The 144179-nt window shown below is 41.6% G+C and overlaps 2 protein-coding genes across 3 annotated transcripts; both read right to left on the reverse strand.

The window, feature by feature from the left end:
• Positions 1 to 10303: 10303 nt before the first annotated feature.
• On the reverse strand, positions 10304 to 49005 carry LOC127446601 (bMERB domain-containing protein 1-like). Its single transcript, XM_051707650.1, has 6 exons — positions 48792 to 49005; positions 24382 to 24502; positions 19808 to 19881; positions 18600 to 18714; positions 11255 to 11325; positions 10304 to 10561 (listed from the first exon to the last, which is right to left on the reverse strand). The coding sequence occupies exons 1-6, from the start codon at positions 48868 to 48870 to the stop codon at positions 10443 to 10445; spliced, it is 579 nt and encodes a 192-aa protein (XP_051563610.1). The 5' UTR covers positions 48871 to 49005; the 3' UTR covers positions 10304 to 10442.
• Positions 49006 to 51039: 2034 nt separating this feature from the next.
• Positions 51040 to 98436, reverse strand: LOC127446588 (phosphoinositide 3-kinase regulatory subunit 6-like). Of its 2 annotated transcripts, none has more exons than XM_051707632.1 (20): positions 98290 to 98436; positions 97320 to 97428; positions 97047 to 97133; positions 94987 to 95078; positions 94206 to 94274; positions 93827 to 93959; positions 93598 to 93667; positions 92219 to 92402; positions 88679 to 88823; positions 87362 to 87448; positions 70993 to 71455; positions 63102 to 63201; positions 62847 to 62969; positions 60830 to 60937; positions 55102 to 55204; positions 53710 to 53771; positions 53451 to 53541; positions 53214 to 53266; positions 51905 to 52011; positions 51040 to 51481 (listed from the first exon to the last, which is right to left on the reverse strand). In XM_051707632.1, the coding sequence occupies exons 2-20, from the start codon at positions 97366 to 97368 to the stop codon at positions 51325 to 51327; spliced, it is 2283 nt and encodes a 760-aa protein (XP_051563592.1). In that variant the 5' UTR covers positions 97369 to 97428; positions 98290 to 98436; the 3' UTR covers positions 51040 to 51324. The 2 variants fall into 2 exon arrangements, with proteins under 2 accessions (XP_051563592.1, XP_051563591.1); XM_051707631.1 differs by having other exon boundaries at positions 51905 to 52014.
• Between the last annotated feature and the right edge of the window lie 45743 nt (positions 98437 to 144179).

Here is a 144179-nt window from a genome sequence, read left to right on the forward strand (position 1 = left end):
TTAGATGCTGCAGGGTTAACAGAGAAGATCATCAATTGTCTAGAGAGATATGGGCTGGATTACAAAACCAGTCTTGTAGGCCAGGGATATGATGGAGCGTCCGTAATGAGCGAAAAACATACAGGTGTTTCTGCATGCATAAAGGCAGTGGCAAAACATGCATTCTATGTGCACTGCAACACACCTTGCCTGAACTTAGTTCTAGTTGATACTATCAAGTCAGTACCTGAGGCGTCATGTTTGTTTTCTTTACTAGAGAAGCTATGCGTCTTTATGTCGGGCGTATACATTCACCACAAATGGCTAGAAGTTCAAAGAGAAATGTATGGAGGTCAGCCTAGAGAGCTTCAGAAGCTTAGCGACACAAGATGGACATGCAGGCACTTTGCCTGCCGTAATATGATGGACAGACTACCTGATTAAGGCATGGGTGACATGGGCAGTTGCCCAGGGCGGCATCTTGCGGGGGGGGGCAGCACGAGGCACCTGCACAGACCACCCCCCCTCTCCGGTCAACAACTTTGGGGGTGTGTTGAAGCAGGTTTCGCCGAGGGCGCCATACAAGCTAGAAAGCTACTGCCTGCAATGCTCCATGTCCTTGAAGATATTGCTGATGAGAGAAGTGGGGACAGGTCTGTGGAGGCACAAACACTTCTCCAAGCCCATCTGCAACATAATGAGAGGTGTTCAAGCACTCCATCCCAACAGCAACAGCTTTTTAAAGGAGTCTCCTCTTTTTTTTTTCTTTTTTCGCAGAGATCTACGAGTCAAACTTAGATGATCTGAGGCATGAGCTGCACCAAGCCAAAAAGATTTTGGAGAGGAAAAGGAAAGGAGGAATGTAAAACCTCACCAGAATATTGGAGTTCACTGTGTTTCTGGAGCCTTTCAAAGAGGTGTTCCATGAACTTTTCCGGTTGTGCAAAATTGCTATTGCAATACCAGTAAGCAATGCTTCTTGAGAACTGAGTTTTCCCACCCTGAAATTGATCAAGAATCACCTACAAACAACCATGTCTGATGTGCGACTGAGTGACCTGGGAGTGCTCGGCGTAGAGTCACGGAGAGCTAAATCCCTGGATATGGATGAGTTTATTTGACTATTTAGTAGCCAGCACAAAAACCGCAGAATACAGCTGTTCTGAGACAGAGCCTACATGTGTGATGGTGCAGTTAACCCACATGAACAGACACCGATTTCAAGCTCAGAACATGGAGTGCAGAGAACACACACACTGCAATGTTTGTGTTGAGAATAAAACAAGTTAAATGAATAATTAATGCCTGTGATGTTTTTTATTTAGTAGAACAGAATTGTGTTGTCTTATCCATGCAAAGCAGTTATTCAATGCAAAATTATTTTTAGGCTCTTGTACAGTGCCACTTTTCATGTAATACAACCTGTATTAGGGCATGACACAAGAGCCTGAAAATCGTGCCCAATGTTTTCTAAGCCTGTATTTATTTCTGATAGAATTTTCTAATTTCCCTTGGGCCCCCCTGACAGGATCTTGGTCCCCCCCCCCCGTGCCACCCCATTTAAAAAATCCTGGAATCACCCCTGGCTTGATGACATCCAGACTGTAAGAACCATTCATCATGGCGAGATTTTTCAGGTTCCTCTGGAGGAGACAGAGCTCTTCGACTGCCTTTGAAAAGACGCAAAGCATCTCCTTGTCAGTGGTGCATGGACTCTCCTCGCCCTCGCTGGGGGAAGGGGCGGCAATGTCCTCCATTGACCACTCACCAGATGCAGCGAGAGACATGACATCATCATCCCCAGCATCAGAACCGCCGAACGTGATGAGATTGTGCGCATGCACATACTGTATCGGCATAAACACAGTATATAGAGATTGAGGGGCTCGCGGGGCGTGTGCCAGCACGAGGTCCACCTCAAATTCATCCTGCTCGACCTTGCGGCCCCCCCTTGCCTCCTCGTGTGATCCCTCGGGAGTCACAGAAGAGGCGGGTGGGAGGGCACGGGAGGCTGAATCATCCCTCAGAACGAGGGCGATTCGTGAGCGAAGCGTATTGAGACTCATGCTCTCACAGTGAGGGCAGTCTGTCTCTATGAGAGCTGTCTCTGCGTGGGCGCATCCCAGACAGCGATTGCAGCTCTCATGCTGGTCTGATGGTGGGATGTGTCCCTTGCAACACTTTCGGAACAACATCTTTAAAAAGTCGTGAACACGTATGGGGATCTTTTAGTTTTTTATATATATATATACACACACACACACACACACACACACACACACACACACACACACACACACATAATATCAACAATAGCTTATAAGGATACAAAACTCCTGCTGAAGCGCTGCGTGGAACCAGGATGCTGAAGCAGCCCATTCACCAGCGAAGTGTTAAGCGTCGAGGTGGAGTAAATGTTCGCCGGAACACTGCAGGTGTGTGGAGATTCTTCTTGTTGCTATGAAGATCCTGCCCGCTGACTTGTGTATGTCGACGGCAAAGTAGAAGGCTTCTAGACAAGAGATGAATCTCTGTCTTGAAGGAAGGAAATTCTGAGGAATGGTATTTGCGCACCCGCTTTTATACCGGACAGCTTCACACCTGAAAGAGCGGGGCTTAAACACCATAGCCAATACTGGCATTATTGTAGAAAGGTTTCAACTAGGTCATGTAGAAGGACTCTCCCCATAGCGTCAGCTTAGTGACGCAATGTCAAGTGTACTGAATCATAAGGGAACTTAATTTCTTTAAAATCTCTGTCACTCAGACAGGAGAGTGAGGATTATGTTTCCTTAATTAATACACAGAGACTATTGAGCAAGGAGGTTAGAGTACAGTAGAGGAGCCATTTTTCCAATTATCTCTTTGTGGGATAATTAGCCAATTGGATTTGAATATGAATATTTATCTGGTCACATTGTCAGCAGGACTCTGCCAATGCACTGTGGTCACACTTACTGTAAACAAACTGAAGAATATTGCACGAGTGGGGCTTGGGTGTTGATTGGGGGAGTTGTCTCAACTTAAAAGTGCTGATTTTCTGGCCTAGGATGACTTTAATCTGCTGTTTTACTAGATGTTCTGAAACTCAAATAGATACACGATATAGAATGGTTTGGTTTTAATATGATTTGTATCTAGTGCTGATGTCTCTTGAAAAATAATTGTACAAAGATACAAAATTATGCTCACACGCATAATTTCCCAGCTCTCTCACACATATATACTCTTTGTCCTTTTTGACTTGTAACGTCAGTTTCTTAATATTTATTCACTATTTTTAAATGCTAATGCCAATATGTAATGTTCTCACACCATTGAATTTCCTGTGATCAGTGAAACCTGTGGGTGAGTCATCATCAGACTCTGCAATGCACCACAATAACCTATACTAAGGGAGGGTGGAGACTGACAGAAGCTTCCCATGAGAGCTATGGTTCAAATACAGACATCAACTAAGATGTTCCCTTATAGTGTTGATTGAACAACAGGCATTTTGTTTTAATGTTTTTTGTTGTTGTTGTTGTTGTTGTTGTTTTTTACACACTGGAGGATAAGAATGCCATGACAATGAAAATGGCCACCTTTTTAAGTCTGATGTGAAATCCAAGAGGAGTTCTTTACGTTTGCTGACACAGTTGGGAAATCAAATCACAGCTGCAACCAGTTGCTTCACTGTAATACATGACAATAAAGAAAGTGACTAGATCCCAGTCTTTGTAAGATCCCATTTGGTGTGAGAACTTTCTCGTGTGATTCACTGATTTGTTTATAAATGGATGGATAGAAGAATTATTAAGCAATATCACATGAGCAAGAATGCTGTTCTTCTGAATATTACAATGACTGTTTTGATATTCAGTACATTAGCACATGTTACAATCACAGATTCTGTACTAAAAGTGTAATATGCATTTCTGTCAGTGAACACATTTACATTCTCAAACTCTGCCATAGCAACCTTCATGTTTCACTATCAGACAAAGTAACTGTGTGACTTAAGTGTCAGACTTCTATGTTGTTCAGTATTCTGGGACAGTATTGCATATGCCACTTATAAATACTGTATGCATACATATTTTTTTGTAATCAGGATAACATTTGCATGACATTCTAGTCTACATAAAATGATGATGATAAGCAGTCAGGTGGATTAGTGTCTGGCATCAACTTGCATCTAAATTAATAGATTTTCATACTGGTTGTGTGCACTCTGACTCTTGGGTATCTCATTGTAGGTACCATTCAAACAGAAAACCTTGGAAGTTTCCATTCATATGCAGCACAATACACCTTTATCACTACGATTCAAAGGTTTAGTTTAGTCCTGAATACATAAGCATACAGGGGACATGGTTTGTTAAGACATGTTTCTATTTTGGAATATGATCGTTGGGCCTCATGTATTCAGATAGAAGACAAAGACAGGCCTAACACAGTCGTAAAAACCTAACTCAAGCCCCCACATTCCAAGTCGTAAATTATACTGATAAAAATCGTGCCAAAATCAAACAAAGGGAGTCCAAAACAGACTACAAATACCATGAAGCCTTGCTCACTAAAGGATCGAACTCTCAACTCCTATTGGATGAGGCACACAACAGAATGCACCTCAAACCATGACATCATCAGGAGTTGAAATACCTCTGAAATGCTTTCGGGATTTGCATCCAGCAACTTTGCTTGCCGTGTGTGGACGCAGTTCAACGCTGCTCTCATGTGCAACCTCGTGGCACAAGGAAGTAACGTCCGACTTGAAACTGTAACAATACAATCTCCATCTCGCTGGACGAGTTGAGATTACTCTGTGTTCAACCGAACACTCTAACGGATCCGAAAGAGACCGCCAAGCAATTCGCATCTTCATCCGTTTGCCTACAGAAGTAAAGAGATTAAAGATTTCTCTTCCATCTTCAATCAAGTCAACATTTCTGAGTTCTCCGCCAGCCTGCCGAGAATCAACAGCCGTGCCCACCAACAGAGCGAGGAAACGGCCTCCCGTCATCACCCGAGCCTCAAGGAACTGGGTCAGAGTTAAAGGACGGAGGAAAACACATTCTACCTGTGTCCTCATGCGATTCAAGTAAGAGGTGTACATCTGGGCAGAGATAGAATATTATAGTGTGTTATTCTTGTGTTTCAAGGTTTTTATTTTTGCTTGTACAGTTTACGGACCGCCATGTCCACTCATTATTAATACTCAGGGTATTAATTATCACGAATTTGTTTTGCTGTATTGTGGTCCAACCAAATTGGACTGTTGTGCAATTTCGCCATCGCGGGTGAAACAGGTAAACTGAGTTCATCCATTAAAGAGTCAAAGTACGCGGGACTGTTTACGAGCCGTCCACCGCGTCTCTGAGCGATGAACTAACAGTTGCTTTCTCTCCCACGATCGTGAAATCGGCTTTAGGGCTGTCACTTCTCTCTCTCTCTCTCGTACTAACCACACATGCACGTGACCCCTCACAAACATTCTGGCACACATTTTTGGCTCGTAGATAGCTTAAATGCTAAAGCCCAGTTTTGGTAGACGCCATTGACTGGTTTCTCTCCGCCCGCATTCATGGTCATATTCCCTGGCCGGAAGTCTCGCGTGACATACTCTCCACGAGAGTCACGTCCGCCATTTTGTGCGCGTCCCTCCTTACACACACACACACACACACACACACACACACTGTCACACACACACCTTATGTTTTATAGGATTATTTTATTTCCATATCTAATCATATCACTGTTTAGTTTGTAGTTGTAAGTCGGAAGTTTATTGACTGCATTGTATTAATTATTAATTGATATTACTGCATAAATAAACTTTGTTTATATTACAAAGAGAAGTGTTTTGGTTTGTTTTGCATACGCCTGTGTCATGCTGACGGGATGTCAGTGCTCGAATTCAAACCTTCATTCATTGTTTTCTTCCCGAAAATCGATATTTTTCGGATGTCGATTTTCCTAAGAAAACAATCTAATATTGAGACTACTATCTGGTTATTAGTCCCTTGGTCAAACCGGTAGTGCCCCGGCAGGGGAGGAGTGTGACGAGGAGGAGAGCGTGGCCGGGCCGTGATGATGCACGGCTGCCACTGAATCAGCTGATCAGCGCAAGAGTGAGATAAAGGGGAGGCGGAGGTGCCTGTTCGAGAGAGAGAAAGACGCATGCGGCTACGTTGCATGTGTGTCTGTGTTTGTTTATGTTTGTTTTATGTTGAGTTTCTTATTAAACTTTATGTTTACTGTTCAGCCGGTTCCCGCCTCCTCCTTGCCTGTCCTTATACCGTTACAGACACCCTTGGGTCATTAGCATGCTTATTTCATGGTAGAGGGGCTGAATTTACCAGAGTGTAGCCAAAGATCAGAGATAAACATGTATGCTATTCTAGAAATGTGGAAAGGTGGAGTCTTCTGGTAAAACACAGTATATCCATTGCTTTTTGTATGTGAAGTGTAATTTATGGTCAGCATATGTTTTCCTCCTTTCATAATAAAATGCATAATTAATGAACAATATCTGATCTAACTGCGAAAAAGACCATCAGTCAGACCATAAAGAGTAGGCCACTCAGTGATTCATGATTTCAGTAAATAATTTGTATTTTACAGTAATACGATACAGTGAATATATACTAGCTTTCATCTTAAAACATAAAGATTTACATGTAATTGTTTTTCCTCCTTACGCAACGGACAGTTAGATAAATATAAATTATTAATTCAATTTATAGAACAAAAACAGGCACTGAATCAGCTGATCAGCGCAAGAGTGAGATAAAGGGGAGCCAGAGGCGCCAGTTTGAGAGAGAGAAAGACGCACGTGACTACGTTGCATATGTGTCTGTGTTTGTTTATGTTTGTTTTATGTTGAGTTTCTTATTAAACTTTATGTTTACTGTTCAACCGGTTCCCGCCTCCTCCTTGCCTGTCCTTATACCGTTACAGACACCCTTGGGTCATTAGCATGCATATTTCATGGTAGAGGGGCTGAATTTACCAGAGTGTAGCCAAAGATCAGAGATAAACATGTATGCTATTCTAGAAATGTGGAAAGGTGGAGTCTTCTGGTAAAACACAGTATATCCATTGCTTTTTGTATGTGAAGTGTAATTTATGGTCAGCATATATTTTCCTCCTTTCATAATAAAATGCATAATTAATGAACAATATCTGATCTAATTGTGAAAAAGACCATCAGTCAGACTATAAAGAGTAGGCCACTCAGTGATTCATGATTTCAGTAAATAATCTGTATTTTACAGTAATACGATACAGTGAATATATACTAGCTTTCATCTTAAAACATAAAGATTTACATGTAATTGTTTTTCCCCCTTACGCAACAGACAGTTAGATAAATATAAATTATTAATTTGCAAAAATAAGCACATCATTACATTTGCAGCTTTTTCTGCAAAAACAAGCTTTTCTTTTAAAAGCCAAGGAAACAAAAATCCTATAAGCTCCATATACATCAAAAAATATAAAGTTGGGGATTCAAAAACCAAAGTGCTAAGAACATAAACCATGCTACTGTACTGCAGTGACAATGTATTGTGCATCCATTGTGCATCAGTTTATCACAATGTAATTTTGCAAATGACACCTCTCTTCATGTAAATACTGCACCATTATAAATACTAAAATAAGTTATATGTAAATATGTTATCATATTCATCATGGTATCTGTCATGTAATATACACCTTTATATATAAATATACACCTGAGACAACAATGTAGCTTCTCAATACAACAAGAAAAGTTTTACACAGTTTTCTTCCACCAGTTTCATCGGAAGTAGTTTGACAGCATACCATAGACACATAACCTAAAGCTGAAAATAACTCTAAGCTTGAGCATGTAATTTATCTGTCTCTTAATTTACCAAATAAAAGAGAAAAAGGATATGAAAGAACTCATCAGAATATAACCTTATGGTATCCCTTTATAAAGAAGAAAACCTCAGGGAAAACAGTTACTCTAATTGTCAGAGTAGCTCAACTGCAGGGTTCTATAGTTCTGCTGGCTTCATGTCATACAGAGACACAGCCTTTGTGTTCTTACATGCAGTCACTAGTTACAAAAGGCAGCAGATGGTTTTCAAAGGACATTTAAAGGGAAAACCCTTTGGGCTATAGTCACATTGGAAATGGTTCTCTGGTGTGGTTTGGAAACAACTTGGAAGCATATTTAGATAAACTATAAATATGAAGAAAATACAGGGGAAAAAAACATCTTAAATAACAGATATTTCCAACTTAAAATTCTGACTGGATAAGCCACATTCAAAGTTGTAAAAAAAAACAAACTATAAACCCACATTTTGTATTCATACGCCAAATTGCTACATTTCTTGGCAACTGCAAACAGCCTACAGTTAGGATAATTAACTTTTTACATGCAGAAATAATTGTTTGTTATTATTATTATAATTATAATTATAATAGATTTAACTGTTTAGTTAGCATTGATGTCTTATTTTATAAGTCATAATATCAAATGTGCTTCATGTGGTAACAACTAAGGCCACATTCACAATAATCAATTTTCGTAATTTAAAAAAAAACAAATTATTTCGCTAAATTTACGCCTCTCATCCACACTAAAACGGCATTTTCTCCCACCAAAAACAGAGCGTTTAGAAAACACTCTCAATTACCACATACTTTGAAACGAGTTTTCAAACAAAAACAGATGGATGTGGCCTCAGGATGTGTCCACACTAAATTGTTTAAGTTTTCAAACTCAGTTTTCAGTTTCTTAACATCATCGTTTTCCAAAGTATGCGGTTATGGAGCTTTTTCGCAAGTTTCCATTTTCAGTGTCGTTCCACTGCATAAATGTAGGTGTAAATGTAGCTAAATATATGCATATTCAAACGAAAACGAATTACTGTGGACGTTGCCACTACTTTGATTCTAGTAAAAAAAATATTGTTTAACATGTCTGAATCAACCTGACTACATTAGGTTACACCAACAAAACACATTTTTGTGGTTAGTTCAAGTAGAAAAAGCTCCTTTAGGTAACAATTGCAGTTTACCACTTTGTACTGAGTAGTGCTGTTGCCTCCATTTTTAAAAACATTTAGCCACTTGAGTCTGTGCGTTACAGAGATTTTAGCATGGGTAAGATGTTTTTAGGAGAACACCACTTATCTGTGGTAAAAACCACTGCAACAAACAGGTCCAATGGCTTTTGCTTCAAGAATGCATTATCCTTGTCATATGTGGAAAATATATCAAACATAAACTGCTCATGGAAATTTTCAGGTTGACAAAATCCCCTCATTTCATGTTTGAGAAAGACACCCTTCAAAATTAATGATTAGTTGTGAGCATTAAGCTTAGAAGAGACTGACTGCAGTCAGGTGATTAGTGTATGAGTGACTGAACTGACCTTTAACTAGTGGCAGAGACTCACTAAGACCCGAGTCAACAGGGGTTTCCACTCACAATGCCCACTGCTGAGAGCTTTGTTCTGCAGCAGTCTAACATGCTAATTAAAAGGCTCTTTAGAGCAATGCCTCATGATGCTTATTAATACTCTAATTAATCCTGAAACATTAATACATTTCTAAGCATAATTAGTTTCATGGTCAGAGTGATTGGTTTATAAATTATTATAATATATATAGCAAATCCACTTAATAATAATGGCCAGTGGATTGTCATTGTTGACCCTTTCTTTCAACATCTATGAATAAGCTATGTTGGTGTGTGAATTGACTCTTTATTAACAATAAAGAAATACATTTTCTGTTAAAAACCAACTAAGCTACTAAAGATTAAATGTTTTATAGTTGATGTGAAGCCTTGTCTCCACAAAGAAGAGCACTTGACATTGTATAAAGCACTTCACCAAAGAACACAAACAATGTGCTTTGGCACAGTGAGATCTGTTGGACTTCACACTGTGGATAGTACGGGTTACTGATGTTAGACTTTATACTGTAGATACATTTACTGAGGGTTCAGCCTGAATGAAGTGAACCATGAGGCCATTATTCAGTTCAATTATTCAATTCTTTGTGCTCTCATGAGAAATTTGCTATAGTGACAGTTACGGAAATTGTTCCAATTATGGATGACAGAGTCTCTGATACTGCAGTGCGTCAACAATGTCTCATGTGTGAAAAGTTAAAGGGTAGGGAATGACAACAAACCAGCTAAGCTTTTGACAGCAGGACCCAGGAGAGGGTACTGAAGGTACAGTACTCTGTAATACAATAAAACAAGGGTTTTCAAAGAAGCGTGTTGCGATAGATACTGTAGAAATTTTGCAAAAGGGAGGGAAAGAATATAAGTGAGATGCTTGGACCACTATTCGCTACCAGATTTCATAGCATTGTCTTTCAGAAAGCTCATGTTCTTTGAGTTTCCTGGTGACATTAAAAGGTCATCCACATCCAAGGCTCTAGAACTGCATTGTGTTTCTTCTGCCATGGCTGAAATAATGTCTTTTACATTATAGAGCAGGTGTAACCACAGCACTCTTTCAGCAAAGTGAGGCCGGTCTTGGTCACAAAGGGCGTTGAGTTCTGCTGCGCTCTTGGGGGCCTTCTCCCACTGCGAGCAGTATCTGAAAGAAATAAAGGGCTTATTTTCTACCCAAGATACAGGATGTGTAATAACATGGGTTTTCAAATGAGGATTGTAACAGAGAGCATACAGTAAATTATTCTAATTTATGCAATTCTACATATCGCAAACTGATAGGTCCTTTGACATGTAATCTTTTAAGCAAACAGAATTTGCTTACTCTTTGTCTAACATTTAAATTGCCTCAGTGGTTTGAAGGTAAGCCAGTATTACTGCAGCGCGCTACAACAATTTTCTCTATTAAACCCTTCCCCTCCCCAGCACCATGTTTAAATCTGCATCAAGTATTGATGTCAAATTGTGCAGCATGCAGCAACAAGTCTTACATACTCAACACAGCATGTCTGTGTATTTTCTAGCAGTAGCAAGTCTTCCTACTTGCTCTGCAGCAGCAGCATTAGCAGATTTAGTTCAGTAAGACCAAACCTACCAACTTTTATATCTATTATAACACTTTAAATGTATTGTCATGACTGAAATAATCAGGTATAATACAAACAGGAAACATAAGTTATGGGCTGCAGTTAGTAAATACTGTAAAATACAGTGGTCTCATACTCTTTTGATTTTATTAATTGCCTAATGACATTTGCCTTGAAAAAGTCAGCTATAGGAAACTTAGCAAGCATATAGTACATCACTTGGCTCTACCAACCATAAAGGAATGACTTACTCTTGGCTTGACGAAATTTTGATAACTTGGACTTTAGAAATTCAGCCATTTCTTTGTCCTCCTCTCGTTCCCTGTAGAGCAGAGGTAACTATGGTGACTGAAGCAAAATTATGGGTAGATTAACTATATAATTGCCTCTTTATGTACAGTCTTCATGTCCTTCATTTAGCTCAAGGTTTGGAATTGTTGTTGGAGAATACAATATCAGATTTGAACATATAAGTTATTGTATCATGCATTTTTTTTCTTTTATTTTTTCATGGTGTTTCACTGCTTTACATTTTTTTTTTTTTTTGTATTATCTCTGCACAGCTGAAGTGAAATGTTTCTAAAATCCCAACTTATTCCTTCATTTCCTTTTATCCCAGCCTTTTAGAATCAGTTTACAGTAGCTTCTCTTTCTGGAATTGGAGCAGACATATTGCAGGCAAAAGCATGTGCACTGCGTCTTTAACACCAGCTGGACTAAAAATACCTTCAGCGCTGTTCAATTTTGCCTCAGCTGCCACTTCTAGCTGCAATATACTATTTATTCCTTAGCACTGCGAATACAAATGCACTTAAGCTGAAAGAAAACAAATATGTTTCAGATTTTTTATTCCCTTTAAAGGAATAGTTCACCTAAATAGTTACTCACTCCTCATGTCATTCCAAACCCATATTACTTTATTTTCTCTACTGAGCACTGAAATAAAATAAGATAATTGATCAACTGCTGTAAACAGAGCACAAATCATACATTGGCAACACATTAATAACATCAAAACTTCATTGGTTCTTGTGTCATGACGTTTGGTCATGAGATGTGCAAAAACCAATGAGATTTTTGCAAGAGTTGATCAATGACTTTATTTAATTTAGGTGTAAATAATGGTTTACATTTTGGTCTGTTCATAACACAAAGTGATCATATGCCTTCAGGAGACTTGGAATATGATGTACAAATTGAATGGACTACTTTTTTAAGCTTTAAAGTGAGTCACTACAGCTGCTGTCATAGGAACCCTTTTCACATTTCTGGGTTTAGAATATCAAAGTCAACTATTGCAGGATAAACTTGTACTGCAGTGAATGGGTGACTATAGCAAAATTATTTTTATTTCCAATTTGCTCCCACAGCTAAATTTTTTTTTATCTTTCCACAACTTTCCAAAACAGGAAAAAAATAGACAGCAGTGGTTTACAGCAGTCAAAAGAGAGAAAGCTAGATAAGTAGCTTTTTTGTATAATTATTACAACCCCAATTCGAAAAAGTTGGGACAGTATGAAAAATGCTAATAAAAGCATAATTTACAGTGATTTGTAAATTATATTCACCCTTTGATATATTGAAAGCACTATAGCTAAACATTATGTGATATTTTACCATGTGAATTTCATATATATATATATATATATATATATATATATATATATATATATATATATATATATAAGTGTACGGTAATTTCAAATCAGATGATTGCAACACACTCCAAAAAAGTTGGGACAGTCGAGTGTTTACTACTGTGAAACATCACCATTTCTTCTAATAACACTTATTAAGCATTTAGGCACTGAAGTTTGTTAAGTTTAAAAAGTGGAATTTTCCCCCATCCATTATGCAGGTTTTCAGCTGCACAATTATACGGGGTCTTTGTTGCCATATTGTGCGCTTCATAATGCAACACATACTCAATTGGAGATGGTCAGGACTGCAGGCAGGCCAATCTAGCACCCGCACTCTCTGCTTATTCGGCCAGTATGTTGTTTGAAGTTGTCCTGCTGAAAATTCCGGGACGTCCCTGGAAAAGACAGTGCTGGATGGCAGTATATGCTGCTCCAAAAGTTGTACATATCTGTCACATATGTGTGAGTTACCCATGCCATGGGCACTGACACACCCCTGGCCCATACAGACACTGGCTTTTGGACCTGACGCTGATAACAGCTTGGATGGCCCTTTTCCTCTTGGCTGTGTTTTTCAAAATCTATTTGAAATGTGGACTCATCGGACCAAAAAACACAGTTCCACTGTTCTACTTTTCCTAAGATAAGACTGAGCCCAGAGAAGATGGCAGTGCTTCTGGACAGTGTTGATGTAGGGCTTCTGCTTTGCATAGTAAAGTCTTAACTTGCATCTCTTGATGCAGCAGCAAATGGAGTTGACTAACAATGATTTACTAAAGTAATCCCAAGCCCATGTTCATGATATCCATTACAGATGAATGATGTTTTTAAGACATTATGTCTGAAGGATCAGAGATCACGTGCATTCAGAAGTGGTTTTCGTCTTGCCCTTTACGCACCAAGATTTGACCAGATTCCTTGAATCTTTTAACTATATTGTGCACTGTAGAGGGTGAAATGCCCAAAATCCTTCCAATTTGTCTTTGGGGAACATTGTTCTCAAATTGATGGATTATTTGCTGAACAATCTATTGGCAAATTGACAAGTCTCGAATGATCCTTGCTCTTGAAGGACTAGGCTGTTTCTGGAGGCTCCTTATATACTATGACATGATTGCCTCACCTGTTTAACATCTTCTGTTTCACATTGCCTTGTTATTTTAACTCGTCAAATTGTTATTAGTCTTAAATTGCCCAATTGCCGTGTTGCAATCATCTGATTTGAAATTACTGTACATAAAAAAAAAAATCACCCCTTTTTGTTTTTATTAGCATTTTTCATACTGTCCCAGCTTCTTCGGAATTGGGGTTGTATTAATTCCAGGGTAATGTAACACAAAGTATAATTAAATAAAATATAATGTAATAAATATATAATGTAATAAACATATATACTGTATACTGTATATATACTGTTATACTTTTAATGAATAAATATATAAATGTAAATGTATATATATATATATATATATATATATATATATATATATATATATATATATATATATATATATTTACATTTATTCATTTTGCAGATGCTTTTATCCAAAGCGACTTACAAAAGAGGAATAATACATCGTAAGCGATTCATCTTAAGGAGAGAGTGGTACGAAAAGTGCTGCATTTCAAAGTTTTACTAGCATCAGAATAGTAGTATCCAAGATAGATTATAGCGCAACTAGAATATATTTAATAATTATTTATTATTTATTCTTTTTATGAGTGAATGGTTAAGTGCTCATGGAAAATATGTGTTTTTAGCCATTTTTTGAAGACAGAGAGTGAGTCTGCTTCACAGATTGAGTTGGGAAGTTCATTCCACCAACATGGTACAGTGAAACTGAAAGTCTGGGAAAGTGTTTTGGTGCCTCTTTGTGTTGGTACAACTAGGCGGCACTCATTAGCCGACTGCAGGTTTCTGGTGGGAACGTAGCTCTGCAGAAATGATTTTAGGTACGCTGGAGCAGACCCAGTGACTGTTCTGTATGCCAGCATCAAAGCCTTGAATTTGATACGTGCATCAACCGGCAACCAGTGAAGAGAGACAAGGAGTGGTGTAACATGTGCTCTCTTTGGTTCATTAAAGACCAGACGTTCTGCTGCATTCGGGATCATTTGCAGGGGCCTAATTGCGCATGCAGGGAGGCCTGCAATGAGAACGTTACAGTAGTCCAGTCTAGTTATGACAAATGACTGAACAAGAAGTTGTGTGGCATGTTCAGATAGCAATTATTTTCCTGATATTGTAGAGTGTAAATCTACATGATCGTGCTGTCTTTGAGATGTGTTCTGTGAAATTGAGTTGATTATCTTTGGTTACCCCTAGATTTCTGACCATTTTGGAAGGCGTTATTGTAGTTGAACCCAGCTGAATGGTGATATTGAGTTCAACAACAGGGTTGGCTGGAAAGACAAGGAGCTCAGTCTTTGCAGGTGATGTTCCTTAATCTAGGCTGAGATGTCTGCCAAACAGGCAGAGATTTGAGAAGTCACCATGGTGTCGTTGGGCTGGAAAGTAGAGCTGTGTGTCATTGGTATGGCAGTGGGAAGAGAACCCATGTGCTTGAATGATGGGTTCCAGTGATTTTGTGTATATAGAGAAGAGAAGTGTCCCAAGCACTGAGTCCTCAGGTACCCCAGTAAGTAGCTGATGTGACTTGGACACCTTACCTCTCCAGGCTACCTTGAAGGACCTACCTGAGAGATGGGACTTAAACCAGTCAAGCACAGTTCCTGTGATGCCCAGAGTAGAGAGGGTGGACAGTAGGATCTCATGGTTGACTGTACCAAAGGTTGCAGAAAGGTCCAGTAGAATCAGATATATACTGTATGTAATATATACTGTGTGTGTATGGGGGAAAAAATCACGATTCATACTCAAACGATTCTGAATCGATTCTCAAATCAGAATCGATTCTGTGTTCAGTTTAAATCACGGCAGAGCAGTGGCGCGCGCCAAAGACAGATGTAGAAACAAAGACATGAGTTAAGTGCATACACTAAAGTCAAGTGCTCAAACATGACTGTTTGCAGACCAGCTGTATTAAACACATGCCATTTGTGCCCGAATGAAACTACGATCCCGAAATTCTTTCACAAACCCACACACATAGCAACGGGAGAGTTTATTCATGATAAGAAGCCAGCAAACAACATGAAAGATGGGCTCGCATCCATTATTGCACTGATTTACACACAACGGGGGAAAATAATGATGAGGCAGCGGTTTGGGAGATGTTGGTGATGTTTTCATTTATTTATTTATTTAAAAAAAAAAAAAATAAAGCCATTTCACTGGCTTTTGCTATATTGCCGGTCATTGCTGGTCACTCGCTTGTCAGGACAGTGCGCACACTTGATAAAAGTTTGAAATCCATCATAGCTTTTGCGACAGGGTCGTGCGATCTTCTACTCGCAGAGCAAACAGATGGAACAGTGCATACGAGATGCTTGATAAATTTTCTGAAGCAACAACTGCGCTATTTAAACCGCTTTACTATCACCTGTGCAGATGAGGAGAGAAGAAGCTGACAGGTGCTCTCTCATAGAAGCAGATATATCTCTCATCCTGGAGCAGCAACTTCCAGTTGTGGTTAAAAATTAAAATGAATAGCATGGCATAGATTAATTTTAAATAATAATTAAATACTATTAAATTATTTACAATGCTTAAACAAAAATAAATAAAAAAATAATATAATCATAATATAATCAGTTGAAGTAATAGTATTCAGTGTGTTCTGATGGAGAACCAATATTTTTTTTCTTGTGCTTTTATGAGATTTTTTTATTAGGTTCTAAAGAAAGAAACTGAGATACTCTTTTAAACTATAGAACCATTTATTTAATCTTGTGGATGTTCCATGTTTTGTTCACAGCTCATACTGAATGTAAAAGGCCAGTTTATGTAATGTGACTCATTCTGATATTTTAAAACAGTTGTTAAATAAAAAGCTGAAAGGGAAACAAATAGAGAGTAAAAAATAAATTTTGAAGAAACTGAAAAAAGAAAGAAATTGAAGGACAAGATGCATCATGATGCATCAAGAATTGTTTTACAATCAAATAGTTACCCTTTGAATCGTAATCGAATCGTAAGGCCAATGGAGATTCCCACCTCTAATATATATATATATTCACTGGCGGCCAAAAGTTTGGAATAATGTACAGATTTTGCTCTTATGGAAAGAAATTGGTACTTTTATTCACCAAAGTGGCATTCAACTGATCACAATGTATAGTCAGGACATTAATAAAATGAAATTACTACTATTACAAATTGAAAAAAAAAAAAAACTACTTAAGAGTTCTCATCAAAAAATCCTCCTCGTGCAGCAATGACAGCTTTGCAGATCCTTGGCATTCTAGCTGTAAGTTTGTCCAGATACTCAGGTGACATTTCACCCCACGCTTCCTGTACCACTTGCCATAGATGTGGCTGTCTTGTCGGGCACTTCTCACGCACCTTACAGTCTAGCTGATCCCACAAAAGCTCAATGGGGTTAAGATCCATAACACTCTTTTCCAATTATCTGTTGTCCAGTGTCTGTGTTTCTTTGCCCACTCTAACCTTTTATTTTTGTTTTTCTGTTTCAAAAGTGGCTTTTTCTTTGCAATTCTTCCCATAAGGCCTGCACCCCTGAGTCTTCTCTTTACTGTTGTACATGATACTGGTGTTGAGCGGGTAGAATTCAATGAAGCTGTCAGCTGAGGACATGTGAGGCGTCTATTTCTCAAACTAGAGACACTGATGTACTTATCCTCTTGTTTAGTTGTACATCTGGCCTTCCACATCTCTTTCTGTCCTTGTTAGAGCCAGTTGTCCTTTGTCTTTGAAGACTGTAGTGTACACCTTTGAATGAAATCTTCAGTTTTTTGGCAATTTCAAGCATTGTATAACCTTCATTCCATAAAACAATGATTGACTGACGAGTTTTTAGATAAAGCTGTCTCTTTTTTGCCATTTTTGACCTAATATTGATCTGAAGACATGCCAGTCTATTGCATAATGTGGCAACTCAAAAAAAACAAAAAAACACAAAGACAATGTTTAGCTTCATTTAACGAACCAAATAGCTTTCAAATGTGTTTGATATAATGGCAAGTGATTTTCTAGTACCAAATTAGCAATTTAGCATGAGTACTCAAGGATAATGTTTTGGAGTGATGGCTGCTAAAAATGGGGCTTGTCTAGATTTGATCAAAAATGACTTTTTCAAATAGTGATGTTGCTGTTTTTTACATTAGTAATGTCCTGACTATACTTTGTGAACAGATGAATGCCACTTTGGTGAATTAAAGTACCAATTTCCTTCTGAAACAGCAAAATCTTTCAAAATTATTTCAAACTTTTGGGTGCCAGTGTGTGTGTATATATACTGTATATTTACATACATACACCAATATATATATAAAGTTTGCAATGTTTATGCCAATAAATAAAGTGGAAACACATCATCATGGCCTGTGAAAAGGGTCCATTGAAATAAAATATCTACTTTTGTGTTCTTCAGGGTAAAAAAGTAATTTTGGTTTGGGACAACATGATGGTGAGTAAATTATGGCAGAATTGAACTTTTTGGGTGAACTATTCAGCGTCATTTCAGTAACAATTTTACACTTTACTATTCTGACAGACTAGGTACTGTAAAATAAACAACAAAACAAGAATAAAAAAGGGAAATCCAGATTCTACCCCAAAATGAACATCTGTGCAGATTCCACATACACTGAGCAGACTTTCCTTGCTGAATTTAATTCCTGAAGTCGCTGAGACAGAAAGTGGAAGCATGGTTTTATTATAAAAAAGAAATCCTATTACTTTTACACTTTGAGTGTGAGTAATGTTTTTTTCCTCAGGGCTGAGACCGAATCCTGTCTGCCTGAAAAAACTGCTAACATTGTCTGCCTATCAGGTTCCATTATTTTCCAGCATGCTGAAATCAGCTCATCTCACCTGAGACGCTCAAACTCCACGTCATCCACCAGGAAGTCTCGAGCCTCCACTAATTTATGAATCTGTTGCAGGAGCTCTTCCTCCTTCTGTTTGTCTTCATTAGACTTGTCATTATCTGAAAAAGGATTTCAACCAAGCAACAGCTTTCATTGCCGTGTTTACTCCAAGGCAGAGCCACTTCTTATTCTAACTGAAAAACACAAGTGTTCAGTTTACCAAATTGTTTATGAAAAACGATAAATGTTTCTTAATTTAGTAACAAAAAAATGCAGTCTTTTTTCTTTTCTTTTGTTTTGTTTTGTTTTTCTTTTTTTATTTCTTTTTTTTTTGCCTATTGCTAAACCTTTGAACAGAAAGAAATAGAAACAATAGTATATATATATATATATATGTTTAAAATGATGTACACTCACATAAGATGAAGACTAATCATATCAGTCTTAGAGGAAAAGCAGATTTTTTTCAACATACTGTATGTATGGTGCTGGAAGCACAATCATGAGCTGTGTATAAAATTATATCTCAATAATCAGCTGCAACTGGGCACATTCACTTGCAGAATAAATTAATCATGGCTGACTGTCAATATTTTATAGAAATATATATATATATAATTTTTTATTTTTTTTGTTTCATATTTAAAATAATAGTAAAGTCATCAAAACTATGGAATAACATAAATGGAACTATGGTATTATGTTGTGACTAAACAAAATCCAAAATAAATCAAAACTGTGTTATATTTTAGCATCTTCAAAGTAGTCACCCTTTGCCTAGAATTTGCAGACATGTACTCTTGACATTTTCTCATGAGGTATCACCATAGGATGCTTTTTAAACAGTACTGAAGGAGTTCCCATCTATGTTGGGCAATTATTGGCTGCTTTATTATTTGGTCCAAGTCATCAATTTCAAAAACTTTTTTTTTTTTTTTTTTTATTACATTTTAGTTTCATAATAAAATAAATTAATATGGTGGCACACTTATATTTTTGTTTACAAAACTTATTTCAAACATTTAAGCATACGCCTTCAGATCAAAAGATTTTTAAAATCATGAAAAACATTTCAGTCAAGTGCTTCAAAAGTTTTGGCCAGTAGTGTGTGTGTGTGTATATATATATATATATATATATATATATATATATATATATATATATATATATATATATATTTAAACAGTATATACTATCTATATATTATATCACCTGGGATAGATAGAAGCTTTTGAAGTTCTTTTTTCAGCCTTGTAATTTCTTTACATAGCTGGATATCATCCATCCTGTGAAACAAATGAACAGGAAAGCATGAGAACATCCTGCTGTTCTAAAGTAAGTCATTTTATATAAAAATAATGTAAATCATTTAAGCAATGAATCTGGTACAACTTCACTATCAAACAAGGTGCATGGACATGGCAAAAAATATTGAAGGCAAATCCACCAACAATTGTTGATGGAAGAATTGATTAAAACACACACACACATGTTGGTGCAGCTAACCTTATGAGGACTCTCCACAGACATAATGATTTTTATACTGTACAAACTATAGATTCTATCCTCTAACCCTAAACCTAACCCTCACAAAAAAACTTTCTGCATTTTTACATAGAAAAAAAAAAAAAAAAAACAATAAATAAAATAGTTTAAAACAAAAAATAGTTTAGTATGTTTTTTAAGCGGTTTGAATTATGGGGACACTAGAAATGTCCTCATAAACCACATTTATAGCATAATACCCTTGTAATTACCAGTTTGTAACCTAAAAATGTGTCCTCGTAAACCACCCAAACCCATCCGCACACACACATTTTGGCAAATGGGCTTCATCAGGGTTTAAATAAACAAATTAAGAAAAACTTTGTTAACAAAGTTGTTTGTTAACAAACAACAGCAAAAATCCAACAAATGAATGAACATTCAGGAATTGTAATTGGTGTGTTCTAACTGGTGGATTACATATTTTCTTGTCTATTCCTTGGCTGGATTTGGCTATTATTTGTATTAAAAGCTTAAGTGTGTGACTTCTTTGATATTCAAATACTTATGCCAACTTAATATGCAGAGACAACTTTAAGTAAACCATAAATAGTTTGATTTCCTCAAAAACATAAAGCACTGTGTCTCTGCGGAGCTTTAAAGAAATTACACACTTCAGCTTTAAAAAGTTTCTATTCATTTTCTTTTAATCCTGATGAAGGCCTATATGCTGAAACACATGCAAAGCATGTCAGAGAGCAGCACTGAAGTGGCATTGAATCCCAAAACCTGCATTCATATCACCAAAACAATAATCTCTGTATCAATGTTAGCTATAAATCTGCAGTTTGTTCCCAGAATATGCAGCCTAATGGAGAAGGTATTATTTGATTTCTTACTTTATCTTTGCTGTTCAATTAAAATAGATTGTGGAAAGACTGAGAACCAATCAGATACTTTGCCAGAAATGCCCCACTGATTTCATAATAGGAAAAAGGGCCTTTCCAAATGATTGTGAGGGGAAACCGATATCCATGCATTGGACACTCTAGCAGCATCAAAAGCAAAGCATTAACATTTTAATGAGGGGCAGTTGGCTGATTATAGCTCTTGGTAATGGCAACAGGAAGGATGGATGACTGCAGATGTGAAAGTGGAAAGATCTCAGATCAACTTTACAAACTATTTAAGGCTTGTGATTGTGACAGAGCTTTATCTTATGTCTGGAGTGTCACGGTCAATTAAATTAATGAGCCACGAGAGGCTGTGCGTTATTAAGCCTAAGATAATAAATTATTATTTCGACAAGTAATCAGAATCAGAATGAGCTTTATTGTCGTGTTCTCATGTACACAAGGATTTTTTTTTTTTTTTTTTGGTGATAGAAGAAACAAGTGCACACAGAACATTACAGTGAGACACAGAAAATAAAACAAGGTAAGATTATAAATAGACATACAAATAATAGGACTTATAACATAGAATGGCATATGCACATGTGCAAGTGGTAATGTGGAGCTGAAGTCAGAAGTTTACATACTTTACATACAGAAGTTTACAATCTTAGTCAAATACATTTAAACTCAGTTTTTCACAATTCCTGACATTTAATCATAGAAAACTTTCCCCATCTTAGGTCAGTTAGGATCACTACTTTATTTTAAGAATGTGAAATGTCAGAATAATAGTAGAGAGAATGATTTATTTCAGCTTTTATTTCTTTCATCACATTCCCAGTGGGTCAGAAGTTTACATACACTTTGTTAGTATTTGGTATCATTGCCTTTAAATTGTTTAACTTGGGTCAAACTTTTTGGGTAGCCTTCCACAAGCTTCTCACAATAAGTTGCTGAATTTTGGCCCATTCCTCCACACAGAACTGGTATAACTGAGTCAGGTTTTTAGGCCTCCTTGCTCTCACATGCTTTTTCAGTTCTGCCAAACATAATGATGGTCATTATGGCCAAACAGTAAAATTTTTGTTTCATTAGACCAGAGGTCATTTCTCCAAAAAGTAAGATTTTTGTCCCCATATGCACTTGCAAACTGTAGTCTGGATTTTTTTATGGTTGTTTTGGAGCAGTGGCATCTTCCTTGTTGAGCAGCCTTTCAGGTTATGTTGATATAGGACTCGTTTTACTCTGGATATAGATACATGTCTACCTGTTTCCTCCAGCATCTTCACAAGGTCCTTTACTGTTGTTCTGGGATTGATTTGCACTTTTCGCACCAAACTACATTCATCTCTAGGAGACAGAATGCGTCTCCTTCCTGAGCGGTATGATGGCTGCGTGGTCCCATGGTGTTTATACTTGCGTACTATTGTTTGTACAGATAAACGTGATACCTTTAGACATTTAGAAATTGTTTCCAAGGATGAACCAGTCTTGTCCACACTTTTTATTCTGAGGTCTTGGCTGATTTCTTTTGATTTTCCAATGATGTCAAGCAAAGAGGCACCGAGTTTGAAGGTAGGCCTTAAAATACATCAACAGGTATACCTCTAATTCAATACACCTCCTATCAGAAGCTAATTGGCTAATTGTCTAAAGGCTTGACATCATTTTCTGGAATTTTCCAAGCTGCTTAAAGGCACAGTGAACTTAGTGTATGTAAACGTCTGACCCACTGGAACTGTGATATAGTCAATTAAAAGTGAAACAATCTGTCTGTAAAAAATTGTTGGAAAAATTACTCGTGTCATACACAAAGTAGATGTCCTAAACAACTTGCCATAGTTTGCTAATATGAAATCTGTGGAGTGGTTAAAAAATTAGTTTTAATGGCTTCAACCTAAGTGTATGTAAACTCCTGACTTCAACTGTATGTGCAAGGTAGGGGTATGTAAAGTTATTTAATTAAATCTGAGTGAATTAACATATGTACATGAGATATTTATTTACATTATTGCACTATGGGAGTCCTGAGGCTGTTTAATTGATCATGTGTAAAATGGCCTGAGGGTTGAAACTGTTCTTGTGCCTGGATGTCCTGGCGCTCAGTGCTCTGTAGCGCCGGCCAGAGGGCAACAGTTCAAAGAGGGTGTGTGGGGTCCAGAGTGATTCTACCTGCACATTTCCTTACTCTGGAGACGTACATGTCTTGGATGATGGGCACCAATAATCCTCTCAGCAGTCCTGACTGTCCGTTGTAGTTTCCTTCTCTCTGATTTGGTGGCTGAACCAAACCAGACAGTTATAGATGTACACAGGACAGACTCAATGACAGCCGAGTAGAACTGTCAGCAGCTCCTGTGGCAGGTAGAACTTCCTCATCTGGCAAAGGAAGTATAACCTCTGTTGAGCCTCTGTTGAATGTGGGGGGATTTCTCCTTAAGTCCACTATCATCTCCACTGTTTTGAGCATGTTCAGCTCAAGGTTGTTGTGACCGCACCAGACAGCCAGCTGATCAACCTCCCATCTGTATGCAGACTCATTACTGTTGCGGATGAGTCCGATGACCGTGGTGTTGTCTGCAATCTTCAGGAGCTTGACAGTGGGGTCTTTTGCAGTGCAGTCATTCATGTACAGGGAGAAGAGCAGTTGAGAGAGAATGCATCCATGAGGAGCACCAGTACTAAAAGTTAGGGTCCTGGATGTGAGTTTTCCCAGTCTCACTAGCTGCTGCCTATCTGTCAGAAAGCTGTTGATCCACCGACAGATTGGGGTGGACACAAAAAGCTGGGTCAGTTTAGTTGAGAGAAGATCAGGCATGATGGTATTGAAGGCTGAACTGAAGTCCACAAATAGGATCCTTACATAAGTCCCAGGTCTGTCGAGGTGTTGCAGGATGTAATGCAGTCTCATGTTGACAGCATCATCCACAGACCTGTTTGCTCAGTAAGCAAACTGAAGGGGGTGCAGCAGGGGTCCAGTGTAATGTAGTTTATTAGCCAAATTCTAGGCTGTTTGCGGTTGTCCAGCAATATAGAATGTGCGGTCACAGGTGTGAGTTTAACAGCATTTTACAACAGCTATAAATGTAGCTCAATCAGAATTCTGAACTATACAATTAATAATATTGAATTAGTTTGTAGAAGGAAAGCTTTGATTGGGAAAAGTTGACAGTCCCCAGTTAGTAGTCTATTAAATTCATTTAGCAGTTTATTGTCTATGTAGCAATCGTAAAATCTGTAATCTGAAAAGTACACACTATTAAAATACACTTGTGTTAATCTAAAACCAATATAAATGTTCACATGAACTCAGTCAGTCAGAATCATATGAACAAAATCAATAACTACTAACATGAATATTAATATGTATAAATCATATTTATATGTGAAAATGAGTTCACTCACATGTATCTGAGCTCAGACTCTCTCCTGATCAGAATGTCTTTGATCCGTTCGATCTTAAAAAGTTCTCCCTCAATGTCCCCCACTGTGATAGTAGAGTCTGCCATTGAGACCACATCTGCTTCTGAAAAGACACATACTGTAAACAACAATATCTGGACTGAAACCACACTGATCACGATGACAAAGAGATTAATATATACACCACAAATTGCACTCTGTACAAAATATTTCAAGATTTCACAGTAGCAGAGGCTATTTGCACTAAGATTGATGCTATTTGCACTAAGTACAAATAGTGATGGATGCTATTTATACTAAGTGTAAATAGCAACAAAAAGCATCTTCATTGCAATAAGTGCAAAAAGTGTTAGGTGCAGTGTGTTTATTGTGTTTATTTAGAGTCCAACAGACACCAACCCCTACCACAAACCTAACCCTAATCTGCCCTTACAAAAATTAACCATGGTTTTACTACAGTAACAAAAGTATCACCATGGTATTTGAAAAAGAAAATCATAGTAACCACAAAATTAAACATGGTTACTATATTAACACCATGGTTAATTGCATTAATACTATGGCTTCCGCCTTTCTCTAAACTCCCGACCTTCACTGAGACCAAATCACCGTGAGGAAATCAATATTTATATTTATTTTTATTTATTATTATAAGTAGTATTACAGGAAATATTAAGAGTGGAGAGAGGAAACAGGATGGGAAAAGTGGGACAAAAGGGGAAATCGAGCCCAGGCCATCTGCATACAAAAAAAAAAGTACATCCACTCCATCTTTACATACTATGCTACTGCAGCGACACTTGGGGGTGCAGTTTGTCTTTAATTTCTGTGTTTCCACAAGACTATTGGAGTGCAAAAAGCTGCACTGTGTGGTGGGTGCTATTTACACCTAGTGCAAATAGTCACTCTGTTTCACATAGCAAAGCAAGGTAATCCCTTCCTGATGCAGGTTCAAAAATTGCTTCACAAGCATTAAGCCTCTTTAAATATCACGGTTAAAGGAAGTACAACTCTAGACAATACCATCTCTTTCTATGGGTCTATCTTTAGTACCTTCTTCCTTTTAAAAGGTTCTTAAACCGCCACTCCAACTTCCTGTGTATCCCTGCACCAATAAATCATAGCCTTAAGAGCAGCAGAAAATTGTAGCATGTCCAGGTTACCCGCCTTGGCTGCAGTGCCAGGCCGTGCATTTAAAGTCTACACCTTCAGTGTGATTAATGCAATTAAGAAAACACAGTTTCACAATGAATAAGACACCCTATGCCTTTGGGCATCATACATTATGTTGCAGCTAACTAGTACTACTAATTGACATTTTAAAAACACGTCCCCACATGAAAGCCAGAACTTGAAATGGCACTTAATGCTCAAGCAAGCCTAATTTTAACTGCAGCATGCAGCAGTTTTGTCTCCCAGACATTTGAAACAGACATTCAAAAATCATAATTTTTATATGAATCTACCAAGGAGATTTAAATGTTGCTTGCAATAAATTTTGTCAGGGTACACGGTTCTCTATCTGTCACTCACTCAACGTTGTGTCGATGTAGTGACACTAGGGATCACTCTTGGGAGCCCAAGACACCTCTGGTCTTTGATAAAAGGCCAATGAAAATTGGCGAGTGGTATTTGCATGCCACTCCCCCGGACATACGGGTATAAAAGGATCTGGTATGCAACCACTCATTCAGATTTTCTCTTTGGAGCCAAACGGTCATGCTCACTGAGCTGAATACTATTGTTCATTCACCTCTGCTGGATCTGACGGCGCATTTCAGTGGCTTCTCCCTCCTCTGCACTGGTGCACTGCAGAGAACGTCCCTGGGTGCTTCGGCAAAAAAACAAGAGAGTATATTTTCTGAAAGAGATTTTCCTCCTCTAATAGAGTATATATTTCTCTAAAAGAGCGGCACACACGGAACGTCTTTTTAAAGATGCCTTCCCGATTGTGTGTTATTCCTGGTTGCGGTCGTTATCTCTCAACTTCAGATGGTCATGATCGCTGTCTTTCGTGTCTGGGCGCGACCCACATGTTGGCAGCTTTTGTGGATGGTTCATGTTCTCACTGTGAGAACATGACCATGGCAACGTTGCGGTCACGGCTTGCTTTTGTAAGAATGAGTTCATGAGGTATGAGGCCAGCACGGCTAGCTCTGGGGGCGATTTGGGGACCCCAATGGGATCGTCTCCGCCAGTTATCCCCCCGTGGACCTCCCATTCCCCAGCACGCTCGTCTGCCCCAATCGGACTTCCGGATGAGTTTGCCGGCTCGTCTCACGGCGAGTCAGGCTTCTTGTTCGGAGCCCGCGAAGATGATGAGCTCTCGAGTGCAGCATCGGAGAGCGGGCTTGTCCAGTCGGATGCAGAAGCCTCAGCTGGGCTTCCCCCTTCGGGGACGATTGCCCAGTCACAGGCCGATGCCGAAATGAAGGACATGCTTTCCTGGGTGGCCACGAGCGTTGGGTTAGAGTGGAACCCTCTGCTCTCCCCTGAACCCTCGCGGCTTTATGATAGGTTCCTGGGCTTGCGGCGCTGATCAAAGCAGCCATAACCCGCTCCAGTGCCATTCTTCCCGGAAGTGCACGAGGAGCTGACGAAGTAGTGGGAGGCACCTTTTATTGCCCGGCCCCGTTCCGCAGTCCCCCTGCTCTCACTACCCTTGATGGCGGGGTGGCCAGGGGCTATACGGCGATTCCCCTGGTGGATAAGGCGCTCGCGGTGCACCTATGCCGGCAGAGCGTTGCCACCTGGCGCGGACGCCCTAAGCTCCCGTCCAAGCCCTGTAGGCTCACATTGTCCCTGACGGCTAAAGCCTACAGCACTGCTGGACAAGCCGCCTCTGCCCTGCACGCCATGGCTCACCTGCAGGTCCACCAAGCCAAGGCGTTGAAAGAACTGCATGAGGGTAGTTCCACCCCAGATTTGATGCAGGAACTGCGCTCGGCGACCGACCTCACTCTCTGAGCGACGAAGGTCACGGTGCGGTCTCTCGGGCGGATGATAGCCACACTAGTGGTCCAGGAGCGCCACCTTTGGCTCAACCTGGTTGAGAAGGGAGAGGCCGACAAGACACGGTTCCTTGCTGCCCCCATTTCCCAGGCGGGCCTATTCGGCGACACTATTGAGGACTTTACCCAGCAGTTCTCGGCGGTGAAGCAGCAGGAGGCGGCAATCCAGCACATCCTGCCCCGGCGCGGCTCAAGATCCCGCACCCCGTCTGCTCGTCACCAAGGGCGTCCCCCTGCAGTGACTACATAGGCTCCACCGCAGCCCGCCCCTTCGGCCCGGCCCCGGTCTGGAGCCAACCACAGGAAGCAGACACCACCCGTCTCACAGCCTTCGCTTAAGAACCCACGGAGGTCCTCAAAGCGCCCCTGAGACGGGCAACCCAGGGACGAGGGAACCCACTCACGTGGAGCTGGTAAAAAGACCACTCCATCCCCTGGTAGAGGGCCAGGCGGAAAATCTTTTGTTGCCTTTTTGTTTGATTTCTCCGCATGCCCAAGTGGCTGTGGTACCCAACAGTTCAGCAAAAGAGCGGCTTCCTTCCTCCCTTGGTCTCATACCCGGTGTGTACGGTCGTCAGCACGACTACTGTCCACGGGTTTTTTCTTGCAGGATTGGCGCTCCAGCGGTGGCCTTTCCGCCCCTGAGCGCCCAGCTGTGGCACACAGCCGCCCCCAATGTGGCAGTCTCCACGGGTTACGAGGACAGTCCTCTTCCTCCACCATCCCAGGCTGTTCAGGGGGTGGTCACAAGGAGCCAAGTAAGTGCTTTGATGTCCCTAGACTCAGCACGGCCACGATGTGGTGTGGCACCTCGAGCTCCGCCCCGCCACAAGGCCCCACCTGCCGGTATGTCCGATGATGTTCTCCCCTTGGTCCCCCTTGCGTGGAACTTGGACGCGTGGCTCGCGCTTTCCAATCCATCGTGATGGCTGATCTGGACCATCTGACTCGGCTACGCGATTCAGTTCGCCAGGCACCCGCCCAGGTTCAGCGGTATTCACTTCACCTTGGTCAAGAGCAAAAACGCTGCCACCTTGCACACGGAGATTGCTACCCTCCTACGGAAGGGTGTGATAGAACCTGTCCCTCCAGCCGAGATGAAGAAAGGGTTTTACAGCCCCTACTTCATCGTACCGAAAAAAGGCGGTGGATTGCGGCCAATCTTGGACCTGCGAGTACTGAACCGGGCTTTACACAGACTCCCGTTCAAGATGCTGACGCAAAAACGCATTCTGGCGAGCGTCCGGCATCAAGATTGGTCCTCGCATCTTTACGAAGGTTGCAGAGGCTGCCCTTGCCCTGTTAAGGGAGGTGGGCATTTGCATTCTCAACTATCTCGACAACTGGCTAATCCTAGCTCACTCTCGAGACATGTTGTGCGCACACAGGGACCTGGTGCTCTCACACCTCAGCTGACTAGGGCTTCGGGTCAACTGGGAAAAGAGCAAGCTCCTCCCGGTTCAGAACATCTCTTTTCTCGGTTTGGAGTTGGACTCAGTCTCCTTGACGGCGCGCCTTATGAACGAGCGTGCCCAGTTGGTGCTGGCCTGTTTGAAAGCTTTCAAACAGAAAACAGCGGTTCCACTGAAACTTTTTCAGAGGCTCCTGGGTCATATGGCATCCTCAGCGGTGGCCACCCCACTGGAGTTGATGCAAATGAGGCCGCTTCAGCACAGCTCCAGACTCGAGTCCCGAGATGGGCATGGCGCCATGGGACACATCACGTGGCCATCACGCCGGTCTGTCACCATCTTTTCAGCCCTTGGACTGACCTCTCATTTCTATGGGCAGGTGTTCCTCTAGAACTAGTCTCCAGGCGCGTCATGGTCACGACAGATGCCTCCAAAATGGGCTGGGGCACTGTTTGCAACGGGCACACAGCCGCCGGCCTCTGGACAGGTCCGCGACTGCATTGGCACATCAGCTGTCTCGAGTTGTTGGCAATTCTGCTCACCCTGCAGAGGTTCCGGCCATTGAGGCAAGAGGCAAGCACGTGTTAGTTCGGACAGACAACACAGCAACGGTAGAATATGTCAACCGCCAAGGCGGTCTGCGCTCTCGTTGTATGTCACAACTCACCCGCCATCTCCTCCTCTGGAGTCAGCAGCACTTCAAGTCGCTGCGAGCCACTCACATCCCGGGCAACCTCAACACTACAGCAGACGTGCTGTCACGGCAGATTATCCTCAGGAGAGAGTGGAGACTCCACCCTCAGGTGGTCCAGCTGATTTGGAGTCGATTCGGACGGGCACAGGTGGACCTGTTCGCCTCCCAAGAATCCTCCCACTGCCTGCCCTGGTACGCCCTCATCGAGGCTCCCCTCGGCATAGACACGCTGGCACACAGCTGGCCCCCTGGCCTACGCAAATATGCGTTTCCCCCAGTGAGCCTGCTTGCACAAACCCTGTGCAAGGTCAGGGAGGACAAGGAGCAGGTCGTCCTGGTAGCACCCTACTGGCCAACCCAGACATGGTTCTCGGACCTCACGCTCCTTGTGACAGCTCCCCCCTGGCGAATTCCCCTGATGAAGGACCTTCTTTCTCAGGGACGGGGCACCCTCTGGCACCCGCGCCCAGACCTCTGGAATCTCCATGTCTGGCCCCTGGACGGGACGCGTCTGGACACCTGTGGTGGTAGACACGATCACTCAGGCTAGGGCCCCCTCTACGAGGCGCCTGTATGCCTTTAAGTGGCATCTGTTCACTAAGTGGTGTTCTTCCCGAAGACCCCCAGAGATGCGCAGTCGGATCAGTGCTTTCCTTCCTGCAGAAGAGGTTGGAAGGGAGGCTGTCCCCTTCCAGCTTGAAGGTGTACATTGCCGCCATAGCAGCACACCATGATACAGTCGACGGTAAGTCCTTAGGGAAGCACGACCTGATCATCAGGTTCCTAAGAGGTGCCAGGAGGCTGAATCCCTCCAGACTATGCCTTGTTCCCTCATGGGACCTCTCTGTAGTTCTTCAGGGTCTACAGAGAGCCCCTTTTCAGCCTTTGCAGTCAGCCGAGCTTAAGGCACTCTCCTTGAAGACTGCCCTCCTGACTGCGCTCACTTCCATCAAGAGGGTAGGTGACCTGCAAGCGTTCTCTATCAGTGAAATGTGCCTGGAGTTTGGTCCGGGTTATTCTCACGTGATCCTGAGACCCCGACCGGGCTATGTGCCCAAGGTTCCCACCACCCCTTTTAGGGAACAGGTGGTGAACCTGCAAGCGCTGCCCCAGGAGGAGGCAGACCCAGCCCTGTCGTCGCTGTGTCCGGTGCACACTTTACGCATCTATTTGGATCGCACGCAGAGCTTTAGAATCTCTGAGCAGCTCTTTGTCTGCTTTGGTGCACAGCGGAAAGGAAGCACTGTCTCCAAGCAGAGGATCGCCCACTGGCTCATTGATGCCATAACTATGGCATATGTCGCCCAGGACATGCCGCCCCCGGTAGGGCTACGAGCTCATTCTACCAGGGGTGTAGCGGCTTCCTGGGCCCTGGCCAGGGGTGCCTCTCTAACCCCATGTGATATATATCTTCCGCTAATTCGTTTCCCTGTTGGCAAACTGCGTCTTCCTTGGGCAGAGCCCCTTTGCCCCAGTCTCTATGTTTGTAGTAACTCCTCCCCCATTGGGCAGGATCTACCTTGAAGACTCTCCACATGGTTGGAAAGACCATGTGGTGTATCTTTCCACATAACTACCCCCCCCCCCCCCCCCTTTGGGCGAGGTGTGGTCTCCGCTGTGTCTTCCCCTTGAGAAGGACACCCCCCGACTAGACCTAGCGGCCCAGTCGGATAATCTCCCTTCTTTTTTAGGGAGTGGAAAAAAGAGAAGGGGAAAAGAGGCCACGACTGGGTTAAGCCTGTCTCTATCTTTTGGGTAGTCGACTTTTGCCCAGAAAGGGCCGTTCGACATTCATAACCATGTTGGGGGAGGTTACGTGTTGACCTGGTGTGCTGGCTATGAAGCACACAGTAGTCTGCCCACCACACACCGCCAGTTCACGTAACACAGTTCAGTCAATTGTGGTGTTTCATATGGGACCCCTAGTGTCACTACATCGACACAACGTCGAGTGAGTGACAGATAGAGAACGTCATGGTTACTTGTGTAACCTCTGTTCCCTGATGGAGGGAATGAGACGTTGTGTCCCTCCTGCCACAACGCTGAACTACCCGCTGAATTGGGCGGACCTTATATCGGCTCCTCAGCATAAAACCTGAATGAGTGGTTGCATACCAGCTCCTTTTATACCCATATGTCTGGGGGAGTGGCATGCAAATACCACTCGCCAATTTTCATTGGCCTTTTATCAAAGACCAGAGGTGTCTCGGGCTCCCAAGAGTGACCCCTAGTGTCACTACATCGACACAACGTCTCATTCCCTCCATCAGGGAATGGAGGTTACACAAGTAACCATTCCCGATATTCGGAACTGCAATGCTCCCGTTAGTTTAGCAGGGGTTTGACTCTCATTAGAGATGTCTCCTAGCAACCCAACTGATAAACAATGCTGCAGCGCTAGAATTTGTGCTTCAGGTTTATGATTATCAAAAGAGATTATAATGTTTTATACACCTGTTTCTGCAGGCATTTGTTAAACAAGATTTAATATCATGTAATTTGGAAACTAACTAATTTATCGATATTACTTAATAAAGTGAATGTTTATCACTTACTTTGTATATCTCCCAGAGTGTCGACATGTTTGTGTGACATCATGCCCCTGCATCTCAGCAAAATCGGAGTTTCTGCACGAGCCTACAAGTTGTAATTCTGACTTAAAGATGCATTCCATTGCACGTTTCCTAGTAGGAAGTTGTAAAATCTGACTTTCCAAGTTGAATGGAACACAGCACTACTTTTCAAAACTTGATCTGACACCGAATGCTCCAGCAGCCTAATTTACACTTTGAAAACTCCTGATGTTGCTATAACAATGCAAAAAGCACTTACCAATTTACTTGAAGTGAAAATCAGTCCTCCTTTCCTGTTTAATAAATTAAGCAATCACAGGTCACGCAGAACATCTTGTGTTTTTATATCCATAAGTATCTCTTTCTCAATGGTGATGTGGCAGTGACAGCCGACTTGTCAGACAGCTTGATCTTATGCATTTTGCTCTTGAATTACATACATCACTTAACGTGTGATTGCATCACTCAAGGCCAGCTAGAGGGCCTCAACCGGGACACATCCTAAAGATTACACTCACCAAGAACAAATAAATCAATCTGATTGGTTGATGAATCTGACAATCTGACTTTAGTTGCCCATTCATTTGCAATGTTGAGGGATTCTGTGGAAATTCTGAAGGCCTAACGGGGTGGAGCTCAGACTCACGTGCTGCTTTGGGCATGCAATGTGAAACAGCTGTAACACTTTGCTTTTAAGCATCAAGGAATAAATTCTGACTGGATAAACTTTTCGTTTTTCTCTATTTGTTTGTGGATTAATTAAGAGTGGAAAGCGATTATAAATACATGGGCAAAAAGGTGAATGAGAATGAAAGGATGAAAAATATTTATTTATTTGGCTTTTTAGGCCAGCAGAGAAGGCTTTGCTGGCCCTGAGAAATCGCCACTGCTTGGCTGTCAGACAACAAATTGCTGTATTACTTGCAAGTGTTTAGGGGATGTAGCATAACTCTTCCCCTGATCCCACAATTTGTTATGTAACTGCTGATGTCTCCAGTGGCATTATGCACTGTTGCTTTCTCATGAGTGGCATGGTAACCGTTATGCTGCACTGAAGTATTTAATTATGTCCATATGATGTGACTGAGTGGCCACTTGGGCCATTAGATGGGGAAATGTGACAACATTTAGAAAAGAGAGATGATTCCACTAAACAAAAGCATTGTTTTGTTATTTTGCCAACATTTCTCCAAATACTAGCTTCTTGATTTCTTTTCCCATTCAAAGTCTAAACCACAACAGTAGGGTTTACGAATTAAAAACATCCCTTCATATTCTTTATAAACAACTTCATAATGAAGTATAAAACATCCTGGTTACTTTCGTAACCTCCATTCCCTGATGGAGGGAACGAGATATTGTGTCGATGTAGTGACACTAGGGGTCGCCCTTGGGAGCCCCAAACACCTTGATCTTTGAGAAAAGGCCAATGGGAATTGGTGAGTGGAATTTGCATGCCACTCCGCAGACATATGGGTATAAAAGGAGCTGGCTTGCAACCACTCATTCAGGTTTTGTGCTGAGGAGCCGAGACAAGGTCCCAGCCATTTCAGCGGGTAGTTCAGTGTTGTGGCAGGAGGGACACAACATCTCGTTCCCTCAATCAGGGAACGGAGGTTACGAAAGTAACCAGGACGTTCCCTATCTGTCACTCACTCGACGTTGTGTCGATGTAGTGACACTAGGGCTCTCTATACAAAATGGCACAACTAGCTGAACTGTGTTACGTGAACTGGCAGAGCGAGACGGGCAGACCATTTTGTGCCTCGTAAACAGCGCTCCCGGCTGTCACGTAATCTCCCCCAATGCTCTTATGAGCATCGTACGGTCCCCTGCACCTCGGGGACAAGTTCCCTTAGTGGGGCAAGGGCTGCCTCTGTGACTTTCATGAAGGTGTGAGGTGACAGGGACAGACCGAAGGGGAGGACCTTGTACTGGTACGCCCGGCCCTCGAAAGCAAACCGCAGGAAGGGCCTGTGTCGAGGTAAAACCGTTTTTGTGTCAGCATCTTGAACAGGAGTCTGTGCAAGGCCCGGTTCAGTACTCGCAGGTCCAAGATTGGCCGAAACCCACCGCCTTTCTTTGTTACGATGAAGTAGGGGCTGTAAAACCCCTTCTTCATCTCGGCAGGAAGGACAGGCTCTATCGTGTCCTTCAGTAAAAGGGACGTGATCTCTGCACGCAAGGCAGCAGAGTTCTTGCCCATCACTGAGGTGAAGCGGACGCTGTTGAACCTGGGCGGACGCCTGGCGAACTGAATCACGTAGCTGAGTCGGACGTTCCTGGTCAGCCACCGCGACGGGTTGGGGAGTGCAAGCCACGCCCCCAAGCACTGGGCAAGTGGGACCAAGGGAACAATCGCGTCGGACGTACAGGCGGGTGTGGCCTCGCGGCGGGGCGGGGCCCAAGGCGCCACGTTGAGGGGACTCGAACCCCGAACTCGTGGCCGTGCTGAGTCTGGGGACATCGAAGCAGCTCCGGAGCGCCATGCTTGCCATAAAGATGCAGTGCCCAGCGGTCGTGATAACGATGGCCGTGGACACCGAATGTGTGACCCAGGAAGTGAGGAAACCATTCTTTTCTTGAAAATGTGGGTACCGCAGCCCTTTGGGCATGTGGTGAAATCATAAGAAAAGGAAAACAGGATGGAGTGGTCTGTTTTCCAGCTCCAGGTCTGTAACGGGTCTCCGTCTCCCTGGGTCGCCTGTCTCAAGGGTGCTTCGAAGCCTTCCTCGGGTTCTTAGTGGTGGGCCTTGAGACGGCGCAGGGGGTCACCCCTGGCGATGATCAGACAGGGTGCGGGATCTTAATCTGCGCCACGACAAGATGTGCTGATAGCTTCCGTCTGCTTATTAACCATCGAGAACTGCTGGGCAAAGTCTTCAACGGTGTCGCCGAATAGGCCAACCTGGGAGATGGGGGCGTCAAGGAATTATACTTTGTCAGCCTCCTTCATCTACACTTCATCAACAAACTACACTATCCATAATCCTGAAGTGATATCCACCAATCAGTGACATCTATTAGGAAAATCCCAGAAGTGACCACCCACTCCCATAAAGCATTCCAAATTTCCCTGACACTATATGTATTTGTGTATATCTATATATTTTACAATACATTTAACATATATTGTTTTATATCAAAGGATTGTTTTTGATTTGATTACATCATTTGCTTCATGGGATGAGTAATTTATAAAATATTAAAAGAATTTAAGTTCACAGTCTAATACCCTTGTCTTTTTTCCTATTTTTTTTTTTTTTATCTTAAAATAAAAGTTTGTGATGTTGTTTATGACAAAAATCAAAATTGCTGATTATGGTCCCTGATATAAGGGCGGGTAAACATATAGATTTTCTGATGCATCGCAATCTTCATTTGAACAATCTCAATATCGATTCTTAAATCTCAAGATCTATCTTTTACTCTATGCGCAACCCTCCACTACAATGAGAGTAAATCACTCGCATTTGCATCCTAATTTCACATTATGCTACTAAAATGTATATATTTGGCAACTGGCTAGTAAATGTTTACATTTCACTTACCATTTACATTTATATTTATACATTTGGCAGACACTTTTATCCAAAGCGACTTATGTCTTCCTCTTTTGTAAGTGAATCATCTTAAAGAGACAGTGGTATGAAAAGTGCCATATTACAAAGTTTCACTAGCATCAGAATAGTATTCAAAACAGATTAATGTGCAACAGGAATTTTTTATTGTATTTATTTATTTATTTATTTATTTTAATGACTGCTCATGGAACAGATGTGTTTTTAGTCGTCTTTTGAAGACAGAGAGTGAGTCAGCTTCACGGATGGAGTTGGGAAGGTCATTCCACCAACGTGGCTCGATGAAGCTGAAAGTACGGGAAAGTGTTTTGGTGCCTCTTTGTGTTGGTACAACAAGGCGACGTTCCTTAGCTGACCGCAGGCTTCTAGTGGGAGCGTAGCTCTGCATAAATGATTTTAGGTATGCTGGAGCAGACCCAGTGACTGTTCTGTATGCCAGCATCAGAGCCTTGAATTTGATATGTGCATCAACCGGCAGTCAGTGGAGAGAGATGAGGAGTGGTGTAACATGCACTGTCTTTGGTTCATTAAAGACCAGACGTGCTGCTGCATTCTGAATCATTTGCAGGGGTCTAATTGCACATGCAGGGAGGCCTGCAATGAGAGTGTTACAGTAGTCCAGTCTAGTTATGACAAGTGACTGGACAAGCAGTTGTGTGGCTTGTTCAGAGAGGAAGGGTCTTATCTTCCTGATACTGCAGAGTGTAAATCTACATGAACTTGTGTTCTTTGAGATGTGGTCTGTGAAATTTTGTTTGTTGTTGATGGTTACCCCTAGATTTCTGACTGTTTTGGAAGGCGTTACTGTAGATACACCCAGCTGCATGGTGATGTTGTGTTCAACAGCAGGGTTGGCTGGAAAGACAAGGAGTTCAGTCTTGGCTGGGTTGAGTTGCAGGTGTTGTTCCTTCATCCAAGCCGAGATGTCTGCTAGGCAGGCAGAAATTCGAGCAGTCACTGTGGTGTCGTTGAGTTGGAAAGACAAGTAGAGTTGCATGTCATCAGCGTAGCAGTGGTAAGAGAAACCATGTGCCTGAATGATGGGTCCCAGTGATGTTGTGTATATAGAGAAGAGAAGTGGCCCAAGCACTGATCCCTGAGGTACTCCAGTAAGCAGCTGGTGTGGCTTGGATACCTCACCTCTCCAGGCTACCTTGAAGGACCTACCTGAGAGATAGGAATTAAACCAGTCAAGCACAGTTCCTGTGATGCCCAGCGAGGAGAGGGTAGAGAGTAAGATCTGATGGTTGACTGTGTCAAAGACTGCAGAAAGGTCCAGCAGAATCAGGACGGATGATCTGGATTTAGCTTTCGCCTGTCTCAGCGACTCAGTGACAGACAGCAGGGCAGTCTCGGTGGAGTGTCCACTTTTGAAGCCGGACTGATTGTCATCCAGCAGCTTGTTCTGTGAGAGATAGGCAGAGATTTGATTGAAAACTGCCCTTTCAACTTACCAGTGATTGTGTAGTATAGTGGTGGAGTATTCAGCAGTGAGATTCTTTCACTGCATGCTGAGAGTAAAAGTTGTTCCGTGTAATGCGTGTCCATTTGTCATTGAATGATGTCTGTTTTAATACCCTTTCTGTTCTCTACAGTCAGTTGTTAATCAAAAACTAAAACAAAATTAAAGAATAATTCTAATCATGCTTGGCAAAGATGAGATAAAGCCATTTGAGTTCTCTCTTGTTAATATAAGTTCATCAACAGATGCTCTTTACAGAAATGGCAGTTTTGTTAAAGAGAGTTTTAGCACATGCTCAACAAATCAATGTAAATCCTTGTAAACAGCACAAATTATGTAATTAAACAATAAACATGTAACAAAAAATCATATATGAAATATAATATCTTATTTATTGATTTATTGACTTTTAATTTGATTATATTTAATCAAATATAATTAGTACAATTTATATTTTTGTAATGTACCTAGTTAGAAGGTCCCCTGCATAATTAACAGCATTAGCTGGTAGAGAATTTCTTTCATGTGTAAGCAAACACGACATTATAACTGAAATATACCCATATGAAACGATTCTAGCTTGTTTTCAGTGTATTTATTTACCATCTACATTGCAAGTGAGATGCACAACATGTAACGAATCCATATTAATTGCAAAATACCCACTGCTTTTCACTTTTGTTCTAAAGCTCCTGTTTCGAATGTCAGGTGATGTTTCTTCAGCACTAATTCTCGTGTGCCAAAGAGAGAGCTGAAACATAAAACAGAGATCAGAGACCTGTACCATGAAGCCGGTTTAGGTAGCTAGCCAGGTAAATTTCAGCTTAGTTCACGCCAAACAGGTATTTTTGGTACCATGAATGTGGATTGTGTCACGTTCTGTCTCCCTCATGTTTTCCATGGACTCTTATTTTGAAGTTTCCCCCTGGACTCCATTTCCTATAGTGCACTGCCCTTATCACTACCAGCAGTTCCTCATCGTCCTCACCTGTCTGCCATCCCCTCATTAGTTCTGTTGTGTATAAATACCCTCCTGTGTTGTTCATTCTTGGTCAGCTCTTGTCCGTGTAAAGCTTGGGATGGTTTGTTGATTTTGTTCATGGCACGCCATGTTGTTTTATGTCTTCATCTTCTTCATTAAAGCCTGCATATAGATATATCGCCTCGCTCGCCTCTCCTTCATCATCCTCTCCACCACAACTTGTGACAGAAGAACTGACCGACAAGGATGTATCTAGCAGCTCTACAGATCATCCTCCTCGAACAGAGGGAGCGTCCAGTTGATGATCACGTTCGTGATTTTCTCCATCTAGCAAATTAGGTGCACTATGATAACCATGCTCTGGTGAATTTCTTCTGGGCTGGTCTGAGTAGTGTACTGAAGGAGCTGATGCCTCCGACGGGTCCTCACTGGACGCTCACCGACTACATTGAGGAGGCTCTGAAACTCAGCGGCTCACCATTCTCTGTGGGTAAGGAAGATGAGGATCTTGAATCTCTTCCCACAATGGATGGCTCCTCCCTTGTTTCCAGCCATGGTTAACGAGCCAGTGCCCATGCCTGCCACGGTTAACGAGCCAGTGCTCATGCCTGTAGCCTCGACCGTCCCAGAGCCAGAGCCTGTAGCCTTGACCGTCCCAGAGCCTGTAGCCTCGTCCGTCCCAGAATCAGAGCCTGTAGCCCCATTTGTCCCAGACCCAGCTCTCGCCAAGTTGGTAGACCTGGACTTCCACCTGATCCCCACCCTGACTACCCTTCACCCTCCACTGGTTCCAGCCAGCATATTGGACACCCTGGTTCCTTCCTGTGCCCTATCCCTTCCTCCTCCACTGGATCCACTTAAGACATTCGCCCCTCCTCATCTTCCCCATGTTCAGCCAGTTCCCCTCATGTCACCGGCTCGACCATCGGCCAAGTTAACTCCACAAACAAGGGGATCCGTCGACCCTCCGACTCCGCCTTGGCCCTCCGAACCCTGGACTCCGCCTTGACCCTCCGATCTCTCTTCATCACCTCTGCTCTATGTCCCCTCGTCTCCACTGTGGGCCGTCAGCCTATCGGCGTCACCGGGGTCCCTCATCCCTCCAGCTCCACCTTGGTCAATCCGTCACCGGCTCCACCTCGAGCCTTCAGTGCTGCCTCGGTCCTCCGAGCCTCCGGCTCCACCCCGGTACTTCGAGCCTTCGGCTACGCTCTGGGCACTAGGATCCCCAGTTCCACCCCTCAAGCCTCTCATGGCTCCACCTTCCACGGCTCCGCATTCCATGGCTCCACCCCTCGAGCCTCTCACGGCTCCACTTTCCACGGCTCCACATTCCATGGCTCCGCCCCCAGAGTCTAACATGGCTCCGCCTTCCATGGCTTCGCCCCCAGAGTCTTCCATGGCTCTGCCTTCCAGGGCTCCGCCTTGCAGGGCTCTGCCCCCAGTGTCTTTCACGGCTCCGCCTTCCATGGCTCTGCCCCAAGAGTCTTCCACGGCTTCGCCTTCCATGGCTCAGCCCCAGACTCTTCCATGGCTCTGCCTTCTATGGCTCCGCCCCATAGTCTTCCATGGCTCCACCTTCCTTGGCTCCACCTCATGACTCAGTCTCCCAGGCCTCCTGATCCTGTCCCTGCTCTGTGGCCTCCTCCCAGGCCTCCTGATCCTGTCCCTGCTCTGTGGCCTCCTCCCAGGCCTCCTGATCCTTTACCTGGTCTGTGGCTGCCCCCTAGGCCTCCTGACTCTGTCCCAAACCTGAGGCCGCCCCCCAGGCCTCCTGACTCTGGCATGGTTTTTGGTACCATGAATGTGGATTGTCACGTTCTGTCTCCCTCATGTTTTCCATGGACTCTTATTTTGAAGTTCCCCCTGGACTCCATTTCCCATAGTGCACTGCCCTTATCACTACCAGCTGTTCCTCATTATCCTCACCTGCCTGCCATCCCCTCATTAGTTCTGTTGTGTATAAATACCCTCCTGTGTTGTTCATTCTTGGTCAGTTCTTGTTCGTGTAAAGCATGTGATGGTTTGTTGATTTTGTTCATGGCACGCCACATTGTTTTATGTCTTCATCTTCTTCATTAAAGCCTGCATATAGATTCATCGCCTCTCTCGCCTCTCCTTCATCTATAAACAGCTATTAAGATGGATTAATACAATGCCTGCCAATAATGATCGATTTTGAAAAATTAAAATCATAATCACTTCACAAAATGGCTATTTCAGAAAGGGATGAATGCCACCCAAACCCCTTTTTTTCATGAACTAGAGACAGTATTTCACTTGGAGTTCAATATAAGGTACATCATTATCAAATACTTTATTGCTTCTCAGGTTGCTTGAAAAAAGAAAATATGTTTTATTATTTCTTACCAGTTATTGCATGCAGTATTCCTATTGCTCAATTTTTAATTATTTATTAGTAGTCTATATTAATATGTAATAGTATTAAATGATAAAAGCTTTTCATTTAAATTAAAATAAAATATTTAGTATTGTTAATTAAAGTTTTTAAGCTTTTAAAATTAATAAGCATATGTTTTCTTGTTGTCGACCTACATAAATTCACATACGCATTGATATATCAGTTGTTTTTTATATTTTTATCACATTCAGCGATTCAGTGATTCTGTCCTCTCAAGCTCTCTTGGCAACAACAGTGTTTCTTTTTACTGTGTAAATGTCTTTAATTTCTTCATAATTGTACAGTGGTCTTTTGTGCTTTGTAAATGTGTTTTAAACTTTATTTAACAGTGATCTCTTGAGTACAAATGTTTGAGTTTTACATATTTCTAAATTAATCTATAGTTTAAATGTACTTAAATTCTTCATATTTTATAACGGTCTGCACTCAGTAGAGATGATAGCTGGTGAAGATACAGTTATGGGAGAAGTAAGAGAAGTAGGTTCAGAAACAGTGATTGGTGAGGTAGCTGGAAATGAAACTAAGCAATAACCTGAAACATCAGAGGGCTCTGCAATGAGAATGACATTGAGATAGCGGATGACGATACTTGTTCTGATATTTCTGAGATTGGTTCCCAAGTTATGGGAGATGTATATACATTGTAGGAAATAAATGATTTCTTGGATGCAACATTTGGAAAAACGATTGAAGTTACTGAGTTTTTCCCAGATGTGGATACATTTATTTGTTCAGTTATGTACAGAGAACAGTAAATTATGATGCACTGAGTAAGAAGAAGAGGTTTCGTTTAAAGAAACTCTTAATGAAATTACGACAGGGTAAAGCTCGTGCTTCATATAATTACTATGGTTTCTTTTTCTGTTTCTATCCCTTTTATTTTTTTCATCCTTATATGGAGTGTCTGAGGGTTGGCTCCTTAAATATAAATGGGGGTAGAGACAGGAAGAAATTAGCAGTGGTTTCAGAATGTTTATAAATAAAACAGATCAATGTTGCTTTCTTACAGAAAACGCATACGGATAGTGATACCGAAATAGAATGGGGTATGTGGTGGGGTGGAAAGCTTGTTTTAAGTCATGGGTCAAATAATAGAAACTGAGAAAGGAAGGATTTTATTAACAAAGATAGAGTTTGGAGGTTTTTTGTTTGCTTTTGTTAATGTGTATGCCCCGAACAATGGGTCAGAAAGGGTGGGGATTTTTATGAAATTGAATGGAGCTCTTAAAAAGATTGATGATGGTGTGTGTATTATTGTAGGGGGAGAATGGAATTGTACAACAGTAACACTTTGATAGGAATGGTGAAGAGCCTCATAATCAATCTAGTCTAGTACTCTCCAAAATAATGAACAAATATGGGTTGGTAGATGTATGGAGAGTAAGGAATAAACGGGAGAGACAGTACACATGGGTTAAAGTGACTGACAATATGGTCTGTGGGGCTAGATTGGATCGGTTCTATCTAGGAAAAATATGAAACAACAGGGTTATGAATGTTTTTCATTCACCTAATGGTTTTTCAGATCATCACATGTTTTTTTTTAGATCTTAACATGAAAGAATTGTCATGACATACTTATTATTGGCATTTTAATGTTAAACTGTTACAGGATGTTTTGTTCTGTGAAAGATTTACACTGTTTTGGAATGAATGGAAAATGAAAAAGAATTCTTTTGAGAATCTTAGCCAGTGGTGGGAGGTGGGTAAAGCGCAAATAAGAGTTTTTTGTCAGAATTATACCTTGTATGCTTCATCACAAATTAAAGTAACAGTACAAAGACTGGAAAGAGACATTGTGCAGTTAGAAAAATAACTTATGGATAATCCTGGAACTGCACCGAAATACTTTTTGAAGGAGAAGAGAATGGAACTTGGATCTTTTTAAAGGAGCAGACAAAGGGAGCACTGATAAGAGCGAGGTTTTGCTCCATTAAAAATATGGATGCTCCTAGTTCATATTTTTTTAATTTAGAGAAAAAAGTGTTCAACAGAAACAGATGTATCATCTTCGGCATTCAAATGGAACTATAACCTTTAATCTGGTGGAAATAAGAAAATTAGCAGTGTATTTCTATACAACACTGTATAGTAACGAACCATGTGACTCTAAGAGTACTGAGGAATTACTCCATGATTTACAACAGCTAGCAGATTAAACAAAAAAAGTGCTGGACAATGAAATTACTTTCCAGGAACTCACAGAGCCAATGCAGCAGTTGTCCTCAGGTCGGTCTCTGAGAATAGATGGATTGCCAGCTGAGTTTTATCAAAAATTTTGGAATGTACTTGGAATGGATCTATATGAAGTATTTTAAATTGTTTTAAAGAAAAGTCACTTCCTTTAAGTTGTCGACGTGCAGTCCTCTCCTTGTTGCCAAAGAAGGGGAATTTATGTCTATTGAAAAACTGGAGACCAGTGTCCTTATTATGTCTGGACTATAAGATATTCTCAAAGTGTTTGGCGAATAGACTCAAGCACTGTTTACATCTCTTGATTGGGAAAGATCCCAAGGTCAATTATAGATCATCTTTTTGTGTTACGGGATTTAGTTGATTTTAGCCACCTTAGTAATCTTGGTATTTTATCATTAGACTAAGAAAAGGCATTTTACAGGGTCGATCATGGATATCTTTTTAATGTTCTACAACATTTTAGTTTTGGTGAAAATTTTTTATCATATGTAAAATTGTTGTACTCCAATGTATTTATTATGGTAAAGGCTGGTGGGGGACTTAGAGCTCCAGTACCTCTTTTTATAGGGATCAGTCAGGGATGTCCATTATCTGGGCAGTTATATAGCCTTATGATTGAACCTCTCCTATAAAGACTTAAGAAAGATTTAAAAGGTGTAAAATTTCAAAATGGAAGTGAAAATGTCAAATTGACATTATCCGCTTATACTGATGATATTATGGTGTAAATCACAATGCAAGAGGATATTAGAAGTTTAAATGAGAGCATTAAGCTTTCTAAAAAGGCATCTACTGCCAGAGTAAATTGGGAGGAAAGTGAGGGCTATATTATGGGCCAGTGGGATGTGGTAGGATGTCCAAAACGTCCAGGTGGTTTGACATGGGGAAGGGAAGCTTTAAAAGTTTTAGGTGTTTTTTTAGGTAACGCACAATATCAGATGAAAAATTGGGAGGGTATGCTGGATAAGGTGTCTTCCTGATTGTCTAAGTGGGAATGGCTGTTACCACAGTTGTCTTACAGAGGGAGAGTTCTGGTCGCTAATAACCTGGTGGGTTCTACACTGTGGCACAGGTGTATAGTCATGGATACACCTGAGGACATTATATGTGAAATACAGAGGAAAATGGTCCATTTCTTCTGGAGTGGGGAGCACTGGGTCTGGGCATCAGTAATTTTTTTGCCAGTTTATTAGGGAGGACATGGCTTGGTGGATATCAAGAGTCATATCTGTGCTTTCAGATTACAAGCAGCAAAAAGACTTCTTTACTATAAAGACTTATCATGGACTTATACCGCATACGCCATCTTGCAGAGGGCAGGTGGGCTTGGACTTGACAAACACCTGTTTCTAATGAGACTGGAAGACAAGAGTTTGTCTGAAATTACACCTTTTTATCGGACAATGTTTCACGTATGGAGGAATGTTTTAACCTGTTGATGAGTCAAAAAAGAGTTAATAATGTTGGCATATTATAAAGATGTATAATTTGTCAACATTATGAACAATTTTGAACAGCACACAATATGGTAAATGTGAACTAATTTAAGCAAAGTAATGTCAAACCCATGGGTGGGGTCAATGAGCATCAACAGGTTAAAGGTGGACAAAGATATGAGTAGTTCTGCACACTGGGCTCCTGTGGAACCACTGTTTTTAATAACATGATCCAGACAAGACATTTGTCCTCAGTGGGTGTGCAGGCATGTGTGCGTAGGAATGGGATCGCAAAGTTGGGTCACCTAATGGATAAAGATGGATGGAAATCTGTGGAAATTATTCAGGAAGTGACGGGTTTACGATCACAAAGACTTGCATCAAAACTGACAGAGGAAATCTGTCTGGTAATACAAAGCACTTATGGAGAATTTATAGCAAGAAGACAAATGGCAAACCACAGTGGCAGACAAGAGTTTCCAAGGATTGGTAATGCGCCGCTAATGTGTGATGAGAATGAGGGTGAAGATGCTGACTCAATCCTGACTTTCCGGACTCCTCAACTGGATTATCTGGAATGTGCTTCAAAGAAGGCACTTTACTACACAACAGTCAAGGTGATGCATCAGAAATCACTAAAGAAACAAAAATCCTCAAGATGGCTAGGTTTGTTGGGGCCAGATTTCCTTGTGAGGACCCTGTCTAAACTTCCTGTAGAGAAGCGAACTACTGATCTACAGTGGAGGATTATTCACGGGGCGATAGCTACAGACAGATATGTGGCACACCTGAATCCAGCAGTGGGTTGGCAGTGTAGGTTTTGTGGCGAGGAAGAAGATTTAGAGCATCTGTTTTTAAAATGCATCAGACTAAACAAGTCTTTTTGAACTACTTTCAACTTGGTTTCAGGGGTTTATAGGAGAATTTTTAGATAAAGTATTCATAAGAGGGCTGAAGTATAGATTTTTATTAAGAAGGAGAGTTTGTTTATTGAATTATTTGATAGGGACAGCAAAACTGGCTATATGGAAAACAAGAAAGAATAAGGGTCTAGAGTTTGCAGCAACAGATCCTAAAGTCATGTTTACGTGTCTGGTGGCAGCAAGATTAAGAACAGAATTTGTATATTACAGTCTTACAAATAATGTTGATGCTTTTTGTGAGATATGGTTTATTAATGAGATTCTGTGTGTTGTACATGATGATCAACTGGACTTTGGCTTTTAAAATTCTAATTTATTTTATTTATTTTTATTTAATTTCTTATTAATGTTTTTTGGGATATGATTTTTGAAATAGTAAAATGTATAAACTAAAGATTTTCTAAACCTCTCTCTCTCTCTCCATGTTTCACATGATTGGCTGTTCGCTGTCATTCATGTGCATGTGCAAACTCATAAAAATGAATTTCTTTGATATGAAATTAAAATAATGTGTAGAAAAAACCTAAATGAATTGAGTTTTCCTCATTTACATTTGATCTGTTCAGATAACTCTGAATGTTTACAGATGCCCACTAAGTCATTATACTGATCATCCCTCAGTATTTGCTTCATTTGAAAAGCAATATAATCTGATTAATCAGTAGTAATGTACCAAACCTTGACCTAACCATTAGCTCCACTCTTCTCCACAATGGTAACCTCCAAAATAATGTAACATGACAGAAACTCTAAATCGCAACATAACAGAATATTATACACTTACAAGTCTGCTACTTGTTTCATTTTGCATAGAAATGTATTAAAATAACACTTAATTTTAAAATGTAGGCTACTCTTCCAATCTAGTCCTTTGTAAAGCACACAGGGAACTGGAAATTCTCTGGCCGGTTTTAGCAATACATTGATGCAACAAATATTATTCACATAGTCCACAATTTGATTAAGTGAACATAGATGGATTGTACACAATGCAATTAAGTTGAGACCAAATGCTAAATAATTATGTTGCAGTAGCTCATTATAAATAAGTTAAATCACATTGTGTGAACACCATCCATTAGAAGTCTGAATCCATTTGATAATTTCATAGCAATGTGATAATATCACTTTTTGATGACAGTTTTGAATATCACTTGGACTTTACGCAACATAATTAAGTTCTCATCTCAAACATAAATGTATTAAGTTGATTTCAAATGTACTGATTTACTATTTTCAACAGAGCTGCTTTCCCTTTTTTTTTTAGTGTGTCTGGGATTGGTTAAAAAACATGTTAAATAACAGTAGTCGACTTAAAAGGAATGCTGTTAGTTGTACATTTTCATGATTACACGATTGTGTATCACAGCCATAATCGCAATTACTTTTTCGATTAATTGTGCAGCCCTAGTTGTGATTTATCTCAGAGCTGGTTATTTTGGTTCATGGCTTTATTTACCAAGAATTCTTTATTAAAGAATTTATAGAATCTTTAAGGGGAAAATAGCTTGGAACCAGGGCCACTAAAAAAGTGATGGTCACTGATGTGCTCTATTGCAGCAGGAAAATATAATCCAAATTCTTATCATGTAGAGGTTTTCAAAAGATGAATAAATCCTTTTGAGAATTTTCATCTTTCCAATATACAGTATAATGTATTGTCTACAAGAGTTAGAAGTGGGAACCACACACAATAAATGTCTTGTGCCTCTCTAATGATTAGTAGTGTTATTATTAATTTGATCCTCATCACATTTTACTACATGTATACTATCCAAACAATCAATAGGCATCTTAAGACTAAACCATCCAGGTCACAAATGCTTGCAAATACAGTTGTTAAAAAATCAATACTAGAAAGCAACTTTGAACAATGGCTTTTTCATGCGTATGTAACAACTCCACTGAAGCAATGAGATTTTTCATGTCAAGTGAGGCATTAAGGCAAGGGTTTAAAGAAAAATCACTCAAATTTGTGCATTGTACTGAGAAAACAGGAAGAGTAATGCATGAACACTGTACAAAAAAGAGCTCATCGAAGTGCTGATGTAGAATTGTCTTGTTAGGTTTAACAACAAGAAATGTTAAGCAAGGTGTTCTGTCAGTATCTACTCTCAACCTCATGCCTTTCCAAACCTATATGAATTTCTACTGCATAACACAAAAGGAGACATTTTAAAGGAAGTTCTTTTCACTGATTTCAATACAATAGCAGTTTATAGTTACTCACTTTAAAGTTTCAAAAAGCACCCACTGCAAAAAATCATTTTCTTACTGAATATTGATGTCTTATTTTCTGGTAAAAATATATTTTGCCTTGAGAAGCAGAATGTCATAAGATATTAAGTGTTGTTTTCAGAGAAAGCTAACACATTTTGTGGGGGTTATGCTTTAAACTAAAAAAAAAAAATAAAAAAAACAATTTGTCTATGGGGCAAAAAAAAAAACAAAAAAAAAAAAAAGAAAGAGAGAAAGAAAAAAGAAAAACAATGTTTTCCCTTTGAATCATTTTTTTTCTTACCCCACTGGCAAATATTTTTTCTTGTTATAAACATAAACACTACTAAATTTTTTATTTATTTCTCAGTAAAAAAAAAAAAAAAAAAAAAAGTTGTCATTTTACTTCTCTAGTAAATATATTTTTTTAAAGAATGTTTCGATATTTTTACTGTAAAACAAGACAAAAATAATCGGTAAGAAAATCATTTATTTTATTTTATTGCAGTGCAAAAGTTTCATAAAATGAGTCTACATCAAACTTCAAACCATTACATACTTGTTTAAGCTTTTAAGGGAGTCCCTATCAACTGCTTTTGTATTGAAATAAGGGAACTGAACATCCTTTAAAATAATCTCCTTTTGTGTTCAGGAGAATAAAGTAAGTCTGGAGGGTTTGGATTGTCTTTTTTGCGTGAACGATTTCTTTTATTTGCACAACTGTACCGTTTAAAAGAAAGGAAACAAAAAAATACAAAAAAAAAAAAAAAAAAAACTGATACTATGCTTATTTGATACACACATAAAACACTCCTGAGTCCTTTGCCAACCTTTCCCTAAAATGAAATAGTATCCTGTGTTCCTTCCCAGTAGAATCAGAGCTTTAATGAAAATAAAGCTCCGACATCCATAATTTGAATTAACCACAGTAGCTTTTCCCTGATGACAAGATTACCAATAGTTTATCTGGCAAAACTTAGTAAGGTTCAATGTGAACTGTGCATCACTGACTCACAGAGAGACAACAGCCAGTTCAGTGCACTGTGCTGGGAGGGAACAGGGGTGCAATCATTTTAGCAGTTATAATAAAAACCATTATGCCAGTGGATGATTCAGGATAGTATTTACATTTACAGTGATGGAATGTAATCACTGTGCATTCAAAATATCTGTTAAACTCGATATACCCTACTTCATTATTAGGCTACTATCATGGTATGTGATCTACGCATTTATAGACAGTACAAAAAGATCTCCTAAACACCATTTAGGTTATTAATTGCTAAAATCTCAGCTAAGAGACTCGGCTGTTGACAACACGCAATACGTCACCTATATATTAAACTACAACTCTTCAATCTCATTAACATCTCAAGTTCCATCTGTGGCATACAGTCCACCCAAAATGAAGTAAATACAAGTATATGACAGTCTGCCACACCTTTGACAGGTTTTGATAACAGCGATAGGTGTACAGTGATACCTGTTTGGTCAACATCTGTTTTCCATTTCGTGCATTCCAGTGATCCATACTGACAGGATGCGCTGCGCTTTTCATCCATTATTCGCAAATGGAGCCAGCTCTATTACGAATATGTGAATAAATCCTCACTTAAGAGATGCAAAGCAAGAAAGAACCCTAGAATAATGCAGATGATCAAGCGGTTGCAGTTGCTGAGGAAAATAGCGGAGGCTGAGGCATACTGGACTTCAATACGCACCGGTAACAGTGACACTACTGTTCTTGACTCTTTGGCGCCATCGTGTTGTCATTTAAAAATCACCCGCGCTATCAGTGTGGTTAGTGGGTTACAAAATGTATATCTATATCTATATCTAATATATATATATATATATATATATATATATATATATATATATATATATATATATATATTGATGGAGCAACATAATTTGTGTGAAAATAAATAATAACAGAAGGTTGTTTTTATTAAAATTCAGTTTTAAAAAAAAGCTGGTGATGGAACCTTTGGGATTTATAGTGCTATTGTGTAGATAGGGCAATAGATACAGTGCAAAATTAGTCAAGTAATGTAAATAATTTTGAAACAGCAAAAAAAAAAAAGAAAAAAAAAAAAAAAAAGAAAATGTATTACAAATTAAGATACACATTCAAAATAACTACTTCAGAAAAGGGTGCATAGTTTCCTATTAATTTCAAACATATGTGGCATTTTATAGCATCTCAAATATTCTATAAACAAATTAATCTCAGTTGTGATTGGATCAGTCAATGTGAGCCCATTTTGAAAAATTTTCAGAAAAAAATTTAACCCCTGCAACAGAGGGGCTTTTTGTCTCACATATCATCCAACCTTTCACTTATTGTACAGATATTAAAAACCTTTCGTTTGAATGACCTTGAGAAAAACTGAAAATGGTAATTATTTTGTCTCAAAATAAATGTGTTAGTTTCAGGGATTTCCATTAGCTACATAAATTTGCAACATTTTAAAAAATTAAAAATTTGGTCAAATTGCCTCAAAATCAACCTTTAGACACCACATGGAAAAATCTCATTGATCAGGAATGTTTTGCAGTGCATAGTGACAAACAAATGTTTGGGAAGGTGCTGTGGTAGTTTTTGTTGCCATTTAGCATTTTGGGGAAAAAATCAAATCATAGGAGCCTTTTACCTCGCAGGGCCTTTAGCCCCATTGTACCCTACCATAAAAGTGTTGAACCAATACCTCAATATGACAAACACTTCAAAAAATTTGTTGTTTCCATTCTCTTTATGGTTCCTTAAAAAGTGTAAATTATTCTGGACCCTGAAGCAAAGCTAAAAGTAGTGTTTTTCAGTATAGGAAATTGACAAGGCAACATTTATTAATACAAAATATGTATCCAATATGTATTTACAATGTCAAATTACAGTATTTACAAAAATAGGACAAATCAATAATTGTGCAAACACTACCCAAAGAAAGAGTAAGTAAGGCTGGTACTAATGCCATAAACCTCAAAGAAACAGAACAGAATAAGGTTAGCCAATGATAAAATTGTGAATATATATTTGTCCTTTAAGGGAAATGGATAATTGAAAGGCTGGGTTTGCTGGTGTCAGCTCAGAACTAATGGGAAAGAACTGCAAAACACCATTCAGACTGTAGAGAGAATCATTTGTGCTAGTCAAATCAAAACACTGGCACCTTTCTGGGTGTTGAAACATATGTTGAACAATATTGTTTCACACAGGTATTCATGTATTGCTAGTCTACATGGCATCTGAGACATCAACAAGAATTGCTGGAGCACTAGACTTATTGTTCTTTAATTTTGAACATAATATTTTTTATGCTACAAAACATGTCATTCAAATGGAATGCTTCAAATGTAAAAATATAGTTTCTGTTAACAAAAGAAGAAAAAAGAAAAGAAAAGAAGTGCAAATCAAGGTGTAAATTAATGTCAGTTTCTCTGAAACACTTGGTATTTATCAACAGGCACTCTAACTGCTGAAAAGTATTACTCCAGTATACAGTAATTAAAATGTTGCTTCACTTTTCTGATGGCAAAATGCTAAAAAGATATTATGTAATGACTAAATCAACCTGAATATATTTGGTTACACCAAAAAAGTTATCTTTAAGGGTAAGATCAAGTAGAAATAGCCCTTTAAGGTAACAACTGCATGCAACCACTTATTACATCGTGTGCACTTTTACACATGAAAGGAAGAATAGACTGTAGTCTAAAAACCAGACAAGTTAAAATTTTTGAGTCTTTAAGAAATTCAATGCAATGACTGCATTAGTGTTATAGAGGCTGTGTTACAGGTTACAATACATTCTGAATCAATCAACTTGTTATTCACAAGTGAAAATATAAATTGCAGTAAAACCTGCTTGGCTGTGACGTGTCTTATTTGACCATTGATCACATGTAGACACTGTTGTTTAGTGCATTGTTTAAAACACAATACACATTACCTACTGCAAGAGTTCAAAACTGCCCCTCACAATGATAGAAAGTTCACCCTGATTCTTGTTCATTTAGTCAATGATTCCCGCAAATGTGTTGATGGGCAAAGGCAATCCTTTGCTCATGTACTTGCTCAGTCCAGCATCACCACTGCCTGCTGCCATTAACTTTGACTTCATGGAGTTTTGAATATAATATCCAGGGTCCCGGCATGGAGAAACCTCAATGCTGTGTTTGAAAAAATAAATAATACATAAACAAATCGGTATCAGTCTAAAACCAGGAAAATACATTCATGAGACAATAGAGTAAATTTTGTTTTGAAATTGAAATGCTGTTCCAAACCCATATGCCATTATCTCCTACGTGGAACACAAAATAACCACTTTCACTTTCATTGCACGGGGAAAAAAAGTGAATGGTGACTAAAACTAACATACTGCCTAACATTTCAGAATGGAAGAAAGAAAGGACAAAAGAAAAATTTACAGGCTTGGAAAGACATGAGGGTGAGTAAACCATGACATCATTTTTCATTTTTGGATGAAATATCCCTTTAATAGTATTTGTGAGAATATGCAATAAGCCTCTTTATTTTAAATACTAATCATCTGAGCAGAAAAGGCGTAGATAGTTTTAATTATTTCTCACCTCTCAACATCCCAAAATGTCCTTCGAAAGTCTTTGTCCAAACGCACTGTGAAAGTTGATCTGTCTGGCGTCTTCAACTTAAAATTGCATGTTCTGATCTTTGGCTCCTGCTAAAAATAACACAACCAAAATATACAAACTTAATCAGATTTAATTACTTTTTACTTCTGATAACATCCAAGCTAAAACACTTCAAAATAGCAGTCCAACAACACAAAACAAACTTAAAGGGATCATGAAATGGAGAATCAAATTTTCCTTGATATTTAGACATATAAGAGGTAACTGTACTATAAAAACCTACTGTAAATTTCAAAACTCAAAATTCCAGCACAATCTAAAAAGAGCATTTATAGTTGCCACCCTGCTGAAACATCTCATTTTGAAATCTGTCTGTTTGTGGCATCACAAAACATTGCTTATTTGTATTTACACATTCCACAACATATGTCATCGCACCCTTTGACCTGCACACTGACGTGCAGTTCAACTCAAGAGAGCAGGCCTTGTGTGGCTAACTAATCCTGAACACCAAATGTTCATGTTGTGTATAAACAGAATCTTTGACCGCTGCCACATATCTTGAATCTTTTAAAATATGCGGTGTCAAGTTACAACCCTAAAAGGGTTATGTAAGTAATGTAAGTAAATTGTTTCATTCATGAATATTTCAAATGTCATGACTGTTTGATAGTTTATGGTGCTGAGTGTTAACAGCTGTGCTTGAGATGAGTAGTTTAATATATTTGGGTGCAATGTGTTGGATGTGCGTTATGTGTAAACCACGAAATTTTGTTTTATAATGTTGAGGGGCTTGTTCAGTCTCTTCCGATTGAGGGGCTGCATGATGTTAGCCAATCATAACACTGGCCGTTTATGTTGACATTTTAACGAGGCACTTAGGCCAAAACTGCATGTTTCAGACAGAGGGCCAAAAAAGAGTGGAAAGTCATATATTACTAAATTGTGACTGTTTTGGGGCAAAAAAACTTTTATAACATTATCATTGGATCATTATCATATTTTTTATAAAAAAATAGCACTTCATGACCCCTTTATATTACAAAAGTAAGAGAAAACATTGCTGCTGAAAACACCAGCTTAGACTAACATAAATTCCATGTTGGTCCAGGCTGATTTATGCTGGTCTAGCTAGTGGACCAGCATAGCTATGAAGTTTATCCAGCATACTATCATTGTGGTGAGCAGCACACCAGTATAACAACACCGCATGTTTACAAGATTTACGATAATTTCTATTCTAAAACAATGGATAAAGTATGTAGTTTTGTTAGTTAGTCAGACCTACCATGATACTTTTTGGCTTTGTGTCATTGAAAGTGACTGTGAGACAATTCAGATCTACAAATAAAGAAGAAAAATAGTCTCTAAATTAATTAGGTTCAGAGTTAACATGGACACACACTATTATAGCTTTGATGTTATTCCATTAATATGCTTTTACTATTTACATTGCAAGCTCAGTTCCAAATGTATGTAATAACAATGCTATAACTACATTTTCATTTTAATAATGTGACTTTACCTTCAGTTTTGTTTTCTGGAATTGCTGAAATGTGAGCACCCGTGGTTCTGAGTGAAAAACCTTTCTCAACCTCCCTGTTGCTTAGCGACACCTAAAAAGAATGTGAAGGGTGATACAAGGTCAACTAAGATTTACCTGTCACTTAATTTATAACTCTGTAAAAAAAATCTGGATTGCTTCTATGAAACTCACTACAAACATACCAATGAAAATATCATACAGAAGAAGGTAGCATAAATTACATAGAGATAACACTCACTTTTAAGTAGCTAAAGGAGATCAGTGCCCCACACAGCTCTGGAGACATCTTCTTCTGTCTGTCTGCAGGAAAGAATATGGGCTGTAAATATTAACACCTTAACACTCTGCTGCATATTTTGGCAGACATCTGCAATTTATAAATAATATTGTATATGTATAGTCTTATGATGAACATATTGTACATTTTAAATAAAATGTCCTATCTTTGAAAGTATGTGATTCAGGCTCTGTTTGCTCTTTCTCTCTATAAAATGTGTTAGTTTATTCCACTAGATGACAGCAAGTACTAGAAAAAAATATTTTTCCTCTATCACGTTTCATTACAATACACAGATCTGAAATGCAGGTAGTGCCCTAACTTGACATATACTCGACCATATTCATTCATTTTAATGGTATACTGTGATCCCTTGCACCTTCCCAAATGTGTTGTCGAACATCTCAGCCTCTAAGTGGACTAGAAGCTTAATCTAGGTGTCACTGGAAAGCTGGGATCCTCAGCAATGATGTATAATGTTTTATCAACATATGTTGCTGATGATTTATTTATTATTGCTTTTTCTGCTGGACTGCATATTTTGTTCTGGACATTGCAAATATTACATTGTATTATTTACAGAAGCAAGCACACAGAATAGTCAAAAATAGCTAATTTTGAAGGAAACAGCCTAATTTAGAGTTTGTGGCTACTTGGGGCTTACAAAAGCAATGTTCGGAGCAGACAAACAAGTTACATTTGTCTTTATTGTCTTACAGAGATCATATTTATTTTCTTAATTCTTTTGATAATCAAAAGATAATTCAAACTGTGGCAATTATATGAACTGCATAGTCACATTCCTGAGAATGAGAGCTTTTGATATACTGTATAACTTGACTATTTTAGTACTATTTGAAAAACCTATATATTCATATTTCTACATCACCAACAAAGTGGTGCTCATTTGCGACAAAGAGGTTTTCAGGTCTTATCTTTATATTTTATGCAACAAATACTGTTATATTATACTTTATATAACAAATGTAAAAGTTATGGAGATCTGTGAAAAGTGGTACCACATATGAATACTTATCTGTATGTATCCAGGGACTTTTACATTTTAAAAGTAAACTTATAACACATTTCTGGCCTTGCCCCGCAGAGTTTAAAGGGATAACCAAATTAACCACTGGCCTTATTCTTGGCTAGTTGTTGGGTGGCAATGACTGAGCTACTGTAAGAATAGTTGTGATTGAGGTTGAGGATAAGATCTTATCCTTAGTTTTGTTACTGTTATTTTTTCTTTAAAGTAAAAAAAAAAAAAAAAAAAAAATACATTGCAAACACATGCAAAATACTTTTCCAAATCTTTTTCAAAAATATTTCTGTCTTTCTCTTTAACACACACACCTTTATGTGCTGCTTGGGCCATTTTAAACTCTGGGAAATCCACTTCAAGGTGTGTGACAAAAACTTCTTCCACTGCTTCCTTGGACACGTTGGAAAAGGAAATCTGCACAGATATAACAGGAAATGAATGCAAGACTGTGTAAGGACTTTTATGTTTTGATATTTCTGAAACTGTACTGCAGATCATGCAACAGGTAAAATAAGGACATGTAAATAGCTTTCCCTATCTGTCACTCACTCGATGTTGTGTCGATGTAGTGACACTAGGGGTCGCCCTTGGGAGCCCCAAACACCTCTGATCTTTGAAAAAAGGCCAATGGGAATTGGCGAGTGGAATTTGCATGCCACTCCCCCGGACATACGGGTATAAAAGGAGCTGGCTCGCAACCACTCATTCAGATTTTCTCTTCAGAGCTGAGCAGTTGTATTCAGTGAGCTGAATTACTCTGCCAATCTATTCACCTTGAAAGCTGTTGGATTTACGGTGCATTACAGCGGTTTCTCCCCCTCGTGCACCGGTGGAGTGCAGAGAACACCCCTGGGCGCTTCGACAGTCTAAAAGAGTATATATTCTTGCAATAAAAGAGTATATTTTCCCTACTAAAAGAGTGGCACTGACGGAGAGTGTATTTATAAAGATGCCTTTCCGTCTGTGTTTATTTCCTGGTTACGGTCGTTACCTCTCCGCTTCCGGTGGCCATGATCGCTCTTACATGCTTGGGCGCTGCCCACGTGGAGACAGTGTTCATGGACAGGTCATGTTCTCACTGCGAGAACATGACCATGGCAACGTTGCAGTCGTGGCTTTCCGTCGTTAGAGGGAAAGCCACCCCAGCGGCTCCCCTCCTCGGTCCTTCTACCTATGGGTTTGAGGCCACGTCAGTTAGCACTGGGGGCGATTTGGGGACCCCAATGGGAGCCGCTCCGCCGGGTAACTCCCCACGGACCTCCCATTCCCCAGTACGCCCATTTGCCCCGGTCGAGTTCTGGGATGAGACCACCGGCTACGCTCAGGGCGAGTTTGCGATCTCATTCGGCGCTCGCAAAGTGGATGAGCTCTCGATTGCAGCATCGGAGAGCGGGCTGGTTCACTCTGATGCTGAGGACTCGTCTGGGCTCCCACCTTCGGGTGCGGTCGCCCAGTTGCAGGCCGACGTGGAGCTTGCCCGGGCAGCTGCGAGCGTCAGGCTGGAGTGGAACCCTCGCGGCTTGACGATTGGTTCCTGGGCTTGGAGCGCCGCTCATGGCCACACCCCACCCCAGTCCCTTTCTTCCCGGAGGTGCACGAGGAGCTCACGAGGTCGTGGCGGGCACCTTTCACTGTCTGAACCCGGTCTCTGAGCTCCTCCACTCTCACTACCCTCGACGGTGGGGCTGCCATGGGGTACTTGGCGATTTCTCAGGTGGATAAGGTGAACCTGTGCCCGCAAAACACCGTCACCTGGTGTAACTGCCCGAGACTCCCATCCAGCGCCTGTAGGTTTACGTCATCTCTGGCAACTAAGACCCACAGTGCCGCTGGACAGGCCGCCTCCACCCTGCATGCCAAGGCGCTAAGAACTGCACAAGGGAAGTTCTGACACAGGATTGATGCAGGAGCTGCGCTCAGCGACCGATCACGCCCTCCGGGCGACGAAAGTCACGGCGCGGACTCTCGGGCAGGCGATATCCACCCTGGTGGACCAGGAGCGCTACCTATGGCTCAACTTGATCGAGATGAGGGAGGCTGACAAGGTACGGTTCCCTGATGCCCCCATCTCCCAGGTCAGCCTATTCGGCGAAACCGTCGAGGACTTTGCCCAGCAGTTCTCGGCGGTTAAGCAGATGGAGGCTATTCAGCATATCCTACCCCGGCGTGGATCAAGATCCCACACCCGGTCTGCACATCTCCAGGGGCATCCCCCTGCGGCGACGACACTGGCTCCGCAGCAGCCTGGGCCAGCAGCCTGGCATAGAGCCAGCCGCAGGAAGCAGACGCCCCCCCGTCTCATGGCCCGCCGCCAAGACCCGAGGAAGGCTTCTAGTTGCCCCTGAGATGGGCGAACCATCCTTTCCATCGTAAACCATCATTTACCGCTATCGTTATTGTGATCGCCGGACACCACACATTTATGGCAGGCACGCTTCCGGCTCCGCCCTGCCGAACAGACTCCTGTTCAAGATGCTGACACGGAAACGCATTGTAGCGAGCGTCCGGCATCAGGATTGGTTCACGGTGGTAGACCTGAAGGACGCGTACTTCAACATCTTGGTTTCTCCTCGGCACAGGCCCTTTCTTCGGTTCACCTTCGAGGGCTGGGCGCACCAGTACAAGGTCCTCCCCTTCGGTCAGTCCTTGTCGCCTCATGTCTTCACGGAAGTCGTAGAGGCAGCTCTTGCCCCGCTAAGGGAAGTGGGTGTCCGCATCCTCAACTGTCTCAATGACTGGCTGGCTCTAGCTCACTCTCGAGACTTGTTGTGTGCACACAGGGACCTGGTGCTCAGGCACCTCAGCCGGTTGGGGCTTCGGGTCAAGTTAGACTCAGTCTCTATGATGGCGCACCTCATGAGTGAGCGCACGCAGTCAGTGCTGAACTGCCTGAAGTTGTTCTGGCAGAGCACGGCGTTCTCACTGAAGCATTTTCAGAGGCTCCTGGGGCATATGGCATCCTCGACGGTGGTCACGCCGCTCGGGTCGATGCATATGAGACCGCTTCAGCACTGGTGTCAGATTCGGGTCACGAGGTGGGCATGGTGCCGTGGCACACATTGCGTGGTCATCACGCCGATCTGCTGCTACCTGTTCAGCCCTTGGACGGGCCTTGCATTCCTGTGGGCAGGAGTCCCCTTAGTGTAAGTACCCCAGGCACATCGTGGTTACGACAGACGCCTCCGAGTGTGGCTGGGGCGGTGTGTGCAACGGGCATGCAGCCGCGGGCTCCGGGACAGTGCCACGACTGTGTTGGCAGGTCAACTGCCTCGAGTTGCTCACAATGTTGCCCACCCTGCGGAGGCTTCGGCCGGTGATCCAGGGCAAGCACGTGTTGGTCTGGATGGACAACACGGCAATGGTAGCGTACAGTAGCCGCCAAGGCGGCTTGCGCTCACATCGCATGTCGCAACTCGCCCGCCACCTCCTCCTCTGGAGTCAGCAGCGACTCAAGTCATTGCGAGCCACTCAAATCCCATGCGACAGGTCACGCTCAGGGGAGAGTGGAGACTCCACCCCCAGGTGGTCCAGCTAGTTTGGAGTCCATTCGATCAAGCACAGGTAAGCCTGTTCGCTTCCCGGGAATCTTCTCACTGCCTGCTCTGGTACGCCCTGACTGAGGCTTCCCTCGGCACAGATGCGCTGGCACACAGCTGGACCCGGGGGCTGCGCTAGTATGCGTTCCCCCCAGTGAGCCTACTTGCACAGACTCTGTGCAAGGTCAGGGAGGACCAGGAGCAGGTCATCCTAGTGGCACCCTACTGGCCCACACAGACTTAGGTCTCGGACTTCATGCTCCTCGTGACAGCCCCTTCCTGGCGAATTCCCCTGAGGAGGGTTCTCCTCTCTATCTGCAGTGGTAGACTAGGCTAGGGCTCCCTTTATGAGGTGCCTATATGCCTTGCAGTGGTGTCTGTTTGCTAAGTGGTGTTCTTCCTGATGCGAAGACCCCCAGAGATGTGCAGTCGGGTCAGTGCTTTCCTTCCTGCAGGAGAGGCTGGTGGGGCGGCTGTCCCCCCCCACCTTGAGGGTGTACGTGGCCGCTATGGCAGCACACCACAATGCAGTTGACAGTAAGTATTTAGGGAAGCACGACCTGATCATCAGGTTCCTTAGAGGCGTGAGGAGGTTGAATCCTCCCAGACCGCGCCTCATTCCCTCATGGGATCTCTCCGTGCTCCTGCAGGGAGCCCCGTTTGAGCCCTGGTGTCAGTTGAGCTAAAGGCAGTCTCTTTTAGACTGCCCTCCTAACTGAGCTCACATTCATCAAGAGGGTAGGGGACCTGCAGGTGTTCTCTGTCAGCGACACGTGCCTGGAGTTCGGTCCGGAATACTCTCATGTGGTCCTGAGGCCCCGACCGAGCTATATGCCCAAGGTTCCCACGACCCTGTTTAGGGATCAGGTGGTGTACCTGCAAGTGAAGCTGCCCCAGGAGGAGGCAGACCCAGCCTTTTTGTTGCTGTGTCCGGTGCGTGCTTTGCGCATCTACTTGGATCGCATGCAGAGCTTTAGAGGCTCTGAGCAGCTCTTTGTCTGCTTCGGAGGACAGCGGAATGGGAGTGCTGTCTCCAAACAGAGGATCGCCCACTGGGTCGTCGATGCCATCACTTTGGCATACCACGCCCAGGACGTGCTGCCCCCCTTGGGGCTTCGGGCACACTCCACCAGGAGTGTGGCGACCTCCTGGGCCCTGACCAATGGCGCCTCTTTGGCAGACATTGGTAGAGCAGCAGGCTGGGCAACACTCAATACCTTCGCGAGGTTCCTCAATCTCCGGGTTGAGCCGGTTCGTCCTGTCTGTTGTCAAGTACGAACAGGTAAGTTGGCGGGACAACTGGCCGGGTGTAACGCTTGCGTACAGCACCTTTCCCCCCCTGGAGGGGGAGACATGCACTTTTACCCCCCAGCCGTGTTCACGAGACCATGGACCCTGGATGTCCTTCCTCCTTAGCCCTGTGGCAGGCGAGTTTGCGGAGAAACTTGATGCTGGCCCAGTACATGTGCTAGTAAGCCCTGTACTGGGGAAGGTGCTCCACATGCACTGGTTACCTGTCTGTAACCCCGTGTGATGTATCTTCCATGAGACAGTTTCCCCGTTGGTAAACCCGCATCTTCCTTGGGCAGAGTCCCCTCTGCCACCGGTCACCGTATTTGTAGTGCTCCGTCCCCTCTGGGTAGGACATACCATGGGGACTTCTCCACATGCAACACTGCCGACAAAACTAGGTAAGACCATGTGACGTATTTCCACACATTACCTCCCCTTTGGGCAGGGTGTGGTCTCCGTGGTGTCTTCCCCTTGGGAGTGACACCCTCCCAACCTGGACACTTATGGCCCCCAGTCAATCGATTTCCACTCTTTTTGGGGGAGAAAAAAAGAGGAGAAGAGGCTGGGGTAGCCTGTCCCCATTTTTTGGGCAGTCGACTTGTCCCCAAGGTGCAAGGACTGTATGACGCTTGAAGAAGTGTTAGGGAAGTTATGTGATGACCACGTGCGCTGGCTACAAGGCACGCAGTGGTCTGCCCGTCTCACATCACCAGTCCATGTAACACAGTTCAGCTAGTTGTGGCGTTTTGTATAGGGACCCCTAGTGTCACTACATCGACGTCGAGTGAGTGACAGATAGGGAACGTCCTGGTTACTTTCATAACCTCAGTTCCCTGATGGAGGGAATGAAACGTTGTGTCCCTCCTGCCACATCACTGAACTATCCGCTGAAATGACCGGGACCTTGTCTTGGCTCCTCAGCACAAAACCTGGATGAGTGGTTGCAAGCCAGCTCCTTTTATACCCGTATGTCTGGGGGAGTGGCATGCAAATTCCACTCGCCAATTCCCATTGGCCTTTTTTCAAAGATCAGAGGTGTTTGGGGCTCCCAAGGGCGACCCCTAGTGTCACTACATCGACACAACGTCTCGTTTCCTCCATCAGGGAATGGAGGTTACAAAAGTAACCAGGATGTTACACACTGAGAAAACGTGTTGCACAGTACAACAAATAAAATAAAATTCAATTACAGATTTGAATTCACTCTCACCTTAATGTAGTAAATGTTGAAGTACACTGGCTGCTGTCCCATGCGTACATAGTAAGAGATGACATCAGCTATGAAAAAGTCAGATTCCTGCTGTTTACTATTGTTTGACTAGGGGATTGAAAAAATAGGACAAGACAGAGCTGTTACTCTATTATAATTATACTGACATCATTGACATTGACAGTATGACATACGTGTATATGTATATGTCAGGAGCCTAACAGATTTCTATAACCCTCAGAGACACAAGCACTGACATAGGTTATGTATTTTTTCCTGCTTGAAAGTGTTTTAGGAAGTTACCCTTTTCACATATCCAGGTTTGGAATACGGAAGTAAGCAATAGCAGGCTAAACTTGTGTAGCGATGAATGGGAGACCACAGTAAATGTTTTGCTTACCCCTTTGCTCAAACAACAAAGTAAAAAATCCACTATTACACTTTCACAGCTTTCCAAAAGTAGAAAAAATAAATAAAAATAGCGAGTGGTGAATTACAGCAGTCAGAAGAAAGAGGCCACATTTTTTTGTCACTTAGCAGCTCTATTAGAAACCTCATCGCAGCTGTGTGGCAATTAGTTTTTTTTAAACTTATTCCAGGTAAATATAATACAAAATATAATGTTATAAATGTACACTAAATAATTAAAAAATTGCAAATAGAATTCATTTTACATTGCTAAATAAGGCAGAAACACATCAGAGTCTGTGAAAAGTGTCCATAGAGAGAATAAGATGATCAGAAAAAGATGTCATTGTGCACACTCTGTGGGGTTTTGAATTAAGTTTGGAGCTGCAGAAATAGTTAACCTTGTGTAAATTGTCATGTGAAGAATTAGTTTTATGCTAAGCTAAAATGCTATTTCTAGCCATTTTACAGTATATGCACCTGTTACCAGGCAGGATTATATTTTTTTTCTATGAAGAAAATCCACATTATATTATAACGTGTTTTTCTCTAGTAAGACCTTTGATATAAGGGCAAAGATGTATCTACTGCAAAAATCTTATTCTTGATGAAAATCTTTTTATCATATTCCAGTAAAAATATCTTAAATCCTTAAAACAAGATACATTTACTTTAACGGTCACACTTTATATTAGGTGGCCTTAACTACTATGTACTAACATTAAATACACACAAGACTATGTATTTACGGTGTAACTACATGTTGTTCTACAAAATTCCCACATTTGCTGCTACTGAGGTTTCGGTACAGGTACATTTAGGAGTATGGGTAGGGTTAGGATTAGGGGTTAGAGTTAGGTTTTGGGGTAAGGGTTGGGTTAGGGGTAAAGTTAACAATGTAACTACAAATGTAATTAAATGCAAGTACATTAAATGTAATTACAATGCAACAACATATATGTACTTAATGAGTGCATTGTATGAAATGGTTAAGTACATAGTAGTTAAGGCCATCTAATATAAATTAAGTCCCTTTAATTTGTTTTAGAAGCAACACTGCATAAGATATGTAGGCTTTTTTCAGAGAATATATTGTTAATACAAGTGTATTTGGTCTTGTACTGGCAGACTTTTTTTTTTTTTTCACTTGTTACTAACTTTTTTATAGTCAAAAAACATTTTTTTTAAATCTGTGCTGAAGATCCAAAGTATTTAAATGACGTTATTGACCTTGAGTAATTTAACAGAGTGTAATCTGTAGTGAAATGACATTTAAAAAATATCCCTCCCAACCCACATTTTTGGGATTACACTTTTGCATTTATTCACACTCTGTACAAACATCTTATTGTACAGTACAAAGCAAGACATAGCCTAACAAATCAGCAAACATGAATTTTTTGCAAAAATACTAAGAGGAACATGTTCTTCACAACAAGATCTTTAGGTTTGCATTTTAAAAGGAAATCCTTCTGAAAAAATACCTGAGAAAGAAACTTTAAAACTTCTCATTCCATACCGACGGACATCATTTGCCAAGAATACTTGCCCATAGTTTTTGTCACAGAATTACTTATATGCAAAAATATCTTCCCGTCTATTGACATACCATTCTCGCAAGATCAGGAATCATCTGGCCAAGACTAAAGATGTTGCATTCGTACCATGGATCCACCATTCCAAGATAAGAGCCCAGAGTACAGTGGTTACTGCTTGCAAAGGACACGTTCTCCTAAAGCAATATATATATATATATATTTTTTATATGAAACACAGTACTATACTAGTACTCATACTCATACTCAATCACAGTACACATGTCATAATTCAAAAGTAAAAAGAGAAAGGGTGTAATTCCACACACTTTTACAGGGGATGTTGCAGACGATTGGCGAGCAACAGGGATGTAGTACATCTGAAGGTTGATTTTCATTGTAAGAAACAGTCTTCGGGCTTCTCGTTTCCTGTGAAAGAAGAAAAAAAAATTGTGTGCTGCTGAACCACAGTTCAATCTTATCTGAGTGCTAAATACAGTGGTGAGAAAACGTATAGGGATCTGACAATTTTATAAAAAAAACACACATACAGAGAACTTCATTATAGAAAGGCTTCTACTATAGCCATAAATTAAGGTATTCTGTTTGTGGAGTCTGTATGTTTCCTCTCTACCAACCATACCAACTCTAGACTCTGTACCAATCACATACACTCACTTAGAACTTTATTAGGAACACATGTACACAGTAGCAGCTCATGACCACAGATATAGGTGTGGCAGATCTTACTTTTTTTTTTTATTATTATTATTTTTTTACATGATTCTAATATTTCAACTCATTATACAAACACAAACGCACTGACACAATATGTGGTGTCCTTGCATTATTCCACCGCAAGGCGGCACCCTTAGAACATAATGTTGATATTAATATTCTAAATAAGAATGCTTTATCTTAAAATGTTGACTTTTTGTAGATCATAATCTAAATCAAATTGTATTTTATAATGTTATTTGTTGTTGAAGAACCCCAAGGAGGAGTCAGATAGAAACAAAACTATCTACATGCCATTTACATGTTTCCACAGCACTTAAAAACTAAATGCTATATAATAATAATAATGTTTTAAATCACAGTAAATTTAAAACAGAAATTTTCAAGAACCAAGGCTTTTGATACACACCGATGAGACAAAACATTATAATCACCCACAGGTGAAATGAATAATGTTGATCAACTCCTAACAAGGTCACATGTGAAGGTCTGGATAGATTAGATGGTAAGCGAACAATCAGTTCTTGTAGTCAATGTGTTGAATGCTGGAGAAATGGGCAGGAGTAAAGACCTGAGCGATTCTGACAAGGGCCAAATTGTTATGGCGAGATGACTGGGTCACAGCATCTCTGAAACGGCAAGGATTGTGGGGTGCTCCCGGTCAGCAGTGGTGAGTACCTACCGACAGTGGTCTGAGGAGGGATAAACCACAAACCGGTGACAGGGAGTTGGGCGCCCAAGGCTCATCGATGCACGAATACAACAAAGGCAATTCTGTCTGATCTGAACTGACAGAAGGTCTACTGTGGCACAAGTCACAGAAAATGTTAGTGATGGTTACGGGAGGAATGTGTCACAACACAGAGTGCATAGCACTGCTATGGGGCTGCGTAGCCACAGACCAGTCAGAGTGCCAATGATGACCCCTGTCCACCATCAAAAGCGCCTGCAATGGGCATGCGAGCGTCGAAACTGGACCTTGGAGCAGTCAGATGAGCCCCATTTTCTTTTAATCATGTGAACAGCCTTGTACTTGTGCGCCGTTTATCTGGGGAAGTGATGGCACCAGGATGCACTGTGGGAAGACGACAAGCAGGTGGAGGGAGTATGATGCTCTGGGCAATGTTCTGCTGGGAAACCCTGGGTCCAGCCATTCATGTGGATGTCAAATTGCCACCTACCTAAACATCGTTGCAAACCAGGTACACCTCTTCATGGCAATGGTATTCCCTGATGGCAGTGGCCTCTTTCAGCAGGATAATGCACCCTGCCACACTGCACACATTGTTCGGGAATGGTTTGAGGAACATGATGAAGAGTTCAAGGTGTTGCCCTGGCCTCCAAATTTCCCAGATCTCAATCCGATTGAGCATCTTTGGGATGTGCTGGACCAACAAGTCCAATCCACGGCAGCTCCAACTTACAAGACATGCAACTTACAGGACATGAAGGATCTGCTGCTAATGTCTTGGTGCCAGATACCACAGGACACCTTCAGGGGTCTTGTAGGGTCCATGCCTTTGTAGGTCGGCGCTGTTTTGGTGGCACACGGAAGACCAACAGTATATTAGGCAGGTGGTCATAATGTCATACAAAACATATGTCTTATCACATTGATTGCCAAACTATTTTTATGTCTGGCTTGTCAGGACCAGGTTGTTTGATGGTCAGTTTGTCTTGAATTTGCATTAGAAATGACATGCTGTGACACACATTCATCGATATTGCTCACGATGTTTGCAATCTGTCACACTGCTGGCAGGCACTAATACTAAAGTTACCTTGGTTTGGCACTATGTATGGGCAGATTCATTTCTGCCCCAATGGGTCTCAATGAGGGCTCGTTGCAGTACCATATTTGACCACAGATTTTCATTTGAAAAACTGAGGGACACTGTGGAGTTCGGGAGGGCAGCAGACTCTCTGCCCCACATTCTTGAATATCTATACAGTATCAAACACTGTGTTGGAGCTTTCAGCTACTCTACAACTTAGAAATAGGATCAAAACTTATACTAGGCCTGCTTTTAAATAAACATGTCAGCATTTTGAACACATTTACAGGCAAACAAATTACATTATTGGAAGTTTATAGAATGGATCCATGTTTTCAAGTGGTGAAATATTTAGGTGGGGCTTTTTCAAACTGGGATTTTCATGCACAACAGTCTCTAGAGTTTACTCAGAATGGTGCTGTTGCAACTGTTCTAGTTGGTTTTTAGGCACATTACCTCAATGTTTAATCTGTTCACTTGTGAGAAAGCCTGCCGTATTTTGTGCTCGGCATTATCATAGACATGGTAACTTCCGTGACCTGTGTTGTTGTTGTTGTGAGAGTAAAAAAAAAAAACAACCGCTGTTCTGACCCTGCTCTCTGTGTATTATTTCAAACATAACATTTGGCAGATGAAGATGTCTGACCTACTGCAGGCAGCATTGATCATATCCTTGCCCCCTCCTGAGCCATTTCTATCACATGCTGGGAATCCAGTCATTACGTAGGACCGATGGATTGTCTCCTTCCAGACCCATCTCATGGCTACTGGCATGGATGAGGTGAGATATCAGGAAACGTGCAATTATTTTGCACTGCCTTGGCGGTGAAGGACTGAGAATATTTCAATTGTGGGTAATACTGACTCATATACGGACGCATTGCAGCACTTACGAGGCACTTATGCAAAGAAAATGTACTTCTGAAACGGCTCATATTCAGACAGAGAAGCCAGCAATCCGGTGACTCAACAAACCAGTTTGTTGCGGATTTGTGGAGCCTTGCGCTACCGTGTAACTTTGGGGAAATTCAAAACGAGTTAATCAGAGACCATCTGATTGAGAAAACTAATAACACGCAGGTGCGAGAGAAACTCCTGCTCGAACCTTATACATTGATGCTGGATAATGCTCTCACTATTGCACTTCAAGTCAAGGCAGCAACACAGTGTGTAGCTAAAATAGCAGAGACTAGGACTGGCATAACCCCATTAGTAAACAGTCTGGGAATGAATGAGTTACACTTGGAGTCAGCTGAACCTGCAGCCATTCAACAAGCCAAAGCGGCAGGGGCGCCGCTGTGGGAATTTCAGATCTCCATGGCACATTAACAGATCCCTTGACTGCTCAGCAAATGGACAGAAATTTCGCCAGTGTGGGAAACTTAACCATTTTGCAAGATGGTGCCACTCCAACCTAGCATCAATCTGGGGAGGCAAAAGCTCATCATCACAGACAGTTATCACACAGTGTGGCCCGACCCAGGAGGGTTTTACATGTGGACTGTGCAACTGGGGTACTAGATCTAGACACTGGGGCTAAAGTATCACTGCTCAACAAGGACACTAACAGGGCATTTGTCTCTCATCTGACCTCGGAGCCTCCAACAACCAACCTCTGCAGTTATGGTCAAACCAGAATGCATGTTTTTGGACTTTTGAGGTTGCCAGTGCACTATGGAGCAAAATCTCTACATGTATTCCCATTTCATATCACTCAGAAAGGGGCCAACATTCTCGAACTTGACTTTTTCATCAGCCTGGGTTTCTCACTTCATCACAATAATGGAGCAATTATTCTTACTGTTGAGTCGCTATGGCAACAGTAGTGGCCCACACTCTTCAATGGCCTGGGCTGTTTGTCTGCTTTTTCTCACAAGCCTCTGCTCAACCCAGATATTTCCCCAATAATCCAACCACTACGCAGGATACCCCTAGCTTTACATGATGATGTTATGGTTAAACTGAAACAGCTGTTGGTGGCTGATATCACTGAACCCATTAACACTTCCCTACAGGTTTTGAACATAAAAAGAAAACAGGCAGTATACGCCTCTGTGTCGACTTGCATGCTGTCAACAAAGGCGGCACCTGATCAGTATCCCCTACCAACAACAGAGGAACTAACCACTCTCTTCCATGGGTCCAAGGTATTTTCTAAACTGGATCTATGCCAAGGTTACTTACAGATGTCTCTGCATCCTGACAGCAGGAACCTTACTGCATTTGTTATGCACAGGGGGATGTTTAGGTTCACTCGGATGCCTTTTGGTTTGAGTTCGGCACCAAGTTACTTCCAGAAAATCATGAATACAGTCTTGGCGGGATGCAAAGGTATGGCAGTTTACCTCTTTGATATTATAGTGCAAGGTAAGGACAGAACATCACACTATGAGTGACAGGAAAAGGTATACACAGCTTTTAGCCACCACAGTCTGACTTTGAACACTGAGAAATGTGTGTTTGGAGTTTCTTCCATTGAGTTTGTGGGTTTCAGGGTGGAATTACTCATCTGCAGTCCAAGCTGTCCTACATTTTCCTGACCCGTCTTCTGCATCAGAGGTTAAATCTTTCCTGAGCGTGACTGCGTATTACACAAGGTTCTTACCACATTATTCTACCACTACAGCCCCCCCTTCAGAAGTTGTTAAAAAAAGACATGCCATGGAGCTAGACGGAGGGATGCCAAGGAGCCATCCACCAATTGAAACAGCAGCTCACTTCTGCACCAGTCCTAATTCAATCTAGCAAGCCTCACAGTGGTGACCTGTGATGCCTCTGTCACAGCTGTAGGTGCAGTCCCTCTCACAGCTGCATTGTCTATGTCTCATGAGGGCCCCCTGGGAGTTTTCAAACTGAAATAGCAGTGTCGCAACATGGTGTGGTGGCCAGGAATTGAAAGGGAGTGTGCACCGTACCTGGTCAGTGGGAAAACCGGGCCTTCGGCTCCTCCTCCATTTCATCCAATACACTGGCCTTAAAAACCATGGGATCACATTCAGCTGGATATCTGTGGTGAACTCCACAATGTGCCCCATCACCAGCACTTTTTGGTAGATTTGTACGACCTGCAATCAAAATGGCCTGAGGTTGCCCCCATGGGCACAGTGACAGCTGGTGCCATAGTGAACTTTTTTTAGCTGCTCTTTGCCTGTTGTGGTGTGCCCTGGGCAGTGACCATGGACAAGGGGCCACAGTTTTTGTCAGCAGAATTTGCGACCTTCTTAACTGCCAAAGGGGTTTAACACATATGCACTGCATTCTGTCATCCTCAGGCCAATGCGGGCGTAGAGCGATACAACCAAACCCTAAAAAACGGACTACGTGCACACCTGGCACAAGGCTTTTCTTTCATTTCTGCCCTCTCCCAGACACTTCTGCACTATTGGGCCACCCACCATGCCACTACAGGTGTGTCACCTGCTTCACTTATGCTTGGACGGGACCTTGACATACCCCTGACCAAACTCCGACCCGGCCCCACACGTCTTTGCGCTTCCCTGATTGGGACATCAGTGCACAGACACCAACAGGTCATGAAAAACAGATATGATAAGCAACATCGTGCAAAAAAACACTACCATCAGAATCTCAGGATGGTACACTACCCCAGCCTGTCATTGAACCAATACCTGAGCCCATGTCAAGGGGTGGGGAAGGAAATCAACCAGGCCAGGAGCTGGGGTCACAATCACTGCAGGTTCCTTCTTACCCTGCGAGGGTTTCTTTCCACACCAAGTTTAGAACTTTCAATGGGAAAGGGGGGCATGCACATTATCTCAATGTTTAATCTTTTCACTTGTGAGAAAACCTGACATATTTTGTGCTCGGCATTGTTGTAAAGGAGGGTGTGACAGCAGCTGCCGTGTTCTGTGTCGTTGTGAGAGTAAAAAAACAATCACTGTTCTAACCCTGCTCTCTGTGTATTATTTCAAACATAACAGGCACCAAAAACAAAAAACATTCAGTGAGCATCAGTTCTGCAGATGGAAACTTCTTGTTGATGAGAGAGGTCAACAGAGAATGGTCAGAATGGTTCAAACTGACAGAAAGGCTATGGTAACTCAGATAACCACTCTGTACAATTGTAGTGAGCAGAATATCATCTCAGAATGCACAACACATCGAACCTTGAGGCGGATGGATTACAACAGCAAAAGACCATGTCGGGCACTTAATTGGGACCATAATGTTCCTAATAAAGTGCTCAGTGTGCGTAGTTTACAACCATGTAGGTCATGTCACTTTTAATCTACAGAATAATGGAAAGTTGTTATTTCAACATGATCACACGGGCAATCATCATGCTGCTTCCAAATGTTCTCATATCCTGAAATCGACCCCATTCTGCTGAATTACTGACAAGCCCCAAACTCCTGATTTAATGACATGCGGCACTGCCCCATCAAACATTTTTGCAAACATTGTGAGCGTGATTCGGATGTTGCATTTTCACTCTAAAATTTAATTTTAAATGACTAATGGTTAAGTTTAGGGTTAGAGGTTTTTTTTGTTTTTGTTTTTTGTGAGGAAATGCAGGGTTCTTGAAACGTGTTTTTCAACATCTCAAACTACAGTATGTTTAACTTGAGACAACTTCCTAAAAACACAACACTTATGACGAGACGCTGAAAACTGGTGAGATTTGATGCAACCAAAATGAGACTGTCTGATGCATGAGTAACCAACAATTAAAAATAGCACAGACAGACATAGGCCAATAATAGGGATATGTTCAATTATATGAATAAGTAAATTTTTATAAATTATTTTATAATTATTTTAATTATTATATACTAGATTATCTTTATTTGAGGGCCTTTCTAAGTAATATTTATATATATGAGTGTTACTTGCAATTCATTCTATTAATTAATTGGCACATCCTGTAATTAATTCTTTAAAAAATTTTAATCAATTGACAGCCCTAATAAAAATACAACTCTCTTTTGGCACCACCCTGTGGACATTTTACCTCAACAACAATTCCAGCTTCAAATTTCGGTTAGCACAGACTGATTTCTGCAGAAGAACTTTCAATGTCCAATTGCCAAATTCAGAGTATGTTCAGCCTGGTTATTTTTTAAAGCCATTTTCTGCACTATTACCAGCTTGTCGCCTTCCATACATTTTGTGTATCACACTTTTAAACAGCTCATATTCATAAATAATTATCCTCTAGGGCACGCATTGTTGTAACAAAGGAATATTTTTTTCCCATAAGATTTTCTGACATAAAATAGCTCCAATAATCAAAAGTAAAAAGATATTATTAAACAAAAAGTTAGGCGAAACATTTCAATGTCAACTCTGTTCTACAAAGGAAAATGTTCAAAACGTATTTTTGAACTTGTTATACCAGTCCAATTCTAAACTATTTTTCTTAAAAGGTATCAATTTCTCTTCTAATTAAAATCATGTTTCTTTTATGCATTGATGAATTTGGAACTCCAACAAACTCAAACTGAGTAAAACATTTGTATTAATCTTTTAATATAGTTTGGAGAGTCTTGAAGAATATAATGTGGCTTAAAAACACCAAATTGGTGCTTTCTTTCAAGACTGCCATTTTAATTCCAACAATTCAATATGTTTTAATTTTTTCTCTACAGCAAGAAAATTATGAAAACTGATATGATGCCATATGTCAAGACCATAACATAAAGGGATAACAAATATTACAGATGACATACTGTAAATGGTCTCTTACCTTAACCAGTAGTATGTCCTGGCTAGCCTTCCCAGTACCCGGTCATCCCCCATCACCACTATTTTAGCGGTGTAGTCACGTTCTTGTTTGGGCAAGGTGGTACCACTGTTTCCTGCTCTCCTCTGCAGTGTGCCAGTGGTCCCAGCTGTGACCGTTTCCTCTAGTGCGTCCTGCATCAGAGCCATGCTGTCAATGACAGATGGCTTAACCTTGATCCCTCCACGCCGAGAGAGTCGTCCAGAGGTCAGTTCAGGCTTTAAGCTCCTACCTCCAATAGAGTCTGTGTCAGAACTCTCAGCTCCCTGAATGTCACGCTCGATACCACTGTCTGTCGACATGACCGAGTGCCGTGGCATCTCTGAGTTAAGGTCTGTGGGGAGGTCAGCAATTAAAAATTCATCTTGGCTGAGAGAAAGATTATCTGAGAAGGATCCGGATCGGATAAACTTGGTCACTTCTCTCCCTGTGAAAGACAGGATGGAAAGACATGTATTTTCACAATGTACACAATGATTTAGTGAAAACAGTGAATGGCCTCATCTAAGTAGCACTCTAGGGATTGGCTTAGTTTATGTGTGCTAAAATCACAAAGGGGATATTTGTAAATTCTCAATTGTTTCTCCTAAACAACAATACAATTAAGTGGAGAGCAAATTGAGTCTTCTTTTTTCTTTCTTTTTTTCCCCTTTTCTACCCAATTTGGAATAGAAGACAAGTCCCAGTTGCCTCCGCTTCCGAGACCATCAATCCGCGCATCATCTCACGTGGCTCATTGTGCATGACACCGCTGAGACTCCCAGCATGTGGAGGCTCATGCTACTCTCCGCAATCTATGCGCAACTTACCACACGCCCCACTGAGAGTGAGAACCACTAATCGTGACCACGAGGAGGTTACCCCATGTGACTCTACCCTCCCTTGCAACCGTGCAAATTTGGTTTGCTTAGGAGACCTGGCTGGAGTCACTCAGCACACCCTGGATTCGACCTCGTGACTCCAGGGGTGGTAATCAGCATCAATAATCGCTGAGCTACCCAGGCCCCCCATCAAATTGAGATTCTTCTGAGAAAAAGCCTCTAACAATCTTACATGAGTCTCTTCTGGAGTTTCAGAAGAGATCTCAATAATGTCACAAAATGTGCATAGGTTTGCAAAGACACTTTAAAGTCTGCAATCAAAGGTCAAATATTTCAAAATGAACTTCTGACATTATTTTTTATAGCTCTGCACTCTTACTGTATGTCAACAATTGACTTAGTTGTTAGTCATTGATGAATAAGGTTGTCCAGTGTGATAAAAATAAGAAATATTTGTAAAAATATAGTAAAAATGTATCAAGTTCATAGAAATGTAATCTTTAAGAATATAGCCGTAAGCAGCAATCATTGGGGTCCAAGCACATGTAGAGATTTGACCAAAATAATCAGAATTGTCAGAAATGATTCAGTGGATACCAAATAATAGGAATTGACAGAACAGATCCTGCCTAAACTAAATTTGTTGAAAAGTCAATTGGGTACCAAAATTTTGAAGCTGCAAAAAGCACATAAGGCAGCATAAAATTAATCCATACGACTCCAGTGGTTAAATCCATATCTTTTGAAGCAAAATGATAGATGTGGGTGAGAAACAGATCAATATTTAAGTCTTTTTTTTACTATAAATTCTCTGGTGATATGCACAATGACTGTGAATCGAGAAGAGGGTCTCTGATTAAATTACTGTATACACAGGTGCAGCTCATCCATATAGGCAGGTAGGGCAGAGCCCTACCTAAAAATCCGTCCATTTGAAAACATAGATCCACACTATAAATTTCCAATAATGTAATTTATTAACCTGTAATGTGTTCAAAATGCTGAATTAGGTATTTAAAAGCAGGCCTAGGATATTTTTAAAGTCATAAATATTTATCTGAAAACTCTGTTACACTTTGTATGATAGAGAAATGTGCATGCGGGTCAGAGAAACTGCTGCCCTCCCGAACACCACAGGGCCGATCATTTTTCCAATGGAATCTGTGGTCAAATATGGTACTGCAATGAGCCCTCAGTCTAGTTTCCATCCACTTTTTGCACTATTTTGTTATCGACAAAGTGAAAATTCGTAAAAAAAAAATTAGGGAAATTTGCCGTTTTCTGCCTGTTTCCATTCAAATGGCCTTTTATCAATAAAAATGGTGTGCGTGATGATGTCATGCTTAAAAAAAAAAAAAAAAAAAAAATATTTTTTGCATTGGTTTATCATAAAACAAATCTGCCCTTAAGCCATTTCCATACAGAAATGTGTGCTTATCGCTAACTGTGTACCTTTCGCCTCCCAGATGTCCCTATTTTTTGTTTTTGTAAAATGGGTTTTGGTAAAATGGGGAGAGTATTGAGACAATTCATTGAAATTAGACAGCTCACTGTCATTTTAATTTCACAAATAAATACAATCAGAAGACAGAATTCCAATCAAAAGGGAGCTGTTGCCCTTCTGATAGGACTGTAATATTGGTCCTGATGTTGCGCCTATCGCAGGCTGCCACCGGTTCCGAGCCGAAAGCGAATCATCATGACTCTGTTCAAGCTGGCAACCTGCACCAAGTAGTGGGGGAAACTTTCGGACTTAGTATAAGCACTATCCATCGATGCGTATATGCTGTGTGCACAGCTATTAAAGAAAAATTGATGCGGTGTAATAACAGGGTTTACATATGATACATTCCTGATATTCAATAGGCTATTTTGAATAATCATCTAATTTAAAGCATTGTCATCACAACTGCATTGTGTCCTGCATATTTGTCCAGCAACTTTTAACGACCAACTGAAATTGATTATCATCTAAAATTAATTTTAGCATCATATTGCAGTTTACATTTTCTGAAGAAGCTCAGCAAATGCAATCCAAGGTAAAGAGGGTTAGATTTAAAATATTTAAAAGTTTTAAAATGCTCAAAAGCTCGTTTTCTGAAAGTGAACTCAACATTTGACAAATAGTTCTGATAGTTTATAGTCTTGAAAAAAAGTGTAGAACATTCTGAGGATGTCATTCAGCCGACTTTTTTCATCTACAGAACAGGGTAAGGCTAATTTAAGTTTGTGTAAAGAAAAGGCATATATAGGTCTAAAAAAAACAAAAAAAATAGTTTGGTAATTTATTATTTTATTTAATGCTTTATTCATTTGGTAGGCTAATTTATTTAATACAGAGAATTTAGAAGACATTTTTTTCAAAAATAAGCTAAACAATAATTTTATAGAGTTGGGCTATATGCAGACGCAGACTGGCCATTGGGAGAACCGGGACTTTTTCCGGTGTACTGGCCATGAAATGGGGCCGCCACGTTATGCAGAACGCCACAAAACGGCGCCGCGATACGCAGTTCCCAGTCCGCCCCTGGCTATATGTTATTGTTCCAAAAAAGCACACAATGCTTTTCTCCTAGTATTGTGTATTTATTTATTTTTTTATTTTTTATTCAATACGTCAATAAAAGCATCCAAATGTTGATTTTGATACATGACCACGAAAAGTGCCACGAAAAGTGTGTACAGGTCTGAAGTCATCAGAAATGTTGCCATATTTAACTTTCACTGACATTTATATATATTTTATTCACGATTCATCTCTGGACGCCAGCGAGTCTGACGTGTGACCGGTAAGCACACACACCCAGCGGAATATCACCGTAAACATCTCTCATTCAGGAATTACAAATGTTTGTGTTGTTTTCTGGTCTGACTGGGTCACAATATTACAAAACGTCTGTGATGATCCTGCCTGTATGAATGTAAGATCTGCTCTTAGCTCAACAAGGGAACACAGAAAGCAACCAAGGCAAACAAATGCAAATATACATTGAGTTTAATTACTATTGTGTTTTATTTATGTTGTCATGCATATATTGTCTCTTTTGTAGCATGGTTAATTAAAAAAATATCCAGCATTTTCCATATCAACTTGCTGTGTAAATATTTTTACACTGTAGTCTGGTGGCATGAAAAAATTCTGTGCTTCAAAATCTTATGTGTTGTTCAATGTCCAATGTTTGTATACTGTTTGTAAAATGTGTTACAATCATCACACATCTTACACGGTTGTGGTATTATAAATTTAAGTGTTTAATCGCTGCTCTCCCCCTTCATCACTGGTTGACTTGGTGATTTTGGCTCTGGTAAGTAAAGAGCAGTATCACTTTATTAAGCTTTATAAATATAAATAAAAGTTTTTCCAACTTTTGTTGCATTCCAGCGCAGCACACAGAAGGTATGTGGAGTTTTGGTCCTATACTGTACTGTATATGGCAGCGAGGTCATTTAATGATGTCACATGAAACCGGTAAATAGAACTGACCTCTTGGCTCAATTCAAAGGCTGTATATTTCAAAGCTGAATGTTTTTATTGTTGCTGGAAAATTAGTAGATAGTATATTTGAACATTCTGAATGTATTTTTTTGATATTTGTGATGCACTGATTATTAAAACCACAAGCCTTCGTGCTTAACATCATATCCTCATTAGTAGAGAAATCCGAAATAATTTTGTGTCAAGTGTGAACACCCCTTCAAAAGGCTAGTGAATGCTATATAATCGTGCAGTGCACACACATCACAATAGTAATTCTGACCTGATGCTTGATACATATGCTCACATCAATCCGATCTCTTTGGCTATGTTCACACAGGCAGGAAAAATCAGTTCCCTATCTGTCACTCACTCGACCTTGGTGTCGATGTAGTGACACTAGGGGTCACTCTTGGGAGCCCGAGACACCTCTGGTCTTTGATAAAAGGCCAATGAAAATTGGCGAGTGGTATTTGCATGCCACTCCCCCGAACATACGGGTATAAAAGGAGCTGGTATGCAACCACTCATTCAGATTTTCTCTTCGGAGCCGAACGGTCATGCTCATTGAGCTGAATACTAATGTTCATTCACCTGCTGGATCTGACGGCGCATTTCAGCGGCTTCTCCCTCCTCTGCACTGGTGCACTGCAGAGAACGCCCCTGGGCGCTTCGGCAGAAAAACTAGAGAGTATATTTTCTGAAAGAGCATTTTTCCCCTCTAAAAGAGTATATATTTCTCTAAAAGAGCGCACACACGGAACGTCTTTTTAAAGACGCGTCTTTTTAAAGATGCTTTTCCGATTGTGTGTTATTCCTGGTTGTGCTCATTATCTCTCGCCTTCTAACTGTCACGATCACTGTCTTTCGTGTCTGGGCACTGCTCACGCGGAGACAGCGTTCGTGGATGGTCACATTCTCATTGCGAGAATGTGTCCATGGCAACGTTGCGGTCGCGGCTCGCCTTCGTAAGGAAGCGAGCCACCCCAGAGGCTCCCGCCTCAGTCCTTTTACCCACGGGTTTGAGGCCAGCGCGGCTAGCACTGGGGGCGATTTGGGGACCCCAATGGGACCGCCTCCGCCGGGTATCCCCCCGCGGACCTCCCATTCCCCAGCACGCTCGTCTGCCCCGATCGGGCTTCCGGGTGAGTCCGCCGGCTCGTCTCACGGTGAGTTCGACCTCTTATTCGGAGCCCGCGAAAGTGATGAGCACTCGAGCGCAGCATCGGAAAGCGGGCTCGTCCAGTCGGAAGCCTCAGCTGGGCTCCTCCCTTCGGGGTCGATCGGCCAGTCACAGGCTGACGCGGAGATGACGACATGCTTTCCCGGACAGCCGCGAGCGTCGGTTAGAGTGGATTTCACCGCTCTTCCCTGAACCCTCGCGGCTCTGTGATTGGTTCCTGGGCTCGCGGCGCCGCTCAAAGCCACGCCCCGCCCCGTTCCTTTCGTCCCGGAAGTGCATGAAGAGCTGACAAGGTCGCGGGAGGCACCTTTTACTGCCCGGTCCCGATCTTTTCAGCTTCCCCGCTCTCACTACCCTCGATGGTGGCGGCCAAGGGTTATTCGGCAATCCCCCAGTGGATAAAGGCGCTCGCGGTGCACCTATGCCCGCAGAGCACCGCCACCTGGCGCAGGTGCCCAAAGCCCCCGTCCAAGGCCTGTAGGTTTATGTTGTCTCTGACGGTCAAAGCCTATGGCGCTGCTGGACAAGCCGCCTCCGCCCTGCACGCCATGGCTCTCCTGCAACTCCGCCAAGGCGCTAAAGGAACTGCACGAGGGTAGTTCCGCCCCGGGATTGATGCAGGAACTGCGCTCGGCGACCGACCTCACTCTCCGAGCGACGGAGGTCACGGCGCGGTCTCTCGGGCGGACGATGGCCACACTAGTGGTCCAGGAGCGCCACCTTTGGCTCAACCTGGTCGAGATGGGTGAGGCCGACAGGACACAATTCCTTGCTGCCCCCATTTCCCAGGCAGGCCTATTCGGCGACACTGTCGAGGACTTTGCCCAGCAGTTCTCGATGGTAGAGCAGTAGATGGATGCTAGCCGGCTTGTCCTGCCCCGGCGTGGCTCAAGATCCCGCACCCCATCTACTCATCGCCGAGGGCGTCCCCCTGCGGTGACTGCACCGGCTCCGCCGCAGCCCGCCCCTCTGGCCCGGCCCCGGCGTGGAGCCCACCGCAGGAAGCCGACGCCACCCGTCTCACAGCCGGCACCGAAGAACCCACGGAGGTCTTCGAAGCGCCCCTGAGACGGGCAACCCAGGGACAATGAAACCCGCTGCTCTGGAGCTGGTAAGCAGATCTTCATCTTTTTGTTACCTTTTGCATTTAATTGCGCTGCATGCCCAAGTGGCTGCAGTACTCAAGAGCTCCGCAAGAGTGGTTTCCTTGTTCCCTGGGTCACATATTCGGTGTGTACGGCTGGCATCACGACCACCGTCCACCACTCCATTTGGCAGGTTGGCGCTCCAGCGGCGGTCTCCCGCCCTGAGCGCCCAGCTGTGGCACAAATCCGCCCCCGATGTCACAGTCACCACGGGTCACGAGGACAGGCCTCTTCCTCCCCCGTCCCAGGCTGTTCCGGGGGTGGTCACAAGGAGCCAGGTAAGTGCTTCGATGTCCTCGGACTCAGCACGGCCACGATGTGGTGTGGCACCTCAAGCTCCGCCCCGCCGCGAGGCCCCACCCGCTGGTACATCCGATGACATTGTCCCTTTGGTCCCCCTTGCGCGGAACTCGGACGCATGGCTTGCGCTTTCCAGTCCGTCACGAGGGCTGGTCCGGACCGTCCGACTCGGCTGCACGATTCACTTCGCTAGACATCCGCCCAGGTCCAGCGGTGTCCACTTCACCTTGGTGAAAGACGGAAACGCTGCTACCTTGCACGGAGATCGCTACCCTCCTACGGAAGGACGCGATAGAACCTGTCCCTCCAGCCGAGATGAAGGGGTTTTACAGCCCCTACTTCATTGTACCGAAAAAAGGCGGTGGGTTGCGGCCAATCTTGGACCTGCGAGTACTGAACCGGGCCTTACACAGACTCCCGTTCAAGATGCTGACGCAAAGACGCATTCTAGCGAGCGTCCGGCATCAAGATTGGTTCGCGGCGGTAGACCCGAAGGATGAGTACTTTCACGTCTCGATCCTTCCTCGACACAGACCCTTCCTGCGGTTCGCGTTCGAGGGTCAGGCGTATCGGTACAAGTCCTCCCTTTCGGCCTGTCCCTGTCTCCTCGCATCTTTACGAAGATCACAGAGGCTGACCTTGCCCCGTTAAGGGAGGTGGGCATTCGCATTCTCAACTATCTTGACGACTGGCTAATCCTAGCTCACTCTCGAGACAGGTTATGCGCACACAGGGACCTGGTGCTCTCACACCTCAGCCGACTAGGGCTTCGGGTCAGCTGGGAAAAGAGCAAGCTCCTCCCGGTTCAGAGCATCTCTTTTCTTGGTTTGGAGTTGGACTCAGTCTCCTTGACAGCGCACCTTACGAACGAGTGCGCCCAGTCGGTGCTGGCCTGTTTGAAGGCGTTCAAACAGAAAACAGCGGTTCCACTGAAACATTTTCAGAGGCTCCTGGGGCATATGGCATCCTCGGCGGTGGCCACCCCGCTCGGGTTGATGCATATGAGGCCGCTTCAGCACTGGCTCCAGACTCAAGTCCCGAGACGGGCATGGCGCCACGGGACACACCGCGTGGCCATTACATCGGTCTGTCACTGTCTTTTCAGCCCTTGGACCGACCTCTCGTTTCCATGAGCAGATGTTCCGCTAGAACTGGTCTCCAGGCACGTCGTGGTCACGACAGACGCCTCCAAAACGGGCTGGGGTGCTGTTGGCAATGGGCACGCAGCCGCCGGCCTCTAGACGGGTCCGCGGCTGCGTTGGCACATCAACTGCCTCGAGTTACTGGCAATTCTGCTTGCCCTGCGGAGGTTCCGGCCGTTGATCCAGGGCAAGCACGTGCTAGTTCGGACAGACAGCACGGCAGCGGTAGCATATGTCAACCGCCAAGGCGGTCTGCGCTCCCGCTGTATGTCATAACTCGCCCGCCGTCTCCTCCAACGGAGTTAGCAGCACCAAGTCGCTGCAAGCCACTCACATCCCGGGCAACCTCAACACTCCGGCGGACACACCGTAACAACAGGTTACCCTCAAGGGAGAGTGGAGACTCCACCTTCAGGTGGTCCAGCTGATTTGGAGTCGATTCAGTCAGGCACAGGTGCACCTGTTCGCCTCCCAAGAATCCTCCCACTGCCCGCTCTGGTACGCCCTCACCGAGGCCTTCCTCGGCATAGACGCGCTGGCACACAGCTGGTCCCCTGGCATTCGCAAATATGCGTTTTCCCCAGTGAGCCTGCTCGCACAGACCCTGTGCAAGGTCAGGGAGGACGAGGAGAAGGTCGTCCTGGTAAGCACCCAACTGGCCCACCCAGACGTGGTGCTCGGACCTCACGCTCCTCGTGACAGCTCCCCCCGGGCAAATTCCACTGAGGAAGGCCCTTCTTTCTCAGGGAAGTGGCACCATCCGGCACCCGCGCCCGGACCTCTGGAATCTCCATGTCTGGCCCCTGGATGGGACGCGGAAGACCTCTGCGGTGGTAGACACGTTCACTCAGGCTAGGGCTCCCTCTACGAGGCACCTGTATGCCTTTAAGTGGTGTCTGTTCGCTAAGTGGTGTTCTTCCCATCAGGAAGACCCCCAGAGGTGTGCAGTCAGATCAGTGCTTTCCTTCCTGCAAGAGAGGTTGGAAGGGAGGCTGTCCCCTTCCACCTTGAAGGTGTACATTGCTGCCATAGCAGCACACCATGACGCAGTCGACGGTAAGTCCTTAGGGAAGCATGATCTGATCATCAGGTTCCTAAGAGGCGCCAGGAGGCTGAATCCCTCCAGGCCACGCCTTGTTCCCTCATCGGACCTCTGTAGTTTTTCAGGGTCTACAGAGAGCCCCCTTTGAGTTTTGCAGTCAGCCGGGCTTAAGGCACTCTCCTTGAAGACTGCCCTCCTGACTGCGCTCACTTCCATCAAGAGGGTAGGTGACCTGCAAGCGTTCTCTGTCAGCGAAACGTGCCTGGAGTTCGGTCCGGGCTATTCTCATGTGATCCTGAGACCCCCGACCGGGCTATGTGCCCAAGGTTCCCACCACTCCTTTTAGGGACCAGGTGGTGAACCTGCAAGCGCTGCCCCAGGAGGAGGCAGACCCAGCCCTGTCGTTGCTGTGTCCGGTGCGCGCTTTACGCATCTATTTGGATCGCACGCAGAGCTTTAGAATCTCTGAGCAGCTCTTTGTCTGCTTTGGTGCACAGCAGAAAGGAAGCGCTGTCTCCAAGCAGAGGATCGCCCACTGGCTCATTGACGCCATAACTATGGCATGTCTCGCCCAAAACATGCCGCCCCTGGTAGGGCTACGAGCCCATTCTACCCGTGGTGTAGCGGCTTCTTGGGCCCTGGCCAGAGGTGCCTCTCTAACAGACATTGCAGAGCAGTGGGCTGGGCAACACCCAACACCTTTGCAAGGTTCTACAACCTCTGGGTGGAACCGGTTTCATCCCAGGTAGTGGCACGCAACACAAGCGGATAAGCCCGGGATAGCCGGCCGGGTGTATTGCTTGCACATAGTGCCTTCCACCTCCTTTTGAGCTGAAGACGTGCGCTGTTAATTCCCAGTAGTGTTCACAAAAGTTGTTCCCTGGTTGACTTCCTCCGAGCCCTGTGGCAGTTGGGTTTTTGGAGAGACTCGCTGCCGGCCCAGTACACGCGCTAACTAAGAGCCCGGTTCTGGGGTAGGTACTCCGCATGTGGCGGTTCCCTGTAAGGCTAACCCCATGCGATCTATATCTTCCGCTAGTTCGTTTCCCTACTGGCAAACTGCGTCTTCCTTGGGCAGAGCCCCTCAGTCTCCATGTTGTAGTAACTCCTCCCCCATTGGGCAGGATCTATCTTGAAGGCTCTCCACATGGTTGGAAAGACCATGTGATGTATTCTTCCACTTAAATATCCCCCCCTCTTGGGGCGAGGTGTGGTCTCCGCGGTGTCCTCCCCTTGGGAGGGACACCCCCCGATTAGACCTGGCGGCCCAGTCAGATAATCCCCCTTCTTTTTAGGGAGTGGAAAAAGAGAAGGGGAAAAGAGGCCACGACTGGGTTAAGCCTGTCTCTATCTTTGGATAGTCGACTTGTCCCCAAAAAGGGCCGTTTGACACTCATAACTGTGTTGGGGGAGGTTACGTGTCGACCTGGTGCGCTGGCTATGAGGCACACAGCAAGTCTGCCCACCACACACCGCCAGTTCATGTAACACAGTTCAGCCTTGTGCCGTTTTGTATAGGGACCCCTAGTGTCACTACATCGACACCAACGTCGAGTGAGTGACAGATAGGGAACGTCATGGTTACTGGTGTAACCTCCGTTCCCTGATGGAGGGAACGAGACGTTGGTCCCTCCTGCCACAATGCTGAACTACCCGCTGAAATGGCCGGACCTTATATCGGCTCCTCAGCGTAAAACCTGAATGAGTGGTTGCATACCAGCTCCTTTTATACCCGTATGTTCGGGGGAGTGGCATGCAAATACCACTCGCCAATTTTCATTGGCCTTTTATCAAAGACCAGAGGTGTCTCGGGCTCCCAAGAGTGACCCCTAGTGTCACTACATCGACACCAACGTCTCGTTCCCTCCATCAGGGAACGGAGGTTACACCAGTAACCATGACGATTTTTTGGACGCTGTCACTCAAATCAGTTTAGGTTTTTGTAGTCTGAACAGGACAAAACACATTAAATCCAATTTTTACAAGCCTCATCCAAACCACATTCGTAGGTGGTTTGGAATCCGATTAAAATCTGATTTTTCTTAATGCGTCTAAGTCTGAACTAGGGATATGCGAGACTAGTCGGTTCTGATGCTGCTAGTCGACACTGGAATTACTAGTTGGTTAATATTTCCCACCATTAAACTGATCAACATTTTTACACATTTCCGTTTGGCTTTATATTTTAACAGAGGCTGCGCTTTTTTACTGTCATATTAATGTGACATATTTTAAATAGAATTAATACTACAAATATGATTTAAAAAATAGAATATCTAGAGCAGATACGGTTTCATCTCAGGCTGCGTGTACTTCTTCCCTCTCTCACTCGTGGCACGTGCAGGAAAATGTCCTCACGCTAGACAAGCAAACTCAGCAAAGTAGCTATAGAAATCACTTCGGTGGTGGTGCGGGAATTCCAACCGTTTGAAAGTCCCTTTTGATGTTTTCACATTTGAGTCTTCTTTAAACCTACGTGTCCTTGTAGGTAATTTTTCTGCTGTGCAGGCTTTTTCAAGCGCAGGATAGCCGCCTCCGTCGAGTCAAGTCCCGTCTTTCACCCAGACCATGTTGACGTATTACTTTTGCTCAACAAAAAATGTATGCTTTTGAGTAAGTAGCCTAGAAAATGACTGTTTAGGCTAGGTATGCCATTTTTTTAAAATCTGCTGATTAAGAAGGCTATTTTCAACGAGGTGCCGACTGCTCAAAGGGTTAAACTATCTTTTAATCTGTGTGCATGTCATACAGAATAATGTTTAGAATACATTAGGTTTATTGTAGGCCATCACAGGCCTATTTTTTTCTATCCTATAGCTACTTTTTTTGTTTTTTTTTACACCGTAACTGTTATTGGTTAACGTTCTTTACAGAACAGCTGTCATATTAGATCAATGGCTAATGCACGACTGCACGTCGACTGCATACTTTTGTTAAGTTTTTGCCTGGAGGGTCTGTAGATTTTGCATACCAAGTTGTGTGTAAATTGGATAAACTCGTACGACGAGTTTGAAAAAGTAGGTTTTTCAAAAAAAATATTTGTGATAAATAAGTTTTCTTGCAGGAATGGAAATCCATGTGACCATATCATTAGGGGGCACTGGTGGATTCAGAGAAGCTACACATTTTATTGTAGCCTATACAGTTCTGGAGTTATGAGCAAAAACGCAAATTAGCTAATTATGCCGCCACCGTGTGGCCGATTGTCACAAAATTTGATCTGCTGCTTCAAGTTGACACCCTGCTTGTGTATAGTAATCCTCGGCCATTCCCAATACGAGTTATAAGGTGCTGAAATTTGATTGGCTATTGGTGGCCATTTTTGTTTATTTGTCAAATCGATTTAAGAATATGTTACCATTTGAACCAAAGAAGATGCATATTTAATTTGAACTTTGTCACTCAAAAGGCTGTGAAGTTATGACAGTTTTTTAGTTGTAGTGCCCCCTAGTGGTGGAATTGTACGAAACTTTTCTGACATTTTCTAAATGTCCTGTTGACTATGTGTACCGAGTTTGGTTACGTTGGGAGATTGCGTTGAGTAGATATTGATCAATTACTCAAATCACGTTAAACCGAAGGCATTGTATTGTTAATATATTTGAAACGATTTCACGTATCAAGATTCTTTTGATAAAGTTTTGTCGGGGGGGGGGTCTGCAGATGATGTACACAAAATTTCATGCCTATTGGACTAACGGTCTAGGAGGAGTTCAAAAAAGTATGTTTTTCAAAAAATTCAAAAGGGCGGGAAATAATTACAGACGGAAATGAAATCAGAGATATACGTTTTGTAGGGCTTGACTCATGGAATCAGAGGAAAAATTTTGATTCTAGACCTTACAGTTGCTGAGATGTGAGTCGAAACGTAAACGTGTTTATTATAGCACCACCTAGGGTCAGATGGGTGTGCGTTTGTGCGCCTGAGTAGTGGGGGGGAATTTGGGATCATCCTGCCAAGTTTAGTGTCTCTACGACTTACGGTCTCTGATGCCCAGACACTTTTAGGGCAGAAAACAAAAAAAATAAGAAAAAGAAAATCAGTACAATTACAATAGGGATCCAGAAGCTTCGCTGCTTGGCCCCCCCAAAAATGTATCCCGAAAAATACAATAGAGTTTCATCCCTTCGGGCTTGAACCCTTAAATATAGCTGCAAGCAGCAATTCCGAGGCCAAGCAGACCAATGGCAGAAAATGTGACTGCCGAATCAACGCTTGAATGCTATATTCAAAGCAGTTTAAAATCTATGAACTGAATTACTTAATGTAATAGAATTTCATTTAACTTCTGACCAATAGGTGGTATTGTGACCAAACTGATATGGTATTGTCAGGTGGTGGTTATATTGGCACAATATAAAGTTTCATGTCGATTAACCAAAGCATTGAAAAGTTACAGCCTCAGATTATTTTTGGCATCTTGGCATAAAATGCATTGTTACATTATAGGAGAATGGTTTGGTCTATCAAAAAGCTTTTGACAACTTTTTGCAAGCATGGTGAAATGATGACATAGGCCACATTGGTAAAAGTCTGATGAACGGCCAAGGACTAGTTCGCAAATATAGACTTTATGTAATCTCAAATATTTCACGAATGATTTGACTGACACCAATGGTTCTTGAGGCAAAGTTGCTCAAAATGAGGACAGCCATCATAAGATATGAATTACTTGTGTTTTTGTGAAACACTGCGCTATACAAAACCATTAATGCGCATGTAAAATGTAACAGCATCAACTGGTGGCCAGTTTAACTGTAAAATTTTGAAAAAACCTCTCGGGCAAAGAGTCAAATATGTCCAACACGTTTCATGCTGATCGGCCTTTGTTAACCTTGTCTAATAGCTGAATTGGCCACGTTGGCGGCTAATGGCAGCCATGTTCCGCAAGTCAAGCCCATCATCGGCAGCTTGAGCAAACAAAGAAGCATGATGACAAGTTTCAAGTCAAGATCAGATGAATGCTGTAGGAGGAGTTAGAAAAAGTATCATTTCAATGAAATTCAAAATGGTAGACAGGCAACAGGGCAGACCATGGGAAATATGGAATCATTGTCATAACCATAACACAAGAAACTCGATGAGACCAGTCTCATGAACAAAAGCCAAATTATTCGATTATAGGCCAAATTATTCATGATTTTAGGCCACACTATTTAGTAGTTATGAGCAATGAAAGCTATTTTTCATATTTCTTGACCAATAGGTAGCACTGTTACAAAACTGCTCAGGTACCATCATGGTATGATAGCTATCACATGCACCAAGTTCCGTAATAGGCCAAAGCATAACCAAGATATAGCCTTGTTTGTCAGGAAATGTCCTCTCGCTAGACCAGCAAACTCAGCAAAGTAGTTATCAAATCACTTCGGTGGTGCGGGAACCGGCTTTCCAAATGTTTGAAAGTCCCTAAGGATGTTTTCACATTTGAGTCTTCTTTACATCTGTGCATTTTCCGCTGATCAGGCTTTTTCAAGCGCAGGACAGCCACCTTATGTGAGTTAAGTCCCGTCTTTTACCGGACCATGTCAACGTGTTAATTTTACTCATCAAAAAAGTTATGCTTTTGAGTTAGTAGCCTAGAAAATAACTGTTTTTGACTAGGTTTGCATTTTTTTTTAATCTGCTGATTAAGAAGGCTATTTTCAATGAGGTGCCGACTGCTTAACAGGTTAAACTATCTTTTATTCTGTGTGCACGGCATGTTTAGAATACATTAGGTTTATTGTAGGCTACATCACAGGCATATTTTTTCTATCCTATAGCTACTTTTTTAGTTTTTTTACACCGTAACTGTTATTGGTTAACGTTCTTTACCGAACAGCTGTCATATTAGATCAATGGCTAATGCACGACTGCACGTTGTGAAATACGCGCAACTTTTCAGCAAATTTTTTTCTCTCTCATAGATTTGGCTTAGTCAACCTGTTAATTATTTTCAACAATGTCCTGACTGTTTTAATATGTTAAATAACTTTTACTTGGTGATTTCCGTTTAGAACAGGCTTTTAATGGTTGTTCCATTGATCCTGCACTATTCATTCAATTGTTTTCAATAAATATGTCTATTAAATATTCGCTAATGTTGATTCATTGAATGCGTGTCATGTTCTATATTTAATGTACAATGATCATAATTCAAGGTGAGCACATCGCAGATAAATGCCCCTTTTCAGTGGAATTTAGCATCGGATTTGGAATAGGTTAAGTATTTTAAATGGGTCGCATAAAAACATTTCTCTTTAGACTAGTCGGTTATAAAACTTCAGTTTAAACGACAGTCAAATTAGTTGTAGCGCACATCCCTAATATATATATATATATATATATATATATATATATATATATATATATATATACACACACACACACATACACAACTGTCCTCATGGTCAATGATGACCACGCCCACAAAGACACTGCATGCAAATTTTGAAGTCAATCGGACCAACGGTTCCATAGTTACATCCACATCATGTTGTTTCCTGTTATAGCGCCAACAAGTGGCCAAGCCCAGCAACTTTTTCTATGTGTTCTTAAATTGAGCTCTTATATACGCGTGTCAAATTTGGTTAAAATATCTCATTCCGTTTAAGAGTTATATCCATTTACGTAAAAGCAGAGACAACAATCGTCAGCCTGTTTATGGCCCTTAGAATCGAAATTTTGCCATGTTCCTCCCTATATCAAATAACTTGCTTACAGCTATTCTACTGGAGCCTAGAAGCAATTCGCTAAAGTAGCTTCGGAACTAATTTTAAAATGGCAACAAGCCATAAGGCCTTTGTAAATGTGATATTGTTACACTCTGCAAGTCCTCAGGAAAATAACGAGACCAGTCTCGTGAAAATAGACCAGCGTCATTAAAAGTTATAAGCTCACAAATTTATATTATTTAATTTTGTGGTGCTTGGACCCCTAATAATTATAAGAAAATCGGAAAAAATACAAATACAAAAGGGTTCCAGCACCTTCGGCACTTAGACCCCTAATAAGAAACTCTGAACAAATACAATAGGGTTCCAGCAACAGGGTTTTTTTACTGTCTCTGAACAGTTATACCACATTAAAAAAAAAATTACATTGAGCTCCAGAAAATATCAAAATGACTTAGAACTCAGTATTACAAAACATGTTCATCACAGAAGATGTGTATTCAAGTAACTGTTTTGTGTAAATTGCATTTGTAATGTAATGTAATGTAACATTTTGAATAAAACTCACAGATCTCCTCCTCCTCCCACCACAAGTGGAAACTCATCTCCGGATTGGGAAGTGGAATATTGCACAATGAGCCGCAGGACAATAGACCTGAAAACCAAAACAGTCACAATGACACCACAAACAAATCCTACTTCCTGATCCGGTTCCATGTCTGATGTCAAAAAAGGAGGAAAATTCAAAATACCCAGTTCTTTTATAAGAGAAGATACGTTATTTTGGTACAAATGGAGTTAGACCAATAGTTTGTGTGTTGGTGGTGAGATAGAGAGACTGTTAATACTGTTAATACAGAATAAACTGTAAAAAGTGGTTACCTGCAATTGTTACCTTAAGAAGCTATGTATACCTGATCTAACCCTTATCATTAGTTTTGTAAAGGGATGTCCAGATAAAAAAATGAGAACAAGTATGAGTACTGATACTTTATTTTCGGTACTCGCCAATACCGTTGCCGATACCTGTTTTTTTTTTTCTTTCTGAATTCTAAATACCAAAATGTACCTTTACATGACCCCATGTGATTATTAAACCGCAAAAGGCTGCTATTTAATTAAATAAAAATTACGTCTGTAAGTGCCTTGTGTTGCAGTTAATTAGCACTCTGCTAGCTGTCATTTGCTACAAACAAGGCGTGTGGATCTCATCATGATGTTTTCCATGTATGAGCCAAGGAGCTCTAAAAGGTAGAGCACTTTGTGTCTTTATTTCTGCACTACACCAGCCCAACACATTCACAAGAAATCACATTTGAAGTGTGCACCACATGCAAACTGTATATTTATCTCATTAAATTGCAGCCTTTGCGGTTTAATAATCACACTAGGACATAACTTGATTTTCATTTGTGCACTGAGTATTTGTGTAATGACATTTGTTTGTCAGATAGTATCAGTTTTTGGTATCGGAGCATTTTTTCAAGCACTAGTACAATTACATGTGCTTGGTATCTGACCCAATTCCGATACTAGTATCGGTATCAGGACATCCCTGGTTTTGTTGGTGTAACCTACTATCAGGTTGATTTAGTGATGTTAAATAACATTTTTGACTTAAATAAGCACATTTTAGGGTAAAAATTTTCAGTGCAGAATAGAATAGAATAGACTGTAAAAACAGGTAACCTGCATTTGTTACTGTAAGGAGCTATTTCTACCTGATCTAACAGTTAAATTTGTTGATGTAACCTAATGTATTAACGTTGATTCAGTGATGTTAAATAATATTTTACTTAAGCCAGTTCATTTTAATGTTACGACACAAAGCACATTTTTAGGTTAACATTTTTTTCAGTATAGAATAGATAGGCTTGTAGTGTACCTTTGCCAGTGTTGTGGAGTATCTGAGTGTATAACTGTTGTAGTTTCTTTCTGATCTGACCCTGTTCACCTCTGCTACAGTCTGTGCCCATTTCTACTGTTGAGAGTACTTCATTGAAGTAAGATTCCATATCCTGGTCCAAGTCCTGTCATATACACAAGCAGATAGTCAGACACAACATAATCAAACATCTACAGAAACAAACCCATACACACACCCTCAAATATATGCACAGAAGCACACATGCAAACATACACATGTGTCCCAACTCCAGACAGACACATTTATTCTGCTCATTTATTCTGAAAATAAACTGTGGGCAGCTAAATGTGTGGGCTGAGGTAGATAGACACTGACCTGCACTGAACAAACTTCTCAATTATTGTATATTGGATAGTCCCACAATACAAATTACATATATATACTGAGGTTCATGCAATAAATCTATCCCCTGCACTTGGCTTCACTGATTTTGACTGTACTCAAAAAGCAGCTAATTAAGTTGGTCATTTTTATTATTATTATTATTTTATTATATATTTGACTAGTCATTTGCTGGTGTGCTGGTGTCCCCACCAGATATCTTAAAAGAGCAGTTCACCCAAAAATGAAAATTCTGTCATTGTTTACTCGCCCCCATGTCGCTCAAAATACATATGACTTTCTTCCGTGAAACACAAAAGGATACATTTTGAAGAATGTATTGTCATTTACAGTATTTCTGTGCAATTACAAAGAATGGGCACAGAAGCTGTCAGGCTTCAGAACGGATGCAAAATCACCAAAAAATGTCATAAAAGTAAATATATAAGCCTACTGAATTCATACAATAGCATTGTGTGAGCAACAGATAAAAATGTACACTATTATTCATTGAAAATCTTGATATCCACCATAGCTCTCCTTGGTATGTTCAAATTCATGAACAAATCATTCTATTTAATTGGAATATTTCAATGAATCAGTTCTGGTTCGGAAAACCAGTTTGAATGATTTGTTAATAAATCGGATTGATTCAGTTCTCACTGACTTACAGTAATGATCATGTTCACCCCATCTTCACACAGATCTTCAACAGATCACTTGAGCAGTGTGAAGTTCCCTACTGCTCCACTATCATCCCTGTCCCAAAGAAACCCAAGATCAAAGGACTTAATGACTACAGACCCGTCGCTCTGACATCTGTGGTCATGAAGTCATTTGAGAGACTTGGCCCACCTGAAGGACATCACTGGACCCTTTCTAGATCCTCTTCAATTTGCTTATAGAGCAAACAGGTCTGTGGATGATGCAGTCAACATGGGATTGCTTCATATCCTGCAACATCTGGACAGACCAGGGACATATGCAAGGATCCTTTTTGTGAACTTCAGTTCGGCTTTCAACACCATCATCCCAGCTCTCCTATGGAATAAATTAACCCAGCTCTCTGTTCCCACATCTATCTGTCAGTAGATCACCAGCTTTCTGACGGACAGGCAGCAGCTAGTGAGACTGGGGAAATTCACTTCCAGCACATGTACGATCAGCACTGGTGCCCCCCAGGGATGTGTGCTCTCCCCACTACTCTTCACCCTGTATACCAACGACTGCACCACCAAGGACCCCTCTGTCAAGCTCCTGAAGTTTGCAGACGACACTACTGTCATCGGCCTCATCCAAGATGATGATGAATCTGCAGAAGGGAGGTTGAACGGCTGGCTCACTGGTGCAGTCATAACAACCTGGAGCTCAACATGCTCAAAACAGTGGAGATGATTGTGGACTTTAGGAAGAACACACCAACACTGACCTCGCTCACCATTCTAAACAGCACTGTGGCAGCAGTGGAGTCATTCAGGTTACTGGGCACTACCATCTCACAGGACCTGAAGTGGGAGACCCACATTGACTCCATTGTGAAAAAGGCCCAGCAGAAGTTGTACTTCCTTTGCCAGCTGAGGAAGTTCAACCTGCCACAGGCTCTCCTAACCCAGTCCTACTCAGCAGTCACTGAGTCTGTCCTCTGCACTTCAATAACTGGTTTGGTTCAGCTATGAAATCGGATATCAGAAGACTACAAAGGACAGTTCGGACTGCTGAGCGGATTATTGGTTGCCCCTTGCCATCCCTTCAAGAACTGTACACTTCCAGATTGAGGAAAATGGCTGGTAAAATCACTCTGGACCCCACTCACATAGCCCACTACCTTTTTGAACTGTTGCCTTCTGGCCGACACTACAGAGCACTGAGCACCAGAACCGTCAGGCACAAGAAAAAAAATTTCCCATCAGGCTGTCCATCTCATGAATAGTTAAAACTATACTATAATTATGTGCAATACACAGCCTAGTCAGTTATATTATTTAACATATCCTACCTCTTTTGCATTACATTCCCTTGCACTGTATATAACAGATTTGTATTTGTACATACTATAGGTATATTTTTGTCTTATTGTGCATTTCTATGTATACTTATATTTCTATTTGCTTTTTTATTCTATTTTTATGTATTTATTTTTATTATCTCTGTCTTGTTGTTGTATTGTTTGTGCACTGGAAGCTTCTGTCACAAAGAAAAATTCCTTGTATGTGGATGTAACATTGGTGTCTAGGAGTGGAAGAGGAAGAGAGGAGACGCAGGAGTAAATACTTCAAATCCTTTAATAGCAATCGTTGGAGTAGAACAAACGCTGGAGTGGAAACAAATGCTGGAGTGGAACAAACAAAAGGCTCGACAATAGTAATCGCTGGAGTGGAACATACATTAATCTTAACATCAATGCTAAACACAACGTATCACTTTAATAACACAACGTATCACTTCAAGGACTGGGCAAAACTAGAGAATAAGAAACAGATGGAAGTGATGAGGGCAGTGCACTATGGGAAATGAAGTCCAGGGGAAAACTTCAAAATGAGGGAGACAGACTGTGACAGTGGAAGCATACTTGGCAATAAAGCTCTTTCTGATACAGTTAACATTCTTATATAGAGTGATATTATCAGTGAATATCAACTTACTGTAAATTTGGTCTGTTTCTCTTATAAATCTGTTGTATGACTTCAAAGCACTGGGTATACTGGACAGTACATGAGTTGAATGGACCACTTATATGGTGCTTTTGAAACCTTTTTTGAAGCTTGAAACCTTTAGTAACTTTCATTGAAATTACATGGAAAAAACAACCCGTACATTCTTTAAAATTTCTCTTTTTTGTTCCATGGAAGAGAGAACGTCATATGGGTTTGGAACAACATGTGGATGAGTAAATGATGACAGAATTTTACTTTAAATAGTTTGAATCCTTGAACTTTGACTTAACTTCAACTTTAACTTTACACATCCATATTTGCTGTCCAAGACTGCTGACTAAGATTTGCTGGTTAACATCTCGGCTATGCTAGTAAACTAGCTAGACCAGCATGAAACCAGCATAAATTAGTATGGACCAGAATGTATATTCATGCTAATCTAAGATGGGCCTTTCAGCGGGGACAGGAGCCATCCAATGATCTGGAGGTCTTCTCGATAGCTTTTCCATTTTACAGCACTGACCTGTAGAGCCTCAGTGAGGGAGGGTCCATGACACTTCTCTCCCAGCATTGCTTGAAGACTATGCTGCACTACACAACGCATTAGGCTCAGCGGGTTCCGGGACATTACTTGAGCCTCGATGTCAGCCTTCAGAACAGTGCTCAGAGACTCAGATAACACTGCAGGATCTGCAAACACAAACACCCTGCACACAGAACACACAGAATACCATCATCAGAACACACTGTGAGTTACACAGTGGAAGAAAGATTCTGATTCATTTCTGATCGGGCTGACATGAAGTTTACTTGATAAAGCTTCCTGCTGACTTCAGCAACCACATTAACCTCACAATATGCATTAGCTGTGCATTAGACTGGAGCCAGTTTATTATCAGTGCAAAACACTCAGCAACTTATTTCAAGCCATAATGATAACAGTTGTTTAAATATTGTGGGGGCATGAGGGAACACATTTTAACTGTTGACCTCACAAATAACAATTTCAAAGTTCTGGCTTTCTGCCTTGTATTGTTACCTCATAACAGAATGTTAATAATTTGTAAACAAATTATTAGTTTATTTCATAACAAGCCCTGACTGCAATGTTTCATTGTTCTCTTTCACAGCTTTGCTGTGTTTACAGCTTTAGTGATGATGTAGGAAACTCCAGCATTCTAAAAATAAAAAATCTGGTAGGACAGGTTTCAACAATGAGTAATCACAAAAACTCAACTCTGTTATATAAAAGTGCCGGTACAGTAAAAGATATGCTAAAAAAAAAAAAAAAAAAAAAACAAGCTACAAAAAAGATTAGGTCCAAACTGTTCAACATAGTAGTTGCCCAAGTACTAAAGTTGCCCATGAACTATATTAGCATGTGTGATGGTAGCTCACACGCAAAATATTGAACAGCAGGTCCAGACATTAAAGTATTCAAATACATATTTGTACAGGGTTTCCACAACTTTTGACCAATGCTATTTCCATGGCTTTTTCATGAATATTACAATTGTTTGAGATTACTGGATATGGATTTGCAAAAATCACTTAAGATTCGCTAATGAATCATTTTAAATGATTTGTGACAGTTTCAATCAATTCATTGAATAGAACTGAAAATTCGCTCATAAACTGGGCATCACTATGGCTTGCAAGCAAGTTTTACTTGATGAAATATTGTGCCAATGAAACATTTTAGAACTGAGCTTAACTAGAAATATATAGTCACTATAAAGATTTTTTGTGAGTTTTCAATTACTTGTAACATTGTATTTATTTCTATAAATTTTCCAGGCCTTTAAAACACAAAGTAGTTCATGACTGTGAAAACCCTGTTTGCAGACTGCTTACAAATAATAGATAAAGCTCATCTTAAGAGTGAGGGTGCTCTGGACTCACCTCTCCTGATGAGGATAGTGTTCATTTTTTAGATTCTGTTCTGCAATTATCCTTTTCTGATACAAAAGACCTATGAGAAACAAAGCTAAGTAATTGTATTAAGCATTTCAAACTTTTAGATCTAATGTTAGATCCAATGATAAGTTTTTTCCTTGACTAGAAGGCATGAGGAAAACAGAGACGATAAGGTTTGTTATATTTTGTTAGAAGACATGCAGAGGTCATTTACCTGGAGTAAACCGTTCTGATTTCATTTGCCCAGCATAACTGAGGCCCACAGTGCAGTACGGCTGAGGCAGTGTCAACAACCTCTTGCAGAAGTCATATACTCTTTTATAGAGGTCATCAGGCATGTATACTGTCTGTAAAGAAATACACACGTGAACAAACCCACAGACACTATATGTCGCTTCTATTTTGCTTAAGAAAGTGTTGACTATAGGGCATTTTAATATAATATATATATATATATATATATATATATATATATATATATATATATATATATATATATAACACACAAATAAGAAAAGAGTTAGTCAGTATCCATATATAAAAGATATAAAAAGGCATGTGAAAGATGTAAAAGTAGCCCTTCTCTCTGTTACCTGTATAACTGCATAGATGAGTGTATTAAGTAAAGGAATGAGGTGTTTCTTGCAGTCAACTCTTTCAGCCTAGATACAAAACATCATATACAGTAAATATACAGTAAATCAAGTGTATCGTATATCCGTCGATTCAATCACTCATTGATAAAAATCTAATACGCGGTAAAAATGTTTTGGCACATAACTTAAAAAATGTACTTCTAAATGAACTGATTTTGTTCAAGTCAAAATATTATTTAATATGACTAAATCAGCCTGACTATATTGAGTTACACCAATGAAAGTAAGGTTTTCAAGGTCAGGTCAGGTAGAAATAGCTTTTTATGGTAACATCTTCCATGTATACAGTTTTAACAGTGCAGTTGTTTTTGTCAGATAACCTAAAATGTGTGGTAAATCTTACTACATTAGGTTACACCAACAAAAGTAATTTTTAAAGATTGGATAAAGTAGCCACTTAACACTACAGTTGCACTTGGACATATCCGTGTTACTGAATCATTGTTAATTATGAGCTGATTAATCTACTCTTTATTCTTATTACAGTACTGGGAGTGAGAGATCATCACATTCTTAATGTGTCAGGGAGGTAACTTCCAGTAACCTATTATGCAATAATAAACACTGTTGTTATTTATAAGAGTACCAGTTAACCTTCACTGGACATGCTTGAATTATTGCGTCAATCACAATGTCTTTAAAACACTCCTATTGTCTGAAATGGCAATTTTGATTCAAAATTTCAACCAACACTTTGCCTTAGAAACTGATGACTCACTCTCTCTAGTTCCTTGATGGCCATCTTCACCAGAGCCAGACTTCTGAGAGAACTGTCCTGCACCTTCTTATGTAACGTCCATCTCAGCATCCCTGCAGGAAAACAGCCATAAACAACTCTTAATACAGTACACATAAAACTAACATCAAAAACCGGCTGAGAACTGAGATCAGAATAATAAAATGTTTTTCATAGGGGTGCCCAGGGGCTAGTTGTCAGGGTAGGTTTGTTTTTGAAAGTTAAGCATACCTTCAAGTCAAGTCATGTACAGCCACATACTTCAAAGTCTTGGCTTAAAAAAGCTATTAAACATTTTCACCGTTATTGCCCAGAAAAAAAGATAAGAGTTAACTGAACACATGTTGGCCTTTTGTGACAACATGATGTTCACAAAAATTCTAGTTTAAGAGGGTTTTGAACTAGGTGTTTTTAAAAATAACAAACAAAAACACTGCTAGAGAAAACACACAATCGTGTAATCTGATATTTTACTAAAAACCTTGCAGTTACTGAGATATATAGCCCTTGTGACAACTTCCTTGTGTAACAACCAGCCTCGGTCTCCTCTATTTCTACTGCTGCCCAATATTTAAATACTTTCGCCCAATTTTTAAATACAGACATACTACCTTACAAAAATCGAGAGTTCATGGCAAATTTGCTGCAAACATGCCGCCAATTCGGCATTGATTATTTTTTACATACAAATTAGCTTTGCGGCAAACTTGTCCATTGTTGCCAGAGGTTTGCTGCAGAACAAGAGCTGCAAACTTCTGTCAAACATTTGTGGCGAATCACAAGCTCATTTGCATGTGAAAATAATGAGTGGCAAATTTGTGGCAAGTTTGTGGCTAGTTTGCCAGAACTCTAGATTTGTTGTAAGGGCTGTAGGAGAACTAAGAGTCAGTAAGAGATGTTCTGCCATGCTTGCGACAGTGTTGTTTGCCTTGTTTGCAAATGTTGTTCTATGGTATCCCTGCAGAAAAAGCAATGTTGGCATGATGACAGAAGACACTACTTATTAAAATGTAAATTGTGGTTTGGTATTTAAGCAACATTTTTTAAAAGCCATATCCTATACTAAGTGTTCCTTATGATGGTTTATTTAAATAAGAACTCACACCATGAGGTAATCATGAGGTAGTCATATAATTACACACAGAAAAGATTCGCTATGTTGTCAAAAGTATGTGCTTGTTGAGCATGTCATTTCAAAACCATTAACATTAATACAGAGTTGGTCATCCCTTTACTACTATAACAGCTTCCACTCTTCTGGAAAGGCTTTCAAATAGATGTTGGATCATGGCATTTGCTCCCATTCAGACATGAGTATCTGAGAGGTCAGGCACTAATGTTGGGTTATGGAGTCAGAATTCCAGTTCATCCCAAAAGTGTTCAGTGAGGTTCATGTCTGGGTTTGGTGCAGGCCAGTAGGTTTTTCAACACCAGACTTAATAATCATTTCTTTATGGACCCTTACTTTGTGCACAGTTGCATTGTCATCATGGACCCAAAAAGGGCCCTTTCCAACCTGTTGTCATAAAGTTGGAATTGCACAATTCTGTAAAACGTCATTGTATGCTGAAGCATTAAGGTTTGCCTTCACTGTAATTAAGAGGCCTAGCCAAACATGTTAATCAGAAGGGGGGTGTCAACATACTTTTGCCATGTAGTGTTTATAACATTTTCTTCAAATGTGGTTTCAAAGGAATGTGTACATTTTTAAAAGGGATTCTAGGTCACCCAATAAAAAAGCTGGATCAGTTTTTTCACTGTAAGGCAGTAGACGTATATAAAAACAAACAAGGACTGCTATTTGTAAGTAGGCAGAAACCTTGACAAACTTTGGCAGAAGATAATTTATGTGTGGCACACCCTAAAATTTGTGAGAGCAGTGGTTTAGAAACACAAAAATCAAGAACAAACACACTGGCACACTGGTTATCAGATTTTACATCACTGAGGCATGTACAGAAGCAATCTACTGCATCTGTGTTAAGTTTGGTATTCAGGTGTATGCTCTTTAGGTGCGTGTGATCTGTTAGCGTGTATCATACCTTTGTTAACACCTGGTTGCTCAGAGTCTGTTTCTCTCAGAATGGTTAGCAGGCTGCGGTTTATTTCAGATTCAATGGCATCAAATTCTGATTTTAAAAAGACAACATAATTTAAAATGCTACCAAAAACAATGTGACTGCACAATCTGAGAGACATTTCAAAACTAACGAGCAGAAAATCAAAAATTAAAATATTTATTTGTCAAAAAGCACCCTACTTTATTTATAATATACTATGAGTAACTCTCTCTCTCTCATGAGTGCAGTCAGTACCTCCTGTGTCCATCATGTTAATACTGATAGAATTTTTCCAGAATGCCATACTGTTTCTTGGTCCCTCAACTCATAATGAGGTAAAGAGAAATAATCACGTCTGAACCCACTGTTGACAGAAAGAAAAACCCAGATATTATATGATACATTATTCATTTAATTCCAATCCTGAGATGCATCAGCAAACCCTCTGCTTATGGTGAGAGAACATTAAACTGCAGATGAATGGAAAATTACACAGGTTTATTAGTAAAACCAATGCATGGTTCAACTTTATCAAGATGATGGTCATATTAACATGACTCATTCTTCCATTTTCCACTTCACAATTCTTACATTGTTGTATAGCACATGCATATTAAAATCACAAAGACAGCAAAAGGTAGTCAAGTTTGAGATATTTTGATTACATGATCGCATACACTCTTTAATTGATTACTAAAGCTGTGTAATACTAAGCAAACACACTCACATTCAATGATAGCTAACTGCCTTAGGTGCACCTTTACCCACCACTGATTACACAAGAAAACTTCCCATTGCCTTCATTTCAATCTCTCAGACATGGTTCATAACTGACTAGCAATGAAATCACTCTACTGTATGACTAGACACTTTAAAGTAAAAATAAGTTACAACAGAATCCACTTCCAGAAAATTAAAGTTAGGGGAGGAAATGGAGATGAACTGGAAAAAACAATCATGTGATGTTAAGTCCCAGTTCTTTAGATAGCTATCAAATTGGAAAGCCAGAACAAGTGCAAATAACATGCAGCAGAAATAACTGGAACTGAACAAAGGGGCCTTTTTAGTAACCGGCACGGCTCACAATTATACAACTTTCCGATAACTTGGTTTCTCAGTACTGAACTAAAAATCACATTTAATGGGCTACCTAAATCATGCAGCAACTGCCAGTTAAGATCAAGAGTACTTAAAACATAAGTCCAACAAAAAGGAGATCACTTACTTTCTTTTGTCCTTGTAAGAAAATTAATGGACTACATCATATGGTATATGTACAAAAACTTGAGCTAGCCAGCCAGTCAGAGTGAGAGCTGCACAATGAGTAACACTTCCTCTAACTGCTGTGGCAGTCACTGAGTACAACTGCAACTTTGAGGAGTCTGAGTGAAAGTGAGGGAGGGACGAGAAACAGTAGAAAAAGTAAGAGAGAGAGAGGCATGGCAGAGGAAAGTTAAGAAGAGGATTAGGGGAGGAAGAGTGGCTAACGTGTAAAAAGGTTGTGCAACGTGGGTGTGTGGACAAACTGAAGAGAAAGTCCTCTGAATAAGAATGCTTAATTTATCATACATGTCAGAAACAACACCCTGAACCTGACATTGGATAAGTTCACTTTGAACTTTCTCATATCCAGCCCAACAACATGACACATATGCAAATATGTTTCTGCAGAGCTAAGCCTTGTGCAGCAGAATGGCAAAAGCAGCATGCAAAGATTAAGCCCCTGCTACTGTACAAAAAGGCATGTTTAGAGAAACATGGTCAAGAGCGCTGTATCAGCACAGCGAGCTGAACCACAGGTTTCCTGTCACTCACTTGGCCCGCTCTCTCTTACAGAGAAGGCAGATGACAGGACCTGACACACATCCTGTCCCCATAAATGTGGGGGCGGACCACACACGGCTGAGATATATTTAGAACCAGCCAAGTGAGAAACTCGAACTTTTACTTTCATGCCTTAGGTTTAAACTTTACTTCTACCCAGACAAATCTGAAAATCTGAAGAAGAAAAGAACAGCAACAAATCCACCAATAAAGGGCATACATAAACACAGACACATACATGCAAGCACAGTTATAACTCAACAATTGCACGAACACCTCTGTGTATACAATGTTAACTAATTACACTTTTGGGTGCTGCAAGTCAAAATCAAGACATAAGTGGTCTTTACTAAAAACGTGGGAGGAAACAGGCTGTCTGAATGTGTCAGTGTGTTAGTGTCAGAATATGTTAGTGCACTCAAAAAAAAAACAGCACTTTGGCTGAACATGATTCAATCATGTACAGTGTTTCCACGTGATTGAAACAAGTTCTCTTAACAAAACTGAATCAATTTAAACCCAATAAAATGGATCATGTAAAACTAACTAGAATGAATGGTGTTTGTTTGTCTTGAATGAATGGTGTTTGTTTAACATGAATGAATGGTGTTCGATTCACATGAATGAATGATGTATGTTTGACTTGAATGGTGTATGTTTAACTTGAATGAATGGTGTTCGATTAACATGAATGAATGGTGTTCGCTTAACTTGAATGAATGGTTTTCATTTAACTAGAATCATTTATGTTCTCCTACATTAAGCCTTCTTGTTTAGCCTACATGTTAAATGAAGTCAGTTTGGTCAAGTTACTAGAACTAGGTATAATGCCAGTTATAAATGTCAATCCTATTTTCTCATTCCTCAGTGACTGTCAAATGAGACTACAGAGGCTTTACACAGTATAAAATCCATTTATTGGAAAAATGTCTGTTTTACATACCACATTCAAAGCTTAAGGGAATACAGGTTCAATACCAGTTAAGTTCAATCAAAAGCATTTGTGTCAGTGTTGATTACCACAAAATTATTTTGATTCACCTTCCTTTTCTGTAAATAAGGCACTTACAATGGATGTAAATGGGGCCAATTTTTTGAGGTTTTAAAAACACTGTAAACCCGAAGTTCTACTAACTTAAAAAAAAAGAAAGAAATTGAGGCAAATTATTACCTTTTATATGTTTCAAAACTTAAGTCTCAAGTATGTATAAGTTGTTTTCTTAGAAACTATCAATTAAAAGAAATAATTTGTCAAAATATGCAATTACTTAAATAACCACAACTCATATTTAAAGTTTTGCAAACTTAATATTTATACAACTTAAAAATATATATGTTTTCAAAATCATGAATATGCTTTGTATTGACTTATTTTTTAAAGCCATGTTAACTTAATAATTAAACTATATCATTTTAGGTGACTTGTAATGTGCTAGTAGTATTATTTAAAAATGTTTTGCAACTGCCTTTTTTTTAACTTAAATATGAAAATTTTGCAACTTAAACATAATACAAAATAAATAAGAAAACTGCATGTAGTAAACATATATTTAATATAAAAAGACAAGTTACAATTATTGACAAAACATGAGGCATAACACTGAAAAAAAATAAAAAAATAAATCAGGATAAATTGTCTACAGCTGCATTAGTGTTGCACATGCTTCAGCATTAAAACCTTATAAAGCCACCTGTCTTTAAAACTCTTTTGGGTAAAAAAGATTAGCTCTTAATCGATTATTCAGCTTGTGCCCCGGCTTAAAAGGATGTATTAAACGTGCTTACTAACAATAAAGCAGACAAAATCATCTTTTAAAAATACCTCTAAATACATTCACTGAATTAAAGGAAAAAAAAATACTTTTTATTAAGTTTAATTAAGTAAAGAAATTCACTGTAAAAAAAATCCTATTGTTATCAAGTATTTTTGTCTTGTTTTCCATTTAAAATTGTCTAAAAATCCTTAAAACAAGATACAGTACATTTACTTGAGGAGCAACATATAAGATATTTAGACTTGCTTTAAAAGAATGTGTCTTTAAGTGTATTTTATATATGTGAATTTTTTCACTTGGTTATACATCTGCGAGTGCAGTAAAGACAAAATATACTTATATTCAAGATCTATTCTCTAAAGCAAGTCTAAATATCTTATATGCTGCTTCTCAGCTGAATGCATCTTTTTTGTATTTTTTTTTTTTTCTGATTAACAATTTTTATTGATTCATACAATTAACTAAGAAAAGCAAATTGATTCACAGAATCAACATTATTACCCCTCCCCCTCCCCCTCCCAATCCCCACCCTGACCCTCAACAAACATCCCTGTGGTCACACATGAGTAAAAAAATAATAAAATAAATAAATATACATTATATATACAAATATATATATATAAAATCACACACATTTAAAACTATACTTGTCTCTCCACTGGCCCTCCAAGAAGGCCAAATAGCTGCCCCATTTCTTATCAAATGAATCTAAGTTTCCCAGCCTTCTACATGACGTTTCCTCGAATGCTGCCATCCTCCACATCTCTGTGCACCACTCTTGAAATGAGGGTGCTCCAGCTGACTTCCATCCCCTTAGAACAATCTGTCTGCTGATCAAAACACTGGTTAGGACCCAATTTTTTATGTGTTTATCCCCTATATTAATAACAGCCCCACCACCTAAAATACAGAGACTGGGGCAAAATGAAATTTGAGTGCCCAATACGTCACACATAAAACTCTGAGCCATCAACCAAATTGCTGAACTACCCACTGAAATGGCCGGACCTTATATCGGCTCCTCAGCATAAAACCTGAATGAGTGGTTGCATACCAGCTCCTTTTATACCCGTATGTCCAGGGGAGTGGCATGCAAATACCACTCGCCAATTTTCATTGGCCTTTTATCAAAGACCAGAGGTGTCTCGGGCTCCCAAGAGTGACCCCTAGTGTCACTACGTCAACACAACGTCTCGTTCCCTCCATCAGGGAATGGAGGTTACACAAGTAACCATGACGCTTTAGGGGGGAGTGTGCTACTCCCAAATATTTTACAGAGCAGGTGGCACAGCTGCAAATACCTAAAGAACTGAGATCTGGAATCCCAAAATTTTGAACCATATTTTCAAAGGATCTCAACACTCCACTCTCATATAGGTCACCGAGCATATTAACCTCCCTCACAATCCACTCTGACCAGCAGAAAGGGGACTTATTAATACATAATTTTGGGTTCAGCTATATGCTTGAGGCAACATTTATATAAATATCCGAATTAAACACTCTGGACACTTTTGTCCATACCGAGTGCAAATGTGAGATAACGGGGTGTAACTTCTCCAATTAGATTGATAGAAAGGCTTTGAAATAGTGAAATAGGGGCAAGAACTTCCTGTTCAATACAAAACCAGGGAGGGGCTCTCTCAGGTGGAAGTGACCAGTGAACCAAATGTCTGAGACTGAATGCATAATAATAAAACAAAATCTTGGGTAGGCCTAGCCCACCTTTGTCAATCGGCCTGTGCAACTTACTGAAATGTAATCTGGAATGTTTACCATTCCAAATGAAGGACTTTGCTATGCCATCAAATTGCTTGAAATAAGAGAGGGGGACACCTATAGGGGGAGATTGTAGTAAGTAGTTGAATTCTGCAATAAAATTAATTTTAATAACATTAACCTTCCCAATCAAAGATAAATATTATGAAGCCCACCTGCCCACATCGCTCGAAAAACTTTTTATTAAAGGGTCAAAATTAACTAAATCACACAAATTTGTTGGGAATAAAATACCCAAATACTTAATGCCCTGTTTGGGCCACTGGAAGGCGCCCAGCTGAAAAGTCGTTTCCGGGCAGTATGCTGTCAGAGCCAAAGCTTCGGATTTAGACCAATTAACAGAACTTAGAAAAGGAATTAATAATTCTGTGGAGGCAAGGCAAAGATCTAGTAGGGTCAGAGATGAATAATAAAATATCATCTGCGTAAAGCAAAAGCTTATGCGCCACACATTCCGCCACCACCCCTGGAAAATCATCCTCCTTTCTTATCGCGGCTGCTAATGGTTCCAGGGCAAGACAGAACAATAATGGGGAAAGAGGGCAACCCTGCTGGGTGCCCCATCCAGAGTAAAATAATCTGAAATTAATACATTTGTTTGTACCGCCGCTACCGGGTGTCAATAAAGTAACTTAATTCAACCAATAAAAGTATTCCCGAATCCGTACATTTCCAAAATCTTGAAAAAATAAACCCATTCTACCATATCAGTAACCTTTTTGGCAGCGAGATGAAGTGAGATGGCAGCGACCAGATTCTGATCATTGGCCACTGACCACATGATATTGATGAAATGCCTAATGTTATCAGAAGAGCTACGGCCCCGAATTAACCCCACCTGATCTATATGTATAAGAGATGTCATAACTTTACTTAATTGATTAGCCAAAATTTTTGACAACATTTTAATGTCTAGCTGGATCAGGGAAATAGGACGGTAACCCTTACACTTGCTTGGATCATTGTCCTTTTTAATAATCAGATGGATCTGGGCTTGCATCATGGTTGGCAGAAGCTTTCCATTCTTTAATGATTCCGTATAAACAGCTAGCAAAAGTGGAGCAAATTCTGTAGCATATGATCTAAAAAACTCAGCGGCAAAGCCATCTGGCCCCGGAATCTTGCATGTAGGCAAGGCCTTAATTACTTCGCCAAGCTCCTCCAAGTTTATCTTAGAATCAAGAGAACTGTTTTGCTCAGCCGTCAGTTTAGAAAGTTCTAACGGTTCCACAAAGTTTCTAATAACCTCATCAGTAGATGAAGATGTGGAACTATAGAGATCAAGATAGAATTCTTTAAAAGCATTATTAATATCAATGGCTGAGGTAAATATTTCACCACCAGCAGATTTTACTGAGGGAATTGTAGAAAAAGACTCTCTCTGTTTTATATATCTAGCCAGAAGTTTTCCTGCCTTGTCCCCCGACTCAAAGTATGACTGTCTTGCCCTGAATAGCCAAAACTCAACAAAATAGTATTACATCTGTATTTCAATCAGTTCAATTCTCTGAAGCTATTAGACGATATTCGGCGCTTCAGCTCTGCCTCGTCACTTTTAATATTCCCTTCCAATTCCACGAGTTCTTGTGCTTTGGATTCTTTGGTGAATGAGGCATACTGTATGATCCAGCCCCTAAGAACAGCTTTAAGTGCCTCGCAAGCCATGCCCACAGTTGGTCTCCATATAAACATTTATTTCAGCCTTTAACATTTATTGGAATTCAAGATTTTGCAAAAGGGATACATTAAAGTGCCAGCTATATGATTTCCTTTTCTCCATATGTGGCAACACCTCTAAACACACCAGGGCATGATCTGACACTAAAATGTTTCCAATTGAGCAATCAACAATAGATGAAATGTATATAAAAATATATTCTAGAATAAATCTTATGGATTGATGAAAAAATGAATAGTCCCTACCAGATGGGTTCAAAAGTCTCCAAATATCTGTAAGGCCAAGATTTTTACACATCCTGAAAAGCATCAAAGTTGCTCTAGGGGGCTTGCACACTTTTGCTTCACTATGATCAAGGACTGAGTCCATCAAAAGATCTGGTACCCTCTGGTTACCGCTGGGTGCCAGCGGCTTGCAACATCTCTTCAAGATCTATAAAAAAGCCCTGATCATCAACGTTAGGTGTGTATATATTAGCCAAAATAAGACTTTGCCCCTGAATTTCTGCTAAAACAATAATGACTCTTCCTAATTTATCTTTAATCCGCTTGAGACATTTGAATTGTAGATGTTTACTAATCAGTATAATGACTCCCCTGTCTTACGTGAGCCAGCACTAAAGAAAACATGTCCACCCCATATCTTCCCAAATTTTTCAGCTTCCTGCGGGGAAAGATACGTTTCTTGAAGAAACACTATATCATATTTCTTACGCTTAAGAAGAGAAATAACCTTCCTTCTTTTTATGGGGTGACCCAACCCATTCATATTTCACGTGGAGAGAGACGATCCACTCATACTAACATCTGACATTTTGACATATGAGAAAAAAATAGATTGTGCTTCAAAAACAAAATTATAAAGACCACATTCCAACAATCAAACCCCGAACTTCCCCCAGAACCAAACAAACAGAAAAAAGAAAAATGTGCGCATTAACCCCACGCACGACAGCGCCAACTGGTGTCCATCCTTCTAAACTCAAACAGTCCATGTACGCCTACGAGAGCCCCCGCAACAACTTTGCTGTTGGATTGCTCAAGTCTGGTGTTTCTATAAAAATTTTGTGAGACAGAATTACACAACAAAAGATAATCCACAAAACAAACTCCAGACGCGCTCAGTTTCCTCAAATAGTCAAACAAATATTCAGTGAGCCGGCCCAATCGGCTGCTACATGAGTGCAAACTAATGACCTAATCACTCCAATGTCTTGCAAGAAATACTCCACAAATCAAACTCCAGCCAATAGGAGGCATAAGCACAATGAGTGTGCAGATTCTTCCACAAAACTGTCCCAAAGGAATGTTACTCCACAAAACAAACTCCAGCCGCTAGGCGGAACCAGCACAAAAAGAAACAAAAAAGGTGCTCAGTTTCCTCAAACAGTCAAGTGAATGTCAAGTAAGTTGGTCCACTTGGCTGCAATGTGAGTACCACAAAATAACTCACTCCATTGACTTTATGAAGGACATCGCTTGCTGTGGGCATGTGAATGTTTTACAGCCATCCTTAGCATCTATTCTCAATTTGGTCGGGAATATCAGTGCAAAAGCGACCTTCCGTTGATGTAAAAGTTTCTTTCATTCCTTGAATCGATCACATTTATCTCGTCGAATTCGCAAAGTCTGGGAACAAGAAAATGCTGTGATTTATCCAAGAAAGCCTTCCTTTACTCCTTGCGTAACACAAGATCTTTATCGGATTATCTCAGAAATTTGGCCAGAATTGATCGGGGCCTGTCTCCCTCCGCAGTTCGCCGAGAAGGAACCCTGTGAGCTTGCTCGACTTCCAGCTTATGGCCTGTTATGTCAAGCAGATTCGGAAAGAGCCCGTCCAGGAATTTCACCATATCCTGACCCTCTTCGGCCTCAGGAATTCCGACAATGCGGACGTTATTCCACCGGCTACGGTTCTCCGTGTCTTCCAACTTCTCCCAGACACGCTCCAAATCCACCTTGGTCACTAGAGGATTAGCAGATAATTCCCTCTCCTATGACTCCGATTCATTTCTCGACATCCCCCACTCTTGTAACCACCTCAGAGAATTTCGTCTCCATGGCAGTGATAGATCGACGTATTACAGGAAGATCCTCCAAGTCAGCAACGACCTTCGTCAGCAATGCCGATATATTCAACATCTCTCGGCGAATTTCCCTCATCTCTCCGACCAAATCGACTCCCTGGCTTGGGGACTTCTCGGGGGTGTCAGCTTGAGCATGTAAGTGTTTTTTAATGTCTCCAGAGCCGAAGAATTTTGAATTCTTTGACATATTGTCCTCCTAGAACAGTTATGGAACAGAGTGTATCGAATCTCACCGTTTTATGTCATTAAAAGTGTTAAAACTAGCAAAGTGCGCAGAGCTCGCCGTTCACACGTCCGATCCTCACATGGCATCACGTGACTCAAATATTTGTATTTTTAATATTATATTCAACATTCTCTGATAACAATTTTTCTTCTGCAGTATAGCTGCTAAAGAAAATGTATGTTGTTTTAAAGGCATTTTAGATATTTATATTGGAAAACAAGCCAAAACAAAAACAAATAAAAACATATTTTGTTGCAGTGTATAATGGGGCGAAGACTACCCTCTCTCACCATTTTGTTCACTTCAATCCATCTTTAACTCACAAAAAAAACAAACTCTCTCTTATTAATAAAGCTACATATTGCCAATTTTCTTCACGATAAGAAATGCACAATGACACATATATTATGATTCAATAAGTCATAAGCCATCACATTATAATCTAGCTGCATTAAGCGTACTTGCTCGAGGGAGGAGGGTCCCCGCGACAGAGTGTGCCTTAGCCGGGTGCAGTTTCAATCTCTCCCCCTTAGATAGGGACGTTCGCGCAACTCATAGAAGAGGCTCTAACCGCACAGGGAAATGCCAGTTTCGGAGTTTGTAGTTATTTACATGATCTGCTTCCATATTATTTGAACTTTATTAAAGCTATAATGCATTAAACTGCATTAAAGATGTAACGCTGGGGTGTTTCCTTTAAAGATGCTCAACACGCAAGTTTTGGTTCAGCGGAGTGGCAGCTCCACTTATTCCACAATGAGAGTGATTCTGTATTTACTTATTTTTTATTTTTGCAATATAAATCCCTCAGACTTTACGATCTACATCACCTGAAGCTGTTTGGAAAGTTTAGAGTGCATCTGGACTGTGAGCTGTTTTCTTCCTCTCCTCAGTCAGGCACGAACTGCAATGCTGCTTCCGTGTGTCATCATTAGAGTTTAATGTGATCTCATGTTATGTTAAATGTCGACTATTCGACAACGAAAATTTTTGTTGACAATTTTTTTATTACAAATCTCCACATTTACTTTCAGATGTGAAAGTGAAACTAAACAGGCTTTCAGATGTAAACATGAAAGTGTAGATTTATAGTAATAAAGGACTTAAATATCGATCTGTTTCTCACCCACACTAATTATATTACTTCAGAAGACATGGATTTAACAACTGGAGTTGGATGGATTACTTTTATGCTGTTTTTAACTGCTTTTTGGAGTTTCAAAGTTCTGACACCCATTCACTTGCATTGTATGGCCTTACAGAGCTGAAATACTCTTCTAAATATTTGCTTGAAAGTCATACACATCTGGGATGGCATGAGGGTGAGTAAATAATGAAAGAATTTTCATTTAGTTTTAAAACTAAATGATTTAGAAATTTGTGAATGAAGTAACTTGCATGTTTTGAAGAATCTTGAGGCATCTTCTCTCAGCAGCACAGGAAGTGCACGAATCACAGTGGTTCGACTTGTGTGGACACTATGTTGATCCTGAAAGTGCATTTTTAATCTAGCATTAAATGATGAACATGTTGAATGTGTTATTCAGGCTCAACATTATGAATTATCTAAAACCCTTCAGTTCCCACCCAAATTAATAGCTTTTGTAACCTTCACAATAGTGAATCTGCAGACTTTTTTGGCACTTTCTAAGCAGATTTTTTGGGAAAATCGGCAGAATTTTGTGGATGGGATTTAAACATGATAAAATGAAATGGTCGCTAAAAGCATTACACAATTAGCCAAAATATTTCATAAATAATTGCAAGTGATGGGGAATTTGTAGAATATTTAGAATTATAAATGTTTTCTGTGGAGTTCTGCAAACACAGATTACTTCTGGGCTTATAACATAAACATATTCTAACATAACATGTGAATACAACTTTTCAGTACACACCATTAAAGGGATAGTTCACCCAAAAATTAAAATTCTCTCATCTTTACTCACCCTCATGCCATCTCAGATGTGTGACTTTCTTCTGCAGAACACAAATAATTTTTGAAGAATATTTCAGCTCTGTAGGTTAATTCAATGCAAGTGAATGGGGACCAAAACCTAAGCTCCAAAAAGCACATAAAGGCAACATAAAAGTAATTCATACAACTCCAGTAGTTAAATCTACATATATTGAAGTGATCCAGTTGGTTTTATTGTAGGTGAGAATAGACCAAAATATAATGAGTTTTTCCACTATAAATCTCCTTGGCGATGATGATTTCAAGCTCAATTACACTTCTTATAGCGCCATCCAGCGCTCTACAAATGCATTAAACACCAGGAAGTGTAATCAAGCTTGAAATCATGATTGTGCTTAGAGATTGCAAAGATTCTGGTTTGTAAAGCACCATTCAGCAAACACCTGAAACAGAGAGATAAGAAAGGCTAGGCCATGGATACGAAATTCACTAAGTTGGTTACAAGAATGGGGGATGTCGAAAAACAGATCAATTATCTTGAGTCATCGGAGAGGGATTTAGCTGCTAAACTGCTAGCGACCAAGACAGACTTGCAGCATGTTTGGGAAAAACTGGAGGATTTGGAGAATCGTAATCAATGAAACAATGTCTGAATTGTTGGAATTCCTGTGCATGAGGAAGGCAGAGATATGGTAAAATTCCTAGACAGGCTCTTTCCGAATCTGCTCAACATTACAGGCCATAAGTTGGAAATCGAGCGAGCTAACAGAGTCCCGGCTCGGAGATCCGCTGAGGGAGACAGGCCCCAATCAATTCTGGCCAAATTTCTGAGATCATCCGATAAAGATCTCGTGTTACGCGAGGCGAGGAGTAAAGGAAAGCTTTCTTGGAAGAACCACAGCATTTTCTTGTTCCCAGAATTTGTGAATTTGACGAGAGAAACGTGATCGATTCAAGGAATGCAAGAATCTCTTACAACAGAAGGTTGCTTTTGCACTGATGTTTCCGGCCAAACTGAGAATAGATACTAAGGATGGCCGTAGAGAATTTACATGCCCACAGCAAGCACTGTCCTTCATAAAGACATTGGAGTGAGTAAGCCATTTGGCGATTTTCATGTTGCTGCTTAGTGGACCTGACTCACTGATCATACACTCGATTGCCCGAGGAAGGTGTGCGCCTTATTTGTTTCTTCTTGTGCTGGTTCCACCTAGCGGCTAGAGTTTTTTTTTGCGTAATATAATTTCTTTGGGACAGCTTGTGGATGAATCTGCATGTTTTTGGTGCTTTTGCTTCCTGTGGCCTGGAGTTTGTTTTGTGGAATATTTCTTGCAGGACATTGGAGTGACTGGGTCTTTTGTTGCACTCATGAATCGGCCGAATGGGCCAGCTTACTGAACATTCGTTTGACTGCCCGAAAACTTAACTTTTTTTTTCTTTTTTTGTGCTGGTTCCGCTAGTGGCTGGAGCTTGTTCTATGGAGGAACACACCTTCAGGACAGTTATGTGGATGAATCTACATGTTTTTTGTGTTTATTCCGCTTATTGGCTGGAGTTTGTTTTATAGACCAGTTTTTTCTGAGTAATTCTGTCTCACAAAATTTGTATAGAAGGACCGGACTTGAGCAATCTGACGGCAAAGTTGTCGCAGGGACTCTCGTAGGCGTACATGGACTGTTTGAGTTTAGAGGGATGGACGCCGGTTGGCACTGTCGTGCGCGAGGTTAATGCGCACATTTTTTCTTTTTTCTGTTTGTTTGGTTCGGGGGGAAGTTTGGGGTTTGATTGTTACACTAATGTTGGAATGTGGTCTTTATAATATTGTCTTTGACACACACTCTATTTTTTCTAACATGTCAAATGTTAATATCTCCATGTGGAATGTGAATGGGCTGAGGCACCCCATAAAAAGAAGGAAGGTTATTTATTTTCTTACACGTGTAAGGCTGGCACCAGGATGTCTACACCCCAAAAGGCTCTGTGAGAGCCAACATCATAAAACTCTCACACAGAAGAGCATCTGCGCCTGTGCCAACACACCCTACTGATTAAGGACCATAAAATGCAAATCTCACTCATGTCTGCCCCCTCTCTCACCTCAGGTCACTTTAGGATCACCAAAAACTAAGTTATGACTTTATCTTGTTCTGTAATGTAAAAAGGTTTTCTGATCATACATGTTTGGTATTATTCAAGAGGTCTCAGTGCAACTGGTAAAACGGTCTCATTCCCTCTCAGCAAAGTCAAATCACAAGTAAGATTTAAGAATTTAGTAAAATACTGTATTCTGTCCGGGGCATGCCCCCCTCCCAGATCTCTTGCAGGAACCATCAGATTAGGTGCATTCTTTGTAAACATCAAACGACCTACTCAATCACAAGTTTCGAAGGTCTACTTACAAACCCTTAAATTGTCAACCAAATCCTGAATAACATCAAACAAACACATCTGAAATAACACTAGAATTGTTTGGTATTTAAGGAGGGTTGGCAAGGAGCTCGGGAAATCTGTAGTCAGATCTCCCACACAATTGCTGTGTGACACTTTCTATTGCCAGGTATGTTTCTTTGACTTGTCTTTTATTTTTAAGAATGTTTGTTTATTCTGTTCATGTGTGAAATTGGCTTTAATTGATTTTGTAACTTATGTTTTAAATCCTACCTGGCAAATAAGTTGTTACTTTTTTATTTATTCTGTATTCCTCTGAAATCATTTATCACCAGAAGATTCGAGGGACGCCTTTTGTTACAGCAAACTTATATCCAGGATAATGATCAATACTGGAGCTTATGAATAGGAGAAAACCACGTAAGACTACCAGTCACTGCTTGTCACCCTCTAAGCAAGTTGTATGAAACGTGACTAAATAAAACTATCATCTGGTTATGAGCAAGCAGTAGGCGGCCGAACCAGATGATATTAGTAAACCCTGCAACCGCTGACTATGAACGGGACTGGCAATTTTGTGTCCATGAGATCTATGTAATTAATCAGCAGGCATATGACTCTGAGAGACATTCGGGACCCGAATGGAAGGATAATGAAAGTTAGAATGATTCAGAGTAATCAATAACTTGAAAAGATTAAATTAAAAGAATGATCAGAAATCAATTAGAGCTTAAATCTAAATTAGAGGTTCAATGTAAATTGGAGTCAAATTAATATAAACTGGAGTCAGATAAAATTAATAATGGAGTCAATTGATATAGTGCATATTAATTAGTGTTTTTGTTTCAGCGTCAGAAAAGACAGAACAATGCAGAAACCTTCAGGGGCCATTCTATTGGAATCCAACATCGACCAATAAGTTAAGCTATACCCCTTTTTACACACGTAAGAAATATGATATAGTGTTTCTTCAAGAAACGCATCTTTCCCCATAGGAAGCTGAAAAATTTGGGAAGATATAGGATGGGCATGTTTTCTTTAGTGCTTGATCGAGTAAGAGCAGGGGAGTCATTACATTGATAAGTCAACATCTGCAATTCAAATGTCTCAAACAGATTAATGATAAATTAGGAAGAGTCATTATTGTTTTAGCAGAAATTCAGGGGCAAAGGTTGATTTTGGCTAATATTTACGCACGTAACGCTGATGACCAGGGCTTTTTTATAGATCTTGAAGATATATTGCAAGCCGCTGGCACCCCTCATGATATAATATTGGGAGGAGACTTTAATCTTTAGATGGACTCAGTCCTTGATCATAGTGAAGCAAAAGTGTGCAAGCCCCCTAGGGCAACATTAATGCTTCTCAGGTATATAAAAGGTGTATAAAAATCTTGGCTTTACAGATATTTGGAGTTCCCTATCTGTCACTCACTCGACGTTGGTGTCGATGTAGTGACACTAGGGGTCACTCTTGGGAGCCCGAGACACCTCTGGTCTTTGATAAAAGGCCAATGAAAATTGGCGAGTGGTATTTGCATGCCACTCCCCCGAACATACGGGTATAAAAGGAGCTGGTATGCAACCACTCATTCAGATTTTCTCTTCGGAGCCGAACGGTCATGCTCACTGAGCTGAATACTACTGTTCATTCACCTCTGCTGGATCTGACGGCGCATTTCAGCGGCTTCTCCCTCCTCTGCACTGGTGCACTGCAGAGAACGTCCCTGGGCGCTTCGGCAGATAAACTAGAGAGTATATTTTCTGAAAGAGCATTTTTCCCCTCTAAAAGAGTATATATTTCTCTAAAAGAGCGCACACATGGAACGTCTTTTTAAAGACGCGTCTTTTTAAAGATGCTTTTCCGATTGTGTGTTATTCCTGGTTGTGCTCGTTATCTCTCGCCTTCTAACGGTCACGATCGCTGTCTTTCGTGTCTGGGCACTGCTCACACGGAGACAGCGTTCGTGGATGGTCATGTTCTCATTGCGAGAATATGTCCATGGCAATGTTGCGGTCGCGGCTCGCCTTCGTAAGAAAGCGAGCCACCCCAGAGGCTCCTGCCTCGATCCTTTTACCCACGGGTTTGAGGCCAGTGCGGCTAGCACTGGGTGCGATTTGGGGACCCCAATGGGACCGCCTCCGCCGAGTATCCCCCCCGCGGACCTCCCATTCCCCAGCACGCTCATCTGCCACGATCGGGCTTCTGGGTGAGTCCGCCGGCTCGTCTCACGGCGAGTTCGACCTCTTATTCGGAGCCAGTCGGAAGCCTCAGCTGGGCTCCTCCCTTTGGGGGTCGATCGCCCAGTCACAGGCTGACGCGGAGATGACGACATGCTTTCCCGGGCTGCCGCGAGCGTCGGTTAGAGTGGATTTCATCGCTCTTCCCTGAACCCTCGCAGCTCAGTGATTGGTTCCTGGGCTCACGGCGCCGCTCAAAGCCACGCCCCGCCCCGTTCCTTTCTTCCCGGAAGTGCATGAAGAGCACTGTGTCCAAATTTGACGTTTATCCAGTTGACGAGTTACTCGATCGGTTGGGCGCGGCTCAATTTTAATTGACGCTGGACTTAACAAAGGGTTATTGGCAGATCCCTTTAACTCCAATGTCCCGAGAAAAGACGGCTTTTTCCACACCGTTTGGATTACACCAATTTGTGACGCTTCCATTTGGTTTGTTTGGAGCCTCGGCCACGTTTCAGCACCTTATGGACAAGATCCTCAGACTGCACATGGCATATACCGCCGCATATCTGGACAAAATCATAATTTACAGTAATGACTGGCAGCGGCATATGCAACATCTGAGGGCTGTCCTGAAAATGCTGAGACAGGCGGGACTCACGGCCAAGCCGAGAAGTGTGCAATTGGGCGGGTGGAAGTTAGGTATCTGGGGTTCCACATGGGTCACAGGCAGGTGCATCCACAGGTTGATAAAACTGCAGCGATCACAGCCTGTCCGGCACTTAAGACCAAAAAGGGGGTAAGGCAGTTTTTAGGGCTGGCTGGCTACTACCGAAGGTTTGTGCTTAGTTATTCTGATGTCACCAGCCCGCTGACTGACCTTACTAAAAGGGGGCTCCCGATCCGGTCCAGTGGACAAAGTCGTGCCAACAGGTCTTCCTTAAGGTAAAATCTGCACTGTGTGGGGGGCGGCTTTTACATGCACCTGACTTCTCTCTCCCCTTTATTTTGCAGACTGATGCATCTGACAGGGAGCTGGGCACGGTACTCTCGCAGGAGGTGGGGGGGACGGCCAGTGCTGTTTTTTTAGTCGCAAGCTCACCTTCAGGGAGACAAAATATAGTCCCATCGAGAAGGAGTGTCTTGCGATTAAGTGGGATGTTCTGACCCTCCGCTACTACCTGCTGGGGCGGGCCTTTGCCCTCTGTTCTGATCACGCTCCTCTGCAGTGGCTCCACTGCATGAAGGATACTAATGCGCGGATCACCCGTTGGTATCTGGCTCTCCAGCCCTTTAACTTCAAGGTGATCCACAGACCGGGGGTGCAGATGGTTGTGGCTGACTTTCTCTCCAGGGATGGGGGGGGGAGTGGGCAGGCCGGATGTTGCCCCGGCCTGAGTCAGCGGTGGGGGCATGTGGCATGGGGGGCATGGTCATGTGTCGGTCTGTGGGAGAGGGAGAGCGGTAAGGCTCGTCACCTGGCTCATAATTATCTCTAACACCTGTCTCTCATTATAGTGATGGCGGAGGGAGACTTAAAAGGCACGCCAGAGCATCAGAGAGAGAGAGAGTGATCGACAAGTCCAGAAACAGCCACAAGTGTTTTTGTTTATTATTTAGTCTGTATCAACGGTTACCGTCGATTGTGTGTGTGTGAAGCTGAGAATTAAAAGACTGACCTCAAATCTTCTTCGCTGTCTCCTGACTCCTCCATTTGCCCCGAACTAAGAACTTGTTACAATCAGCATTTGAGCTCTTTGTAACACCATCAATCGAAAAGGATATACGTACTTGAGATGACAAACATAGAGGGGAGGCGTGTGTATGGGGACAGTTGGAAAGACTTGGATGTGACCCACTTGCAAGCCTACATTGGGTTGCTCATTATGGCAGGAGTGTACAAGTCAAAAGGAGAAGGAACAGCAAGCCTTTGGAATGCTGACACTGGAAGGGCAATATTTCCAGCCACCATGTCTCTAAAGACATTCCATGTTTTCTCCCATGTCATACACTTTGATGACAGAGAAACAAGGCAGGGCCAATGAATCGTGACAAACTCACAGCAATACGGGATGCATGGGACAAGTGGATCCAGCGATTACCCTTTCTTTACAATCCAGGCTCCCATGTCACTGTGAATGAATGTCTGGTTGCATTTCGTGGGCACTGTCCCTTCAGACTACATATCCCAAGCAAACCGGCCAAATACGGTATCAAAATATGGGCAGCATGTAATGCACAGTCCAGCTATGCCTGGAATATGCAGGTGTACACTGGTAAATCCCCTGGGGAAGCACCTGAAAAAAATCAGGGCATGAGGGTGGTACTAGACATGGCTGAGGGACTGAATGGTTATAACATTACATGTGATAATTTTTTTCACATCGTACACCCTGGGTGAGGAACTGCTGAAAAGGAAGGTTACCATGTTGGGGACAGTGAGAAAAAACAAGACGGAGCTTCCCTCTGAGCTTCTTGTGATGAAGAAGAGGAAGGTAACATCTTCAATGTTTGCCTTAACTGGCAGAGCCACTGTCGTCTCCTATTGCCCCAAGAAAGGGAAAAATGTCCTGCTGATAAGCACCATGCACAAAGTTGCTGTCCTGAGCACCAGAGAAGACAGAAAACCACAAATGGTCTTGGACTACAATGAGAAAAAGGGAGGGGTTGATAATCTGGACAAGGTCACAGCCACCTACAGCTGCCGACGCATGACTGCCCATTGGCCCCTTGTAATTTTCTTCAACATCACTGATGTGAGCACCTACAATGCCTTTGTATTATGGAGTGAAATAAACAAGGACTGGAACAGCGGAAAACTGAGTCGAAGGAGGATTTTCCTGGAGCAGCTGGGTTATGCGCTGTTGAAACCTCATATCGAGAGAAGACGGTGCCTTCCAAGAGCATCAACAGCTGCTGCAATTGTTGTGAAGGTCATCCAAATAGAGACACACACCCCAGTGGTTCAAACTGCAGGCAGGAAACGTGGCAGGTGCCAGGTTTGTCCCAACAGAAATGACTCCAAGACCAGCAACACCTGTGTGAAATGCAAGAAATATGTCTGCAAGGAGCACGCACACACTCTCTGCACATCATGTGCACAGTAGTGCAGACAAAAGGCTGGACTGTACCTTCTGGTGGGCTGTAGGAAAAATAATATGCTGTTCATATTCTGTCTATGCTGTTCGTATTCTGTCAAACTAATTTTGGTGACTACGTAACTTAGATTTTTTACTATCTCACACATACATATTCGTATACATAGCACTTACAGTAGCATAGAACAATCCTTGACACAATGCTCAAATGTACTTTTTATAGGTGTTTTTTTTTTTTTTTGTAAGTAAAGAACTGTTATGTGTTATTTACTGATATTCTGATGATGATGATGTTCTGTTTTACAAATAAAATCCTTCTAAATGTTTTAAATAGTATTTGTTTTTCCAGGGGTTAGTAAATTTTAGGATAACAGGAGGGTTAAAGAAGGCAGTCTGGTCAAGTTATAAGGAGTCATGGAAATCCATTTAAATAAAGTATATAAGTTATTTGTAAGTCAAATGAACTCCAATAATCCTGCAGTGCTCCCATCAAAACATTAAAATAGTTAACAAACTCAATATAATAAATGCCAATTTAATTACATAACATAAAATTTATCTCTTCAAATGGAAACACTTGATGACTGCTGCTGACTGTTTCCAAACTATTTAATTCCTGCTGCCAGTTGCCCTTTCTGAACAGGCTTGATTGAAACGAGCTTTAAAATAAACACATCGTGTTAAGCCAGAGTCAACTATTCAAGTCAGTTTAACATGATGCAATCGTGTTTGAACAAGATTTACATCTTGCTTTTCGACTGCATGCATTCATTTTCTCCACTGTCTTTTACACGGATTATTGCATTAATAATCAAACATTTGCTGATCAGGAACCTCCACAACAACAGCAAACAATTGCGTGAGGGATTCACATTGATCTCAAACCCTCGGCACTCAAGAACAATAACAACAACAACAACAACAACAAACAATTGCGGTAAGTCATGGCATCCGCTCATGTTATTGCTTCCTGCATTGCATGACACATTTACTATAGCTTTTTCCGTCAGCAGTGAGGGATTTACATGTGATAATTGTAAGGAATTTGTCAGGCTAACGGAGAAGGTTAATGATTTAGAGACATGCATCCAAACACTAGTGGAGGTCAGTGAGAAAGAGAAGCCGGTAGATACTGTTTCAGATGTGGGTAGAACAGCGAGCAACACACACACTTTGGTTCCGGCTGTAGAGCCCCCGCAGCAGGGCGTTTGGGTGACGTCTCGGCGGCATACTCGCTCAGCAAAACAACACCACTCTCCTGTTCCTGTTAGGGTTTCCAATCGATTCTCCTCACTCAGTTATGCACACACTGAGGAAAATGTTGAAAGTGCCCTTGTTATAAGAGATTCTATGGTAAGGAACATGAAAATAGAGTCTCCAGCCACTATTGTTAAATGCATTTCGGGGGCTCAGGCATCTGACATCAGATCAAATTTACAAGTGCTGGGTAATACTAAATGTAGATTTTTTTTTTTTTTTTCAATTAACATTTTTTTTATTGATTTGTTGATATATAACAAAGAAAAACACAAAATATATACATTGAATCAACATTTAACAATCAACCCCCACTATTACTCCACCCCCTCCCCAATCACCAACCCCACCCTGACCCCCCAAAAACACCCCTGTGGTCACATTTAATAATACACACACACACACACACACACACACAAAAAGAAAACAAAAAAGAAAATAATCTGCCTGTCAATCATAACACTAGTCAGAACCCAATTTTTTATGTGTTTATCCCCCATATTGATGACCGCCCCAACACCCTAAATACAGAGTCTGGGGCAAAATTTATTTTGAGTTCCCAATACGTCACATATAAAACTCTGAACCTTCAACCAAAATTCTTGGATCTTAACACACCACCAAAAAACATGGGTTGTGTCTCCATCTTCTGATTGGCATCACCAGCAGGTGGGTGTGTCTTTAAGACCAAGCCTATACAATCTAGAGGGGGTTCAATAGAATCTATGTAAAATCTTGAATTGCATAAGGCACACCCTTGCATCTCTAGATACAGACTTGACATTTTTTAGAATCCTAACCCACACTCCTTGCTACAATACCAAGTGTAAATCTTTCTCCCACAATCTCTTGATAGAAGCTAAAGCTCCATCCCCCAGATTCTGAATTAGCAGGGAGTAATACACTAATGCCTCATGACCTTTTCCAAAAGCAGTAATCACCTCACCCAGAGTATCTCGGGGGGGGGGGGGTGCTACTCCCAAAAATAGTACAGAGTAGGTGGCGCAGCTGTAAATACCTATAGAACTGAGATCTGGGAATCCCAAAATGTTGAACCAAATTTTCAAAGGATCTCAACACTCCACTCTCATATAGGTCACAGAGTGTAGTGACCCCCCCCCCCTCACAATTCACTCTGACCAGCAGAAAGCAGACTTATTAATACATAATTTGGGGTTCAGCCATATGCTCGAAGAAACATTTAAATAAATGTCTGAATTAAACACTACAATACAACACAAAACCAGGGAGGGGCTCTCTCAGCTGGATGCGACCAATAAGCCAAATGTCTGAGACCGAATGCATGATAATAAAACAAAATCTTGGGTTGGCCTAGCCCACCTTTGTCAATCGGCCTATGTAACTTATTGAAATGTAGTCTAGGACGCTTACCATTCCAAAGTAAGGACTTCGCTATGCTATCAAATTGCTTGAAATAAGAGAGGGGGACATCTACAGGGAGAGATTTTAGCAGGCAGTTAAATTTTGGAACATAATTAATTTTAATATCATTAACCTTCCCAATCATAGATAAATGTAATGAAGCCCACCTGCCCACATCGCTCAAAAACGTTTAACTCTAATTAAATCAGACAAATTTGCTGGGAATAAAATGCCCAAATACTTAATGCCCTGTTTGGGCCACTGGAAGGTGCCTGGCTGAAAAGCTGTTACTGGGCAGTACGCTGTCAGAGCCAAAGCTTCAGACTTCTGACTCTGTATCCTGAGAACTTAGAAAAGGAATGAATAATTCTGTAGAGGCAAGACATAGAACTAATGGGGTCGGAGACGAATAATAAAATATCATCAGCCTCAAGCAAAAGCTTATGTGCCATACCTCCCGCCACCACCCCTGGAAAATCATCTTCCCTTCTTATCGTGGCTGCTAATAGTTCCATGGCAAGACAGAGCAATAATGGGGAAAGAGGGCAACCCTGCCGGGTGCCCCATCCAGAGTAAAATAATCTGAAATGAATCTATTTGTTTGTACCGCCGCTACTGGGTGTCTATAAAGTAACTTAATCCATACAAAAAAAGTATTCCTGAACCCATATATTTCCAGAATCTTAAAAAGATAAGCCCATTCTACCATATCAAATGCCATTTCGGCGTCAAGTGAGTTGGCTTCGACCGGAGTCTGATCAATTGCCACTGACCACATGATATTGATGAAACGCCTAATGTTATCAGAAGAGCTGCAGTACTGAATAAACCCCACCTGATCTATATGTATAAGAGATGTCATAACTTTACTTAATCGGTTAGCCAGAATTTTTGACAATATTTTTATGTCTAGCTGGAACAGGGAAATTAGATGGTAACTCTTACACTCGCTTGGATCTTTGTCCTTTTTAAGAATCAGACTGATCCAGGCTTGTGTCAGCCAGTTCTGTAGCATAAGATCTAAAAAATTCAGCGGCAAAGCCGTCTGGCCCCGGAGCCTTGCCTGTAGGCAAGACCTTAATTACCTCGCCAAGCTCCTCCAAGGTTATCTCAGAATCAAGATCATTTATTTGTTTGTTTATTTATTTGTCGTTAATTTAGGGAGTTCTAATGGTTCCAAAAATTTCTAATATCTTCATCAGTAGACGAAGACGTGGAACTACAGAGATCAAGATAGAATTCTTTAAAAGCATTATTAATATCAATGGCCGAGGTTAATATTTTACCACCTGCAGTTTTCACTGAGGGAATGGTAGAAATAGACTCTCTCTGCTTTATATATCTAGCCAAAAACTTCCATGCTTTGTCTCCGACTCAAAGTATGCCTGTCTTGCCCTGAATAGCCAAAACTCCACTTTCCGCGAAAAAATAGTATTATATATGTATTTCAATCAGGTCAATTCTCTGAGGCCATCAAATGACCTTCAGCACTTCAGCTCTGCTTCGGCACTTTTAATATTCCCTTCCAACTCCACGAGTTCTCGTGCTTTGGATTTTTTGGTGAATGAGGCATACTGTAAATCCGACCCTTAAGAACTGCTTTAAGTGCCTCCCAAACCATGCCCACAGAGGACACTGAGGACCAGTTGGTCTCCATATAAACATTGATTTCAGCCTTTAACATTTGTTGGAATTCAGGATTTTGCAAAAGGGATACATTAAAGTGCTAACTATATGATTTCTTTTTCTCTGCATGTGGCAACATCTCTAAACTCACCAGGATGTGATCTGAGACTAAGATGTTTCCAATTGAGCAATCAACAACAGATGAAATGAGGGACTTAGATATATATATTTTAAAAAATTATATTCTAGAATAAATCTTATGGACTGATGAAAAAAGTTATAGTCCCTACCAGATGGGTTCAAAAGTCTCCAAATATCTGTAAGACCAAGATTTTTACACATCCTGTGAAGTGTCAATGTTGCTCTAGGGGGCTTACACACTTTTGCTTCACTATGATCAAGGACTGAGTCCATCAATAGATTAAAGTCTCCTCCCAATATTATATCATGAGGGGTGCCAGCGGCATGCAACATCCCTTCAAGATGTAAAAAAAGCCCTGATCATCAGCATTAGGTGCGTAAATATTAGCCAAAATCAACTTTTGCCCCTGAATTTCTGCTAAACAATAATGACTCTTCCTAATTTATCATTAATCTGTTTAAGACATTTGAATTGTAGATGCTTACTTATCAATGTATTGACTCCCCTGCTCTTACTTGAGCCAGCACTAAGGAAAACATGTCCACCCCATATCTTCAAAAATGTTTCAGCTTCCTGCGGGGAAAGATGCATTTCTTGAAGAAACACTATATCATATTTCTTACGTTTAAGAAGAGAAATAACTTTCCTTCTTTTTATGGGGTGCCCCAACCCATTCACATTCCATGTGGAGAGAGACAATCCACTCATATTAACATTTGACATTTTGACATATTAGAAAATATAGATTGTGTGTCAAAAATAAAATTATAAAACCACATTCCACATTAGTGCAACAATCAAACCCCAAACTTCCCCCTGAACCAAACAAACAGAAAAAAGGTAAACGTGCACATTAACCCCATGCACAACAGTGCCAACCGGCATCCATCCCTCTAAACTCAAACAGTCCATTTACACACCCCCACGACAAGTTTGCCATCGGATTGCTCAAGTCCTATACAAATTTTGTAAAACAGAATTACACAACAGAAGATAATCTATAAAACAAACTCCAGCCAATAGGCAGAATAAACACAAAGAACGTGTAGATTCATCCACATAACTGTCCCAAAGGTGTGTTCCTCCACAAAACAAACTCCAGCCTCTAACGGTACCAGCACACACACAAAAGAAAATTAATTAATTAATTAATTAATAATAATAATAAAAAAAGGCCGTTCAGTTTCCTCAGACAGTCAAATGAATGTTCAGTGAGCCAGCCCATTCAACTGCTATATGAGTGCAACAAATGACCCAATCACTCCAATGTCCTGCAAAAAATACTCCACAAAACAAACTCCAACCAATAGAAGGCATAAGCACAAAGAACGTACAGACTCATCCACAACACTGTCCTGAAGGAGTGCTGCTACACAAAACAAACTCCAGCTGCTAGGCGGAACCAGCACAAAAAGAAACAAAAAAGGTGCTCAGCTTCCTCAGGAGATCAAGTGTATGTTCAGTGAGTTGGTTCACTTGGCTGCATTGTGAGAACCACAAAATAACTTACTCAGTCCATTGACTTTATGAAGGACATTGCTTGCTGGGACATGTAAATACTTTACCCCCATCCATAGTATCTATTCTCAATTTGGCCGGGAACATCATTGCAAAAGCGACCTTCCATTAATGTAAGAGTTTCTTGCATTCCTTGAATCGATCACATTTCTCTCGTCGAATTCGCAAAGTCTGGGAAGAAGAAAATGCTGTGGTTCTTCCAAGAAAGCCTTCCTTTACTCCTTGCCTCACGTAACATGAGATCTTTATTGGATGATCTCAGAAATTTGGCCAGAATTGATCGGGGCCTGTCTCCCTCAGTGGATAGCCGAGCCAGGACCCTGTGAGCTCACTCGATTTCCAGCTTATGGCCTGTTATGTCGAGCAGACTTTGAAAGAGCCCATCCAGGAATTTCACCATATCCCGACCTTCTTTGTCCTCAGGAATTCCAACAATTCTGATGTTATTCCGCCAAATCCTCCAACTTCTCCCAGACGAGCTCCAAATCCACCCTGGTCACTAGTGGATTAGCAGCTAATTCCCTCTCCGATGACTCCAGATAATCAATCCTTTTCTCGACATCCCCCACTCTTGTAACCATCTCAGTGAATTTCGTCTCCATGGCCGTGATCGATCGACGTATTGCAGCAATATCTTTTCGCCAAATGTGTGTGTGTGCGGGTATGTTTGTGAGGGGTCGTGTGTGTGTACAGTAGGGATGTAACGGTTTCAAGGTTTACAAATATACCTCGGTTTTAAAACTGACGGTTATCATACCGTTGAAATCTTCTCATTGATGGTATTGCATGAAGATTAAGACAGAATCTGCGACCTTTACACAGCATCATATAAACTTGGCTAGATGAAATAAATCTTTAAATTGCGCCTTCCTCATGTTGCATTTGACTGTCACTCAGTTTTAAAAGTGACATGCAGGTGTCGCGAGCTCTGCGCATCAGGAGCACAGAAGTCCAGCACGAGTGGAGCGCAGCATGAGTGCAGCACGAGCGCAACATACTGACATGTCTGGGCCGGGGTAGGGTTGCACCAGCTGTGCGTAAGTTTCACTTAAGACGTAAAGTTCACACTAAGGGCTTAGTAACTACTAGTTAGTTTGTAACTAAGTCAGTGCTTAATTTGATTGCACCACCTGTTCTTAATGCAAGACTTAACTAGTAGGTGGTAAGCTCTCCATACATTAATGCGTAGTCGCATAATATGACGTTTACCTGTATCAAATTTTTACACAGAAGTGTTAAACAGCCTTGAATTTCAATTTGATCTTGTTACAGTTGATGTTCAAATCTTGTTTGCTCACCTAACTGTCAGCTGTAATAAATTACATCCCCATTAAAATACAATACTAATAAAAGTAGATTTGATCAATCGTATATTTGCCCTGTGTTAATAACAATATATGGGAACTGTATCTAAAATAAGGGATGATGAATAAATACTAAAACAACAAGCTGTAAAAATAGACATGTATTCATTTTAATATCCTATATATATTTTGAATGTGTTGAAACTTGACACTGGGCGATGCACCCTGAAAACTGCACCGTTTGAACGGTTTCATGCTGAAGAGCCGCTTAAAAGTAAAGTTTTTTTTCTCTCTCTCTCGTAAATGAAAACGAGTGTAAATGTCAACATCATACTGTATGTCGAAATGTCACGCAATACATGAGCTCATTGATGTCATTAAATATTTTTTATTCCAACCGTTAATACTGGTTGGAATCTGCCGTAAATATTTAGTTTATATGGTTTATCTAAGTTTAATGGTGCAACACTCAAATATTTAGTAGTGCATAAATTGTGACTTAGTGCCCATTTACGCCACAACTAGGCTAAGTTTTAACTTACGCACAGCTGGTGCAACCGGCCCCTGAACCTTTATTTCTGCCACCACAGAAGTTTAAGCCTGCTGTCTGTGATTACTTGGCTGTGTAAAAGACCCACGAGGCACCATCAAAGTTGATGGTTACCCAGTCTGTAAAGTTTGCCGCAAAAAAGATTAATGTAAGTGGAAATACAGTACACAGGATAATCAATTATAGCCTGTTTCAGAAAAACACCAGATTCAATGTAGTTTTACATGATTTGTAATGACTAGTTAGGCTAAAGTTATGTTTATGCTTTCTGTCACATTCACAAATGCAGCAAAACGGATTTAAGACCTCGTTCAACTTAACGATGTGCCAACTGTTTGTTCTTTTGCCTAAGTGAAGCGCAACAGTAGGCCAATGTGTTTGATAATACTAATAATATGGTTTCTTTGTAAAGCATAGTAATAAATAGGGTTTACAAAATGCATGGCTTTTGGTGTTCTGGAAATTGACATTGACAATATGCATGCAAGAAATTGACAGTGAAACTGTGGCAGAAATTGTCAGTATTGGACAAAATGCCAATAAATAAACTGCACACGAATAATATATTTTCAGTAGGTGTTGTAGAATTGAACTAAATCACAAATGCAACAAATTACTGAATGCATGCAAAAGCATATTTTAAGTGTTAACCTGGGCAGTAATCAATACAAATGATTACAGTTTAATTTCATTAATCATAAAATAACAATAACAAAATATTTTTAGTTATAATTATCCGACTACTGTACATGTTGCCAAATTTTTTTTTATTAATGTTTACCAGTTTGTGATTTTGTTTTGTTTTTCTTTTTTTACCTTGTCGGATTAATAGAGTGTCCTGATGTTCAAGATCAAAAGTTAAAGGATTAAAGTTGAAGAAATCCCAAATAAAGTTCAAGAATTGGTTATAACTGAAATATTTATCTGTGTTTATCAGAACTAGCCTATTTCATAACCAAATATTGAACTGTTTTTAATATTATCAATGCACCTAAATACTGTGAAACCATAATACCATGGTAATTTTTATGACGGTTATCATACTGTGAAAATGTCATACCGTTACACCCCTAGTGTGCGGTTAGTACAAGAGAGAGAGGACAGAGTGATGGCACCGAAGCCAGTTTTAGTGATCGTGGGAGAGAAGGCAACCGTTAGTTTTATCACTCAGAGATGCAGTGAATGATTTGTAATCCGTCTGCCGCGGTCATTGGTTGTTTAATGGATGAATTCAGTGTGCCAGTCTCACCCGTGATGGCGGAAATGCACAACAGCCCATCGTGGTTGGACGACAACACAGCAAATCTCATTCGTGGTAACAGTAAGTTACATTAATACCCTGAGTATTAATAATGAGCGGACATGGCGGTCCATAAACTGTACAAGCAAAAACCTTGAAACACAAGAATAACACACTATAATACTCTATCTCTGCCCAGACGTAAACCTCTTACTTGAATCGCATGAGGACACAGGTAGAATGTGTGTTCCTCCGTCCTTTAACTCTGACCCGGTTCCTTGAGGCTCGGGTTATGACAGGAGGCCATTTCCTCGCTCTGTCGGCGGGCGGTACGGCTGTTGATTCTCGGCGGGCTGGCGGAGAACTCAGAAATGTCAACTTGATTGAAGATTGAAGAGAAATCTTTAATCTCTTCACTTCTGTAGGCAAACGGATGAAGACGCGAATTGCTCGGCGGTCTCCTTCGGATCCGTTAGAGTGTTCGGTTGAACACAGAGTAATCTCAACTTGTCCAGCGAGATGGAAATTGTATGGCCACAGTTTCAAGTCGAACGTTACTTCCTTGTGCCACGAGGTTGCACCGGAGAGCAGCGAAGAGCTGCGTCCACACGCTGTAAACAAAGTCGCTGGAAGCAACTCACAAAAGCATTTCAGAGGTATTTCAACTCCTGATGATGTCATGGTTTGAGGTGACGTTCTGTTGTGTGCCTCATCCAATAGGAGTTGAGAGTTCGATCCTTTAGTGAGCAAGGCTTCATGGATTTGTAGTCTGTTTTGGACTCCCTTTGTTTGATTTTGGTGCGATTTTTATCAGTAAGATTTACGACTTGGAAGGTGGGGGCTTGAGTTTTTTACGACTGTTAGGCCTGCCTTTGTCTTCTATCTGAATACATGAGGCCCAACAGTTTCATCCAATAGGAGTAAAGAGTTCGATCCTTCAGAATTTCACACATAGGTGTAAAGTGAGCAATCTGTAATCTGTTTTGGACTCTCTTTGTTTGATTTTGGTGCTGTTTATGTTATCTGGCCGCAGTCAGGCTTTATGACTGTATGTAGCCCTGCTTTTGTCTCCTATCTGAGTACATGAGCCCCAACAAGTATATGTATAGATCACCTGGGCCGTATTCTGATTTCCTTGGTGAATTTGCCAATTTTCTTTCAGATCTAGTAGTTACTGTGGCTAGAGCTTTAATTGTTGGTGACTTCAACATTCACAAAAATGACACATTGGGATTAGCATTTATTGATATTCTCAACTCTCATGGAGTCAGAATGTGACAAGACCAACATAATCATATGCTAGATTTAATTCTGTCATGTGGAGTTGATGTTGATACTATTGAAATCTTACAGCAGAGCGATGACATCTCAAATCATTACCTCGTCTCTTGTCTGCTTCGATCAGCTAATGTTACACAATCTACACCACGCTATTGTTCAGGTAGAACTATTCTTTCAACCACTAAAAATAGCTTCACTAATAATCTTCCAGATTTATCTCATATACTCAGTAAGCCAAAAAAGTCTAGAAGAACTTGATGTAATAACAGAAAATATAAATACAGTCTTCTCTAGCACCCTTGATAGTGTGCCCCCCCTTTGATTTAAGAAAATTAAAGAAAAAGCCCTGCACCATGATACAATGATCACACTCATGCTCTCAAGACAGCAGCTCGGAAAATGGAGTGCTAGTGGAAGAATACAAAATTAGAGGTATTTCTTGGTTCATGGAAGGATAGTGTCTGCTACAGGCAGGCACTAAAATTTGCCAGGTCAGCATATTTTAGCAAACTCATAGAAAATAAACACAACAATCATAGGTGTTTATTCAGTACTGTGGTTAAATTGGTTAGGGATAAAGCCGCGACTGAACCAGATATTCCGTCACAGCACAATGGTAATGACTTCATGAATTTTTTTACTGATAAAATTGAAATCATCAAATAAAATTGGAATTATGCAATCGTCTGTCACAGTACCTCAGAAAACGGTGTCTCATAATTTTTCTCACAAACAACTTAAATCCTTCATTGTCATAGGTCATGAAGAGCTAACAAAACTTATCGAAACATCAGAAGCCACAACATGTATGTTAGATCCAATACCAACTAAGCTCTTAGATATTCCATGTAATCTCAGAACCTCTTCTTAATACTATTAATGCCTCGCTATCCTTAGGACATGTCCCAAGAAGCTTTAAAATGGCAGTTATCAAACCAATTATTAAGAAGCCACAGCTTGATCCTGGAGAATTGGCTAATTATAGACTGATTTCAAATATCCCGTTTATGTCAAAAATACTAGAAAATGTAGTGTCCTCCCAACTATGTTCATTTCTACAGAGAAATAGTAGATATGAACAATTTCAGTCAGGATTTATGCCCCATCACAGTACAGAGACAGCACTTATCAGAGTTACAAATTACTTGCTCTTATCATCTGATCGTGGCTGCATTTCTCTTCTAGTGCTTTTAGATCTTAGTGCTGCCTTTGACACCATAGATCACAACATTCTCTTGTATAGGCTTGAGAATTATGTTGGCATTTGTGGACTTGCATTAGCATGGTTTAGGTCCTATTTAGCAGACTGCTACCACTTTGTCTGTGTAAATGAGTAATTGTCAAATCAAACAAAAGTTAAATATGAAGTGCCACAGGGATCAGTTTTAGGGCCTCTGCTTTTCTCCTTATATACAGTATGCTTCCCCTGGGAGATATTATCAGGAATCGTGGAATAAGTTTCCACTGCTATGCCGATGATACCCAACTTTATATTTTTTAGAAACCTGATGAAATTTCACAATTTTCCAAATTAACAGAGTGTATCAATGAAATCAAAGATTGGATGGCCGGAAATTTCCTTCTACTTAATTCTGATAAAAAAGACGTACTAATTATTGGACCAAAAACCTCTAAAAATAAGCCTCGAACTTAGGTGTTATATTTGATACCAATATGTCCTTTGAAAATCAAATTTCCAATGTTTGTAGAACAGCATTCTTCCACCTCAGAAATATTGCTAAGTTACGACACATGCTCTCTGTTGCTGATGCCGAAAAACTAATTCATGCGTTCATGACATCGACTACATTATTGTAATGCATTACTGGGAGGATGTCCAGCAAGTTCAATAAATAAACTTCAATTGGTTCAAAATGCAGCAGCCAGAGTGCTGACTAGAACCAAGGAATATGATCATATTAGCCCCATTTTATCATCGTTACATTGGCTACCTGTTAAATTTTGTATTTTAAAATTTTGTTAATCATGTACACAACTTTGAATGGTCTAGCTCCGCAGTACTTAAGTGACCTTCTACCATGCTATATTCCATCACGTTCATTACGATCACAAAATTCTGGCCTGTTAATAGTACCAAGAATATCAAAATCCACAAAAGGAGGTAGATCCTTTTCCTACTTGTCTCCTTAACTATGGAATAGTCTCCCTAACACTGTTCGGCACGCAGACACACTCACTCAGTTTAAGTCTAGACTAAAGAATCATCTATTTAGCCAGGCATACACCTAATTTATCCATCAGCTCACAATTAGGCTGCTTTATTTAGGTCTGCCGGAACCAGAAACATTTATCATGAACTATAACTCTGCAAAACATTGAATGGCATCTATGCTAATATTATTCTATTTGTTTCCAGAGCCAGCCAGATCCAGCTCTGTTCCTGCTTGGTGTCGGAATCCACTCCTACATGTCTCTGAGTGATGACGACTAAAATGCAGCCAGTGCCAGCCAGACATCACTTCAGTCTATTACGGTGGACTTCAGGGGATGAACTGATGCCAACTTCAACCATAAGACATGGGATAATTCATATGCCACTGTCTGAACCTTGGACTTAGGAGAGACCTCACCGAAATGTTCTGCCAGTTGAACTGCGATGCACCTCACTGATCTCTGCCAGCATCACCTTGGTCTAATGATGGACTACACTCTTAAAATGGAATACATAGACTATCAATTTATTGCCAACAAAAGCCTTCATCAGCCAACTAACTAAGGACAATGCATCTATGTGAACTTCTGCAGTTAATCCAGGATGAATTTCAAAGACAGTCATTAATCTTATAGTTCATACAAAATCTTTGTTTAAACACTGGCGCTGAAAAAACTTACTTAGTTTACTCATTTTAAACCATGACTTGCACTGCACATACATAACTAATATTGGCATTATATTCATGCTGTTTAGCCAGAGGGGAACTGGCCCCCATAGTGAGCCTGGTGTCTCCCTAGGTAAGTTTTCTCCATTAACCAACGTCTTATGGAGTTTTGTGTTCCTTGCCACAGTCGCATTCTGCTTGCTCACTGGATTTCTAAACACAGTTATTATTTAATTATTTATTTTTATACACAATTTACAGTCATATTTAATCAAACTACACAATGATGACTCTAAGGCTTTATAGATATTACAGTTTCATTTTCTGTTAATACATCATTTTCTGTAAAGCTGCTTTGAAATGATGTGTGTTGTGAAAAGCGCTATACAAATAAAAATGACTTGACTTGAATGGTGTTAAATCATAATTAATTGTTTAAATAAACTGAGCAGCCTCCAAAAATCTTTTGTGTGTGTGTGTGTTTGTGTGTGTGTGTGTTAGAGAAAGAATGGATGGCTGCAAGATTATAAACTTTCTCTGTTTGAGTCATTGCACACTGGATCAAGCTTTAGTGCAACAGAGTGCAGTGCAGACTTTTCAGTGTCAATGTCTCAGGGGATGCCAACCCTCAGAATCTTAGATCAGATCAATGCTGTGCCTGAATATCCGTTGCAAGTGGCTACTAACACCCAACATCAGAAGCTACACACAGTCCTATTAGAAGCCCATCTTCTATCAGACTAGAGTGACTGAGTTCTAAATAACAGGAACAACAACAAACTTCCTCAGCATGCTATTTTTAGTTGGTGTACCCAGCCATGCATTTCTAGATTAAGCAGTGGATTGCTAAATTATTGACCTATGGGTCATGCAAGTTCTACATTCTATATATGGAAGTGGAAAAAAGTAGAAATGTTGGTAACACTTTACGATGAGTTTGTATTTGTTAACATTAGTTAATACAATGGTTAACATGAACTACAGTAACAATGAACAATACGTGTACATCATTTAATAATCTTGGTAAATATAAATTTCTACATATACTAATGCATGTTTACATTAAAAGTTGTACATTAAAAATGTACATAAGTTAATGTATTATGATCTGACATAAATGAACAATAAAAAATAGGCCTACTATATTTACAAATTAACATTAATCAAGATTTATAAATGCTGTAAAAATAATTCTTCACTGATAGCTCATTATAGCTAAAACATTAAGTAATGTTAATGAATAGAACATCCTGGTTACTTTCGTAACCTCCGTTCCCTGATGGAGGGAACGAGACGTTGTGTCAATGTAGTGACACTAGGGGTCACTCTTGGGAGCCCCAGACATCTCTGCTTTTTGAAAAAAGGCCAATAGAAATTGGCGAGTGGAATTTGCATGCCACTCCCCCAGACATACGGGTATAAAAGGAGCTGATATGCAACCACTCATTCAGGTTTTATGCTGAGGAGCCGAGACAAGATCCCGGCCATTTCAGCGGGTAGTTCAGCGTTGGGGCAAGAGGGACACAACGTCTTGTTCCCTCCATCAGGGAACGGAGGTTACGAAAGTAACCAGAACGTTCCCTATCTGTCACTCACTCGACGTTGTGTTGATGTAGTGACACTAGGGGTCCCTATACAAAACGCCACAACTAGCTGAACTGTGTGCCTCGTAGCCAGCGCACCAGGCCATCACGTAACCTCCCCCAACACTCTTATGAGCGTCGAATTTTCCTTCGGGAACAAGTTGACTGCCCAAAAAATAGGGACAGGCTAGCCCAGCCATGGCCCCTTTTCCTCTTTTTTCTCCCCAAAAAGAGTGGAATTTGTTAACCGACTGGGGCCATAAATGTCTACGTCGGGGGGGGGTGTCACTCCGAAGGTGAAGACACCATAAAGACCACACCCCGCCCAGAGAGGGGGGGGGGGGTATTTTGAGTGAAAATACGTCACATGGTCTTACCGAGTCTCGTCGGAAGTATGTCATGTGGAGAAGTCCCATGGCAGGTCCTACCCGAGGGGGAGGAGTTTCTACAAACATGGTGACCGGGGGCAGAGGGGCCTCTGCCCAAGGAAGACGCAGTTTACCGACAGGGAAACAATTTAGCGGAAGATATCACATGGGGTCACCTACGGGTAACCACCATATGTGGAGCACCTACCTCAGTACAGGGCCTAGTTAGCACACGTACTGGGCCGGCAGCGAGTTTCTCTGCAAACTTGTCTGCCACAGGGCTAAGGAGGAAAGTCATCCAGGGATCACAACTTGTGAACCCGACTGGGAGTCAAAAGCACACGTCTTCACCTCATGGGAGGGGAAGGGTGCTATGTGCAAGCAGTACACCCAGCCAGCTGTCCCGGAATTTACTGGACGAAACTGGCTCAACCCGGAGATTATAGAACCTTGCAATATTCCATATTCCAAGGTGTTGGGTGTTGCCCAGCCCGCTGCTCTGCAGATGTCTGCTAAAGAGGCACCACTGGGCAGGGCCCAGGAGGCTGCTACACTCCTCATAGAGTGGGCTCGTAGTCCCACGGGGGGTGGCACGTCCTGGGCGTGATATGCCATCATGATGGTGTCAACAACCCAGTGGGCGATCCTCTGTTTGGAGACAGCGCTTCCTTTCTGCTGTCCACCAAAGCAGACAAAGAGCTGCTCGGAGCTTCTAAAGCTCTGTGTGCGATCCAAATAGATGCGTAAAGCACGCACCGGACACAGCAACACCAAAGCTGGGTCTGCCTACTCCTGGGGCAGTGCTTGCAGGTTCACCACCTAAACGGGGTCGTGAACCTAAACGGGGTCGTGGGAACCTTGGACACATAGCCCGGTTGGGGTCTCAGGATCACGTGAGAGTAACCCGGACCGAACTCCAGGCACGATTCGCTGACAGAGAACGCCTGAAGGTCCCCTACCCTCTTGATGGAAGTGAGCGCAGTCAGGGGGGCAGTCTTCAAAGAGAGTGCCTTAAGCTCTACTGAATCCAGCGGCTCAAAGGGAGCACCCCGTAGACCCCGAAGGACTACAGAGAGGTCCCACGAGGGCATGAGGCGTGGTCTGGAGGGATTCAACCTCCTAGCACCTCTCAAGAACCTGATGACCAAGTCATGCTTCCCCAAATACTTACATCCACTGCCTTGTGATGTGCCAAAATGGCGGCTACATACACCTTCAAGGTGGAGGGGGACAGCCGCCCATCCAGCCTCTCCTGCAGGAAGGAAAGCACCGATCTGACTGCACATCTCTGGGGGTCTTCGCGTCGGGAAGAACACCACTTAGTGAACAGATGCCACTTCAAGGCATACAGGCACCTCGTAGAGGGAGCCCTAGCCTGAGTGATCGTGTCTACCACTGCGGGTGGTAGGCCACTTAGGTCTTCCACTTCCCGTCCAAGGGCCAGACGTGGAGATTACAGAGGTCTGGTCACGGGTGCCAGATGGTGCCCTGTCCCTGAGAAAGAAGGTCCTTCCTCAGGGGAATTCGGAATGTCGCGAGGAGCGTGAGGTCCGAGAACCACATCTGGGTGGGCCAGTAGGGTGCAACTAGGATGATCTGCTCCTTGCACATGGTCTGTGAAAGTAGGCTCACTGGGGGAAACACGTATTTGCATAGTCCAGGGGGCCAGCTGTGTGCCAGCACGTCTATACCGAGGGGTGCCTCGGTCAGGGCGTACCAAAGCGGGCAGTAGGAGGATTCCCGGGAAGCAAACAGGTCTACCTGTGCTCGACCGAATCGACTCCAAATCAGCTGGACCCCCTGGGGGTGGAGTCTCCATTCTCCCCTGAGCGTAACCTGTCATGACAGCATGTCCGCTGCAGTGTTGAGGTCGCCCGGGATTTGAGTGGCTCGTAGCGACTTGAGGCACTGGTGACTCCAGAGGAGGAGACGGCGGGCGAGTTGTGACATGCAACGGGAGTGTAGACCGCCTTGGTGGTTGATGTACGCTACCGTCGCCATGTTGTCTGTTCGGACCAACACGTTCTTGCCCTGGATCAATGGCCGGAACCTCCACAAAGCGAGCAATACTGCCAACAACTCAAGGCAGTTGATGTGCCAACGCAGCCGCAGGCCAGTCCAGCAGCCGGCAGCTGTGTGCCCGTTGCATACGGCGCCCCAGCCCGTCTTGGATGCGTCCGTCATAACAACGACGCACCTGGAGACCTGCTCTAGGGGAATCTCTGCCCGTAGAAATGCAAGGTCGGTCCAAGGGCTGAAGAGGTAGTGACAGATCGGCGTGATGACCACGTGATGTGTCCCGCGGCACCATGCCCATCTCGGGACTCGAGTCTGAAGACAGTGCTGAAGTGGTCTCATATGCATCAACCCGAGTGGTGTGGCAACCGCTGAGGATGCCATATGCCCCAGGAGCCTCTGAAAATGTTTCAGTGGAACCACTGTCTTCTATCTGAACGCCTTCAGACAGTTCAGCACCGACTGTGCATGCTCTTTTGTGAGGCGCACCGTCATCGGGACTGAGTCCAACTCCAAGCTGAGAAAAGAGATGCTCTGAACTGGGGAGAGCTTGTTCTTTTCCCAGCCGACCCGAAGCACTAGACGGCTGAGGTGCCTGAGCACCAGATCCCTGTGTGCGCACAGTAACTCTTGAATGTGAGCTAGGATCAGCCAGTCATCGAGGTAGTTGAGTATCTAGATGCCCACTTCCCTTAGCATGGCAAGGGCTGCCTCTGCAACCTTCATGAAGATGCGAGGGGACAAGGACAGGCCGAAGGGGTGGACCTTGTACTGGTACGCACGGCCCTTGAAAGCAAACCGCAGGAAGGGTCTGTGTCGAGATAAAACCAAGACGTGGAAGTACGCGTCCTTCAGGTCTACCACAGCGAACCAATCTTGATGCCAGACGCTCATTAAAATGCATTTTTGCGTCAGCATCTTGAACGGGAGTCTGTGCAAGGCCCAGTTCAGTACTCGCAGGTCCAAGATTGGCCGCAACCCATCGCCTTTCTTTGGTACAATGAAGTAGGTGCTGTAAAACCCTTTCTTCATCTCGGCTGGAGGGACAGACTCTATCGCACCCTTCCGTATAAGGGTAGTGATCTCCACACGCAAGGCAGTGGCGTTCTCGCCCTTCACCAAGGTGAAGTGGATGCCGCTGAACCTGGGCGGGCGCCTGGGGAACTGAATCGCGTAGCTGATTCGGACGGTCTGAGTCAGCCATCGCGACGGGTTGGAAAGCGTGAGCCACGCGTCCAAACTCCTGGTGAGGGGGACCAAGGGGATAATCACGTCAGATGTACCAGCGGGTGGGGCCTCGCGGCAGGGTGGAACCTGAGGTGCCACGTCGAGGGGGCTCGAGCCCCGTGGCCGTGCTGTGTCCAGGGACATCGAAGCACTTACCTGGCTCCTTATACCCACCATAAGATTGGCCAGGGAGGGGGAGGGGGGAGGAGGAATATCGTCCCAGCAGTCCATCGGAACCAACCCGATGTGGGCATGTTTGTGCCACAGCTGGGTACGCAGGGGCGGGGGGTCCACCGCTGGAGTGCCGAACCTGCCAAAATGGGACGGTGGACAGTGGTCGGCTGTGCACACCTGACATGTGACCCAGAGAACAAGGAAACCACTCTTTTGTTGAAGTTTTGGGTACCGCAGCCTCTTGGGCATGTGGCGAAAAATGAAACAAAAGAATCTCCTCCTGGCCCTCAACCGGGGGATGGAGTGGTCTGTCTACCAGCTCCGTGGAAGCGGGTCTCCTCGACCCTGGATTGCCCGTCTCAGGGGTGCTTCGAAGCCTTCCTAGGGTTCTTGGCGGCCGGTCGTGAGAAGGGTGGCATCTGCTTCCTGCGGTGGGCTCCACGCTGGAGACGGGCTGCGGGGGTGGGCTGCGGTGGAGCCGGTGCTGTTGCTGCCCTTTGCAAAGACCAGACAGGGTGCAGGGCCTTGAGCCGCGCCGGGGAAGGATGTGTTGAATGGCCTCCGTCTGCCGCTTCACCACCGAGAACTGCTGGTCAAAGTCCTTGATGGTGTCGCCGAACAGGCCAACCTTGGAAATGGGGGCGTCAAGGAACCGTGCCTTGTCAGCCTCTCTCATGTTGTCCAGGTTGAGCCAAAGTTGGCATTCCTGGATCACCAGGGTGGACATCGCCTGCCCGAGAGAACACGCCGTGACCTTCGATGCCCGGAGAGCGAGGTCGGTCACCGAGCGCAGTTCCTGCATCAATCCCAGGTCAGAACTACCCTCGTGCAGCTCTTTTAGCGCCTTGGCTTGGAGTACCTGCAGGAGAGCCATGGCGTGCAGGGTGGAGGCGGCTTGTCCAGCGGCACCGTAGGCCTTAGCCGTCAGAGATGACATAAACCTACAGGCCCTGAATGGGAGCTTCGGGCGCCTGCTCCAGGTGGTGGCACTCTACGGGCACAAGTGCACCGCGAGCACCTTATCCACCTGGGGGATCACCAAATACCCCTTGGCCACCCCACCATCAAGGGTAGTGAGAGCGGGGGAGCTGAAAGATCGGGACCGGGTGGTAAAAGGTGCCCCCCATGATCTTGTCAGTTCCTCATGCACTTCCAGGAAGAAATGAACCGGGGCGGGGCGTGGCCGTGAGTGGCGCTCTGGGCCCAGGAACCAATTATCGAGCCGCGAGGGTTCAGGGGAGAGTGGAGGGTTCCACTCTAGCCCGACGCTCGCAGCTGCCCGGGAAAGCATGTCCGTCATCTCCGCGTCAGCCAGAGAGTGCCCTCGAAGGGGGAAGCCCAGCCGAAGCCTCCGCATCAGAATGGACGAGCCCGCTCTCCGATGCTGCGCTCGATAACTCATCGTCTTCTCGGGCCCCGAATAAGAGGTCAAACTCACCCTGAGACGAGCCGGCATTCTCATCCGAGAGCCCGACCGGGGCAAGCGAGCGTGCTGAGGAATGGGAGGTCCGTGGGGAGTTACCCGGCACAAGTGGTCCCATTGGAGTCCCCAAATTGCCCCCAGTGCTAACCGACGTGGCCTCATACCCGTAGGTAGAAGGGCCAAGGCGGAGAGCCGCTGGGTTGGCTTGCTTTCTTACGAAGGCAAGCCGCGACCGCAACGTTGCCATTGTCATGTTTTCGCAATAAGGACAAGACCCATCCACGAACGAGGTCTCCGTGTGGGCAGTGCCCAGATACATAAGACAGCGATCGTGGCCGTCAGAAGCGGAGAGGTAATGACCGCAACCAGGAATAACACACAAACGGAAAGGCATCTTTAAAAAGACTTTCCGTGTGTGCCACTCTTTTAGAGTTGAAAATATACTCTTTTAGAATATATTCTCTTTTTGCTGTTCTGCCAAAGTGCCCAGGGGCGTTCTCTGCAGTCCATGGGTGCAGAGGGGGAGAAGCAGCTGAAATGTGCCATAAATCCAGCAGACGAGGTGAATGAACTCGGTGAATTCAGCTCAATGAATAGAACTGATCGGCTCCGAAGAGAAAATCTGAATCAGTGGTTGCATACCAGCTCCTTTTATACCCGTATGTCCGGGGGAGTGGCATGCAAATTCCACTCGCCAATTTCCATTGACCTTTTTTCAAAAAACAGAGGTGTTTGGGGCTCCCAAGAGTGACCCCTAGTGTCACTACATCGACACAACGTCGAGTGAGTGACAGATAGGGAACCTTATTGTAAAGTGTTACCAAAATGTTATATGAAAATTTTCTGTAAATATAGCAAATAACACATCGTATAGCAAATTTGTTTGAAAATATTGCCTATTATAAAAATTGCAGGATTTGGATTAAGGATTTAGCTAAAGATAATAAAATTGTATCATTTTGTCAGTGAATGTAAAAATTTCAGTTGGCACTGAACAAAGCAAGATCTGATGGAAGCCAGATGAACTAGTGGTGCACACGCTTAAACTTGTAACTTGTGACTGTACTACCTCAACTGTATATTGAAAGATTCTTTTTCCATTTAATAGTATATGGAATAATATGATCAATTACAGTGATGTATAAGTGAAGTGTAGACAGCGATGTAGGTGTTGGACATTTCATAATTAACATAAAATGTAAAGTAATGACATGCACACATAAACCTGGAGAGAGAGAAAAAAAAGAGTCCTGTTCTATTTTTTATCCCTTCAACACAAGTGTCTCAGAAAACAGGATATCTCTCCTTAATACATTGTTAGGAAGAAAGCCTGTAGAGCTGTGGAAATCCCCACATTAGGACAGTGGCAGCACCTCCCATAGTACAGTACATACTTCAACCTCACAGAGGGGAAGAACCCTTCAAATCCGCACGCGCCCCATTGGAGTAATTATCATTCTATCAGATAAGCAGGAACTGCGCCTAAAGCTTTTTAATACATTACTAATTTAATACATATATTTTTGCAGCATTTATAATTGGGCAGAGCAAAAAGAACAACTGAGGGAAACTTTTTGCAACTATAGTCACCAAAAGATGCAATTATTAGTCCTCCCATTAAAACATACATCATTTTAATAGCATATTCGAATGCCAAACAAAATAAAAATTTGCGTTAAAACAAACAGGCCCCCAAACAAAGCTGTTTTATAGTTATGGGGTGTTAATGACTTAGATATCCTGTATTTACTGCTAGACAATCTAAGGAAGCAGTGGTCGGTGCTCAGTGCCTTCCCTAAACATCAGTTGTCTAACTGGCTGGAGTTGAGAAATGTGTTTGTGGGTTGGGGGTTGGTGGTGGTGGGGGCAGGGGTCTTTCTAATATCCAAGTCATATATATTCTGAAATCATTTATGCACACTTCGGAAGATTTCTCATTTAATTTTTTTATCAGAAATAAACTAAATACCATTATTGAGCCATACATAAAAAAAATCTGTGATCAAAGCTGTGTTCTATCCTACAATAATGATTTTATATTCAGAGTTGATGGGTTTGATTTGGTGGGAAATTTCAGGCTTCTGACGTTTGTCCTTGCTTGTTTATGTATAACAAAGGAAACAAAGGCCCTGTTTACACCTAAGATGCGTCTCAGATGATCCGATTACATTTGGTAAGGTGAGACACATTGCAGTGTCCCTTGTTGCATGTCCTGTGACCACTTGTGACCACTTCTCTGATTTCATGATGACATACAGTACATCTATCACCACGTCAGTGTATACTGTACGATAATAAACAGCAAAAAAGTAATTAAAGAAAATGTGTGGGAAAAATTGTGTACTTTTATTCCCAGATACATTTTAAATTTATTCTAAAAAGAAATTAATAAATTTTGAGCAGTATTCTATTTTAGTGGAGTACCTATATTAACTGAGCTTCAGATGTGTGTGCTTCAAACACTGCATGTTTATATCAGATGCACTGAAGAAGTTTAGTGAAGGTTTTGTGCATGTATACAGTATGCACTTTTTTAAGTTACTGCCAACGTTTTAGGGCATTTTCACACCAAGTTAGCACTCCAAACGGTCTCAGAGCAATATACCGTGTATATGTGAACAACCCAAATGATCTCAGATCCCCCTGAAAGGTCCCAAAAACAAACCGGTTCATTTGTGGGTCCTTTTGTGGTTTGATTGATTCGTGTGATGTTTAGGCAAAGAGGTACCAGTCTGCTTTGCATTTCTTTATGACATAAGTACCTCGGGGCTTGCCATACAAAAATGTATTACATAATCGCCTGACTGAGATTATTTTATCTAACCACGAACAGAACATTAAGCGAATATAGAAATGATATGACCACAACCACGTTGTGTCTCATTTTCCTGTCTTGTATTATCGGAGCACTCCATATGAACCGCAGATCAGCTGGACTGAGAGCTGTGATGCACGTACCATCCGCGGAGGTTCGCGCCAAACTCCCACGAAAATACAAGCCAGTATTTTGATGTTTTAGGGTTCATTCATGCACGTAGTGTTAATGACATGCAGAAGGAGACACCTACTTTATTCCTGTGGAGGAACACATTTTCAAATACTCATGAAATCTAAATGTTCTCCTTTGTAGTGAGAATCACCCTGGCACCAATTGAAATGAACTGGGCTTCACACAAGACACCAAAGTATGTGGTGATTTTCTTAAGGTGTATGTGTGTGTTATTATTAATATCAGACAGCCCCTCCATCCATCCTTGTGGCACCAGCTAAGGAGTTTCACATTAACAGTAAAATAAATTATCCAAATGGACCATTCAATAAATTAGAAATATGTCAGTTGGAGGGAGTTGGTCATCTGATTACACTGAAGGATTCGTAAAATTCATCCTAACCTTTTAGAGCTCTTCTGTATCATCAACACTAGGAACACACAGCTGTAATAAAATGAGTTTTATTTACAAAAATATAAACAAGAATAACTAACAAAAATTACAAAATGGTACTAATATGCTAAAAGATAAAACAAATGAATAGGTAAATAATGTAGCGAATTACATCAAATAACTAATTTAGATACCTGCACGCATTCTCCCACCATTATATATAGGGAAACAGTATGTGCGAGCTAGGAATTACATTAAACTGTCCTTATGCTACATTATTATGTAAGGAATTAGTCGCGTTCGGCAACCATTATAAATTAGATAAATGACAAATAACTAGATTATTTGTCTGACTAAAATTCTCCACCATTAAAATCGTAATACAACATCTCATATCCGCTCACAATTTCTATTGTAAGGAATTAGCTTTAATAAGGGAATTATGAATAATTCTCTTATTGGAGTAATATTATTCTCATGGCTTATTGAAAATAATATTAGACATATTTAGGTACAGCTTTGAAGCAACATCTTTTAAAAACAGGGATGAGATTATTTATCAAAATATACCACAATCAAATTATCCTTAAAATGGAAATATGAATAATTAATCATAACTCGTTATAATTAATTATAAACATTTGGATCAGTTAATAGAATTAACCTGATGTAGCTGAATTGACATTACAATCAATTAATCTGTTCGTCCAGCAAACACTCTATATTGATCGTCTATCAACTCTCAGAAATATATTTTTTGTAGCCACAGAAAAATAACTCTTTCTTAGCATGTAGCTGTGATCAAATCATTAAATTGACATTGATTTACAAGCAGTCCAGAATCAACTCGCAAGAATGTACACAAAAGCTTTATTTAACTAAATCACGAACACATAACTAATCTAAACAAACACATACACACAAATCATGCATACATGGGAAATGGAAAAGTGAAAGTGAATGAAACTGGAACAGAACAGGGGAAAGAAGCTATGAAAAGAGTCATTTAACCATCTGAAAGAACCATCAGTTTCTTACTTCAAAGCACCTTTGTTAACAAAGGGGTTCACAGCTTATACTAAACCTCTGTTTAGTTAGTTAATTGTATGATACTTGCAATGCTTTGGCTGTTGAGAGAGCGCCCGGATGCAGTCTCAGGAGAAAATCTTGATGGTTCCTTGAGTCGATGGTGTTGAAGTTGCAAACAGTTTCTTCCACGTTGAATGAAGAAATGATGAACTTGAAGTGTTAGTTTGACTCTGTTATGGTCGAGGAAGTTACACATGGCTTGATTTTTTGAGGCCTGTCGGCCCACAACCTCGCGGTCAGGAGAGAAAGAGAGAAAAAGAGAGGAGAGAGAGAGAGAGGTCACAGTGCCCTTTAACTCCTGAGGGAGACCCCTCCTCTCGAGTTTGGCTTGACCAATGGGAAAGGTGCAATTTTCCAGTGGGAAAAGTTCCTTTGTTTGGAAGCTGACTCTTTTGCATGATTGGAGTAAGCTAGCAGTTTGTGCCCCTTTATGCTCTGATTAATATAACAAGCATTCAATGCATGCTATAAGGGGGTGCTATACTCCAAAGTTTAGGGCATCACACAAGGATTAATTTGATCGGAAGCATGATACCAATAATTTTACATTATCTAGTGGTTCTGTCATAAAGCATGCACAAAACGGTATACAGTACAAAAGACACTATATGAGACAGTAATAATCATACACAAAATGTCCTGAGGATATGCATGTTCATTTATAGAACTGTTTGTCTATAAATTAATGAAGAAAAGTCTGTATTATGGGCTTTATGTGTCTTTCCTATGGGGGAGTGAGTTTCTTCTCAGCCACATTTCTTTGCTTTTGCATGTGGCTACCTCCCCCCACCTGGAATGTCTCTGAGGTCCACTAGTTGCTGGACCAGTGTCAGCAAAGGGGGAGTAAGAGCTGATAATGATTAGTGGGAGATCAGACATCTCGGAGTCTGCTTGGGCCTACTTGGACCTTTGCTTGTTATGGTCTTGAGATGTCTGTTGGATTATTCATTAAATAATGAATAATTGTGCGAATAATTGTGTGTCTGATTGGTCCAGATGCTACAGAACAATTAACATTATGTCAAGGTAAAATGTTATTTCCAGTGTTACGTCCAGGGACGTATTTATTTTTATTGTTGTTATTGTGTATAGTTGTCACTGTCACTAGTTGTCGATATTGTCTAAGAATTGTGATTTGAGTTACTGTGGTGTGTATTTTCCCTGTGCTTTCTTTCTCCTTTTCCTCTTTTGCTCCTCCCACACTCTCTCAATAATCAGGAGGGAGGCAGCTTAAAAGCAGAGGGGAAACTCACAGAGAGTGAGAACCTTTCCTTCAGAGATTTCTCCAGAGTGGTGTTCTTTGTCCTGTCCCAGCTCGTGTCATGTCGTGTCGTGCTTATAGAGTGTTATACTGTACTGCTTTGTACTCCATTGACTGAGTAGCTGGAAAGCTTAGTAGAAGCTTTCACAGTTATTATTTCTTTAACTACTGTTGATGGTGACTCCAACTTTTAAGCTTGTTGTAGCCTAAACATGGCTTATTTATTGTTTCCTTTATTTAATATTGTTAGTGATTTTCCAACATTTAAACCTGTTGCACTGCTTAAATACTGTTCAGTTGTTCATGTTTTTTTTTTTTTTTCACCCAATTTGGAATGCCCAATTCCCAGTGCGCTTTTAAGTTCTCGTGGTCGCATAGTGATTCGCCTCAATCCGGGTGGCGGAGGATGAATCCCAGTTGCCTCCACGTCTGAGACCGTCAACCAGCGCATTTTATCACGTGGCTTGTTGAGCGCATTGCCACGGAGGCATAGTGCATCTGGAGGCTTCACCATCCATCCCGCAGCACCCTCGCTCAACTCACCACGCGCCCCACTGAGAACGAACCGCATTATAGTGAACACGAGGAGGTTACCCCATGTGACTCTACCCTCCCTAGCAACCGGGCCAATTTGGTTGCTTAGGAGACCTGGCTGGAGTCACTCTGCACGCCCTGGTATTCTAGAACTAGCAAACTAGCAAACTCCAGGGGTGGTAGACAGTGTCTTTTACCACTGAGCTACCCAGGCCCCATTCAGTTGTTCATGTTTAACTTTTCTATGGAAGCTGTAGGGGGATGGGAGCCATTTCTGTTTTTATTACACTGTTTTCTCCTGTTTTGGCCAGTCAGGGAGTTAATGTACGTTTTTGTTGTTAAGTTGTTTTTCTTTGAACAGTTTAGTTACGGTTTTACTCCCACTAGGTAGACCTCTCTTATGTTTGTTGTTCTGGCCTTTCGCCTTCCTGAAGTTGATGCTTTCTATTTAAGTTGTTATATAATACTTCTGTTTTCTGAGCCAAATAAATGTTTATAAATAACTCTGTTGACCTGTACCCTGCCCCTGCTCCAGCACCACAGACATTCACTCCTCTAAATCCCCTAGATATAGTGCGCTGGGGACGTAACACTAGCTATTATATGCACCTGTAACAAGTCGCAATTATATCTTATAATGAAAACTATCAAGAAAATACACATTAGATTTATTTTTTCCTTTAGTAAGACATTTGATATTAGTGCAAAGATGTACTGCAAAAATATTACTCTTAATAATTTATTTTTCCTGTAAAAAAAAAAAATCTAATAAATCCTTACAATAAATTTACTTGAGAAGCAACACTACATAAGATATTAAGGCTTTTTCAGAGCATGTATTTTTTTTATGTAAGTGTATTTTGTTTTACTGTACAGTAAGTAAAACAGATTTTATTTCCACATTTTTCAATTGTTTGTAGTCAAAAACAAGTTAAAAATCTGCCAGTGCTGCAGAACTAATCCAAAGTATTTAGATTACATTACTGAAGATGAGTAATCTAACAGAATACATTACAAATTACATTTTGAAGCATGTATTCTGTAATCTGTAGTGGAATACATTTTAACAGTAACCCTCCCAACCCTGTGCGATGCATGTCCCAGGCATAATAAACATGGGAGCAGATTTACTGTACAGACAATGAAGACTTCACCTGCAAGTGGTGAGCCAGAGAGATACGGGCAACCGCTTTCTCACTGTCATCTGAACCAGTCTCTAAAGCAAAACCGCATGAGAGACCCAGCATGTGCGCAATAGAGCGTGAACAGCATCCAGAGAAATTAATAGTTTTGAGATTTAAAGGGGTCATGAAATGGAGAATAAAATTTTCCTTGATATTTAGAAATATAAGTGGTAACTGTACTATAAACACGTACTGCAAATTTCAGAACTCAAAATTTCTCCCCAGTTTAAAAAGAGCATTTATAGTTGCCACCCTGCTGAAACATCTCATTTTTAAATCTGTCTGTTCTTGACGTCACGAAACATTGTTCATTTGTATTTACACATCCCACAACATGCATCATCGCACCCTTGGCCCCACCCACTGGTGCGCAGTTCAAGTCAAGATGGCAGGCTTTGAGTGTCTAACTATTCCTAATATAACACTAATGGGGACCCATCTGGATTATCTTTAATTATTTTTTATTTAAAAATGAACTACACAGACTCTTTGACCGCTGTCATGTATCTTGCCACTTTTAAAAGAAGCGGTGTCAAGTTACAACTCTGAAAGGGAGAAGCAATTCTCTTATTCAGCTGCTGCCTCTGTCATGGATGCATTCTTTCGCCCATCTGCGCTATTTTTAAATGTTGTTGTACATATACATAGGACGTCTTTAACAATGGACGTCTTTGGTGATTAATGATGGACGTCTTTGACCATTTCGGTGAGTTTCCGGTGATGTGCGCCTTCAGTATGTGTGTGCCTTCAGTATGTGTGTGCGTAATTTCACCGTTCTCT

The sequence above is a fragment of the Myxocyprinus asiaticus genome, chromosome 9 (genome assembly GCF_019703515.2).
Source record: "Myxocyprinus asiaticus isolate MX2 ecotype Aquarium Trade chromosome 9, UBuf_Myxa_2, whole genome shotgun sequence".
In the NCBI taxonomy this organism is placed as follows: Eukaryota; Metazoa; Chordata; class Actinopteri; order Cypriniformes; family Catostomidae; genus Myxocyprinus; species Myxocyprinus asiaticus.

Excerpts from the sequence above, each read along its gene's own strand:
- LOC127446601 (XM_051707650.1), bottom strand. The coding sequence starts at position 48,870 with ATGGATGAAAAGCGCAGCGCATCCTGTCAGTATGGATCACTGGAATGC. Across the intron at positions 19,882-24,381 it reads GAGTCTGAGCTCAGATACAT|GATGGATGATATCCAGCTAT; the intron begins GTGAGTGAACTC and ends TTTGTTTCACAG. Across the intron at positions 18,715-19,807 it reads AAAGCTTCTATCTATCCCAG|ATAATGACAAGTCTAATGAA; the intron begins GTGATATAATAT and ends ATCCTTTTTCAG.
- LOC127446588 (XM_051707631.1), bottom strand. The coding sequence starts at position 97,368 with ATGGCATTCTGGAAAAATTCTATCAGTATTAACATGATGGACACAGGA. Across the intron at positions 94,275-94,986 it reads CCATCAAGGAACTAGAGAGA|GCTGAAAGAGTTGACTGCAA; the intron begins GTGAGTCATCAG and ends TTTTGTATCTAG. Across the intron at positions 60,938-62,846 it reads TTCCTGATCTTGCGAGAATG|TCAAACAATAGTAAACAGCA; the intron begins GTATGTCAATAG and ends TCAATCCCCTAG.